This window comes from Notechis scutatus, chromosome 2, assembly GCF_049901735.1.
Source record: "Notechis scutatus isolate UNSWTSFEM ecotype Mainland chromosome 2, rNotScu1.2, whole genome shotgun sequence".
NCBI classification, from domain to species: domain Eukaryota; kingdom Metazoa; phylum Chordata; class Lepidosauria; order Squamata; family Elapidae; genus Notechis; species Notechis scutatus.
Window position 1 is genome coordinate 112,383,676 of NC_142010.1, and position 144,179 is coordinate 112,527,854.

General features: G+C 39.2%; 2 protein-coding genes and 2 long non-coding RNA genes across 4 annotated transcripts in view; 2 read left to right on the forward strand and 2 right to left on the reverse strand.

Moving 5' to 3' along the window:
- Positions 1-38,400: 38,400 nt before the first annotated feature.
- Positions 38,401-54,645, forward strand: FADS6 (fatty acid desaturase 6). Its single transcript, XM_026667412.2, has 6 exons — positions 38,401-39,086; positions 44,987-45,153; positions 47,575-47,755; positions 49,767-49,954; positions 51,644-51,823; positions 53,201-54,645. The coding sequence occupies exons 1-6, from the start codon at positions 38,522-38,524 to the stop codon at positions 53,348-53,350; spliced, it is 1,431 nt and encodes a 476-aa protein (XP_026523197.2). The 5' UTR covers positions 38,401-38,521; the 3' UTR covers positions 53,351-54,645.
- Positions 46,883-67,815, reverse strand: LOC148132183 (uncharacterized). Its single transcript, XR_015747674.1, has 3 exons — positions 67,600-67,815; positions 66,852-66,991; positions 46,883-46,954 (listed from the first exon to the last, which is right to left on the reverse strand). It is a non-coding gene; the product is annotated as an uncharacterized LOC148132183 (long non-coding RNA).
- A 106-nt stretch (positions 67,816-67,921) lies between these two features.
- FDXR (ferredoxin reductase) lies at positions 67,922-112,363 on the forward strand. The gene is made up of 12 exons (XM_087955831.1): positions 67,922-68,076; positions 72,501-72,598; positions 91,161-91,256; positions 92,366-92,488; positions 93,810-93,923; positions 95,091-95,192; positions 96,295-96,402; positions 98,435-98,519; positions 102,454-102,653; positions 103,186-103,357; positions 103,725-103,898; positions 108,177-112,363. Exons 1-12 carry the CDS (start codon positions 67,995-67,997, stop codon positions 108,305-108,307), a joined length of 1,485 nt encoding a protein of 494 aa, XP_087811957.1. The 5' UTR covers positions 67,922-67,994; the 3' UTR covers positions 108,308-112,363.
- Positions 112,364-132,350: 19,987 nt separating this feature from the next.
- LOC148132184 (uncharacterized) overlaps positions 132,351-144,179 on the reverse strand; it is a 12,681-nt gene continuing 852 nt past the window's right edge. The window contains exons 2-3 of the long non-coding RNA XR_015747672.1: positions 136,363-136,440; positions 132,351-136,276 (exon numbers count right to left, since the gene is read on the reverse strand). This is a non-coding gene — a long non-coding RNA (uncharacterized LOC148132184). The remainder of the gene's footprint in view (positions 136,277-136,362; positions 136,441-144,179) is intronic.

Here is a 144,179-nt window from a genome sequence, read left to right on the forward strand (position 1 = left end):
GCAAATTACATATAACACATACCCTGGAGCAAGTTTACAAAATGTGACTTGCAGTGAGTAGTTGCCTGTTAAATTGGATGTCTCATTACATTTTATGTTAGTACATCACGTGAATTGGCAGGATGCATGTCTATTATAACATCACCATGATTTTCGAAGATCACAGATGGAATGGGAAGTGGCTCATGCAGCTCTAAGTCTAGTGGTAGAGTGCTAAAAGGCAGAGCAACATATCTGGAATGCCTCCGTTCATTTCTTAAGTTGTCTGTGAACTCACTAGAGGGTCTTTGACAAGAACAACAGTGCTTCTCATGAAGACTTTGTTGGGTTCTTGCTGCCACCTTCGATGGATCAATGAGCAATTCAAAAACGCTGTGTACCTTCCTTGAATCCATCCCATCTTCCCTCATTCAAAGAAATATCTTGAAGTGAATACTCCTAGAAGACTGAAAAGACCATCTTATAAGTTAGAGGAGGATTTTGGAGCTTCAGAATAGGTTGATTTGATACAGATGAGCCCAGAGATCATATATTCCAGTTTTATAGACAAATCAGGAACAAAATGTAAAATCCAAATCAACCGAACACTAAACTCTATTCTTTGGTAGCCTAGCATGGGGAAAATCCACATAGCTATAAATTTTCTTTTTTAGCAGGATGGGATGACATTTGTAAGCAAGCCTGGCGTTTTATGAGCTAACAAAAATGTGCCAAATTTTACAGAAATGGGAAGAGGGATTTTCTGAATATGCTCCCTTTAAAAATGATTTTGTGGTTCCTCCAATTTGGATGTTTGAGAACAGACTACAATGCAATTTGTAGAGATAGTTCACCTTGTGATGGCTTCAAGAAAAATCATGGCTCATTAAAAATGTCATAATTCTCTGAGTATGAGAATGCTGTTTGTCACATGATGGGCAGAGATATAACAGATTAATTGATTGATCATGTATCTTTTCCTGGTGCTAGTCATTGGACTTGATTCTTTCTTTCTTTCTTTCTTTCTTTCTTTCTTTCTTTCTTTCTTTCTTTCTTTCTTTCTTTCTTTCTTTCTTTCTTTCTTCCTTCCTTCCTTCCTTCCTTCCTTCCTTCCTCCCTCCCTCCCTCCCTCCCTCCCTCCCTCCCTCCCTTTCTTCCTTCCTTCTCTGTCTTAACCTATTAATTTTTTTATGCTTATCTGAATATTTCAAAGTTCATCTATTTCTAGGTGTTCGCGAATTATGCATTCTTTTGACTATTCTGTGAATCTGCCCCTCAGCAACAAAACAATTTTTAACAAAGAGCTTGGATCTCATTTTGGGGAGATGACCTTTATGCAGCCTAAGCTTCTTCCAACTTCCAGCTTTGCATCAGACCTAACTGGACTTTGCAATCCCATAGGGTCCAATAAAATAATCTTAAAGCTTGAAATAAATGTATACATACATGCTTTCTAGTAGAACAATCAGGCCAATAGAAGAGAGATCATGTAATAGATTATATATTTATCCAGATGCAGTTGATTCCAGTTATTATTAGAAATGACTGAAAACTAGATAACTAATCAAATAATAATATGTCTATTACTAGGAAGCTCATTGTAATAATATGACCTTGGGATAGAACTCATTTTTGTCCTTTTCTTTTTTTCGTAAATGGGCTTTTGAAATAAGTATACATATGACTTATTTACATACAGTAGGTCTCTTTATACCAGCACAATAAGCATGAAGAAAACGAATAAGACTTAATCATGTGCATCATTAATGAGCTTTAACAACCTATTGATGTTAATAACCTTTGCCTTAATTCTCTGGAACAAAATGATTTGACTGCGCAATGCAGCTGAATAAAAGCCAAAGGTAATTAAAAGCAGGAGAGTATATACTCCCCATGTTTTGAACATGAAATGTGTTCCACCAAAAACAAGCATTAGGTTGGAATCAATACTATGACATGTAAGAGAGGACATTGTGAGCATCCTAACTTTACAGAGGACAGTATATAGCGTATATACCCTTAGTTCTTAATTCTTTTTTTCTAAGTAGGTTGGAAAAACCCAGCAAGAGATTGTTGTGAGATGCCCAGAGATGCCCTTTTTACCTGTCCTGTAATGACATTTAACTTGAGACTGGGGAATGAAAACAACAAAATATTTATTATAATTTTTAATATGCTCTGTCTGATTGCTATCTTTGAAGACAATGTATTTTGCAATTTAAACATTGCAAAACAAATTATTTTTGCAATTTATGTTCACATGTCTTTCCCTTTTCTTTATTCCACTAAACAGATCTCACATGGAATGGAAGTTTTTTCCCCAAGGGTAGGTGCTTCTGCCCATATCACTTTGTCTTGTAAATCTCCCAAACCCCCATAAGTTGCTTCCCCCCCTCCCTTCAGAACTGAAAAAACTTCTTGGATGAGAAGTAAAACATTTTCAAAGGGAAAAAACCTCAATAAAGTCCAATTGCCTTTTGAAAAACACCTTTGGGACAATCATGATCTGAATGATTAAGAATCTCCATAGATTTTTTTTTTAAATTATTCTTAACTTGAAAAATCATTTTAAATTGTAATGGAATCACATTATAATGTCAGAAATACAGGTTCAAAAGATTTCACCCAGGCCTTTTGCAAGGATGACTGATACTCCTTTCTTCTTTTTGTTCTCCTCCTTTTGTTTTGTTTTTTTATCATTGCTGTTATATTTTGTGCTGTTTTTTGCATCTGTGGTTTTTTTATATTGATTTTGGTTCTTACATTTTTTAAAAAATTGTAAACCACCCAGAGTCACTGAGATTTGGGCTGCATATACATTTAATATAGGATGGCTGGTTGCACACTCATTCAGATGTTTTGACTGGATTTGGCATTTTTTATTTTTTTTTGTAAATTTTATTTGAGTTTTCACAAAGAGAAAAAAAATACAAATAAAACATCTTTTTTTAAAGTAGCGTAATCCCGGGTTACATTTCTTCATACAGACACAAATTCAGGTTCATGCTCATTTTTATATTCTATTCCATATCTTATTACTATTTTACATTTTCTGCATAGCTTCTCCCCTCTTTTAATTTTCTCAATTTTATTTTAATTATCTCATCTCAATTCAAATCATTGTATTTATATTTTTTGTCTGTCCTGTTTCAATTATCTATTATCTTTTCTCATTAAACAAAATTTTTCCTGTAGTTACTGATTGGAGTATGACGCCTTTATATCTTTTCCCTAAAGTTGTAACATTCAATATCATACATAACTTCCATTCGGATTCTGCTTGGTACATTCTTAAAATACACACTGTATTCTTAAAAAAAGAAAAAATTATAAATTTATATAATTAAAACAACATTCCATTCCAATTCAATTCTATCATTAATATTAATATACATTAAAGTCTTAACATCTTTTTTCATCTTTTTTTTCAATTAAATATCATACTTCTATGGGAACAATTATAAGCTTTCCATAGTTAATTCCCCCCCTCTTCACTTATATTTTAGAAAACATTAACTAATTAAAATGTTCCCGTTCCTTCCTAATTCAATTTTCTCATTTATTTTATTTCACTTATTTTATTCACAAACATTTCACTAAAGTACACTATTTTATCCCTCATTTTAATCATACGTTGTTTCCAATTTTCTAAAGTTATTTCTATTACTAATATAACAATACAATCTTATGTACCTTTACAGAATCCCTTTTTCTGTTAGATTTTCACCCATTATCTCTAAATAGGTCCTGTTTCTCTATATCTTGCCCTGGTCCTTTGTAACTTCTTTTCCTTTCCTTCTTCCCTCTCTCTTCTTCTCTCTCCCCTTTTTACCCCCTTGTCTCTCTACCTCTATTTCACTCTTCTGTATTCCCCTTTTCTGTTGCTTTCCAGTATTATACTTATTTTTCAAATTATTTTTCTTTTCTTTGGTTGTTTTTTTAAGTCTTAAATTCTCCATTCTCTTTCCCCCCTTTCCTTTTTCTTCCCTACATAAAATTGCTTGTTCATTAAAGATGGCTTCTTCTTTGTCCCAGTCTTCTTGTTTTGCAGTCATTTCTTGTTGTTTCTCATAGTTCCAAATCTCCATTTCTAAGAATTGAAAAACGAAGCCAAAAGAACCCTTCCCTTCTTGTGCATCTTCTTTGTACTTTTTAAGTTCCATTTTCAATTCATCCAGAAGTGGTGCCACTGTATAAATTTTTAAACAACCACCTGATTGATTTTAGTCATTCAAATATAATAACCAAGAATCCCAAGATCACCAAATAATCCAAATACACACAAGCTGTTTCTTTTTTGCTCTTTTTTTCACTTTCTCTTCCTGGGGTTACTATTTAGTTGCAAAGTTTCAGTTAGAATGTATCTTTTAGAAGTCTTGTTGAAGTTTTACTGTAGATTCTTTTTCATTCCAAGCAGTCTCCTCCCTCTTCCAGATCCTGCCCTTATTCTTTTTCTCTCCCTTCCTGCTTATGAAAAAGATAATTTTTAATGTCCAGAAATCTTTATTATCCCTTTGGCATTTTATTTTATTTTCAACTTAATTGCCTATTGATGTCAAAGCGGATTTTTCTGATTTCTTATTTAAGTCTCTTAGTTGTCAGTATAGGAAAGGAGAGAGAAAGCCAAACCTTTCCCTTTTCACTTTCCTTCGCTGCTTCCGACTCTTCTTTGGGAGTGATATTATTTTTTGTAAGTTTAAATTCCAGGGTACCTTAGTTGTTGTTTTTACAATTTGACCCAGTCAGCCAAAACTTTGACTTCTTATCTTCCTCCTGCACATTCTTTTCCGGTCGAATTCTTCTTTGTGGTGGCCATTTCTGACCACCACTGCAACCGCCTTCGGGAAAGGGAGTAATGGCCAGCTGAGGAGGAGAGATGCGGCTCTCCTCAACCCTGATGGCAGTCTCCCCCCTCTTCACCACCTCTACGGGGTGGCTTAGCCCCGAAACCAGCCGGCTCAGGGTGCTCCAGCGGCGAGCCCAGACAGAAACCGTGCACGATTACGGATTTCTGTCTGTCACCGAAGCCCTTCAAACCGGAAGTCCTGGATTTGGCATTTTTATCCATCTATGGAGTCCCTCCCAAGGACCTAGCATAAACAGATGTTGTTTATCAATGGTGTTAGTTAAAGGTATCATTGCAGTTGACTGATGGTGCTTTTGTCAATGCCAGTGGTGTTCAAGTGGTGCTCCAAATGTTTGGGAATATTATTATTATTTAGATATCAACAGATTTTAAGAGGATTCTGATGTAGGATATGTTTGTAGTATGGATTTATTTCACTCTTACATCACCAGTTACCCTTGTTCTCAGTGGTCTTCCTTGGACAGGATAACTCATTTTTTTTCCAGCTCTGCTGCAGCTCAGCAAAAATAAAGGCAAAATTTCTGGCTTCTGATCTGAGACACTGAATGTACGTAAAACTAAGAATTAAGTGTTTTTCAATATATGGCAACTCTTGCTTCCTCCTAATTCCTATGATTTGAACCTGGAGTTTCCTAATAAATTTGATAAGCAATAAGCCTAATCTTAACCATTCTAGTCAATATCTAGTCAATCAATCAATCAATCATTAATGTTTACTCAGTCAGGCTAGCAAAAATGTTAAAAATAGAACAAAATGGGATGAAATAAATAAATACAATAAAATACTAACAACTAGCAAAATAAAATAAATCACCTAATATAACACTCCTCTATTACTGTATCAATACTGTTATTTACCCAGCTGATAAATCTGATACATTAATATGTATAAAATAAAATAGGTATAAAATAAAAATAAAAACTATATATCCCCTAAAGTTAATAATTAAGATACAACAAACCAAGTAGTATGTCTAATCAGTTTTGCAACTCCTATAAAACCTCGATTTCCCTATTTAGGTAAGTAGTATGTATTTTTACTCATATTGCCTGGCCTCAAACAAGTGATCACTCTCTTCATTTTTCACATACACATATAAAGGCTCTATTCAGAAACCAACATCTATGGCTACAACTACTGGGTATATAGAACTATGGTATAATGCCACCTTCAGAACTTTCAATAGGATTTAGACACTGAAAATATTTGCAACCATCACTTTTCTCCTTGTACAAATAACTAAGGTATTTTGGAAAACAGACTAATGTACACAGTTTGTACTGAAAATTGAGAGATTGTGTGTGTGTGTGTTGTACTTATTCCCCCTCCCCATTTCTGTGCTATATATGGGATAGCGGAATTGTTGGTTCCCCTAGAAGCTGCCACAACTCAAGAAAGCATCGTGTGGGAGCGAAGCTTTGCATTCTCTTTTTGATTGGCTCACAGTGTTGCCTGTTTGTTCTCAGCATTCTGGGATTAGTGGGAGTGAGGCAGGGGTGGGATTCTCCAGTTCAGCCTGGTTTGGCTGAACCGATAGCTCTGAAGATCATCTAAGAGCGAACAGGTTCGCTCCAACGATGAGCTGCTGGGCTACCCACCCACCCCAGGCTCCATACTGGCCTTTATTTCCTGCTTTTGACGCTCAGCTGCATTGCGTGGCACATCAGAGTGCCTCGCATCAGCTGTTGAAGAGACAGAGAGAGTGCAGGAGTGCAGGAGAAGGTCAGTAGGAAAGCCTCTACACGCGCACAAAGCACGTCCACTGAACCACGCCCACCGAACAGGTGGTAAACCTATTTGAATCCTATCACTGGAATGAGGACAAATGCCAGAAGGACTTCAAAATTGGAGAGTAGAAAGTGTACAATGTATGTATATCCCCAGTTTTTTATAATCAAACTACTGATTATAACTATTCTTGAGGGAGATAATTGGTCTAAAACATGAAATATTTATATATTTATAATATATAAATATATTATATATTATAATATCTATAAAATATTTGATAGGGTGAAAAAAGGCTTACTGCTAGTCTAAAATATGTTGCAGGATTTATTCTTTGACTGCTTGTCCTGCTCTATCTCCTATGGAGTTCAAATCATCTGGCAAGCACTAATAATTTCTATAGGTCAGTAATCTAGGCCTTTATTTTGTTACATATGAGAAAAGGCACTCATAAGCCACTGTATCTATTCTTAGTAAATGTCAGAAGTTAATCTTTGTTGTAACACACACTTGCAAATTTGTAATAGGTTTCACAGTTAATATAAAATGATTTACCACTTGACATTTTACAATCAATAATTAAACTATGTAATTGTTTGGACTGATAAGGAAAATGTGGAGAACTTCTGCCTAAAATGATGTGAATCAGCTAATGATTAAAAAAAACCTGTTTTAAAAAGTCAACTTGACTTATGCAATAGTGATTATAATAGTCTAGCAAATCAAAATGATTAAAATATTGTTGAAAACTATACTGTCAAAATCATGGCATAATCTATCTCAATAGTAGTGGGGGAGGGGATGCTATTAATGCTGGAGCACCTAGCAAGATTAATGAAACATTAATTTTATGGATAGATTCTAGAGCAGTGGTGGCTAACCATTTTGGGCTCCTGTGCCAAAAATTGTGCATGTGCTTGCACACTTGTGCTTGAGTGCCAGCACTCAGAAGGCAATGCACGCCTCCTCCCCACACCCCATATGCATGTGCGCGCAATGCCCACCCACCCCGCCGCCCCCTTACCTGCACTGAGCCTCACAGCTGATTTTTGGCCAGTTTGAGGCCTTTTTTGGCCTCCAAGAGTCTTGAGGAAGGCTTCTGCGGGCTTCTGCAGGCTTTGCAGGCCAAAAACTAGGCCCGTTTCATCATTTCCAATATTTTCAGAAAAACAGGAAGTGACAAAACAGGCCTAGTTTTCGGCCTGCAAAGCTTGCAGAAGCCTGCAGAAGTCTTCCTCAAGCCTCTGGGAGGCCGAAAAAGGCCTCAAACTGGCCGAAAATCAGCTGTGAGGCATGCATATGCGCAGTGAGGTAAGTTTGCATGTAGCTCGCGTGCCATAGGTTCACTATCATGGTTCTAGAGAAACAATGGGCAAAAATCTTCATCTTGCCCAAACCAAAGATTTATGCAATGAGTTGATATTTTGCTCCAAACTAGAACTCATCATATTATATTTTCTCATTAAAATGTTTATCTTGCCTATAGACAACATGTAACAGATAAAGTAACAAGGACCTAGCGGTAGCTGAAAAGATTGTTGATTAAAACATATGATACCATAGATTTGTATAAGAAAACTACCACAGCTCTGAGATGAATTGAATGATACAGTAGGTATGACTGATTGCTTTGTCTTTTGGAATTCAATGGGATACAAACATCATGAACAATGGTACTGGTATCTTCATTAAGTTCTTCCTCTGGTTTTCTGATTCAAGTGAACATACAATGGATAAGCAAAGCATTCAATTGGATTGCGTGTACACCTCCATGATCAATGAAGAGGCATTTCCTTTTATAGATAATACTGAAAGAAGTTTTTTCACTGGAGATCAAGATAGAAGATGAGATTTCTTTGAGCTGAGCTCAACTCATGAACTTCATGGATGCCTCCAGGTAGTCTTCTTAGCAACAGTAGGCAAATGGTTTGCCACAACTACCTTCTAGAAGAATTGTGGTTGGCCGTACAGTCAGCTGTACAGTTTACACTAGATTTGGCATTTTTATCCACTTTCCCAAGGATGTGGGATAGGCAGATGTCATTTGTTGGTGTTAGACCTATTCTTATTTTCAGTCTAGCCTACAACCCTGAAATTTTTTTCAATGCTTTTTCATCCATGTACTAATCAGATTCAATTCTATTTAGCTTTTCAAGATCAGGGCAGAACCAATGCAATAGAAATGGACATAAAATCAGTTCTGTTTCCACATATTTTCCTGAGAATAATGGTCTTGAGGAGGGTGGATTTTATGTTCCTTCTCCAAATAAAAATTTCTCAGCCTAGCCAACTTAACTAGAATAAGCAATGCTAGTGGTTGGCATTACCTTTATTTATTTTATTAAATTTATATGCAACACATCTTGCTAATAAGTGACTCTGGGAAGCTTACAACAAGAAAAAAACAACACTCTATTGTTGGATATTGTTGGATATTAGTAGCTTAGGAGTGGCTGACCTACACCTTTATATGACAGAACCTTTATATGGGGAAATATGAATGAATTCAACTATGGAAATAATTGGATGTTGGAGTTTAAGCACAGAGTGATTTACTTCGAGGAAATTGGAGCATCAGTGAATGCTTTTTTGTCTACTTTTGTCTATACATTTTGTTCATCTGAGAGCTTAAATCTTCCAGAAAGATTTTCTTTGCACAAAGGACCACTTTTGAAAGAGAAGCTTGTTCAGTTCTGACTGAACGGTGGAGTATGGGGCAATGGAGGGATTTATATTCCTTGCAGTCATCTGGTCATTAGCACTTTCTCTGAAAGTTTGTTGAGGCTGCTTGTATCCACAGAGTCACCTAAATCAGAGTCCATCCTTCCACCACCACCCCACTTCAGTCAAAATTGAAGTATCTTCTTGGATAAGAAGTGAAATATCTTCAAGAAAAAACAAAGGAAGTCCAGTTGTCTTTTGAAAAAAAGTACTTTGAGACAACCATGACCTGGATGACTGAGATACTTGCTTTGCACATTTACCTGTAAGCAATGGACTAAATTTAAAATATAGAATGAAACATAATTCATGGTAGAAGAATTAAATAAACTTCACTGCAAAAAAAAAAACTTGATAGACTGGCTATTATTCCAGTACAGAATGTCCTAGGAAACTAAGGCTTACCATAGTTTTCATAACATTAAGACTAATATCAATTACTGTGTGGAGTGATGAGTAAATTAAGAAGATTTGTCTATATTTTACTTATCCAGGCATTTTAAATCTATTTTAGAGTTCTTGGATTAGTGCCGTTTTACTGCTACATATTACAAATCTGCATGTTGCTTGTATTGCTGCTATTATTATTGGTGCTGCAGATATTTGTTTTATTGTTCTGTTTTGTTTATCTTTATCTTTTTTATAATTAAAATATAATTCAATTATACTTGGTGAAGAGAACTACAGCTATGAGACGATCTAGAAATGCAATAAATTATATATATATATATATATATATATATATATATATATATTTTCTTAGTTTTGTTCATGATGGTATTTGGCTTGGTTGGGTTTTCCCCGTCATTGTAGTTGTTCTTTTAGTTGTAGCACGTTTCAGCAGAACTCATCTGCCATCATCGGCTTCTGTATTGTGTCCGTCTGGGTCAGACTTTACAGTGGTTTCAGATTTAATTTGGCAGCCTATTGCTGTCCAGAATGTTTCTTCATCCTGATTGGTTGGAGTCTTGGTCTGTGTTTATTGGTCTCGGTTGCTGTGTTCTGCTTGATTGGTGTCTCTAATATCTTCTTCTTTTTTGGCTCTTTTTGTATCTTGATTGGCTGGCAGCATTGTGTTACTTTATTGAGGCCTTTAGTGCAGCTTGCCGGGTAAATGCGGCTATCATTAGTTAGGAGCTGGGTTTCATCTGGGTGCCTGGTTGGGGTGTGTTTGAGCTGAGGTATCAGGGGATCTGTTTGTGCCCAGGTGTTGTATATATCAACACACCAGGCGTGAAATATATATATATATACACACACACACACACAACACACACACACATACATACATACATATATGTTTTCTTAAGTTTTCGCGGGTATTTAATGTATGGTATTCAGCTTTGTTCGGGTATTTTCCCACATCATTGTAGTTGTGCTTTTAAAGTTGTAGCAATGTTTCGGCAGAATCTCATCTGCCATCATCAGGCTTCTGTATAGTGTTCGTCTGTTTGTCTGTTCAATACCATACATATAAATACCCTGCGAAACTTAAGAAAACATATATATATATATATATATATATATATATATATATATATATATATATATATATATATATGTGTGTGTGTGTGTGTGTGTGTGTGTGTGTGTGTGTGTGTGTGTGTGTTTTCTGAGGTTTTCGCGGGTATTTGTATGTGGATCTTTGGTTATTCGGGTTTTCTCCTGCATAAAATTGGAAGTATCTAGGCGACGTTTCGATGAAGTCTCATTCATCATCTTCAGGCTTGTGTCTTCGGCTTTGTGCTTCTCGGAGTAATGTGAGCTTGCAGCTGCTTCTTCCTTTTAACTGCTAGTGGGGGTGTGACTTGATTGGGTGGAGGCTTGGCTGTGTTCTGATTGGGTGGGGGGGTGTTCTCATTGGTTGGGGGTTTGGCTGTGTTCTGATTGGTAGGGGGTTGGCTGTGGTCTGATTGGCTGGGGTGTGTTCTGTTCAGGTGGGGGCTTGGTTGTGCTCAGGTTAGTCTTAGTTGCTGGGGGATTTGAGCTGGTGAGCTGTGATCCTGTTGTTTGGCTTCGCGTTCGTGGTCATGCCACATCTTCATGGTGGGCGTCAGTTCGCTTCATGTATGGGTCAGAGGGGTTTGAAGTGGGTAGTGATGCAGCTGCGGTACGGCTTCTGGTCTGTGGTCGTGTCTTATCTTCTGTGTGGGTGTGAGTCTGCTTTCTATGTGGAAGTGTGGTGGTAGCATCTTGTGTGACCCTTGTGGGTGTGGGTCTGGTGTCATTCTTCATGTTAGGTACTCGTTTGTTAATGAGGGCGGGTTTCCAAATGGCTGGTAGGCGGGAGGTATCATCTCGTTTATTCATGCACAATATTTTTCTGTGGTATCAAGGAGCTAACATGACTTTTCATTTAATTTTTTAAAAGTTAAACTGAAAGATATTTTTATATCTTCTGTAAGTGATGGAGGCCTATGTTTATCCTTAACATTTTTCTTCTGATGCAGATAGCAATGGCTACAATTTCATGGGATGTCCATGGATCCCTTGGCTCAGACTTCACAATTTAGTGGTGTATACCAACAATTCCATGAGTGTTTCATCCCAACCAATATACTAATGCTGCACATTGTCTACCACATTGCCCATTTGTGGCTTTGTGGTGGCATAACATATCCGGTCAGGTTGTGGATCTTCAAGTGGCAAAGTAATGATGCACAATCATCTCACCTCATTTTGACATGACACGTTTATTTACCACGCATATCATCTTGTGGTGAATTGATCCTGAGTTTTAAATCTTGTTTTAATCAATTAATTTGTTGTCTGTATAAAGCTTTTCCACCAAGGCAATCAAGGCAAAATAGAAGTCCAAATTATGACATCTACTGTGAACAAGCAAATCTGGAGGGAAAAGAAATATAAGTAAATTTGGGTACTAATTCTTACACATACATTAGAATGACCAGTTGTTACAGTAATGGAGAGAAACAATTCTGAGAGAAGAAAGAAACAAATTTCTCATTCAGGTTTATTGTGGGATTACAAGCTGCAAAAATACAATTCCCTCTGAACAATAAAAGTAAAATGTTACATTTAAAAGAATTAATTATTATACTTTTTCACAACATCATTTATAATATAAATTATTTCATTATTAATTAAAAGTATTATTAATTAGCACAATGATTCTCCACAGACCCCTGGAGGGGCCTGCAATGTCATTACAGAGGGTCCACGAAGGCTTGAAAAATGTTATGAGTTAAGTCTCGAGGGGTCCATGACCATGATCCATGGCCACAAAAGGTATTTAAAGGGAGTCCGTGGTGAAGAAAAGGTTGAGAAATACTGAATTAGCATTCTCTCTTTCCCTCTGAATTGCATAACCAACATAGCTGACAATGACAATAAAAATAAAATGTTATGATTAGTATAAAATTAATAATTAATCATATTATTTGACTATTAAATAAATCTTAATTATAATTAATTACAGCATTAGTTAGTTAGAATAACATTTATGATAATTTTTAATTGTCAAGAAAACCAGAATGCCATGTGGAGTTACTCAAGAGTAGTTTCCTTTATTGTTTCTCACCTCTAGATAATGTTGGAAGTTAAAACCAGAAACTTGCCAGACTCAAGCTACTGTTTGCATATATTCTAGGAAAAGCTAGAGAGGAGCCGTTTTAATTCTCTTTCTCCTGACCAAACTTCCCAAGCTCAGTTGCTTCTTTGTCCATGGGAAGCAGCCCTTCCTTCCTGGGAATCCAGATGATATTCCACCAAATCAAATCAATCAATTAATTTAATTAATTAACACCCTCCTTTCTTGCTAAACTGTATAAAAATAAAATATTTTCTTTAATATAATACGAAGTTATTTAACCAATGATTAATTTTGAAGATAAATGCCATTCATATGATACGTTTAAATGATTCTTTCAAAAGAAGTCAAGAGGAAAATTATAAACTTATTTTCTAAAGAGAGAGAAAGACGGGCCTAAAGGCCTCAGAAAAAAAAGATTTTCTACTACATGCCTGGAAAATTAGTTGTTCTTTCTAATAGCATGTAATAGAATTTTTCTTGATTTTAATTATGAGATTTTAAAGATTTATTTATATATAGAGAAGACATGGGAAGAAGATTTTTTTTTCTTTGTATTTTTTGTGAAAATGACAAGATAGTAAAGGAAAATTTGATTTACTTGTTTAAAGTTAACACATATAATTATTTTGGTAGCGCTTAATAGACTTTTGCTGACTAATATTAAAAGCTGAGGTTTACTAGATAAAGAAAAGATGAGGTATATGGGATGAAAAGATTTTGGGCTGAAATTTTAGAGAAGTGTTAAATTGCTGTAAATGTTTGTACTCGGTGAAGGGGGAAAGTCATTTCTTTCTATATCCTTCCCTTATAATATTTTCCCCCTTTTTACCACCTTTTTTACCTTTTTTTCTTTTACCACTTTCTACTTTTTCTTTTTAATACTTTTATTAGTTTGTACTGTAGTAGTTTTTATCTTTGTATTTAAAAATTTAATAAAAATATTATTTTTGAAAAAAGAAAACTGCCTCTTGGAACTTGCAGATTCCTTACTATAATTTAACGATAAAAATGCGTGGAATAGTTAGCTCTGATTTTTTTTAAAAAAAATGGTATTTGCCGGTTCTCCTAACTACTCAAAATTTTCACTACCGGTTCTCCAGAACTGGTCAGAACCTGCTGAATACCACCTCTGGTATGTAAGTCAAGGATTACTTACAGCATCAGATTATCCCTCCCAATACCTTCTAAATCCAGAAAATCTCATTCCTAAAAATCCCACAGTGGTTGGCATGATGAGGGGAGGCAGAAAGCAATCCAGATGAAGTCTGTAGCAATTCTCAGTCATCATACCACCTCTGACTGGAGATTTTATCAGTATCCTTCCCCTGCCACGCCCACCAAGCTACGCCCACAGAACTGGTAGTAAAAAAATTTGAATCCTACTGCTGTTACACACCACAGTTTAGCCCCAAATTTCTGTTGTTGAGACATTTATGAAGAGAATTTTACCTCATGTTATGACCTTTCTTGCCACGGTTAATGAATCACTGCAGTTGTTTAGTTAATAACGCGGTTGGTAAATGAAAAATGGCTTCCCCGTTGACTTTGCTTGTCAGAAGGTCATGAAAGGGGATCACATGACTCCGGGACACTGCAACCGCCATAAATACCAATCAGCCGCCAAGCAACTGAACTTTGATCGTGTGACATGGGGATGCTGCAAAGGTCGTAAGTGTGAAAAATGCTCATAGGTCATTTTTCCCCCAGTGCTGTCATAACTTCAAATGGTCACCAAGTGAACTCTTGCAAGTCGAGGACTACCTGTACTTTCTTCTATGAAATCAAGGGGATTATTCAATGCATTAAGAGGGGGAGGGGGAATTATTGAAGAGGGTGAGAAAATCAGCCTGGGAATCAAGGAAATAGCAAATGCAAGTGACTTTCTTTTTTTTTTTTTTTTTTGCATGGATTCCAATAAATAAATGTATAAACTGAGTAGAAACTCATAAAAAGATGGTGGTTAACAGAAGCCCCCCTAATGGTCCTGTCCCCTCATCTGAGTCCTCGCTCTCCTCAGCCGTCCACACCTGCTGCCGGCTAACCACAACAACTACCTACCAAAGTACACAAATTATCTGCTACAATGTCCTACCAGTCAATGACTACTTCAGCTTCAGCCGCAACAATATAAGAGCACACAACAGATACAAACTCAATGGTAAACCGCTCCAAACTTGATTGCAGAAAGTACGACTTCAGCAACAGAGTGGTCAATGCCTGGAATGCACTACCTGACTCTGTTGTTACACCCTCTAACCCCCACTCCTTTAACCTTAAATTATCCACTATTGACCTCACCCCATTCCTAAGAGGTATGTAAGGGGCATGCATAAGTGCACCATTGTGCCTAATGTCCCTGTCCTATTGTCCCCATTTATTCGTACCTATTTTCTGTATATCATATATATCCTGTATATATCCTGTATATCCTGTATAAACTCATGTTTATACCTATACCTATTATCTTGTAAGCGATTGACAAATCAAATCAAATCAATCAATCAATAAAGCCTCAATATTCTTTCTGTAAGGAGTTATATCATAATAAAGTGTTTAAAGAAATCCTACTATTTTAAGTTCTATTTTATAAAATAAATTGTACTCTAAAAAACAGGGGAATTACATGCATTGTAGGCAAATTGTTTGTTGTTTACAGAAGTATCTTCTATTGTCTGCATAGTATTAAGGTAATAATAGTCCCTATGTAATTAGTTGAATCACTGGAGACTTGGGTGAAATATTACCCATTTACCAGCAGATGGTACTCTTTACTTGGAGAAGATGGATAACCAGACTCTGCTGCCTAATGCTAAAGGACTTGAAAAATGAAAACAAAAACCCACCACACACTGGGCATTTAACATTCTCTATAATTTGAAATAAAATAATTGTATTACCACTAAATTGTATATTTATAACACTATAAGAACCAGCATGTTTTCTGCATTGATACCCAGATATTACCAGTAGTGACAACAAATAATGTACAAAAAATGAAGAGTATCTCACAGGGGTGAGAAAAACTTGCATATGTGAAGAATCTTGCAATTCCACTAATTTTGAATCTTCATTTGACAATCAGGTCTCTGTGTCCTTAGAATAGAACAGAGCTTGGATGTCTTGTCGTCCAGCCCCTGGTCAAGCAGGAGAACCTATACTATTTCAATTAAGTGGCTATCCAGTCTCTTCTTATTAAAAGCCTCCAGTGATGGAGCGCCCACAATTTCTGAAGGCAAGCTGATCCACTGGTTAATTGTCCTCACTGTTAGGAAGTTTCTCCTTAATTCCAGGTTGCTTCTCTCTTTGGATAGTTTCCAACCATTGTTTCATGTCCTGCCCTCTGGTGCTTTGTAGATTAATTTGACCCCCCCTTCTTGGTGGCAGCCCCTCAAATACTGGAATAGTGCTATCATGTCACCCCTAATTCTTCTTTTCTTTAGACTAGCCAAACCCAAATCCTGCAGTTGTCCTTCGTATGTTTTAGTCTCCAGCCTTTGATTATCTTCATTGCTCTTCTCTGCACTTTTTCCAATGTCTCAACATCTTTTTTGTAGTATGGTGACCAAAATTGATTGCAGTATTCCAGGTGTGGTCTTACAAAGCAGGGTTTTACAAAGCAGTACTAATGCTTCAAATGATCTTGATTCTATGCCTCTGTTTATACAACCCAGGGTTGCATTAGCTTTTTTGGCTGCTGCCACAAACTGCTGGCTCATATTCAAGTGATCATCCACTAGGACTCCAAGGTCCCTCTCACAGTTACTGTTTTTGAGCCAGGTCTTGCCTAATCTATACTTATCCCTTTAATTTTTCCTGCCTAAATGTAAAACTTTAGTTTTCTCCACATTAAAAATCATTTTGTTGGTTAGGGCTCATTGTTCAAGTTTTCCAAGATCTTTTTGGATCCTGAACTTGTCTTCTGGGGTCTATTCCTACCAGTTTAGTGTCATCTGCAAATTTGATGAGTTTCCCTTCTATTCCCTCATCTAAGTCATTTATGAAGTTATTGAAGAGTACTGGGCCTAAGACGGAACCTTGTGATACCTAATACTTACTTCTCTCCATGTGAATGTAGTACCATTAAGGACTATTCATTGAATATGGTTTGTCAGCCAGCTACAAATCCATATGGTGGTGATGTTGTCTATTCCACATTTTTCTAGCTTACCAAGTAGTAGGTTATGGTCTACTTCATTGAATGCCTTACTGAAATCTAAGTATACTATATACACAGCATTTCACTGGCCTACTAATTTTATCACTTTATCAAAGAATGAGATGAGATTGGTTTGGCATGATCTGTTTTTAACAAACTCATGCTGGCTACTACTTATAACTTTATTTGCTTCTAGTTGTTTGCAGATCTGTTTCTTGATTATTGTTCTGCTTATTACTCTCTGGATGGGTATAAAGCAGACAGAGCAACTCCACAAAGCATCCATACAAAGCCTTTTTTTATTGGTTCATCAGGCATCCTTATCAACTCACGGTTATGATGAGGTTCTTCTTAATGTCCAATCCTTTACATATCTGCATTATGGTATAGAAAGATAATAAACTCTCATCCCCATGATGATTGAAGTGGCTGCACGGTAAAGGATTCAGGCAAGAGTGAAGAAACCTCTCCCAACCCACCAAGAATCAATTCAGTGACCAATCAGGGTTACAGATGTGGCCACATGACATATACTACATTTCCCAGGATACCTTAACTACATTTACCATGATGCATTCCCTTAAGGGGACAGCTCTCAATTCCTAATTAACTCTAAACTGTCCGGACAGCACAATCCCCACCTGGAATTGTAAATTCCACTAACTAAAGTAACTGGATAACTAAGATAAACAGTAAAGAGTAATACTAACTGAATAACAGATAACTATATAACTAAAATGAACAGTTAGCTATATAACTAAGAGGAATAGTAAATAGTAATGTAGCATCAAACAAAGCAAAGCATGCAAAGCTTGAGGTTCAATCTTCAAGTTCAGCCTCTCTCCACAGCAGCACTAGGTCGGTGACCGGTCTGGTGTAGAGCTTCTTGGTAAAAGTCTGCTGGTCGCCTTTGGTGGCTGTTTAGGGTGGACAGGTACTCTTGCTTCCATCTGTTCAAAGGGGTGTTGACAAGCGGTTGAACTGGATGTTGCGAAGACATCTGCCCTTGCAGAGCATATTCGTGAAAGTCTGGTGGTCTCTGGCGGCCATTTAGGGTTTCTATGTGAAAGTCTCCTGGTCACCGGCGTCCTTTTAGGATGGACTGGCATTCTTGTTTTCAATGGTGCTAAAGGGCATCAGAAGGCTGTCAGAATGGATGGTGTGAAGGCATCTGCCTGGGTTGGGGCCTGCATCCAATTGACACAGACAATTCCTGAGATTCCCCAACCCAGGTCTGTTTTGAAGGCATAGGGTGTGTATTTCGGGCCTCTTACTACTTCAGTGTACGCTAAAGCATCAGGGGCATCTAGTCCCAGCAAGAGCGAAATCTTGGCTTCAGGATCTAGGGCGGGAAATTGATGAACTTCAGGTGAGGTATGTTGCTAGCTACCTCTGGTGTTGCAATGTGGCTGTGTTCATCTGGTATCCCATCCCATTCCAACACGGGCGGCAGTAGGAACTTGGAACTTTCATCTAATGACTCTATACAGAGTCCAGTAGCTTCCGTCCCCATTGTGCATCTTGGTGCGGTGCACATTGATATCGTGAAGTGCACTTCTTCCTTCTGAACATCAAAGAGGTCAAAGAATGCAGACCTGGCTAGTGAGCGATCGCTCTGAGGATCCAATATTACATACATCTTCACTGCTTCTTCCGGGCATTCATCGGGATAGACTTTGGTTAAGCAGATCTGATGACACGAGTGAGGGGCTGGTGTGTTATTGCACACTGTCATGCAATTGACACTCACCATTGGCTCTGATTGTGTTTTTGTGGCGCGCTGAGGCATATAGTGTACTTCCGCAGCACGCTGAGGCTCCTTGTTCAAAGGAGGGTCCTTGTTCAAAGGAGGGTGAGGAGTTGTCTGCTGTGGTGGTTCAGAGTCTGGATGCAGAGCGGTTGGGTGCTCATTGCTGTTGCATAGATGGCATTTCACCTTGGCTGTGCAGTCTTTGGGCACATGTTTAGAAGATTCGCAACACTTGTAGCAGAATCTGAACTGCCATAACAAATCTTTCCTTTGTTCCAGGGATTTCGTCGCAAATGCTCGACCATTGTTCAGCGAGTGTCGAGTGTTGTGTAAAAGACAAAATTCAACTCTCTTTGTTGTAGGAGTTGGGTTGCTTCTGATGAGTCCTCTCCTGAAGTCTTTATGGAGGAGGTCGCAACCCCTGTGTTATGTGTTGTCATGTGGTGATGATCTGTACAGATGTGCAGTAGACTCTGTAGAGGTGCAGAGTTTCGGTTGTGGTCTCTGTTAGTTGGGTAAAATCTGCTTCTGAGGTGAAGGTTTCTAAAGCTGTTGCAGGACTCTGTTTGCCGGAGAACAGGTTCTTGGAGAAGGGCAAAGGGTGGTTCTCTTTTGCGGTTTGTGGCCAGAAAGGCATCAGACAAAACAATCCATCGTTCTAATATTTCTTTTGGGAGTTTGGCGATGATTGCTTCTTGCGTTATGAAGAGATCAAGGCAAGCCAGTCCTGGTAAGTCAGAACATTCTTTGGCTGTTCGCAGCTCCATAAGGATGTTGGAAAATTCCTCTAGTCTTTGGGTTTCGTGGATGGTGATACACGGGAAACTGTTAAGTCGTTCTAGGAGCGAGTATTCCACAATGTGTCCTCGCCATATTTCTGGTCCAAAGCATCCCACGCTCATTTTAGAGCAGTGCCTGGGTTGTTAAGTATGCCTGTGTAAATGTGTTTCACCATGTAACTAGACCGTGGTCCTAGCCATGCCAACAGAAATTTAAGTTCTTCACCGGGAAGCAGCTGTTCACGTTGAATGGTACTTGTGAAAATGTTCTTCCACAGTAGATATTCTCTGCCTGGCTTGTCGTTGAATTTGTACACACCACTAGCTTCTAAGTCTAACCTTCCACACCTTAGTGATGGTCCTCTGTTACTTCTCTGTGAGGGCTTCGCATGACGTCCTCATAGGTGTAGCGTTCTGGCTCGAGGGCATGTGTTGTGGATGGTACGTGGTTCACCTCAGAGTATTTATGAGGAGGTCGTTATCCATCCCCACATATGTAGGTAGTACCTCTTGAGGTTGGGTGTAGGTTCCACACTGCATTAGAGTTGTCTTGCGGTTTTGTCGAGAACTCTTTTGTCTGTGGATTGAGTGTGGCAATTGTGGTTGGTTGCATGTCAACTTGTTGAGAAGTCGTTGTGATCACTGGTGGGTTAAGTTGCTTGCTCAGCAGGGCCGTAAGACGTTGGGGTAGGGTTGCTGATTCTGGGAAGAGAATTTCAGACTTTAGGTTGTACAACATCAGTTGGGGAAGATTTGCTGTTGGTGGGAAGTGAATTTCGTATTTTAGGTCTTACAACGTCAGTTGTGCAACTGACGTTTCGAGTCTGTGGTTGAGATTTTTCCCTGTACTCCCCTGGTTGTGGGAGATTGCTAGGCAACTGAGGCAGTTCCATCTGCTCATTTTGTAGTGAGTGCTGCTCATCCACGTAGGCCTTGACCCGTGTATCTGGCTCTCTTTTCCCAACTCTTCGAGGTCGAAGTTGAAGGAGGTGTTGTCGGCCACCTTCCGCAATGCTGCAGCTCACGCTGTTTTTGCTGCTGTGTCTCTTTGACATTCGAGCAACTCCACTTGGGCCTGAGCTTTGGCCATTTTTGCCTTCTGCCGTATCACCTCTGTCATAATACATAAATCTGCCTCTGCTATGGCAGCTTCAACTTGAGCTTCTACAGCTTGGTCAGCGTAACTAGCTGCTTTGGAGACCTTAGATGCGCCGCTGTGATGGGAGGATGCTCTGGAGGGATGATGAGACCCAGCAGCAGAGAATTGGCATGAGACACTAGAACCTGCTTGCAATTTAGCCAGATGGAGGGAGGAGGCTATCTTCAAATGGTGGGAAGAAGGTGCTTGTGATTGAAGACCTATGTCGGATGTGGCCCTCTCCCTTGTTCCTTGTTCCTTTTGAAGCGCATTGAGGATTGCGGCCTGGAGGGAGTTTTTGCCTTCCCGAATGCTGTCTTTGCATTCGTTGTTTGCCTCCTCGGAGCAATGAATGTGTTCTTGGAGCTCTGGGTCTTCCAGGCTCAACTGTATGTATATAAGCTTATTTTCACTGTCCCTCCACAATGCGAGATGCTCCTCTAACTCCTTCTGCATTAGGAAGAGGCTCTAGGGGGGCAACTTGCTTTTGGGGGGTGTTGCAGATCTTGACCAGCTCTGTCCATGCATCTGCATGATGGTGATACTGCCTGTTCCAATCCTCTCTGAAGTGTGCCACCGCGGGTTGGGTAAGCTTCCTATGCTGTCTGAGGTCGTAGGCTTTCTGAGGTATCGCTGCTTCTCCACAGGTTTGGACATCTAAAACTGTTTTTTGGGAATCAGGCTCCACGTTTATGTCAAGGGTGGGTGGAGGATTCAGGTCCTCTGGTACATCAGAGACATCTGTCATGGCTGAAGAAGTTGCCATGGTTCAAATTGGCAAAAGGTGAATTTTGGAAAATTTTGTGTTTTTCCATGTAATTCCTTTATTTTGCTAGGGGGCGCTGTGCGCAGGTAGCAGAAAGTAAGAGTGTCTGCTAAATTTAGTACTTGAGCACGTAGGTGGCACTGCAGGGTCTGGGCGGTGCTAGCACAGCACACCATATGGCTGCTTTTAGGGCGCATTGCGTGCTTGCTACACAAGTTGGCACTATAGGAGGCTTTGTTGCTAAGTCTGAAAGACGTTAGAGCAGAATGCAGGTTTGCCTGTTAGTGTTGCTTGCTACACAAGTTGGCGCTATAGGCCTGTTGGTGGTACTGGCTAGGTCTGGAAGAGACTGTTGCTAAGCACAGGTTAGGCTGCAGGTAGTACTGGAACCTTGAATTAAGTTGCTAATTGTTTCCAGGATCTTCCCAGGTATTGATTTTAGACTGATTGGTCTATAGTTTCCTGGGCTATGAACTCATTTGATCATCTTAAGGGTACTGCTCACTTTTTAAAAAAAACCTGGATGAGAGAGGCTTGCAAAGATGCAAGGATTCTTTGAAAACCAATGTTTGTGATTATTCTATTGTAAGTGACCCTGAGATTTTTAATAAAATGGGAAGCATTATATAAAAATTAACAAGTATAATGTTCCAAATACATAAATTTAAGTCTAATTGTATAATTATTTTAAGGCCTAAGCTTTCCTGAATCTCACAAAAGCTTAGGACTTAAAATAATAACAATGAAAAAAACCACAGGTTTAAAAGGTGCTTACAGACTCTGATTTATAAATACAATAAATATGATATAATTTTGGGACTTTTGATGTTGTAAACTTTTTATGGCAAGTGTATTCTTCTGTCATAACTGTCCATGTACATTATATTCCTATGCATCTATTTTCACCTTAGATGAACAAAGAAAGCAATGCATCTTTATGCAATTCATTTTTACCTTTTAAAATTATTCATTTGTACTTTTTTTTTAAACCAATTTCTGAATTCAATTTAACTCAATCTGGCAACGCAAGGTTACTTGGTATAGGATTAATGTTTGTTGGCTTCTTTATTAGTCCTTTATTATTTCTAGTAATTTATACTGATTAATCTTACGCTGGCTTTACATTGCAAATGGGAACAGCCACCCCTTCTTCAATCCAACCTGATCTCTAAAAGTTTGACAAAGAAGCTGATTGGAATGCTTGTTTCACATCTGGTGGTAGCTATTGCCACTCCTGAACAAGGGCATCAACCCACAGTTATGAACAATTAATACAATTAGAAAAATAGGTAATAATTCTCATTGTTAACTCTCCTTCATGGGAAAAATCTCAGCAGTTAATTCCTTTCTCACTGGGGATTGATTTGAGTCCAAAGTATGAAAACACCATGAGTGAAGGAGAAAACAATCCAGTGTGACTGTGTTTTTTTTACAATTAATTTTAATTGCCTCGTGTAAGCTGAAGCAAAACTCCAAGAAAGAATTATTGTAGAGATGTTTGGACTGTTTGCAAGCACGCCAACATCTGAGAAGGAAGTGCTGCCACCAAAGCAGCAACTGTAAAAGAGTCCTTTGCAACCGGTTGGCTAGAAAAATGTTATGCAATAAGACGATTTGATAGGTGTGTAATCTATGAACCAGTTACTGCTTTCTCAAGTTTTGTTACTACAAATGCCTTAAAAGCCTGTTCCCAGATTCTGTGCCTGTGACTCAGAGCTAAGTCATAAGCTTAGTTTTGTTCAGGGGTAATGATACTGAATCTTGTCTCTTTTAGTTTGGGGAGATATAAGAAGTATTCGTTTGCATAAACGGGAAGAACTTGCTGGGCGAACTAGTAACACATTGTTCCTGACTTCGCAATTATTTATGTAGTTTGATCCAGAACTGCAGCTCCAGGCTCCAGAGTTGCTGTGTTGAAAACAGAATTAGGGATTTGTCTTTTTGACAGCTGACTTGATTTAGATTGTGTAAGCGTTTTGGGCAGGCCCAAAGGAGTTACTACCTAAAACAAAGCAGTAAATGCAGTTCTCTACCCTGTCAAGCCAAGGTGCAAAAGAAAAAAAAAAAAAGGCTTTCCCATCCTTTACAGGGAAAAGAAAAACAAATCACAAATAATAAAATGCCTATTTTTTTTTTAACCTTTTCATGAAATCTCAAGTGTCTTCCTGGCAGAGCATTTAAGCATTTTCTGCTTAAGGCTGAGGCCAGACCCAGCATACGGATGCCTATTTTCTTGTGCTTAGGGAACAACTCCTGGAACATAGATGTTTGTGGAAGAAAGTGGAAATTTAACTAGGGGCACATTTTTATTCTTTAACCCTGGGCCTCTTTCCTAATCAAAGCAGACAATGATGAAATGTGCATAGTGTTTGAAACTTCATCTAGATAGTGAACCAGTTTCATAAGATGGCCAGGAGGGGAAAAAAAGGTGAAGTTGCTTTGTTCCTACCAAATTACAGAAACATTTCAGGCTTTTCTCACAGGTGTGGTAAGATGACACAAGATAGAAAATACTTAGTTTTAGATGATGATGATGGTTGGTCACACAGTCAGCCTGATGTTTAGACTGGATCTGACATTTTTGTCTACCTATCAAATCCTTCCCTCAGACTCAGAATAGTAGATGTTGTTTAATGGTGTTAAAGGTAGCATTGCAAAATGTAAGCTGTTCAATTGCCTTTTGCAATTGGCTGATGGTGAATTATATTATTATAAACTTTTATTCATTAAGCATGAAACTCAGTCAATTGAACATTTAAAAATGTATCACAGATATCATTGACTGACTCTGATGATTGACACAGGTTGCTGCCAGCATCCCAGGTATCAACCAAATATCTTCTTAAAATGTACGTTGTGCCAAGTAGCATAGTCTTTTGCAGCTCTGCTGACGCTAGAGCAGGAAGCTGCAACTTCTTGATGTATTTTGCAAAACTCTTGGACATGGTGCCAAGTACCCTGATGACAATGGGTATCACTGTTGCATGTATTCATCCATATTTATTACGGATGACGAATCTTTGCTCAATTACATCACTTTCCAAATATTTTTCTTTCACAGTTACATGATTCTTTTTTTGAAATCCCCTGGCTTGGCTGGTTCTGCCTGGTAGTAACATTTGATGATTTCTCAATTTTCTTTGCCCAAGTTTTGATTAACAATAACAATAACAATAACAATAACAATAACAATAACAATAATAACAATAACAATAATAACAATAAAAATAACAATAAAAATAATAATAATAATAATAATAATAATAATAATAATAATAATAATAATAATAATAATAATAATAATAATAATAATAATAATAATAATAATAATAACAACAACAATAACAATAACAATAATAATAGGAAGATTTCCAGGTGGCCACAAGAAACTGAATGTCTTTCCTTAGAAGAGGGGAGAGGGGAGTATTTAACTCCATACATACAGGCACTGAATTTGAGGAATACATAGGCCTTCCTAGCTGAAACACTTCTCATTTGTCAGCCATTCTGTGTGATCAGATTGACCACCACAAAGAAAATGACCTTTTTGATACTCATAGTCCCTTTGTATATAAAAGCTAATTATACATATATAAAGGAAAAAAATTCTCAATTGTATTAGAAATACAGGGAATTATGTATCAGGGAATTTCAGAAAAAAGTTTCTGATTGACAAATAAAAACATAAACATATAGAGATATGAATAATCCTTTGTATATCCCAAAGATAAGAAGTAACTGGACTTTCTGGACTTTCAGCTCTGAGCTGAAGAAGCTTCTTGGATGAGAAGTGAAATGTCTTCAAAGAAAAACCAGAAAGTATAGTTACTCCTTGAAAAAGCACCTTTGGGACAACCATGACCTGGATGACTGAGAATCTCCATAGACAAATACTTTGTATATTGCTCCCTAGAATAGGAAACTAAAATTTAATTTCTCCCATAGGAAATAAGCATTCAAATAAGGAGCTCATACAACTCCATTCCATTAGTCTTTTTTAAACACAGATTTTAAAAAATCAAAACTATATATGAGAGGTGAATGAAAAAAAATGCCTTCACTGTTATATATTGTCAACAAATGGTGTTACTGACACGATAAAAACACTGACATGTTCTTTCCACATGTTGTTTCATTTCAGTTGGTGGAAAGTTGTGGGGAAAATGTTTGTGTTGCTATTGTTCATGAATTTGTTGATTGTGGGTACATACTTATCCATGAACTTTAAGCAACAAGCCATGTTTGAATCTTTGATTCCAGAGGAATCCTTCCAACTGAAATTCATCACCAAATATAGGTTGTATATCCTGAAGACTAAGTATTAATGGTCATGAAGCCCAAAAATGTAAAGAGAGTAGAACTGGAAAGAACTAATCTGTGTGATCAAGAATTAAACGGATGATTTATAGCAGCAACTGATTGATTTCACATGAAAAAAAAAGTTGATGAACTGGTTAAGGGCAGTTGTGGAATTGCTCAAAGGGAAATTACTGCCAAGCTTGGAATTATTCAGGGACATGAGGCTGATTTACTGAAATTCTTCAGTCTCAAATTTGTACAAGTTAGGTCCCTCCTATGCTGAGGGGAGAAATGAAAGCTTCAAAAGGTTAACTTTGCCAGCACGTGTTGTCATGCTATGAGAAAGAAAGTGAGGAATTTCTTTACGATATTGTGAAATATCTGCCCATTATCACCACAAAGTTTTATTAGTGGGGGGGAAAAGGCTTCAGGAAGAGATCTTGTGGTTACATTTTTGGGGGATGCAGATGGCATTGTTCACCTGAATTTTCTTGAACCTGGCACCTCTATCCATTTAGAGTACTGCACTGCAACACTTAACATTTTAAAACACTGATTTAGTGTAAAGTTTGGATGGACAAACCACGTAATTTTGCTGCAAGGTGATAAAGTTTAGCTTCATAAACCATTCAAAATGCAATTGGGAAACTGAATCTCACCACCTTACACCCCCCCCCCACCATTCAGTCCAAATTTCCAGTTTCCCCCCAATTTGGAGGAATATTTTTGTGATTCAAATGTTGAGATAGAGTGTATTATCAGAACCTGGTTGAAGATACTTTTTCATGACAATTCAATAAACTAACAGAGAATGGTGGTGATTATGGGGAAAAGTTAATATAAAAAAGAGCTTATTTCAAGGACTAATCTCCTGTTTCATTTATTAAAATATCCTGAATTTAACTAAAGTTAGGAGGGGAGTGGTTTGGGTTTTGTTTTGTTTTTACATCCAACCCTCATATTTATAACCTTAGAGCATAGCCACAACTACAGTCTTCTTAACTCTGTATTTTTTGGCATCCAAAATTCTATTCAAGTGTGAGCAGAACTGTGTGTAAGTGCAGGTGCCTTTGAGTCAGTTTTTGATTCCTGGCAACTGCCTAGACAGGTCCCTGCAGTTTTCTTGTCAGTGTTTCAGAAGTGGCTTCTTACTGCCCCTGTTTTAGGGCTGAGGGAGAATGATTGGCTCAAGTTCACCTAGCTGAAGGTGGGACTGGGACTAATAATGAACAACCATTTGTCCAGAAAGGTGTAGAGTCTTCTGCTCAAGAAGAGAGTTGGACTTGAAGACTTCCAAGGTCCCTTCCAATCCTGATGTTCTATGTTCTATTTCCTGATGCCTTAACCACTACATCAAACTGTACTGCGTGAGTAGGATACATAAACCCGTATAAAGATCACATGGTCTTGTATGCAACTTTAGAACTGGACTTGTGGATTATTGCTTAGAAACATTTCCAATCTTCCCCAAGCAGCTATTTCAAGAATTCTTACCCAACTTATATATAGCAAAAGGAATGCGGTTAGAAGAAAGAACTGTTAGGAATTTGTACTGTCTAATTTAATTTTAAGAAATCATCTTTAAATATGGATTTCTTATTGGTGCAAAGGTAGGTTCATCCTTTTGGACAGCCCTACATACTGTTAAGAAAGATAATTATAGATAATTGGTTTTAATTATATGTTTCTATAAGCCACAACAGTTTGTGAGCCAAACCAAATTGAAAACTATTTAGTAGCTGAATTCATATCACAGAGAACCGGTTTAGTCTACTGGTTAGGTTAGAAAACTGGAGACTGTGAGTTCTAGTCCCGAGTTAGGCATGAAAGCTGACCGGATGACTTTGGGCCTGTCCCTCTCTCTTGGTCCACGATGTCAGGCTTGGAGGACAAGATTGTCAGTCAGTTCTTGTCACAACCATGGGATCAACATTTGGTTGATCTGAAAAAGCGGACCCTGCACTTGTGGGAAAAAATGTTAGGAAGAAAAAGCTGAACTCATATCATACTCAGATGTGATTTTGTTTTTTCTCAGTATGTTGAGTGAACCAAACATGATTTGTAAGAGCTTAATAACAGCAACATATAGTTTATTATTCTATAAGTAGCGATTAAACAAACCATAGATTAGAGATGTCTATGGAGGTTCTCAGTCATCCAGGTCATGGTTGTACCAAAGCTGCTTTTTTTTCAAGAGGCAACTAGACTCTCTTGTTTTTTCTTCAAAGACATTTCGCTTCTTATCCAGGAAGCTTGGATGAGAAGCAAAATGTCCTCAAAGAAAAACCAGAAAGTCCAGTTGCCCTTGAAAAAACAAAAGCACCTTTGGGACATAGATTAGAGAGCAGTCTTTCCCAATCTTGGCCACTTTGAGATGCGTGGACTTGAACTCCTAGAATCTCCCAATTAGTTTGACCATTGCTGAGAATTCTGGGAATTGAAGTCAACACATCTTAAAGTTTCAGATTGGAAAACCCTGAGTTCGAATGATGTGTGAACAACACCAATTACGTGAATATGAAATAAGATTCCTTGGATGTCTAGGCGATCGTGGTGGTGATGATACTGATTTGGTGAAGAAAAAACTAAAACTAAATGGAACTGTTTGTGCTCAGTGGATCTCATATGTATATTGGGAAATGTTTTTTTAATGGATTGATATCAGCTGGGCTGGGAATTCCACTTGGCAGTGGCAGCTTTGGCCCACTGTGCCCCAAGGACTGATGTAACATACTTGCTGTGGCAACAAGTGAGTTGAAGACTCATTTTATGAGGCAGCACTGGCCTAATTGGGATGCCAGTCCTGTCCCAATTTTCATGTTTTGATAGGAGAACTATAATAATTAAGAGAAAATAGACATTCCATAAATGATTGGTTTGCACCTATCTCTGATCTCCATCCTGACCTGTTTCCCTTACTCCATGTTCCAGATGTAAGTTAGGGAACTACTTCCCTTTCCCAAACTTCAAAAACAGTTTGAACATAAATCAATAGATGTCTTCTTTTCTACTGACCTCCCAATGCCGAGGAGCAGCATAGATTCATTGCCCCAAGCAGAGCTGAGGGCCCAGGTAGCACTAAAATCCTTTCACCTCTGCCCTTCTGTACAAAAGAAAATCAAATAAACACCTTCTGCATTTTTATTTGACATCTTTACCTTTGTCTTGTGAAATGCAAAACAGCCCAGCTAATCTCTGGGTGGAGATCTACTAGATGATTATATTGAAACTGAGAAAGACGCAGAACCATATCATTAAAAAAAAATCTGGTTCTACTATGATTTCAAATACATCAGAGCTGAACTAGAAATAAATCAGCTAAGTTCGTAAACAGTGCTGAAAATATGGGAACAGGGTACTTTGGGGCTGATTTTAAAATGTCTCATTAGCCTTGCATAAGAATATTCTGTTTTTCTACTTTTAAGCCTGGAGGTAAAAAATTCTCTCACAGAGAGCTCCTTTGAGAAGCAATGTCACTCTAAAGAGGGAACTAAAATATAGAGATTTTGCCAAATGTATGGGCTGATCATAACCCTATTCAAATTAAGTGGAAAGGAAAGAGATCGATTGGAAGTTGGACATTTAATAATAGTATATTAAAAGATAACAAATATATTGAAATGGTGAGAAAAGAATTGAAAATATTTTTTGAAATAAACAAGAGAGGGCATACGTCTCTTCAAAAACTTTGGGATACAACAAAAGCCTTTGTGAGAGGTTTAACTATTGGCTATAGTATTAAAAAAAATAAAGAAAAAAGACAACAACAAAATGTGTGGAGAGAGAAACTTAAAGATTTAGGAGTAAGTAGACAAGCTGATCCGAATAATCAAAATACTAGTAAAGAAATAGATTTAGTAAAACATAAGATAAATTTAAGTATGCAGGAAGACCTGGCCCGAAAAGTTAAATTAGCAAAACAAAACTATTTTGAAAATGCAAACAAGCCAGGGAGATGGTTAGCCCATAAAATAAAAAAAGAACAAGGAGAAAGAACGATTGTAGCTCTCCAAGACCAAAAAGGGAAAGTATGTACCCAGGCTAAGGAAAAGAAAGATATTGCCAAGGACTTTTTTATAAGTCTATACAATCAAGAAGAAATACCAGAACAACTTATTAACCAATATTTGAAGGAAAAAATTTACCGGAAATTACGGATGAAGAGAAATGTATTTTAAATAATAAAATATCCACAGAAGAAATTAGAAAGGCAATTGGAGCCCAAAAATTAAATAAAACCCCGGGCCCGAATGGAATTCCGTCTGAATTCTATAAGGAGTTCCAAGAGTCATTGGAGGAGTTAATGATAGATCTATATAATGAAGCCTTGGATAATGCTAATATACCAAAATCATGGACCGAAGCATATATAACCCTTATCCACAAAGAGCAGTCAGATCCACAAAAAATCCAAAATTATAGGCCAATATCACTTTTAAACGTAGATTATAAGATTTTGGCCACAATATTGGTGGAAAGATTAAAGAAAATATTAAGTAGGATTATCCATACTGACCAGAATGGGTTTTTGCCATATAGACAAATGAAGACAAATACAAGAATAATTATGGATGTTTTAGAAACACTCAACTAAAACAATGGCGCTGATGTTTTTAGATGCTCAGAAGGCGTTTGACAATTTCAATTAGAATTTTCTAATTAAACAATTGACAGGCATGAAATTTGGTGAAATTTTTTTAGGATCCATTAAAACAATATATAATACCCAAACTACAAAAATATCAATAAATGGAGAAAATACAGATAATATAAGGATAAACAAAGGTGTAAGACAAGGATGTCCCTTGGCTCCCCTACTTATATATTAGCAGAAGAGACACTATTGGTACAAATCCGACAAAACCAAGAGATCAGGGGATTAAAAGTTAAAAAAGAAGAGTACAAACTTAAGCATTCGCTGACGATATGGCCTTTATAGTGGAAGATCCCCTGGAAACAACACCTATTTTGATACAAAGAACAATATGGAAAGGTGGCAGGGTTAAAAATTAATAAAGAAAAAACAAAAGTGATAACAAAAAACTGTACAAATGAACAAAAGGAAGAACTAACAAAAAAATTAGGGATACAGGTGGTAAATAAAGTAAAATATTTGGGGATATGGCTGACAGCTAGGTGCTCATCAATTAAAAAAGATAATTATGATAAATTAACAATCCAAATATTTAAAGATTTAGATAATTGGGCAAAACTACAAATATCTTTATTAGGCCGTATTGCAATAGTAAAAATGAACATTCTGCCAAAATTGTTGTTCCTATTTCAGACGGTGCCAATCAAGTTGGAAAAAAGCTTTTTTGAAGAACTAAATAAACATATATCCAAATTTATATGGCAAGGGAAAAAACCCAGAATAAAATATAAATTATTACAAGATGATAGAAAGAAAGGAGGCTTTGGTCTTCCAGACTTCGAAATATATTACCATGCTGCGATAGCAACTTGGCTTAAAGACTGGGTCAATCTGATAAACAAAAGGATTTTAACACTAGAAGGTTTTGATCTCCAACTTGGATGGCACACATTTATGTGGGATGGAAAGAGTAAACACCATTTTCAAAGGCATTATATAAGGAATGTGCTACTAAGTATTTGGGAAAAAATAAAAAAGTACATTACTGCAAGGTCCCACTGTGGTTATCTACAATGGAGGCAGTTACACATCCAAATCTTTTAGGTTTTGATAATACAGTAAGATATAAAGATTTATACATCAAAATGGAGAGTTAAAGGCTAGGAATCAAATTCACATTTTAGGAAAAGAGATATCATGGTGGCCCTATGCGCAGATACAATCGCATTTCAAAAAAGATAAAGAACAATTCGGTTTTAACATGACCTACAAAGAATTAGATAAAATTTGGCAAGGAGAGGAAAGGAAGATGATTAGTAAAATATACAAATATCTATTGGATTATAAACTAAAAGAAGAAACAGTCAAGGAGTGTATGATAATTTGGGCAAAATATGTGGGCCACAGTATTGAATTAGACAAGTGAGAACATATTTGGAAAACAAACAACAAATTAACTATGTCAGCCTCGTATAAAGAGAACTTCTATAAAATGGTGTATCGTTGGCACTTGCCACCCGCGAGACTGGCTAAGATGTTCCCGAACCTCCCCCCAAACTGCTGGAAATGTAACTGCGCCCAGGGAACATATTTCCATATGTGGTGGACTTGTCCATCTGCGCAAAAGTTCTGGAAAAATATCAAAAATTGGATTTTAAATATAACTAAGCAAGAAGTAAAACTTGAACCCAAAACTTTCTTGCTGGGATTCAAAATTATAAATAATAATAAAATAATAAAATAGATTCAAAAATGGAAAGAAAATACCAATATTTAATTTTACACATTATAACAGCAGCTAGAATAAGCTATGTGCAAAATTGGAAATTGTCTACCATCCCTTCAGAGGAGATGGTCATCAAAAAAATTCATGAGTGTGCAGAGATGGATAGCCTAACTAAACTACTAAAAAATAACCAAGATAGTGATTACTATAAAACATGGAATTCCTGGTATGAATGGTTAAAGAAAAGGCAATATTTGACAACTGGATAAGTTATAAAGTTACTGAAGACGTGCATTTAATCATAAAGTATTTTGTGAAACTAAAACATTGAAAGAACGAAGAAGGTATTGTAACAAGGCAGATCACGTCATTGGTAAAAAATGTTTCAAAATGTATAACCATTGCTCAACTTTCGCTGCAAAATGTATATATGTATATATATCTGTTTATATGCTCGTTTGTTTTTTTAAATGTTTTAAATGTATGTTTCTTAAAAAAAAACTTTCTTTCAATTTGAAAAAAATAAACAAAAATAAAGAGGGAACTAAAACATAAATTAAACAGTACAAAATAAGCAGATAATGAAAAGCACTTGGAAATTGTGGACTCTTTCCTGAGAATTGACCTGTTCATTTTAGTTAGTTAGGTTTATATTCTGTCTTTGCTCCCTTTCCCATCTTTCCCAATAGCAACCAAACGAGGTAGGTTGGCTTTGAGAATTATGGAACAGGCATAATAGTAAATCTTGTGCTGACTCCCAAAACTGAAGTCTAATTTAATGAATGCCTTGGCCTGCTTCTGCCTTCTTCTTTCTTAGTGTTAATAATTTGAGTACAGGAAGTCCTTGACCTGCGATCATAATTGAGACCAAAATTTCTGCTGCTGAGCAAGGTAGTTCAGTGAGTTTTGCCCTGGTTGTTAAGTGAATCATGGGGTTGTTAAGTAAATCTTGCTTCCCCCATTGACTTTGACAGAAGCCGGAGGTGAAGGTTGCAAATGGTGATCTCGTGGCCCTGAGAAAGTGCAATGGTCATAAATGCATAGGAGTTGCCACACATCCGAATCAGAGGTGGTATTCAGCAGGTTCTGACCAGTTCTGGAGAACTGGCAGCGGAAATTTTGAGTAGTTCGGAGAACCGGCAAATGTCACCTCTGACTGAAGATTTTACAGTATCCTTCCCCTGCCACACCCACCAAGCCATGCCCACAGAACTGGTAGTAAAAAAAGTGAATCCCACCACTGATCTGAATTTTGATCATGGGATTATGGGTCGCTGCAATGGTCGTAAGTATGAAAACATGTTGTAACTTTGAATAGTCATTAAATGAATGGTTGTAAGTTAAGGATTATCTGTATGTTTACACGATATATAAATAAATATTCTGTATATCTCAGGAAACAATATCTGCTGGGCTGATAATCACTTGTGTTTCTCTCAGCCAGTGTTTCACTATCCCAGCTGTTTCCACTACCAGCTTTTGCCTCACTTTTTCTCTTTTCTCCCCTTCTTTTTCCACTCCCTATGGATGCAAATCATTTCAACTGAAGGATGCAAATCATTTCAGCTTGCTAAATGTCTTTGTGCATGTGTTATTTGCCTGAAAAGCAAAGTACTGCTTGATAGCCTGGATTGGGGGGGGGGGAGGGGGGAGAGAAGAACTGGGCTGCATGGATGGTAGGCCGGCATGCAGGCAGCCTTTGTGTGATTGGTGGGCCGGTGCGCATGTGTGCGGCCTAACTTGCATGATCAGCAGGCTGGGGAGCATGCACACTGGTGCCTGCCAGCCCACTGCTCGTGCAAGTTGAGCTGCACACACACACATGTGCTCCCTCCAGCCACGCATGCAGCCGAATACTGAATAGGACACAGCCCGTAGTGGGCTCCAGCTGCAGGGCGTTGGGACTCCTGCTGTATCAACAGACAAGCGGTGCCCTTTCCTTGATCTGTGTGTGATGGATGGATTGGCCTTCAGCAGGATATGAACAATTTGTGAATGTTGCTGTTAGAAGGCATAGGAGCTGCACAAACGGTTCTTTTCTTTCATTTTTTTAAAATGCATCCCTGTTTATCACTCATCTCCTTTGCCTAATTGTATGATGCCATGAAAGAATCTCCTTTCAATTATGACTCAGTTGTTCGGTTTAAAAGAAAAAAAGAAAACATGTTCTAATTACAGGGCAAAAAATATTAAATGTGGTGAGATACCACACAGACCACTGCATTTTTATTTAATTCTTTTTCACATTTTTTTATATGATTGAAACCCCCCCCACTTTTTTTTTTGTCTGTTCATGGAGACTGCCTGGATAAACCCCTGCCATTTTCTTGGCAAGGTTTTTCAGAAGTGGTTTGCCGTTGCCTCCTTCTAGGGCTAAGAGAAAGTGATTGGCCCAAGTCACCCAGCCGGCTTTGAGCCAAAGGATCTGAAGAATCTGGATCTCACGGCATCCTACTTTCTAGCCTGGTGCCTTAACCATTACACCAGGGGTGTCCAACCTTGGCAACTTTAAGACTTGTGGACTTAGAATTCTGGGAGTTGAAGTCCACAAGTCTTAAAGTTGCCAAGGTTGGACACCCCTGCATCACACCAAGCCAGCTCTCATTTTAAATTAAATGTGTATGTGCCTTTTAATTCTGTATCAAATCAAGCGTAGGCAATGCCAATTTTCCTGGTGTATCAAAAAAAACCAGGCTATAATCAGCTGAATTCCTAAAAAGCTCTTAAGTTTCTTTTGCTGCCCAGTGTTATTGTTGGTTGTTACATGCTAATTGACAGCCTCTGGTAAACAGGTTGTCCACGAATTACAACAATTGAACCCAAAATTTATGTTGCTAAGTGAGTCATGTGTTTAAGTGAGTTTGGCCCCATTTTGCGACATTGAGAAAGAAACTAGTCGGCAAAACTTGAGTGGATATCGTAGTTATAGACCCTGGAAACAAGACTAGTGAGGAGCTCTGTTCTTTCCAAGCTGCTGCAGAAGTCAAGGAGCATTTTCAGCTCTTTGGTCCATCTCTCCATCTTCCTTGGAATCCCTTTTAAAAAGCCCCAGAAACTAAGGACAGGATTTTCTAGCATTTAGCTAAGTTGGGAAGAGGACAAGCTTTGCTCTCTTGCCAAGAGAACTGGAAAAAAAGCCTGACAAATAGTTCATTGTCAGCTTCTTATGAATTTCTGGTAATTTTCTTTAAGCTCATGCTCAGAAAAATTGGATGTGTCCCTTTCCTCTCCCCCCACTCCTTCCCTTGGGTATTTTGTGACTGTTTGTTTCTTGAAATAAAGTGTCTGGTACTATAAAACCAGCCCAAAATTTGGGGGCCTTGCTCCCTTCCTCATTCGCTCCCTTTAAAAACACGTCTCCTTCCACTGAAGTAACTGAGAAACAAGTAGTCCTCAACTTATGACCACAACTGAGTCCAAAATGTTTGTTTCCTAAGCGAGACATTTGTTAAGTGAGTTTTGCCCCATTTTTCCACCATTCTTGCCATGGCTGTTAAGTGAATCTTTGCTTGGCTTGTTGGAGGTTTGCAAAAGCTGATCACATGACCTCAGGACACAGCAACTGTCACAAATAGGAACCAGTTGCCAAGGGTCCAAATTTTGATCACATGACCACGGGGATGCTGCAACGGCTGTAAGTGTGAAAAACAGACATAAATCATTTTGTTCAGTGCCTTTATAACTTTGAACGGTCACTCAGTGAAACCATTGTAAGTTGAGGACTACCTGTATAGAAAAGTAATTCAGAATGTCTTCAAAATAGAGGGCCAGGAAGGTTTCCGGTTTGTCGGCTTCGCGGCGGCAGGGATTTGCGAGCTGCGCGATCCCTGCCGCGCTAGCCGTTTTTGGGGCTCCGACCCAGACGGGTGCGGAGCTAGGCCCTGCAGGGGCAGCTGAAGGTAGGGGGGATCCGGAGAAGGGTTTGGGGTGTTGCAGACCCCCTCCCGGCCGGCAGAACCCCTTTTCCCAGGACAGTGCAGCGGCGGTCCGTAATGGCCACCACAAAGAAGCTGGCAGCCGGGTAAGAATGCGCAGGAGGAAGTGGAGAAAGTGCTTGAGAGGAGAAAGTCTTTCTTGGTTCCTAGGACTCTAAGACATATTTAACAAAATTCCTGAAAAGTATGACTTTCTGAATGATACCTTCGAGAAGAGGAAAAAAGCGGCAGTTTAATGGTGCTGAAAGGATAGCTTACCCTCTTTTTTACGGAATAAAAAGTGAACATTAAGAAACCTATTTTTTTAGGTGAAAACTGGCTCTAAGCGGTGAGTGGGAAAGAGAGGACTAAAAAAAAAAATATTTGTATGCTAAGACCTTGTTGGAGGAGATGCCTTAAGGATTGAAAGACTAAAATATATTGCAATAAGATTTTAAGAAACAGATTTGGACTTTCTTTTTCTTTAATTGATACTACCCCAGGAGGAGAGTGGGAACTCTGTCTTGGTTTGGACTGACTGAGAACTTTGGGATTGTCTTATTTTTTCCTTTGGAATATTCTGGCTGTTGTAAGAGAAAAGAAAAGAAAAGATTTATAATGGCTTCTTCTATCGAGGAACTGAGAAAAGATTATGAGCAAGCAAAACAAAATGGTAAAGCTGGTTTGAAAGAAGCCTTCCTTTTTTTTAGAAATGGCGCTTATTAATTATCAACAAACATTGCAACAGATGAAGACAGCAGAAGAAGAACAAAGAGAGGAAGCCATCTTTAATAAATCTCAGAACTCGACCAAGAGGGAAGGAAGAGGAAAAAGAAGAGAAATAAAGGACTTAAGATTTAAAAAACATTTAAGAAAGGGAAAAACAAGGTGCAAAATCAATATAAGGATGGTAAACAAAAGGGAAGAGGAATACGACAGAGAAGGGAAGCCAGTAAGGCAGAGGCTAGAAGAAGGGGGCTAGAAAGGTTTGTTGGGGGAAGAAAGAAAGGGAAAAGGTGGAGAAAAGCTACAAAGTTTTGAAATTAAATGAGAAAAAGAAATTTTTTTTAGGGATAAAGGATAAGTATAATTTCTTCAAAAGATTTTGCAAGGTACATAAGATGATATTGTAGTATTGTATCAGAAATAGAAAATTTAAATGGCTTGAGAGTTGATAAGAGATTAAAATGTTGGAATGTTAATAATGATTGGTTTGAAAATATAATATGAGGGGAGATTTAGAATATTAAACTTTAATTAAAGAGTTTATTAAGATTATGGTATTGATGTTATTATAAAACTTTCATTATAGTATTTTTGTTTTTAATATTTAAATCTATTGCTTAACTATGTATTTAATTGTTTTAGATGTATTATTCAGTTAGAATGTACCAAGCAAAATCGGATTGGGTAGTTTAAAGATTAATTTGATTAATTTAGTGGGGAGATAGAAAGGCATCATACTCTGATTAGTGATTTCAGGAGAAATTTCTTTCTTTTTAAAAGGAATGAGACAAAGGTATAATAGAGAATGGACAAAAGATATAAATATAATGACTCAAATTAAGATGATTAATTAAGATAGAATCAAGAAGAGTGAAATATGTGGAGAAGTTAATATAGAAGACTTAGAATGGTAAATAAAATAAGTAATGATATGTAAGATGAGCCTGAATATAATTGAAGTCCATGAAAAGAGAGATACCTGGGTCCAAGTTACTTTCCAAAAGATCTTTTTATGTTTTGTGTGTTGTGTGATTATGTTGTTTTTTTGGGGGAATTAATAAAACCTTGTAGAAATATAGAATGAGAATAATGGTAACTAAGTCAGAAAGAAGTAGACGAAATAATAATAATAAAATTGAATAAGAGTGAAGAGAAATAAAGGGAAATTGGATAAGAGGTTTTTGTATGTTTATATGGAAATGGTTTAAAACAGCATTATAGTTTATCTGACTTGTTAAATTTATAATGGAAAAAGGTTTAAACATGTAATGGATAATGATGACTTGTGTGTTTTGAAAATCAATAAAACTTGTTTTTAAAAAAAAAAAAAAATAGAGGGCCAGGAAGAGTCAGGGCAAAGGGCAAGGAGCAATAAATTGCGGCTCTAGAGCCCTGGTGGCCCTTTAAGGCTGAGAGCCACCTCCTGGACCTCCGTCTTCTTGCTCCAACTCACTGCTTTGTACCTGGTGGAAGTGGCTGGAAGGGCTGTAGGAAGGGCTGGTGGGAATACGCCCCAGTTCCAGATAAAGAAAGCAGCATTAGGCTGGCAATTGAAGGCCAAGGGGAGGCAACGGGAGGAGCAGGGCTCGCTCCCAACATCTAGCCTGGGACCTGTAGTAGCTCCTTCGGGCTTAATAGACTGTCTGCTGGCTAAGCACTGGGAGTTGGCAGCCTGGCGAGCGAGTCTGACTGCACGCTGTGGCAGGAGCCGCTGCCAAAAAAAAAAAGGCCACCCCCTTTTCTCCTCTGCCGCTGCCCTTCCCGGGACAGCCTAGCGCGTCCTCGCATTCTGCGGACGGGCAGCGGCCTCCTGACTGCGGAGAGATGGAATTCCGCTGGAAGGAGGAGACGGAGGAAGAGGAGGCGCTGCCGAAGAAGCGAGACGAAGTGGAGCGAGGGAAAGCCAAGCGGGCCGGGGAGCGAGCAGGTGCCGCGGGCATCGCGCCGCTAGAAGAAGGCGTCTCTCATCCTGCAAGCCGCCCGGCGGAGGAGAGAATGCCCGAGGAAGGTGAGAGCCAAGGTCGAGGGGATTCCTCGAACGACGTCGTCCGGCGACAACGGCTCAACGGCTGCAGCAAAGTAGCTGGACAGGAGGAAGAGGAAGAGGAGGAGGAGGAAGGCTCCGCAGAACAAGGCGCCAGGCCCACCCGAGCTGTCTCGGTCCCAGAGGAAGATGTCAGGCTCTCTGCTCCGGGGCAAGAGGTGGTCACGTTGAAAAGAAGAGCGGCGGAAGATCTGCAGCCCTCTGGAGAGCCGAAGGGCCCCGAAGATGCCCTGATGGGGGAGCTCTCCGAGATGGTACACAAGGTGGTGAAGAACAGCAGCTGGTGGGAGAGGCACGGCGTAGATGACACCATTATCGCTCTGAATCTCCTTAACCTACCGCTAGGTAAGGAAGGGTCCCCCACCGGACGCCGATTTGCCCGCGTTGGGTGGGCGGGAGAGCCCGATCATTCCACCTCGGTTTCTGTTCCGTCCATCGGGAAATCCACTCTTGTTATTAAGCTGCCCTACCACACGGTGGGTCCTACTACGAAGCAGTGGGAGGCTGTCCCTTTTGCTAGAGAAGGCGAGGGTCAAACGCCTCTGGTTATCATCACACACAGAGGCATGTTTAAGGCAAGGCTGTCTTGCAACTGTCCCTAAGACAGGGGTGTTGTTACTTCATCCATGGTGTAGTGTAGGCAAAAGACCTAGTTGCTAATCAGGTTGGTGTCTGGGTAGATGATGTAACAGGAGAAGCCACTGAGGAAAACTAACACAGCATGTGTCAGCACCTTAAAGAGTGAAAAGGACTGTGATTCATGCATGCCTTGGGGGGGGGAGTGTTAGTCTTAAGATCTGACAGCAACCTTTGTTGCTCTTGTAGGGAAAAATAATAATAACATCACAGCTCAACTAGGAAAGTACAGAATGTAATTTCTAGTGACTGATTAGCATCTAGCAGTGAAATCTTGTCCTACTTAAAAGTTTCTTTGGAATTTCTGACTGCTCATCAAGAGATGGGCTAGAGATGAATGGAAATTTTAACTGATCCCAACTACAGCAGTCTGTAATCCCCCACTCCCCCCCCTTTTTTTGCATGCTGACAATTTTCATGTAGCGACATGACTTACTATTATCTGATGCACAATAGAAAAAAGGCTGTATCTGCACACTTATTAAAAAAGAGCATAAACTCTGCTCCAGTGTTGTTGTAATTGACAATGGAACAAAATAGAGTCTTAAAAGAGTTTGCCATTAATATGTGATATATGTGGTAAAACATATTAAGCAAGGATAATCATAGTGGATGAACTTTCTATGGTGGTATGAAACTGCATTACCTTGACTTATTGTACTTATATCCTACAATCTTGTGAAATAGACTGGGTTGAGAATGATTAATTAGGTAGAGAGTGCCTAGTAAGCTCCATGGCTGAGTGGATTTTGAACTTGGTTTCAACACCTCAACTATGACCTTACTTGTTCTGCAGGACAACATTAAGGTGATGCGTTCTAGTGTGAGACAGCAGAAAGTAATGTCAATTTAAGCAAGTTCTCACTGCATTTCCAAACCCTATTTTGTCTTGACAATGGAACAGACCAGGTATATTATCCACACCAGAAGTAGGGAGGAGTGGGTAACTGGTTGTAGATGAGTCTGTTGGGATCATTCCCTGGAATTGGAGAACTGGAAACAAAGAACTTTTCTCCATTTCTCTCTCACTCTTCTCTTGCTGCCTGGTGGGAAAAGGGAAAAAGCAAATGTTTTTAGTTTGCTTTTATAGGGAAGAAAGTAGGATGAAAGTGCCATGGTAAAGCTACCCAGGGGTGCTGACAGAAGAGCTCCAGGGATTGCTTTAATTTGGAAAATTTCACTCTGAGGCTTCTAACAGGTATTCTGTGGGCTCCCTGTTGAAGCTGCCTCTGACTTTTTCTATGAAAGAGTTACGGCCACAATTCTATGAAGAAACGGTGGGTCATTTCACTGGGGTTCCATAATGAAACAACCCAAGGTTTCCTTGAAGATCTGCTAAAAGTTCTGGCAGTCATATGAGAGGGACTATTAGAACAGGCAGACCTGTGAAGAAGTCAACACAGAACTTTCTTAGCCCTGTGGGGAAGGAGTATTTTGTATACAGCTATCAAATACTCTGGCGGTGGATTACTGGATATGTATCAGCTTAAAATGAATCTGTGGTGTAAGTGGACCAGTGACACATCAATCATGGCCCTTATGACTTCAGTGTGGATGTATCAAAGTTGTGGGGGGCAGGACTAAATATCCCCCAGTTGCAAGAACTGTTCTTGAAACATGTCATTGGTCCTTTGTTGACACATGCCCTATGTCCAAAACTCTGCTGCTTCACTACAGGACTGAAGTACTAAAAACTTCTGCTTTAATGCTGGCTATACTGTCGATCAGGAAGGTCAGCAGCTTGGCGGTTTGAATCTCTAGCACCACATAATGAGTGAGCTCCCGTTAACTTGTCCCAGCTTCTGCCAACCTAGCAGTTCGAAAGCATGTAAAAAATGCAAGTAGGAAAACAGGGACCACTTTGGTGAGAAGGTAACAGCGTTCCTTGCCTTCGGCATTTAGAGTCATGCCGGCCACATGACCATGGAGACGTCTTTGGACAGCGCTGGCTCTTCGGCTTTGTAACGGAGATAAGCACTGCCCCCTAGAGCCAATAACGACTAGCACATATGTGCGAGGGGAACCTTTGCCTTTATACTGAGGTGGCAAGCAGTGGTATTGCGGGAGAGCACCCTGCAGAACTTCTGCGGAGGGAGGAGAATCAGATCTTTTTAATGCCAAGAGAGCTGGCCTCTCAAAGTGTCCTCCTCCTTTTCTGCATCCCATCAGTTAGGAAGAGAAGTGGGAAACATGGGTGTCTGGCTCAGCAGAGAACCTTGACTATCTCACTACCAAAAAGTAAATGAATCTGAAAACCAGAGGCTGGGGTGTGGAAGGGAGAATGGCCAATAGGAACAGGGTAGGTGCCTTTCTCTGAACTTTGCTTAGAATTATTTGCTGACTGCTTGGTTCTGCTTCTGCCAACCAAAGTATGAAAATACTGTTTTTACAGAGGAGCAAGAAATGAATGGATGCAGGCTTCATGGTGGAGGACAATGCAATGCATTCCAGTTGAGAAATTGTACGTGGGCAGTCCTCATACCAGAACACGCAGGGCAGATAAGCCCTAAGTATCTTTGTGCTGTGGGAGTAGTACAGCTGATCTAAAATGATATCAGGGATGATCAGTCACTGAATACTTCAGAGTATTTTGCTGTACAGTCCTAGAGTTAGTGAAACTCTAAAATGTTTCTCTTTATATCAGAAAGTTCTGCAACAGGAATGCAGGGAGGGAAAGCATGAAGGCATAGCTTCCTCAGTGAACCTTCCTAAGGGCAGATTTAAAATGCTTTTTTTTTTTTTTCTGAAGTAGTCATGAAAACAATACCTAAAATGCATTTGCTGGGAGCAAGCTGTCTCAGTGCATTACCCAATAACAATCCACCTGAATATTGTATATAGTATATGACCGCCTTCTCCAATCTGGTAACGGGCAGATATATTGGTTTGTAGCATCTTTTGGCCATAGCCAACATAACTGAATACCACGCTGATAGGAATGTTCTATACCGTGGCCCAATTCATATGGAAAATATGAGGCTAGGGAAGGTGAAGTACAGAACCCCAAACAATTATATCAATGAAATTAGAATTATTCTTTTGGGACAGCCTCTGGAAACACGTTATTTTTCTTTATTTTCTGTGGAAAATCATTCAGACTTAGTAAGAGGCTCCCAGTTCTGATTCATGCTATCCTTTCATGTGTCTCCATTGGAGACCTTGGGTTACCACAATCTTTTGGCCTTCCTTATTTTATGTGGCATGTTTATTTCAAAGACAAAGTAGGATAATGCAATAAATTCCTTTTAAAAAGGGCAGGGCAGATATACAATATACATGCCAGATTCTCCTATCTTTTGAGATAAAAAGGAGCTGTCCCTTTCTCTGAGTGTATTTTATATGATCCATTTGATATAAAGATTGACAACTAGGGAGAAGTGTGGCTGTTTAATAAAATGCTTTGCAACTATAAATACAGCAACATTATGCCAAGTTGCAAGATGAACACTGGTCCTTCAATTATTCCTAGGCTGGACAAATATCCATTGAGACTATTAATAGAACAAGGTACCTGCTTATACTGTTAATGGATTATTCCAATAACATTGGGATAATCGTACTGGATGCAAGTCATGTCCTGAAGATATACACTATTTTTGTATTTAAGGTATGAGGATGATGCTTTCAAAAATTAGATTAGAACCAGGTGTGATAGCAAATCTGTAAGAAGCTGAAATATGAAATCATCACTGTCATGTCATATTATCTGCTTTCATCCTAGAATGTGACAACACCACCTTAATTCAAGGAATGGTCTTGCACAGACAGAGATAGTCATACTGAATGTTCTCTAAATTGATGGTTCAGATAAAATAAATATATCAAATTGCCCACTAAAATGGGCAAAATTGGGTCTTTAGTTATATATTTTAGAGATTGTTTAGCAGAGGTAATTACAACCGGGAAAGGGGTATTAAATTAGAGATTATCATACCACAGCCTTCTTAACTTCTGCCCTGCCTTTCAAATATGATTTGTGTTTCAAATCGGTTGAAGCTACAATATCTGGCAAATCTACAATTGCTAGAAGAGTTCTGTGACTTCAACTGAAATGTCCTGCTGGATCTTTCAAACACAGGAATCTGCATAAAGCACACAATTAGGCAATCCTTAAAGCATTCAGCTTTGATGAACTATAAATAGCAAGGTAGTCTCCTATCTCATGACTATCTATCTATAGACAACCGACTAAAGAATAGAAAACAAAGAATAAGAATAAATGGATACTTTTCACAATGAAGAGGTGTAACTAGCAGGGGATTTCAGGGCTCTGTTCTAGGATTGGTGCTTTTTAACTTATTTGTAAAGGATCTGAGATGACTAGTCAACACAGCTTGACACCAAATTGATCAGAATGGTAAAAACAATGAAGGATTGTAAACAGTTCCAAAAGGCTCAATGCACCAATGGGCATCAAAATGTCAGATGTTATTCTGCATGAGCAAGGGTAAAGTGATGTATATTGTCTCCCAAAATCCTAACTATTCCTACAAACACATGGGTTCAGAATTAGCAGTGATTGATAAAGAAAGAGATCTTGGCATAATGGTAAACAGTTCAATGAAAATGTTGACACAGAATCAACATCTGCTATAAAAAAGGACAACAACATCATAAGGATAATAAGAAATGAGTTGTCAATATTGTAATGCCCACATCTAGAAAATTCCTGTTGATGAACCTCAAAAGGATAAAGTGGAGTTAGGGAAGGTTCAGAGGAAGGCAACTGAGATGATGAAGGGGCTGGAGCAGCTTCCCTAAAAATAAAGTTTTCAATATTAGGTCTTTTTTAGTTTAGAAAGAAGATGAATGAGAGGTGACATGACTGAAGTGTACAAAATTATGCATGGTATGGATAATGTGGACAAGGAAAGCTATTTTCCCATTCCCAAAATACTAAAACCACAGGCTACCCAATGAAATTGAATCCCAGAAGAATCAGGGCAAACAAAAGGGAAAAATAGCAATAGCACTTAGACATACACCGCTCCAAAGTGCTTTACAGGCCTCTCTAAGCGGTTTACAGAGTCAGCATATTGCCCTCAACAATCTCGGTCCTCATTTTACAGACCTCAGAAAGATAGGAGACTGAGTCAACCCTGAGCCGATCAGGATTGAACTAATTACTGGCAGTCGGCAGACTTAGCTTGCAGTACTGCATTCTAACAACTGTGCCACCATGGCTCTTAGGTGTACACAAATACACAGTCAAACCTTGGAATTCATTACTAACAAGATGTGGTGCTGGCTACCAGTTTGGCTGGCTTCAAAAAGGGGTTGGACCAATTCATGAAAATCATGGAGATCACCCTTGATGGCAGTGTGGCTGTCCCTGAAGGCTTCTACTGAGGAAACAGTGGGCTGCCTTGCTTGGTTGGCCACTCTGAGAACAGACTGCTGAACGAGATAGCCAGAAATCTCATCCAGCAGGACACTGCTTATGTTCTCATGTGCCAAGAAAATGCTGGGCTTCCCTCCTGTAGCTATGAACTAAACCATATATTTGTAAAGACTGCCATGGAAGATGATAAATGACATGCATCTGGACTGCACTGTTGTCTTTGCTTATATCTGGAACGAGATTCTAAGTGCTTCTTTTCCATTTCCAGGATTCCTGCTTCTACGTTCCAGCAATCCTTTTGTGTTCCTGGCAGGCATTGCTGTCCTGGGTGTGGCCTATCATACCCTCACTGTGAAGGCAAGCCACTTGGCTACCCACAATGCTCTGGCGGAGTCCAAATCATGGGGGAAATTATGGAGCATATTCTTCATTGAGGTTTGTTTTTAGCTAGTCCCGTTTTCTGAGAGATAGAAAGAAGGACAAGACTTCTGTGGGTATGTGATATTCATCCAAAATGAAAGATTGACACAACCTGCATAAATCACATTAGCTAAACCAAACCAGCATATGCATTTATTTCATTTGCTGTACACACTGCTAAAATTATACAATTTATGATCGTTTATGATCATATTTAATAAGAAAGTGAACACGGTCATTTTGAAACATGCCCGTCCTGGGTTTCAAGTTTCAGGTTTCAACATAGCATCAATGTTTCACTACAAAATTATTTGGAAATGCTTGGGGATATTACCAGATTCAATGGGCCACAGCTAGTTCGCCACAAGACAACTCGCCATGGCCAACTCACCACAGGACAACTTGCTGTGGGACAATTCAATTTAATTAGTTAAAATAGTGAAATATATATATATATAATAATTTTTATCAGTCACCTTTCATTTTGTCCCAGCATCCTTTCTTTAAGGATTCTATTGCACTATTTTTTCCATATTAGTGTAACTCTTGTCCCATGGCGAGTTGGCTGTGGGGAGTTGGCTGTAGCGTGGCATGTTGGCCATGGTGAGTTGGTTGTGACAAGTTAGCTGTGGCAAGTTGCCCATGGTGAGTTGTCCATGACAAGATGGCAGTGGTGAGTTGTCGTAAACCCACCCAAATAACGGCACTTCTTGGGGAAAAACAAATAAACAACAGATTCATTGACTTGAGAAAGAAAGAAAGAAAGAAAGAAAGAAAGAAAGAAAGAAAGAAAGAAAGAAAGAAAGAAAGAAAGAAAGAAAGAAAGAAAGAAAGAAAGAAAGAAAGAAAGAAAGAAAGAAAGAAAGCACCTGAGATAAGTGTACTGAAAGGGAGTGAATGGAGATTATTTATATGTGATCCCTTGATTCATTTTAGGAAGCTCATTGATTGACATAATGTGAAGTGCTTTTGATTCTGTATCATAAACAGAAGATATTTCTGGTCACAATTAGTACAACTGAATGACCTTCAGAGAACCAAAAATACTTTAGTGCTTATTTTATATTTCCAAACTTCTTTTATTGTGGACTAATATGGATGCATTAAATACATATATACTCAAACATATGGAAGTCTGCAATAGAAAAGAGCAACCTAGGGAGCTGCAATTAGAAAAAAAATCCTTCTTGAATCTGTTTCTATGGCTCAGTTGGCTGTGGAGGAAACTGGGGAAGGGCAAAGTCCGGCTGGGCAGAGCAGGGAAGAGATAAAACAAGCGAGAGAGAATTCAGATAAAGACCCAGGCCCACCCCCTCTTCATCCTAGGGCATGCAGGAAGGAATGGAGAAGAGAGCAATGTGGGTTGTGTGGCTTACGGGAGAGGAAAGGGCCCCGATTCCCTTCAGTAGCCATACCTGGGAATGAGAGTTTAAGAGAAATGCATGCTGAGTGTAGCAGCTGCTGGGAGCAAACGAAAGTTTATCTTGTGTTGACTTTAGTTAACTGTGTTCCTGAGATCTTCTCAACCGTGTTGAGTTATTGCTGTGCCTTCATGTCTGGAATTCTTGCTCCTCAAACTGATCACCTCATTTTGCCTTGATTGTAGTTATAGTTACAGTTTTTGTTGACCACATTTTGGACTTGATTCTCTGCAGCTAAAGGCTGTTCCTGGGGGAGTTTTTCTCCAGCCAGAAGGTAACCAGGATATTGGGGGAAAAGTTGGACCTAATAAAGAGACTCCTACTGATTATCTGACTGTGTTTCCCTTGTTGCACGCCCCGGATCATCACAGGTGCCCAGAACTGGATACAAAAATCTAGATGAGATTTGTCCAAACCAGAAAAAAGATGGAACAATTACGTCCCATGATTTCTAAATTATATTTCTAATTATACTTCCCTTCAGTCCCAACTAGCATGGCCAGTGGCATTAGTCTGTGGAAACTGTATCAGAGTATCTAGAGAATAACAAGTTGAATACTTCTGTCATGTATGTATGTTTTATGTATAATTGGATGGCATAGGCTGATTAAATGTCTCCACTGGTATATTATGGACTCCTGAAGGTGACTAAAGTGAAAGCATTTATCCCATCATATTCCTGTTTAAATCAAATGACCTGTTTAAATGATTTGAAGATTTATGCTGTTATCAACGTTGCTTTAAATCTGTCACACTCTAACAAGCAGCAGTGGAATTTAGGAGGGAAGCTTTATTAAGATCTTCATTTGTATGATCTGCTATAGACTTCTTCAATTTGGTTCCTTCCAGCTGCCATAATTTGGAATGTAAGTCTGTTGAGTATTATCAGCAGGAGTTCATCATTTCTTGGGTGATGGGAGTTATATTCTAACACACCTGCTGGGTACAATAGACGTACCATATACATATGTGGGTCATTGCAGTGTTCTTTATTTACCCCTTCTTTCTGTCCTAGGTTTGCTCCGCTTTCACAGCAGAACGAGGGTCTTACAACCATGTCAAAATGCACCATGCTTACACCAACGTCATTGGCCTTGGGGATTCCAGTACATGGAAGATTCCTTTCCTGAACCGTTACGTTTATATGTTCATTGCACCTGTTGCTGTGCCTGTCATCACTCCTTTAGTAGCCATTGGTATGTTACTGTCCTCCAAATCCTCCTACCAATGAGCATACCCTCATTTGTTTTACAGTGTTAAATGTTGAATGCAATTAACTCTCTTCGCTAATATTGCCTGTCACTGCACATGGCATTCTGCCTTCGAAAGAATCAGAGAAGTAGAATGAATAAAGATAAACCATCAGCCTAAACCTTCTTTCATGAGATGAAGCTTGCAACACAGATTATATGATGTGTTACTAGATAAGAGCCTTTCTCAAATCCCTTTGCTCCTGTTTAATTAAAATCTATACTAAAAAAGAAAAGAGAGCAGATTTTGAAAGATTACAATCAGGTCCCTGGATTTTTTTTTTAAAAGAGAATTTCAAATTTGATCAGAGAATGAGCACTAGGGAAAGCAGCATCTGATCCTTTCCCCTGAAAAAATAAATTACTCCTTCCCCCAAGCTACTATGTGTGTCTTAGAAGGGAAACCCCTTTATTTTCCTCTCTTGGGAGTCCCACTAGAGGTGGCATTCAGCAGGTTCTGACCAGTTCTGGAGAACCAGTAGTGGAAATTTTGAGTAGTTCGGAAAACCAGCAAATACCACCTCTGACTAGAGATTTTACAGTATCCTTCCCCTGCCACGCCCACCAAGCCATGCCCACAGAACCAGTAGCAAAAATATTTGAATCCCATCATTGAGTCCCATCCATCAAAAAAAAAATATATATATAGCATAAAGGGCAATTGTAAACTCCTTCTTTCAAAGCACCTTTTCTTGGACATTTAAAACTTTGTAACCCTGATCTAAATCTAAAGGAGTAGAGGTAGCCCTCAACTTAATTGACCACAATTAAGACCAGAATTTGCATTGTTAACTAAAGCAGTTGTTAAGTGTGTCCTGCCCGCCTTTATGAACTTTTTCTTTTGTTTTGCCACAGCTCTTAAACTGTAGTTCATTGTGGTTAACCTAATCACAGGGTCATTAAATAGATCCAGCTTTTCCCCATTGACTTTGCTTGTCTGCTAGGAAAGTCGCGAATGGCGATCACATGACCTCTTGGATGCTGCAAACATTGTAAATACATGCCACGCATTTTCAAATTTTAATCACATGCTGATGAGGGATGCTGTGATGGTATTAAGTGTGAGTGTCAGTTGCAAGTCACTATTTTCAGTGCCGTGGTAGTTTCACATAGTCACTAAAACAAGTGGAAGGCTGTCTGTATCTCCTAAATGTTGCAAGATTGCCGAAAAAAATAGTGGTTGGAATTTAGAAGATATAAATTGCTTAAGGGAGAAATAGTGAATTTATCCCAGGCCTGCACTACCTTTCCAGATTTTACAGCAGTGTGATTTCCTATAATGGCAGCCAATTGTCAAGCCCCTTAATGGCAGAGCACAATCAAGAGTGCAAGTTGTCCTTGAATTGTGACCACAATCGGGTCCAAAATTTCTGTTAAGTGAGACATTGGTTGAGTTTTGCCCCGTTTTACGACCTTTTTTGTTAACCAAATCACTGCAGTTGTAAAATTAGTGACATGGTTGTTAAGTGAATCTTGCTTCTCCATTGACTTTGCTTGTCAGAAGCCCCCCCGCACGATACTGCAACGGTCATAAATGTGAGTCAGTTGTCAAAGCATCCGAATATAAATCATGTGACCTGCAATGGTCATAAGTATGAAAAATGGTCACTTTTTCCCGTGCCGTTGTAACTTCAGATGGTCACTAAGTGAACTGATGTAAGTCAAGGACTTACCTGTACAAGATATTGAGAACAGATTAGCGGAAACACCTAGCCATTTCTTACTGCCAGTAGTGACTTCTCTAGGTAAGGTCTCTGTGTGCACGATGGGCTAAGTATCTATTTCTTTGACAAAGCTGTAATGTCCTTTCCCATCCCCTGATCATTCGTCTCAATAAATACTCCCTTCCCTTTCTCAGTCTCAGAGCGATTACTTGTACTTCCCCACCACCACTACAAAATCGGTAACAAGGAACAGTAGCTTCCCAGTAAACAGTAGCTTATTGTCATTTCCGTAGGTTTACTCACAGAAGTAGAACTGAAAACTGCCATTCGGACTCTGTGTTGTATGTTCGTTGGTTTCTATGCCCATTATTGGCTGCTGATTAATGTCTCAGGGTTCCAGTCTACCTGGTCTGCACTCGGCTGTATGTTAATCACCCGTGCTCTCCTCGCCCATGCATACATCCATGTCAATATCTTCCAGGTAAGGCCATCAACCCTATGTTGTATGAAGAAATTAGCATCTCTTGGCATAAGTATCCTGAATTGTCAAAGTACACAGGTTTTCCTTTCGAGTACATTCTGGTTGCCCAGACTTGCCCTATGTCCAGATGCTGCTTATAGATGAAGTACCCCTTCTTTACAGTGTATTTAGCTAGGTTTTGCTCAGCAGCACAGAAGATCCATCAAACTCTGATGGGCGATTATCCCTCAGTCCATTCCCGGGAACCATAATTTATTTAAAATTTTAAATATTACTACTTTGCTATTAATAGATTTTTATTTTTTTTACTTTGGTGCAGTTTTAGATATCATATTATACTTAACATAAAACAGTGTTTATGTTATACGCTACATCCTGGGTTAAATTTATATTTTATACGTTAGATGCTAGAGAGATCATTTTACAAGTGCATTTTAACTCTGTACTAAATTTTATTTGTCAATTATCAGTACCGGTCTTTGATCGCAGTAAATCAAATTGAACAATTCACTGGGAAACCAAAAAGGTTGAGAAAGGGGGCTTCAGAGACTATGAAAAGATAATTAGAACAACTATTTTCAATGTGTATGCTATTTTTAGCTATGTGGATGCCCTCAGATTGCACTGAGGCTATGATCTTGTGCATAGTCATGTAAAAATAAGGATATTTCTAGCTGTAGGCTATGTAACATAATATTGGACAATCATTTCATCATTCATTCTGTAAGGTTTTTTTTAAATTAAAAAATACATACTGGAAATACATGGAAGTGTTTCAGATTGTCCTACATAAACTTGGCGAGATTCGCTTCCAAATAGTTGATTGTATTATAGTTTTTAATTAAATTGTGAATATTGAGTATTTCTCAGAGTCTAATTTGCATTAGGGGAACTTAGATCTCCAAATGTTGCTGAATTCCCAGCATCTGTCTCTACTGGCTCTGCTGGGTGAGATCAGTAACATTATAGAGGGCTGTAGGTTTTCTATCTCTCGTTCATACCTATTCGCTTTTTGTATGAGTTTTTCTCCAAATATTCTACAGAATGGAATCTACAACACTACAAAGAAATTGAACAAAACATTCAGATGAGCTGCTGATGGAGCACCAGTTAGAATGCAGTATTGCAGATTAACTCTGGCCATAGCCAGGTGTTCAATCCTGACCGACTGTGGGAAGAATTGCTCAGCAATACTGCATTTGGCTCAAGGTTGACTCAGCCTTCCGTCCTTCCGAGCTCAGTAAAACGAGGACCCAGATTGTTGGGGCAATATGCTGGCATTTGTAAATCTCTCAGTATGTGCTATAAAGCACTATAGTCTAAGTGTTGTTGCTATTGCTATTTCACAGATAAAAAAAAAATCCTTCTTGGCTGACAGCATTGATATCCTAAGAGTTTTGGTCTTCTAATCATCATCATCTTTTAACAACCCCATAATCCCTTGTGGGGTGGAGTCTGGGCAACTGAATGGAGCTAGCAGAGAATGGCCGGATGCCCTTCGTGTTGCCAGTGTGGAGTTTTGTTCAGCAGATATATTCTCATTTTGCCCAGAGAGAGAAATATCTGCCTCTACTTAGCATCAAACTCACAGCCCCCTGATTGTGAGGTGAGAGCTGCACCTCTAGGCACCACTCCTACTTTTGGTCTCCTAATGTCCTAATAAATTAACATTTGTGGTTTATCTTATAGCATATTGGCCTACCCATGTTTTCACCTGATAAGAAGCCAAAACGAATCCACATGATCAGCTGCGGAGTTCTCAATTTGCCTCGAAATCCTCTGTTGGACTGGGTTTTTGGACACTCGCTCATTAGTTGTCACGTGGAGCATCACCTCTTCCCAGCTTTTTCTGATAACATGTGCCTGAAGGTGCGAGGTTGAATGGCAGATGGAATGGGCATTTGGAAGAGTCGGGTGGGGCAAAATAAATACCTGCTGAACAGGGGTGGGATTCAAATTTTTTAACAACCGGTCCTGTGGGCGTGGCTTAGGTGGTGGGCATGGCTTGGTGGTCATGTGACTGAGTGGACATGGCGTGGTGGTCATGTTATTGGCTGGGTGTGGCCAACTCAATATCACTCACATCAAGGCACGCATCTCCTCGCCTGGCCTCTCATGACTGTGGGGATGCTGCAATAGTCGTAAGTGTGAAAAATGGTCATAAGTCACTTTTTTCAGTGCCATTGTAACTTTGAATGGTCACTCCACACAAGCAAAGTACCAGCAAAGGAGGGGGAAAAAACTCCAGAGAAGTTCCTGAGACAGGAAGTCTAGTCCTGCCAAGGGTTAACGGAGAGGCAGTTTCTGTAAGCAACACCAGAATGTTTCCTTCCTGCCTTCCTTACAGGATTAGGCCAGTCATTTCTTCTAACAACCAGTTCTCCAAACTGCTTAGAATGTTAACAACCAATTCTAGCGAATAGGTGCAAACTGGTAGAATCCCACCCCTGCTGCTGAATGTTTCCTTATAAAGAAAAGGGTATGTGATTAAAAGCTGATGTGTTTCATATAGGCCAAAATCCTATCCGTCAACAACAACAAAAAGTTATGTTCTTGATCAGAAATTAGTTTTTATATAGTTCAGGCTGCTTTGAGATTGAAAGGGGCACTACTGGCAAAAAACTACACAACCTATAGACCTGAAATCATATTTTCTAAATAATAAGTTTCATTTTTGAATAAGAAATATATTTTACATTGGAAATTCTAATTCTTCCTTCTACGGATCATATATACAGCTACAGTAATTACTTTACAGTACTTTACATCACAAAATGTTGGTTTCTCTTCAAGAATTCTTCAAGGGAGCTAAAATGACAGGAATCTCAGGGATTGCTAAAGCACTGTTGTCTTTACTATTTAATTAATACTTATTTCAGTTGCATATATGTTGGGAAACATCCAATCTGGCAAGGAGGAGGGTTCAAATGCGGAGTTAGCCTGGAGTCACTATATACCTGTCAAAAAGCTAGGATCAATACCCAGTCTCCAAACTCCTTGGAACCTAATCTATTTGTTCCCAAGAGAAAGCTGCCAGTCGGGAGATTCCTGTTTTATAGGTAGAACATAATAAAGTAGTTAGCTTTGAACTTTGCATGTGTGGATCTTGTTGTTTGCGCCTGACAAGATTTCTGTCATTTTTAGTGACCAGCAAAGTTCTTTATATTTGGCTTTGGGCCTATCCTAATAAAAAATAAACATTTGTGTTTACTGTAATACTAACCTTACCTTTCCATTATATTTCAGATAAAACCTTTAGTTTCTCAGTATTTGAAAAAGAATAAATTACGGTACAATGAGGATTCTTACTGGTCCCGATTGAAGCTATTCCTCGACAAATATGAAGAACTGATGGTCCACGCACCTCCTATTTCTGAACTTGTGGGGATTCAGTAATTGTACTTTTATGGCTAGAGCTAGGGTCTTAAGGCAGCATGGTTTCTTTTTCCAAGATCAATGCATTTAAATCTAAGTTAAGTTATCAAGGGAAAATAAGTATCTTATTTATGTCTTCCTTATTGGTCAAGCAAAAATGAACTTTAGATACTGGATCCAGCTGTCCAGTAATGGGTCATAGGGGAAAACCAATTAATTCAATTGTACTATATTTGATTTTCTTCTCTGCTGTAATCTTTGCACACTGATATATTTAATGGATTATTTCCATTCTGCTATTCTGCAACTTGAGGGAGGGAAATCTAAGGGCTATTTACCATATTGCCTCTTAAATTAAAATAACTTGCAAGTTAAAAGACATTTGTACAGTACAAACTTTGACAAGTTTTGTGTAGCAATTCCTTTTCCTCATCTTAAGTATACAACAGAAAAAACACAGATCACTGCTGCTAACTGATCTGAAATCCATACTGCAGGAAATACAAGCCATCTTCTCAATATATGCATTTTTAGAGCAGCCTTCCTCAACTGGTGCCTTGTAGATATGCAGACTCCAAATACCAGAATGCCAATTAGCATGGGAATTTCTGAAATTCTAGAACATCTGGAAAGAACACCGGGAAAGCAACTTATTAGAGGAAGCTTTTCCTAGAGGTTAAAAGAAACATGAAAAAATGGCATTAACTGTTGGACTGATATTCACATAGCTCTAATTACATGATAACTTATACGATGCTTCATAGGATTTCATTTTTTAGCACACCCTCACAGGTAGCAATCCCCAGCCTAATTTGACTGTTCTGGGACAGTGCTAAGGAAGGGCAGGCCAAGCCTGTGCTTAGTAGACCTCCATAGAATATCAGGTTTGAGGGCCAAACTGGGAAATCAGAAACCACCCTGGAAGATGGCAACAGTAAAGCCACTTCTATACTTTTGCCAACTCCCCACTCCCCGTACACAAATCCATTATTGCAGTTGCCAAAAGTTAAGCTTGACCTGAAGGAGATTTTATTAACATTTCTCCTCCTGCAAGAAGCTGAAAGGGATAGAATTGTCATTACCAGTGGACTTTTTATGAACACAAATGATGCAAAGAAGGGCTGTATAAAAGTTCCTGCTGCCGAATGTGGTGATATCTATGCAAAGAGATAATAAATTATTACCCAGTCCACTTGTGTGGAGGGAATGTGGTCTAATAAAAGGAACAATGTAAAAGCAAGCAGATTAGGCAGGCAATAGTAGCAAGTAGATATCCTTGAAAAAAATTTTTGAAATAAACTCTGATTTGATGAGTTGGCACAGCCACCATGTTCTTTAGCTAGTCAGTTCTTATCTGTTCTCAAAGAAAAAATGTTTATGTCCACACATTTATGATACAACATATAACTACTGTATTATTATCATGAAAATTACCTAAAGAATAATGTGCAGTGAAACCTACATATTTTGTTCTTGTTTCTCCTAAGGGCCCATTTTTCCCCTTCTGGAGAAGTGCCCAATGATCACTGTTTACTATTTCTGGAATGGAGGAGCATAGTGTTAGCTTTCTCCAGTTTGTTAGTAGTGTCACTTGAGATATATTCCTAAGACTGCTGAAATATGTCTATCAGGAAAACATTCTTTTCAAATATGTGTCTGAATTATGTCTTTACTTAATTGATTTCTAAAAGCTAGCTTGGGAAAATCTGGAATATTACTATGAACGAAAGGGCTAATTGTGCGTCGTTCTGAAAATATGTATCTGTGATGGATGCTTAGTGTGTGAATATATGTATCTTTTGAACAGTTCTCATACTATACAAGAAAAAAGTAAGTTTCCTTTAGTTGAGTTTTATCTCGTAGTGCCTTCATGCAGACATTTGGATAGCTTTTTTGGCAACAAAACGGAAGTGATTTTCCAGTAATTTTTTGTTGAAAGCTCTTTTTGATTTTTTAGCTTAGCCTACCAGTGGTGGGATTCAAATTTTTTTACTACCGGTTCTGTGGGCGTGGCTTGGTGGGTGTGGCAGGGGAAGGATACTGTAAAATCTCCAGTCAGAGGTGGTATTTGCCGGTTCTCTGAACTACTCAAAATTTCTGCTACCAGTTCTCCAGAACTGGTCAGAACCTGCTGAATATTTTTTTTTTGTAAATTTTATTTGAGTTTTCACAAAGAGAAAAAAATACAAATAAAACATCTTTTTTGAAAGTAGTGTAATCCCGGGTTACATTTCTTCGTACAGACACAAATTCAGGTTCATGCTCATTTTTATATTCTATTCAATATCTTATTACTATTTTACATTTTCTGCATAGCTTCTCCCCTCTTTTAATTTTCTCAGTTTTATTTTAATTATCTCATCTCAATTCAAATAATTGTATTTATATTTTTTGTCTGTCCTGTTTCAATTATCTATTATCTTTTCTCATTAAACAAAATTTCTCCTGTAGTTACTGATTGGAGTATGACACCTTTATATCTTTTCCCTAAAGTTGTAACATTCAATATAATACATAACTTCCATTCAGATTCTGCTTGGTACATTCTTAAAATACACACTGTATTCTTTAAAAAAAATATAAATGTATATAATTAAAACAACATTCCATTCCAATTCAATTCTATCATTAATATTAATATTCATTAAAGTCTTAACATCTTTAACATTACTTTTCAATTAAATATCATACTTCTATGGGAACAATTATAAGCTTTCCATAGTTAATTACCCCCCTCTTCACTTATATAAAACATTAACTAATTAAAATGTTCCTGTTCCTTCCTAATTCAATTTTCTCATTTATTTTATTTCACTTATTTTATTCACAAGCATTTCATTAAATTACACTAACTATTTTATCCCTCATTTTAATCATACATTGTTTCCAATTTTCTAAAGTTATTTCTATTACTAATATAACAATACAATCTTATATACATTTACAGAATCCCCTTTTCAGTTAGATTTTCACCCATTATCTCTAAATAGGTCCTGTTTCTCTTTATCTTGCTCCGGTCCTTTGTAACTTTCTTTCCTTTCCTTCTTCCCTCTCTTCTTCTCTCTCCCCTTTTTACCCCTTTGTCTCTCTACCTCTATTTCTCTCTTCTGTATTCCCCTCTTCTGTTGCTTTCCAGTATTATACTTATTTTTCGAATTATTTTTCTTTTCTTTGGTTGTTTTTTAAGTCTTAAATTCTCCATTCTCTTTCCCCCCTTTCCTTTTTCTTCCCCACATAAAATTGCTTGTTCATTAAAGATGGTTTCTTCTTTGTCCCAGTCTTCTTGTTTTGCAGTCTTTTCTTGTTGTTTCTCATAGTTCCAAATCCCCATTTCTAAGAATTGAAAAACGAAGCCAAAAGAACTTCTCCCTTCTTGTGCATCTTCTTTGTACTTTTTAAGTTCCATTTTCAATTCATCCAGAAGTGGTGCCATTGTATAAATTTTTAAACAACCACCCGATTGATTTTAGTCATTCAAATATAATAACCAAGAATCCAAAGATCACCAAATAATCCAAATACATGCAAGCTGTTTCTTTTTGCTCTTTTTTTTCACTTTCTCTTCCTGGGGTTACTATTTAGTTGCAAAGTTTCAGTTAAAATGTATCTTTTATTTTTTTAAAAAAAACAAGTTTTATTTTTCAAGACAAACAATACATAAATACACATAAACACAAAACAAAAAAATATAAAAATCTCTTTTCTGAAAGTTGCTTAATCCCGGTTAAAACTCTTGGTACAGACACAAATTCAATTTCATATTCATTTTACATACCATTTCATATCTTCTTAACATTTTGAATTTTCTATATAACTTCTCCTCTCCTTTAAATTTTCTCAATTTTGTTTTTTTAATCTCCTCTCAATTCATATCGTAATATTTATTATTCTTTGTCTGTTCTATTCAGCCAATCATTTATTTTTCTTCTTTAAAAAGAAGAAGTACTTCTCCTGTACACTATATGGAGTATGATGCCTTTATCTTTTCCCCCCTATATTTATAGTACTTAATATAAAATACATAACATACATTGGGATTCTGTCTGGTACATTCTAAAATTATACTATATTATCAAAAATAATACAAATCTATTCATTAATATTGATATTCATTCATATCTTAGATGTTTAACTCATTACTTTTCAATTAAATCACATGCTTTTATGAGAGCCCTATTTTTCAAAATTATTCCCCCCACATCACATATTATAGCTCAATATTTCATTGAAATGTTCCTCCTTCTTCTACTTCAAATCTCATTTCACAAAGGGTTTGCTAATATACCATCTTCTAATTATTAATATTAACAATCATTTATATCTTAAACATTTTATCCATTTCAATTGAATATCATGCCTTTGTGGGAACACTTATGCTTTCCACGATTATTACCCCCCCACATCACAATCTTGAATCATATTTCATTACAGTACTCCCTTTTTCTTAACAAAATTTCACTTGTTTATGTTAAATATTTTATCACATTTTAAACTACATATTATTTCTAATTTTCTATAATTACTTCTAAATACAGATATAAAAATACAATCTTATGTACCTTTCTAGAATCCCATTAACAATAAGACTTATCCATTATCTCTGAAAAACTTTTGCTTCTTAATATCTTGCTCCCCACCATTAAGGCTTCTCATTCCTTCCTTTCTCCCTTGCTTCTTCTTCTCCTTGTCCTCTTTAACCCCTTGTCTCCCCACCTCCTTTTATTCTGCTTTCCCCTTTCTGTTGTTTCTTAACATAATGTCCCTTTTTCACCTTATTCTTCTCTTTTGGGCTGTTTTCCCAGATCTTAAAGACCTCCGCTTTTTCCCTTCTCCAATCAAAGTCCTTTTCTCATCAAAGATGGCTTCTTCTTCTTCTTTGTCCCCATTATCCTCATTCTGCTTCACATAAATATAAACCGCCATTTCTAAGTATTGGAAAATAGTGCCAAGTCCATCTTCCCCTCCTTTGTTTTCTCTCTTTCAAATTTTTGATATATAAGTTCCAATTCATCCATAGATGATGCCATTGTGTAGAGAAAAGTTTTTCCAAACAACCACCCAGATGATTTAATCAGAAGTAATTTCCAAAGGTTCCAAAATCACCAAACAATCCAAACAGACTGTTTCTTTTAGATACCTTCTTCTTCTTGACTTTCTCTTTCTGGGGTTAAAGTAATCACAAATCCTTTTTCAAATATATTTTTGGAAGTTTTTAAACTCTTTGCAATTCTAGGCAATCTTCTCCTTATTTTCAAATTTTGCTCAGATTTTTTTCCACTCTCCCTTCCCACCTCACAGCCAAAAAGATTTTCCCCCCACTGTCACTTTAGGAAGGAGAGTCGAACAAAGAGAAAAAACTTTTCCCTTTAAGGTATTCGCAGCTTGTAACTCTCTGCAAGGAACAATAGATACTTAACAGCTTTCAAGGTTCCAAGTCACTTTCTCCCGTCTTGTCCCAGTTAGAAGCAACTTTCTCTTTCTTTCAGCTTTCTCCCTCCTGCACTTGCTTACCCGGCTGCAGCTTTCTTCGTGGCGGCCATTGCTGACCGCCGTTCCTCCGCCTCGGGAAAAGGGAGTTTAGCCGGCTGGGGAGGGGTTTGCGGCACCCCCAAACCTCTTGCCGGATCCCCTATCTTCCGCTGCCTCTACAGGGCAGCTGTATCCCCAGATCCAAATGGATCGGGGAACCTTGGCGGTGAACGCAGCAGGATCGCACAGTGGCAAACCCTGCCGCCGCCGAAGGCTAGCAAACGGAAGTTTTCTAAAATGTATCTTTTAGAAGTCTTGTTGAAGTTTTACTGTAGATTCTTTTTAATTCCAGGCAGTCTCCTCCCGCTTCCAGATCCTGCCCTTATTCTTTTTCTCTCCCTTCCTGCTTATGAAAAAGAAAATTTTAATGTCCAGAAATCTTTATTATCCCTTTGGCATTTTGTTTTATTTTCAGCTTAATTGCCTATTGATGTCAAAGCGGATTTTTCCGATTTCTTATTTAAGTCTCTTAGTTGTCAGTATAGGGAAGGAGAGAGAAGAAGAAAAAAGCCAAACCTTTCCCTTTTCACTTTCCTTCGCTGCTTCCGACTCTTCTTTGGGAGCGATGTTATTTTTTGTAAGTTTAAATTCCAGGGTACCTTAGTTGTTGCTTTTACAATTTAACCCAGTCAGCCAAAACTTTCACTTCTTATCTTCCTCCTGCACATTCTTTTCCAGTCGAGTTCTTCTTTGTGGTGGCCATTTCTGACCACCGCTGCAACCGCCTTTGGGAAAGGGAGTAATGGCCAGCTGAGGAGGAGAGATGCGGCTCTCTCAACCCTGCTGGCAGTCTCCCCCTCTTCACCACCTCTACGGGTGGCTTAGCCCCGAAACCAGCCGGCTTGGGGCGCTCCAGCGGTGAGCCCAGACCGAAACCGCGCACGATTGTGGATTTCTGTCTGTCACCGAAGCCCTTCAAAACAGAAGTTCCAGAATCTGCTGAATATTACCTCTGCTACAACCTGCCATATACTGGAAGAATCCTACTCTAATACTCAAAGGGCCTTACTCTGCTTGATTGATTAGGGCAGTAGGTGGACTTCAATTCCCAGAATTCCCCCAGCCAGCTTGTTGGTTGGAGAATTCTTGAACTTGAATGCCATATGTCTTAAAATTGCTGAAGGTAAGAAACAGATTTGCATGTTACATGAATTCAATCAGTATGTCAAGTAAATCATGTAAATTTAGCATAGGTGAATCTAGACAATTATGGTTTATTGAATAAAACATGCTTAACAAATCTGGTTTAAGTGTGATGTCTGAATCCAGCTATATACCTGAGTGGATAGAAAATGAAAATAAATCATAACTGATGGGTCTAGTTCATGACAAATGAAACAATAGGATTTGAAAGTCCTCAAAGAAAAGGCTACCTATAAAATATTCAGATAAATTTCTGGAAACCAGCCTGACCTTTAAAAGCACAACAATTGGGTTTTTTAAATTGACACCTTCAATTTGATGGGCACTGAGTGAAATTAAGATTGGAAGTGAACATCGCATAGAGAGTAATCCTGAGTTGGCAGAGCGGGGTTAGTTGATTTAGTTTCGTATCGGTTTACATTTACTAATTTAATTTTCAACATGATTATCAATATGAATAGTTTCTGTGATGGCTCTAAAGACTTCCCAATCTAGCAGCACAAAGATTAAAAAGGGGTAACATTATTCAACCCAGCTTTAACCTGATTTTGTATGGAAAAATTAATTCCACTCTATATGCTGCTAACATAATTGCAGTTCAGTTCAATTGTAAGTTTGACCAATTCTATCCTGTCTAGAATAAAGCATAACTATGTGTGTATTTATTAAACCTAGCTAGAAGCAAACAGCTGTAGGGCCTTATTCATAGCTAAATAATTATAGTATTTCACCCTTAACAAATACTGAAATTGAATAAAGTATAATCTGTGGCTGGGTTCAGATGTCTTGGTAAGCCAAATGGGATTTATTTGCAGTCAGCTGTGCATTATTTAATAAATCATAGTAAAACATATGGAGTCTTAACTAGTACTATATAGAGTTGCAAAAATTTAGATTGCCACAAGATGGTAGCAAAGAGATGTAGAAAACTCTAATTCTTTCTGCCATTTAGTGGTTGCTTGTATTTTTGCAGTCCATACATGGTAGTCCTACTTTAGCATAATAGATAAATCCATTGACATATATATGTACTTATCACACTATTCTGTGCTCTATGTTATGCTTCAGCAGCAGCATTATGCAGAGCACAGAAAGGGGTTGGAAAAACTAGTCAAAGAAATTAATAGTATGAGATAAAGGGGAAAATAGATAAAAACTATTTTACATCAGTACCTTTCAATATATCTTTCCATATCTTTTGGTCCTTGAAAATAATCTTTGTGTCTAAATGGTGCTTCACACATTGCTTTTTAATTTTTTTTTTATCTTTTTCAGATTCTCATTAATTTCCCCATGGCACTTTCAGTCTTCCCTATCCTCTCAATCTTTCACTCTTCATATAATTGTTGCGCAGTGGCGCCCTTCTCTTCATGATCAAGCCACCTCAAAATATTTATTTCATGCTGATCTCTTACTTTTGCATTTATTTTATTTTCATTCATATTCATTCAGCATACATTCATCGTTTTTCTTTTGAGAAACCCAACTCTAATTTCCAATGTAACAAGCTGGCAGAAGACTACTCTTATATACAGCCATTTTTGTTTTTCTTTTTTCAATAAACATTCCTTTTGCACAATAGGAACTTTACCAATTCCTTCTTTCAGTTTTTCCATGTCCTAAAATTTCTCTGTTCAATTTCTTACTTTTATTAAATATATTGCAAAAACATAAACACTTACTTATGTGCTCTAGTTTTGTTATGTCATTTATAATTAAAAATAACTAAAGATCTGGACATAGTCATAAGGGAGAAGGCACTTTTTTCAAACAGTTTCTTTCCAAGTTTTCTAGGGGCTTGGGGATTATAGCTGGAATTTTGAATGTTGGCCTGAAACAGGACCAACTTTGATTACCTTATTACAAGACAATAGTAATTAAAGGTAATCAAATGCTTCTCATCAGTAACTTTATTTCAACATACCAAACAAACACTTTGGTATTCAAAGACAATTTATCCACAAACTGTGTGTTATTGAAAGCCAAGCAGTTGTAACTATGTGCTAAAATGGCTAGAACTTCAGGGACAAGTCTAATTGAGGCAGGAACTTTAATTGTATGAATACATTCCTCTATGGAAATGCTTGAGTGCAGAAATGCACTCATTTCCTGGATCTGATTTTTCAGTTTGATAGAGGCCAAATCCTTTTGCCTGGCCTTCCTTTTGCCCGAACAACAGCAACCACTGCTAAAGCAGAGAGGCTAATTTTACTATTGCTCACGTGGACATTTATAGAACTCCCTTAAAAAATCATGTTGTTTTAACACAGGGGTCTCCAACCTTGGCAACTTTAAAACTTGTGGACTTCAACTCCCAGAGTTAAAGTCCACAAGTCTTAAAAGATGCCAAGGTTGGACACCCCTGGTTTAACACCAGAAGGTCAAGGTTTTGGGGGCTAGGCTAACACCCAGGGACACAGTGCCCTACCTCACATATATAGAGCACATAAGGAGGACTTCAGGGAATGGAACTGTGGGGAAATGAAGGCAGATGCAGTATTTCTTTCTCTAGTTAGTACATAACCAATCTATTGCTAGAGAATATATCAGCAATCAATTCAGATTTTAAAAGAAGATTATGCAGCATTGAAAAAAGCTATTGATATCAGCTAGTCCTTCACAAAGGAATCAAAGGAGAAAAAAAGCATACAGCAGTGTTTTTCAACCTTAGCCATTTTAAGACTTGTGGACTATTAACTCACAGACTATTAACTCTGGGAGTTGAAGTCCACATCTCTTAAAGGGGCTAAGGTTGAGAAACATTGACATACTGCAGGCCTGTCAAAACTGGCGGCCTGCGGGCAAGATGCATCATGTGCACACCAACGCCCACCTCAGCTCTGCAAAGGCAAAAAACGCCGCACTGTATCATGATCTGGCCCATGACGCGATCAAGTTTGACACCCATGACATATAGCTATCTCACCATGTCCTGATTATGGGATCCGTCAAACAGCTTGGTGGCCTGCATGCTACATCAACTAGGCATTTGGATTCATCTAACTTTGCCAATGGTCCTTAAGAATGCCAAGTTGCAATCAATTTGTGGAGAATTCGTTCTCCATCATTTTAAGGCACATCCATATTTGAGTAGTCCTTAATTTACAACAGTTCATTTAGTGACCATTCAAAATCACAACAGAATTGAAAAGTGACTTGTGACCAGTTTTCATATTTACAACCATTGCAGCATCTCCATGGTCACTGTATGCTTGGCAATCGGCATGTATTGTCCTGAAGTCATGCGATCAACATTTGTAACTTTCCCAGCTGGCTTCTGACAAGCAAAGTCAATGGGGGAAGCCAGACTGGTTTAATGACCAAATGATTCACTTAACAACTGTGGCAAGAAAAGTGATAAAATGGGGCAAAACTCCCTTAACAACTCTTGCTTAGCAATGGTAATTGTGTGCTCAATTGCGGTCTTATGATGAGGACTACCTGTTATTTGGTGAAGCCAATGTACGTTCAGTGTTTAATCTGCAGGGTTGCCACAATATTGTTGCAACAATAGTGTCAAGGTGGTTTAGGATTGTTTGGCTACTTATGCATATAATGAAGCAATGACCTAACAGCCGCTTTAAAATGCAAAATCTCTGCCAACCTTTTATTCTTATGAATTTTGATGGGAAATGTTAATTATAACTAGCTTGACATTGGCAACTATATATTTTGCCTACATCTATCACATATATCAATACTGTCAAATGTTGGTGAGCAATGAAAACAAGTACATGCACAAATCACCTTAAAATTAAATGTCAGCGGAAATCCAAGTTTAATAATACAAGGTATTTGAGGTTTGCAGCACAAAACAGATTGTTTTCTAAATAAAAGTTTTCAGTTTTCCCAGCTATTTCATTAAATAGAAAACTGACAATGTCAGGGCACCACAAATTGTGGTGCATTTTCCATTGTTCCTATGGAAGTTATAAATATTCATAATTCTGCAGATCAAAGACCACCAGATGAAATATGATGTGGCAACTGTGTGATATATTTTAAAAAGATAAGTCTATGTAGCCTTGCTTTATTTTTCCATGGATGGCTTATCTAATGGACCTTTTAGGAAGTGGATATTTTTGGCTTCAAGGCCTTTAATAAATAGCTTTTTAAAAAAAGGCATAGTCTAGAAACAAGAATAGTTCTGAGATGGATATAATATACTCATCGTTCAACGTATGAGTCTTCCCCAAACTGAAGTGCCTCAGAAATCTTCAACTACAACTCCCTGAAACACGACTTGAAAGGAATGATTGGAACTGCAATCTCATAACCTCCCCAGGGCATCGAGCTTGTAAAGGTTGATATAGCAGATGATTGCCAGGGGTTTTTGTTGTGTTATTTTATATTTTTAATTTAAAAACAGAGATGTATTTTCAAAAAATATAATACCTATGAAGGACAAGAAATTGCTGAAACTACAATTAATGTTCACTAGAACATTAGCAAAAGATTCCAAGCAGAATACATATTTTTAGGTCTTTATCTCTGTCTGTAATCAGATTTTTCTGATTTAAACATTTTATTACAGTATAGAATAAAATACACAATACAAAAGCAAAGAGTAAGACACAGTAGGGAGGAAAAGGGGAAAGACAAGTGAGGAGGGAAGAAAAGGAAAAGAAAGTGTTGACTTCCGACTCTCTGTTGCAGTAGAATAAAGCATTAACATCTAACCTCACAGAATACATTTTGTTTTCATAATTTGGAAAAAAATAAGTACATATAAAGGTTTGAGCGTGACGCCAAAATACCTACATTACTACAGGCAGTCCTTGACTTATAATCATTTTGTTTAGTGACCATTCAAAGTTACAATAGCATTGATAAAAGTCACATATGACTGTCACAGCATCCCCATGCTTCTTCCTGATATGCATTGAACTGTTAGAAGAATTTCCAGAATAGAATTGGGAGGGAAATGGGGGAAAGAAGTAAGAAAAGAGCAGAAATCCATTTGTGTGGTGACAAAATTCAGATAGGTGAATTTTGATATAACATTAAGTTAAGACCTTAAATTACAGGTAGTCCTCGATTTAAGACAACTGAGCCCAACATTTCTGTTGCTAAATGAGAAATTCGTTAAGTGAGATTTGTCCATTTTTCAACCGTCTTTGCCACAGTTACTAAGTGATTAAGATATTTAATCACTACAGTTCTTAAGTTAATAACATGGTTTTTAAGTGAATCTGGCATCTCCATCGACTTTGGGTACCAGAAGATCGTAAAAGGGGTTCACATGACGCTGAGACACTGTAACCATCATAAATATGAACCAGTTGTCAAGCTTGATTTCATGACCATGGAGATGCTGCAACCATCGTTAAGTGTGAAAAATGGTTATAAGTCACTTTTTCAGTGGCATTGTAACTTTGAGCGGTCACTAAATGAACTATTGTATGTTGAGGACTATTTGTAGTATGATTGGTTGAAGAAGCCATAGTGATCAGGTTTACAAATAAAGTTAAGCAAAAACAAATTGCATTATGATTTAGCATTCTGTACAAAGCAGAACGTAGAGGCTATGATCCTAAATTAATTAACTTGAAAATAAAATGACAGTTCTTAAGGGAACTCCCAGGTAAACATGCATAAGATCAGAGTGGACATTTCTATGGATCTAATGCAACTTACTTTTGGCAAGTTTCATACAATTCTAAGTACAAGTATCATACCCTGATACTCAACTGCTTTGAAACTCATCTAATTTGATGCTTAATACATTTTGATGTGAAAATTTTGTCCCGTACTCATCATTTGTTTGGTCCTCAACACACAAGCTAGAACTTGTCAGTGTCAACTGCCTTGTGACTCACTATATTATTCCTTACGGGAAAAATCTGTTTGGTACTCATTTGGTACTCATCACGTTTCCTGGAACCAATTAACAATGAGTACCATGATTAACAGGGCTAAACTTCTTTCCACAGAAAAGGTTGACCAGGTTCTCCACCAGATGAGCTAAGGAGAGACTTGTTAAGTAGTAAACTGTTTCTGTATTTTTCAAGTTTTCAATATGGAGATTGGAGCCAAGACACATCTCATTAAAATCATGAAGAATTCATTGAAATCGCAGAAATTATAGAATCATAAAGTTCAAAGAAGCCATTTGTCTGATCAAAGCCAACCTGCTACTAAGTACAGGAATCCAAACTGAAGACGGTTGGCTAGTTCCACTTGAACACATCCCGTGAAAGTGAGTTCACCACTTCCCTAGGTAACTGGATCCACTTCTGAACAGTATTTATTGTTAGGAATAACATTTAACATTAAACCGGATTTGCCTTTCTCTAACTTAAATCCATTATTCTACAGCTGGCACTTTGAACTAGGTTATGACCATTTTTCCATGACATCCTTTCAAGTATTTGAAGAGAGCTATTGTGTCACTCCTCTCCAACCTTTTCTTCTCAAGGCTAAAGTTGCTCAGCTCAAATCTTTTTTCACAAGCCCTTTTTTCTAGTCCTCTAGTCTTTCTCACAGCTGTTCTTTGGATTTGTTTCAATTCAAAATGCTCAGAAGTGACTACAGTAATCCAGAAAGGATCTAAACAAAGCAGATCTGTCTTTTATTCAGCCTCAAGGAACTTTCAAACAAAAAGCTCTTGGCAGAGTCATAAAATACAGCTGTTTTTCTTTTGAATAGATTTTTGGAAACATTTTTTTCTTCGTACATTTGCATTAAATGTAGCCTAAGAGAGGTTTCTTATCTGGGCATGCTTTTCATGTTTAGCTAAGATAGAAACAGCAAAACAATAACGGAAAAAAATAATGTATGAAAAGTCATGACAGAGTATTATGTTGCACCTGACATAATGTAAGGAAAATTGCATAGTTTTCCAACTCACTTTTTTTCTGTATTGTTCCCAATTGTTGACCCCTACTTCCTATCATAGCTTATTAGATGTCTGGCAAAAAGGATGTCTTCTTTTTTGGTCCTTTTGTCTTCAGTCTGGGAGGCATAGTCTTAAAATCAAATACTCTCTGGCTTTTTGAATGTCTTGGTTTTGTTTTAAATTGGGCTGTTTCATAGCAGTAGTCATTCAAACATTCATTATCATTATCATTATCTTTATCTGTTCTTTCTTTCCTTGTTCATTGACAGATCTGACAGTCTCGACTTGCCCCCTCCTGTCAAATCTACGATCATGGTAGTCTGTAAATCATATCATTCCTCAAACATTTCCATAGTAAAATTTGAAATGTAAGGAAGAAAGCACATTGCCATTGATTCTAATTATTGCTACCATCTGTTATAGGGAATAAAAAAAAGTGTTGGAAAATACTGCAATTGAACCACCAGACTTTCTGAGCGGTAAAAAGTATCCATGTAGACCTAATGGCTGTACACTTCTGGCAGCGTTTTGCTATAATTTTGGACACAGATGCCCAGAAAATTGAACATTCAGTGTGTCCTCCTTTCCCCCACTTGCTTTCCTTTCCAATTGTCCAGGTCCACCTTTGCCTGGTCAAACATCTGATAACCCTGGCTTAACTATCAAAGCCATAGTTTAATACTGTATATCATAACTGACCACATATACCATTTAAATGCTAGGTGGCTTATAGTTCAATGCATTGTGAGAATCCATTCACCATGATTTTATTAAATCGTTATAGTTCTAGCCCCATTTGCAAACCCAGCTTACGAAAATCGAAATACCTAAAGTTACTAAACCTGCGTTTTATATTAGTTTCGTTGAGTGAAGGATACACGATAAGAGTTTAACACCACTAAGAACAGAGCACATCCTGCGTTTTGTTCCGATTTCCGGATTGGTCAATAAGGTCTCACAGCAATCGACGTGATAGGCATTTGACTTGATCGCGGGGCGTGGCAAAAAAACAGAAGCATTCCGGCGACGGATGGGCGGATCTATGTTAATTAAATATACTTTGCCTTCCGTGATTGGCTCCTTTGCATTCTGATGAAAGCCGGGTAAAGTGGCGGGGTAAGCGCTGTAGTTTGACGCTGTCACGCCGCTCTCACGATGAGCCGAACCGGGGGGATCCTCGGCTGCGGCCGGCGTCTTTCTGCGCTCGGGGTCTTGCCGCCCAAGGGACCTCTAGCTGGTGAGCGATCTCTCGTTTTTCTGCAGATTGTGAATGTAGCTGGGCGGGGAGGGGGAGGTTTCCAGAGAGATTTGACAGTCCAGGAGCAAGCGAGAGGCTTAAAAACAGTGAGATTCAAAAGGGGCGGAGGTAGCTCGGGCTATGGAATGATAGAAAAAACATCGAAGGAACCATAAATCTCATTTTTTTGCTCTTGTGCAAAGAATATTCAGAAAAGATAATTAGGGTAGAAGGGAAGTGGGGAAGAGTGGGTTTTTGGGAAGACCGCCCAGATCAATTGCGCCGGGTCTCCCGTTCCCGCTAGAAAAGCACTTCTTGGGACTGGTTGCGTTTATAGTCCAGTTTATTTGAAGAGGATCAAGTCGAGGAAGTTGATCCAAATCGGGGGTGGTGGTGGGGATAAGTGGGGAGGCCCAATCTAGCGTTTCAGGGGATAAGGGGAGAAATGACCCTGTGCAGGTGGTTTGTACAGTGCCTAAGGTAACGATGATGAGCCCTTCATGAGACAGGCTGCAGTATCTGCACAAGGAGGTTTTATAGTATGGTGCTCCGAGGAAAAGGAGAGTGCCATTTCTCCAGGTAGGCCTTTATATATACATTTTCATGTATATATTGAGCCTTAAAAGTTTGTAAACCAGGAGATTGGGAACACAGTGTGGTGCCGCTGCTGTGTCTTTGCATTTATGCATTTGTGCAATGTCATTTTTTTTTAAGCCGAGTGCTTATTTGCAAATTAAAATATTCAGACAGCTCTTCGGAGGCTCTGTATTATAATGCCTTCTTCATAATGCTAGCATTGTAGTCCTGGGCCAGGATCGTGTTGTGTAATGCTGCTGATGAGTATCCATGATGTTTTCTGCAAAGGTATAATGCAAACAACTGTGGCACATCTACACATTAGTTTATGAACAGCTAGTTAATTTAATAAAGCATAGATATAGGTGCCCTTAAGATAAGGGAAGGAAAAGTCTAACGTTGGGTTTAGATCAATTTGGCTGTCAAAGTTTTTGTGGGAGTCATTTGCACGTCATCTTGGTTGACATGAGATCATTAAGAAAGAGCATGAGAAGAGTGTGATCACTGAGAATGGTTGGTTTCCAGCACAATGTAGAGTGGTGGTTATGATCTCCAAAGCCATGGATAAGTTTGTACAAGAATGTTCAAAGATCACATACTTGTGTTAGACCCTGTCAAAAGTTTAGGGGGCCCTTCTCTCTGTATTACTTCTATAGGAAGTACATTTGGGGAATGTGTAAGAAGCAAGGACTCTTCAGTTGCCGCACTCAGTCTGTGTAAATCCTTGCCATGGAATATCATACAGGTAAACCTCGACTTACAACCATAGATTTTTTTGTTGCTGAGTGGGACATTTGTTAAGTGTGCTTTGCCCCCAATTTACGACCTTTCTTGCCACCGTTGTTAAAGGAATCGCTGCAGCTGTTAAGTTGGTATCATGGTTGTTAAATGAATCTGGCTTCCCCATTGACTTTGCTTGTCAGAAGGTCACAAAAAGAGATCACAGGACCCCAGAACTCTGTGACCGTCATAAATATGATTGCCATGCATCTGAATGTTGATTTTGTGGCCATGGGGATGCTGCAACGGTTGTAAGTGTAAAAAACGACCATAGGTCATCAATTTCAGTGCTGTTATAATTTCGGTCATTTAATGAAAATTGAAGACTATCAGTATTGGCCTGATCTCTCCTGGCCTTCTGTTAAGCAAGCAAAGGCTGGTTAATGTATCAGGAAAAATGTCAGGGGTTTAAAGGTTGATATCCCCCACTTGATTTACTCCTGTCAGTAGCCATTTGGATGCTTGGCATCTGGTTCATACTTATGACGGTTGCAGTGTCCCAGGATCACATGATCCCCTTTTGCGACCTTCTGACAAGCAAAGTCAATGGGGAAGCCAGATTCACTTAACAACTGTGTTACTAATTTAACAACTGCAGTGATTCACTTAACAAATGTAGCTAGAAAAGACGTAAAATGGGGCAAAACTCACTTAGTACATTTCTCACTTACCCACATAAATTCTGGGCTCAATTGTGATTGTAACTCGAGGACTACCTGTATTTAATCCTTTCTCTTCTGAAATAATTATTCTCCTGGGAATTATAGCAGTTGCTGTGCAAACTATCTGAAGGAAACTAACACTTATCCTGCTATTTCCAACACTTTGTGACCCCAATGGCCATAATTTCTCCAGGATAGTCTGTCAGTAACACCTTCTTTGTGTTCTTTTAAATTCCTGTGTGTGGGTTCACTGACTGTATTTAATCATCTTCTCTTAGCCTTCCATTCTCAGAAGTACTAGGAGTCTTCTCCAATGACTTTGGTAATGCCTTTACATTGCGTGTCTAAACTTGATCTTCATTTTTGTGCTTCCGGCAAGCAGTTTGGGTTTGCTTTGTCTACTGTGAAATAATATGTTTTTCTTGCAGCCCAGGTTTTTCTCGACATTTTTCTCCCCCCAGCATAAAGGTAAATGAAAGATCTGAAAGGACTTAAGCTCAAGTAAAAATTAAAGATTATGTGTGAAAAACTCTTTTCTTCCATGGCATCAATTTCTTGAGACCCAGAGGCAGAGAATGAATGATGGAAGCAGTGTTTGTAAGATTCTTTTTTTAGCAACATACTTGGACATTTCTTTTGCATGTTGTAGTGCAAAAAAAAAAGTCAATAAATGTCAAGGTTATTGCACTGGAAAAAAGGGCTGTCATGTCTAGGCCTTCACATCTCTGATTAACTCTATGATCTCTGGCCTCTGGATGATGATGATGATGATTCTGCAATGAATGAAAGATTTTATACCAGCGGAAGTGTTAGTGTTAAAGTTCAGCATAAGGGATGAGATTATGAATGAATTTAGTGTCATAGATAAAAGCACATTGTCAAGGAATCTGCAGTGCACTGAATAATGTAAACACCAGAGTGTATAAAGTCATGCAATGATACAAAATGGTAAGAAGATCGTCCAGATGGATTTCATAACAATTAAGTGGCAATTCTTGTTCCAAACTTGTACTAACCTTTTATTTGAACGTGTAGATAGTATTTTTAGAGATCTTAGTTTGTATATGTTGATTTATATTTTTTTAATTCAGAGCTTTCTTAAGGATTTATAATTAACTCCAGCTGAATTTTTATCTTATCTTTCTATCTGTTTCTCTTCTTTTTCATTTCTTGCTTATAATATAAAACTATGCAGAAATATATATGCATTTCAAAAGTCAAACCAATATCTAAATATTACATGATGGGAAAAGAATAGCAGTGTGGAATTTCTCTCGTTTACTTGTTGCAGAAGGTGTTCCAAGGCTGTATTGGCAATAGCTACTGTAAAGGTAATGCAAAAGCAAGGATTATTGTAGAAGACGTGATCTTTAGAAAAATCAAAAGTAGTTATTAACAGACAAATCTGTTGAATGATGTCTGCTAGGTCACAGACTTAGAAACCACTGAGCAACAATTGATCAGCAATTGCCAGAAAACAGCTGCATGGGGAGTACTTGGGTGCCCCATGTTATATCACTGTTCCACCAGTTTGCTTCCAGATTCAATTCAAGGTGTTATCACCTTTGTTTAGGCCCTTTGTCAAGTGCCAGGGAAATCAGGAGATTCAGCCAGTTGAAATGAATGTAATGATTTATTGCAAGTGTAAGCTCTCTACACAGGAATCTGAGCCAAATCATACAAAATCATGTCTGGTGCATCATGTTATTAAGCAGAACCAAAGCCCATGTTATCTTATCATGACAGGAGCTTGTGCTGTGTTAGGTTTTTTTTTTTTTTTCAGTTCAAGAAACAGAATTGGGATCATCCGCTGTCTGGGTTGGAACTGAATTTGGAGGCAATGGTCCACTGTTGTAATCTTGGTATCTTCCTGGTAGAAGAAGATACCAAGTAGAAGAAGATACTTCACTCTTTTTTCTCAATCTCTCAGAGTTTATCATATTTTTCTGGTAGGTTATTCCAGCAACTTCCAGGCTGAACCTGGAGGACTACAGGTAGTCCTTGACTTAACAACCACGATAGACCAAACTTTCTGCTGCTAAACAAGATAGTTGTTAAGTGAGCTTTGTCCCATTTTACGACCTTTCTTGCCACAGTTAAATGAACCACTGCAGTTGTTAAGTTAGCAACAGGTTTGTTAAGTGAACCTGGCTCCTCCATTAACTTTGTTAGAAGATTACAAAAGATTGTGCAATGAGGATAGCGCAACCATCATAAATATGAACTAATTGCCAAGCATCCAAATTGTGATGTGATTGTGGGGATGCCACAACGGTCATGTAAGTGTGAAAAATGGTCATAAGTTACTTTTTTTCAATACTGATGTAACTTCAGACGGTCATTAAATAAAATGTTTGTAAGTCAAGGACTACTTGTACATAATTTCTTCTTTTTCTCTGCTCTCAGGTATCAAGCGGCTTCTTTCCACAGCTGAGTTCAGACCTCGAATATGTATTGTAGGCAGTGGACCAGCTGGATTCTACACAGCACAACATCTCCTGAAGGTAATGGGCACATTTATAAGGACAAACACGTGGGTTCTTATCTCCCTGCTAGTTTAGGGCCATTGAGAGCCTGCAGTTAGTATTGGAAGATAGACTTCCCTTAATGTAGGAGTAGGTAATTTTTGACTTCCATCACTCCTATCATTGGCAAAGTGGCAAAGAATTCCCAGAGATACAGCCCACTTTGCCTATTTATGTCTTTTTGTGTGTGCTTTAATGAATTTAGACACAACTGGAGATTCTTGAATTATGCCACAATCAATCATTGACATCAAAGAAAAACTGGTTCCAACACACCTTCTTCCTCTATTTTCCTCACAGCAATATCACTGTGAAATGGCTTGGTCTGTGAGAGAGTGACTGGCTGAAAATCACCCAGCCTTTCTAGTCTGCTGTTACACAAAATAGTTTTACAATTTAATCCATTGCATCCAATTAAACATTGCCAAAAAAAAAAAAAAAAACTTTGACTATATACCACAAATAGCCATTATTTTAACTATAATCAAATAAACCAATCTTGTATTTTTTTTCTTCTTTCTGCAAGCAATCTTTAAGTCCCACAAATAATATTCTAACATCTCCTTTCTGGTCTCTTTTCTCAAAATTCTTGTCATCATTATCAAAGTCCTTTTGTAGTTCTAGTAAAGCACTATAGCTCCAGTAAATCCTTTATAGTCATATATACATATACATACATATATATATATGTGTGTGTGTGTGTGTGTGTGTTTTCGTAGATTTTCACGGGTACAGGTATGTAGGTCTAGGTGTGTTTGGGTCTTTTCCTGTGTAAAATTAAGAGTATCTTGGCGACGTTTCGGCGAGGTCCCACTCGCCATCCTCAGGCTGGTGCTTTCTGCTTTGTGCCAGTGCAAGCAGTTTGCCGGGCCTTATTTTTTTTTGACCCCCCCAAAAAACAGCTAGGCCGTCTTTTCGGGGGTAACTTAATTCTCCCCCCTTGCATCCTCGGGCGGGCGGGTGGTGACGGCTTGGATGTTGACCTCGGTGTTGGTGGGACACTTCGTATCGGGAAACCTTCTGCCACCGTTGCTTTCCCTTCTTCCTGTGCTGCCGTGGCGTTTAAAGCAACGCCACGGGGTTTGGCGCAGCCATGTGCGGCCAGCCAGGGCTCCTCCCTACAACCATAGCCTGGCGGAGACACTCGGCTTCAGGCGCTCCTGTCGCCACATTCCCTTTGCCTTCAAAGGCAAAGCCAATTCTTTTAAAAACAACGCCCTACTACCAGTACAACAAAGACTCCCCTGCCCGAGAGGGCAGCCCAACCCTACATGGGGAGGTGAATCTCCTGGGGCCACAGCACAGGATTGGCCCACCCTGGGAGAAGCGCCCAGCCGCCATCCCTGCCTGGCGCCGGGCAGAGCATGAAGAGCTTCGCCTGGGGCGCCCAGTGCAGCTGACAGGCTGCGCCGCGTCCTCCAAGCTGAGCTTCCAGTGAGCGAGTGCCTCTGCCCGATGCCCGTGCCGCTGCAGCGTTTGGAGCTGCCGGCGCGTTTGGAGATGCGTAGGGATGGGGACGGGCTGGGCGAGGGGTGGAAAGGACGGGCGGCTTCAGGGTCTCTCCGCTCAACCTGCCAGCCAGGGAAGCAGCGCTGCCGTCACCTTGCCTCCCTGTCCACAGGTGGGTGGGCACTATCATTGCCTTGGGCAGCCTCTCCCAGTGGCCCCTTTGGGTTTGGGCTGGGGGAACTTGGGAAGGAAGCCAAGCTCAGGTCGGCCTGGCTCTTTCATTTGGCAGGTGGGCGCGCACCCACGGCTCACTTTCCCGGCTCTGCCCAGCCCACACGGCTCCGGTGCGGCCCTGGCGGGATGAGTGGAGGGTCCAGTGGGGGGGCGCTCGCTGCCTTGGCGAGAGCTCTGCTGCCAGGCAGGAGGACCTGCCTGTCAGCTGCGCTGGGTGCCCCAGGCGAAGCTCTTCACGCTCTGCCCAGCGCCAGGCAGGGATGGCGGCTGGACGCTTCTCCTGGGGTGGGCTGATCCTGCGCTGCAGCCCCGGGAGATTCGTCTCCCCACGTGGGGTTGGGCTGCCCTCTCGGGCAGGGGAGGCTTTGTTGTACCGGCTTTGCCTTGGAAGGCGAAGGGAAGGCGGCGACAGGAGCGCCTGAAGCCAAGTGTCTCCGCTGGGCTCCGGTTGCAGGGAGGAGCCCTGGCTGGCTGCGTGTGGCTGTGCCAAATGCCGCGGCATTGCTTTAAATGCCGTGGCAGCATGGGGAGAAGGGAAAGCAATGGTGGCGGAAGGTTTCCCGATACAAAGTGCCCCACCAACACCGAGATCAACGCAGGCAGCACCATATCCGGGTATGCAACAAAAGTACTTCCTAACGGCCAGCCCCCCCCGCCATTCCCCCCCATTTCGCATGTTTAATATAGGCCTTAATTTGGGGGGGATGGGCTTAATTTGATTTTATGCCTATAAAGCATGCTGGGACTTCCTATTGGGGGAGGCTGTATTTTTGGAGAAACACGGTATATATAAATCCATCATTCTTTGGTTTATTATTTGTAAATCTTTTTAAACTTTTGAGTTCATTATTCAATTCCATTTATAAAACCAGCTCACTTTTGTTAGTTGAAATTTTAAAATCCACTTTAGAATCGGTTTTGATTTTATTCAACAGGGCTTGTTCCTCTTCAATAAGTTTTGATTCCATTACCAAGTTAAATTGTTTGAGACCCTCTTGTAACCAGGTGCCTATCCATGACTTCCAACATACAATAGATTTAAAAGCTGAGTTGAATTGGGTTGTCATCGTTTGAGATTTTTAATAAAGTTTTTTTTTTTTTGGGGGGGGGGACATTTTATGATTAGCAATAGCGATAGCACTTAGACTTATATACCGTTTTACAGTGCTTTTACAGCCCTCTCTAAGTGGTTTACAGAGTCAGCCTTGTTGAGGTAATTCCCCGTTAGGAGAATGAGCGCATACAGGGAGACGTATTTGAGAGTAGTGTTTGAATAATACACACACAGTACACAGATACACTGTACAGTAAATGTAGGTTTTTACTTCCAGAAACGTTAAGCAAAATCCAAACAAGCAATCCAAAATCATTCACAGGTAAATCAGTCAGTTTTTCAATCCAGGGGTAATCCAAATATCAAAGTCCAGTGTCAAAAACAGTTCAGTAACAGACTTACATTAAATCCAGTAATATCAGTCAATTAGAAGAAATGGAGGAACAGCAACACTTTCCAACAGAAGGAAACAGATACTCACTCAGACACACTCTCTTCTGATACTAAGACTAAAACAATCCAGGTTTCTGGCTCCATCTTATGGCTGTTTGAAAAACCACACCCAATTGCAGTTTTTGCAATCTCTTAAAGACATAGTACGAAAATGTTTATCCTGGTTTATATATTTCTAACCCAAATACCTGTTAGGTGACTTATATTCCTAACAAGCCTATTGCCCCCAACAATCTGGGTCCTCATTTTGCCCACCTCGGAAGGATAAAAAGCTGAGTCAACCTTGAGCCTGGTGGGATTCGAACTGCCAAATTGCAGTCAGCCAAAGAGCCTTCAGTACTGCATGTGGTCATAATCCGAGGACTGCCTGTATAATTGTGCAAGATCATGCCCTTCGGGTTTGTGTGATGGCAGAGTTCCAAGTTTCAGATACGTTGCAAAATAACACTCTAGACATAATTCTGGCTGGGAAGTCTATCTGTTCCATCCCATGTGAATTGAGAGGATTGAAAGAGAAGGACGGTGACAAAACCAGCTAATAGAGAACTAGAGCCAAAAGCTTAGACAAGCTGCACCATGGATCTGAAGCCAAGAAGCACTACTTAATAGAGACAGATTAGAAGAATAGTGGAGGTCTAGGTTAAGCTTGATGTATCCAAGAAAGCAGTTCAGTCACAGGTTCTGACCCAGATGAGGTTGGAAGACAGGTTGAAATGCTATCTTGTCTCCAGCCTGATTCTATTTTAGAAAGTTTCCAAAAGTTTATTTACTGTGCCTACTTCCTACCTCAGCTAGCTCTCTTCGTAATTCTGATGCTTAGGAAAAGCCTGGTCCCGCAGTGTGACAGTCTTCCTGTTCAAAGTACTCAGCTACAGTACCAAGATGCTGCTTTTGGGGTTCAGAGGCTACAGATCTGAGACTGGATCTGCAAAGTCTGAAGGGGTTGCAAGGAGTAGATCTTTTGCCTCCTCCATGTGTGCTCTCGGGCCAGTGGCCACTTACGGCTCTGGTCATTTGGAGAGAGCCAGATTGTGGAAAAAGGACTGAAAGAGAAAAGGAAGGAAGAAGCTGATGTGTTAAGGGTGCAGGGTTTAAACATTTGTTTCAAAGGAGGTAAGGGACAATTTGGTCTGCTTTTAGGGAGTAAAATATCTTGGGAATTGTAATTGATATCAGAGAGAGTAACAGGCTGGGAAAAGCGGCTTTAATGGAATTTCCCTCAAGAATGACCATTCTGTGAAAAGTTAATATTAATGAAGGTAAATATTATCGGCAGGAAAACATTATTTCCTTATTAGGTAGGATCTCACTCCCTCTCTCTCCCTCTCTCCCCCCCTCCCTCCCCCCTCCCCCTCCCCTTCTCTCTTATCTTTGAATTTCAAAGCTCGACCTTGGTTCTAGCAGGGAGATGCTGTTGCTGACTGTAGAGAGTCATGACAGACAATCCTGAAAGAAAAGGGATCCGGAAATGGACGTTGTGGCTCTTCTCCAACTTTCAAGGACATTGTGTTCTATGCTCAGGAAAAAGCAAAAGCATGTCTTTCTTATTGTTAGCTTGTCATCCCATTGCAGAACATTTACAAAGTCCTCTGCATGCACAACCATACATGACTTACAATATGAATATCTGATGGTGTGCTGAACTCTTTATGCATCTGCCCATCAATTAAAGATTCAGTGGAACGGTTCCCTTGAGACAAATACATCTGCCAGTGAGATGCTCTGCTCAGCCAAAGAGAGAGTCACATGTCTATTTCCATCTCCCTGGCTGTGGAATTTCCTTCTCGTTAACTTCAGCTGGACCAACAGATATCCCTCCTCCCAGATCCCTGTCCAGACTGAAGTTGCTGAGCCATCTATTCAATCAATCTGTTTCAATTTATCATAAATGGCTTTTTAATGCTTCCCTGCTTCCCTGGGGATGTGCCTTTAATTAGGAAAGAAAACAAAATGTTACAAATATAAATAATGAAGGCCTGCCCTGGTGTTTGAAATCATCTTTCCCCACATGTTTGTTCAATATTAGATTGGGTCTTGTGTGAAGGACCTAGAGACCTTATGTTTTATGGCGCATCCTTCAAAGATGTAATGATTCAAAATAGATCTAGGTATAGCTGCATTCGAAAGGTCACATTTTGACAACTGAATAAATCCACCAAATTGAGTCAAGATTGAAAAAACTAATAATTTGAAATGTAAATGTTAGCCTCCACTTAATCCACACAGAGCCAACACAGAAAAGAGAAAGAGGTGGCAACCCTTACATACATAAAACTAAAAACAATCATAATAAAAGAAATAATACTAATGAACCCCCTATAATCACAACACTAACTTCCAGCTAACTGAACATAAGCTTGCCCTCCCTGGTTATCTGCCATCTAAGTATTTTTAATGCAGGGGGAATAATGATGAAAGCTGTATTTTCAAAATATGTTTTTTTTAAGTAGTTATATATTGTCCATCCTATACAAAAGTAGAAATTTGAGATCTTATTGCTAGATTTGCTGGATTCAGACGAATTAAAATTGTTCTGTGTTTCTCTCCCTCTCTCCCTCTCTCTCTCTCTCTCTCTCAGAGAGAGAGAGAGAGAGAGAGAGAGAGAGAAACCAACTGTGATGACCCGGGGTGTGGCACAAAGGCAACACAGTCACATATGTAAGAAAAGTCCCTTTAATACCTCCAACTTTGCCCCCCAATGTTACCTTCGGCTGGAGAAAAACTCTCTCAAGAACAGTCTTTAAGTGGAGGAAATTCAATCTGAAAACAAAGTACATATAAACTGTAAATAAAAATCCACACAAGCCACGCTGCCGCAATTAACTGGACAGGGCAGGATAAGGCATTGCAGACTTCAAAGGCCAACAAAACAGGAGGGAGGGAGAAGGTAGGGAGAACACCTACAGGTGTCTGTCTGTCCATCCGTCTGTCCATCCATCCATTTCTCCCTCCCTCCCTCCCAACTATTTATATAGCCAACCATCTTCTAACCAACTCTGTGCTGCTCCCAATAAAAAATTAAAACAACAGATAATACCATATTAAAACTATAAATCTGAACACATTAAAACATTAAAAACAACAAAAACTTGGTGCCAAGTCAAGCTTCTAATGTGTTGTCATCCAGTCTTAGCCCAGCACTTGGGGAAAAGCCAGGCCACGAGGGTAGAGACCTGCCTAATATTTATTTATTTATTTGGTTTGTCAATTGCTTACAAGATAATAGGTATAAGTAAAAACATAGATATGAATACATGGATACATATAAGAAAAATAAAAAAATAAAAGAAACAATAGGACAGGGACAGTAGGCACGTTGGTGCACTTAGGCACGCCCCTTACAGGCCTCTTAGGAAAGGGATGAAGTCTAAGGTTAAAGTTTGGGATTTGAGGAAGAAACCACAGAGCCAGGTAGAGTATTCCAGATATTGACCACTCTGTTGCTGAAGTCGTATTTCCTGCAATCAAGTTTGGTGCGATTAACTTTGAGTTTGTATCTATTGTTTGCTCTTGTATTGTTATAGTTGAAGCTGAAGTATTCATTGACATTGCAATGTATGATTTTATATACTATACTTAGTTCGGACCGAAGGCGACATAGTTCTAGGTGTTCTAGGTCTAGAATTTCAAGTCTGGTGGCATACGGTATTCTGCAACGAGTAGAGGAGTGAAGAACTCTTCTTGTGAAATATTTCTGGACTTTCTCAACTGTGTTAATATCAGATACGTAATGTGGGTTCCAGACTGATGAGCTGTGTTCGAGTATTGGTCTAGCAAATGTTTTGTATGCTCTAGTTAGTAGTATAATATTACCAGAGAAAAAGCTACGTAAGATTAGGTTAACAACTCTTAATGCCTTTTTGGCTATGTAGTTACAGTGGGCTCCAGCACTTAAATCATTAGAGATGAGTACTCCCAAGATCCTTGACAGAGTTTGGATCATCAACAAGGTCTTGACTATTCAGCCTGTATTTTTTCTGATTTTTTTTTTACCAATATGTAAGACAGAGAATTTATTTGTTGAGATTTGAAGTTGCCATTGGTTTGACCATTCTGATACATAGTCAAGGTCTTTTTGAAGGGTAGCAGTATTGTCTGTGGTGTTGAATAGCTTTACATCATCAGCAAAGAGAATGCAGTTGCTCTTGATATGATCACAGAGGTCATTTATGTAGAGTATGAAAAGAGTTGGTCCTAGAACACTGCCTTGGGAGACACCACTGTTGACAGGTACATAATTTGATAGGACGCTCCCAATTTTGACCATTTGTTGTCTGTTTGACAGGAATGCTATCCAGTTATGCAGGTGTCCAGAGATACTGTAAGATTTTAGTTTTAGGAGTAGTTTGTCGTGTACCACTGAATCAAAGGCTTTACAGAAGTCTATGCAGATTGCATCTATTGCTTTGCCCTTATCGAGTTGTGTAGTCCATATGTTTTTGCAGTGTAAGAGTTGCAGATTACAGGATAGTTTTTTCTGAAACCAAATTGTTTATTAGAGAGTAGGTTGTTTGTCTCTAAGTGGAGGATGATTGATTGGTTAATAATTAATTCCATGACTTTACAGGTGACGCAGCATAAAGAGATTGGTCTGTAATTTTCAACTAGGCTGGGGTCTCCCTTTTTGAAGATGGGGATGACTGTGGCTTATGACCATAGTTTTGGCAAGGAGCTGGTCCTGAAAGATTTTTCAAAGATTATGCTTAGAGGTTCACCTATGGCAGTGGATAGCTTTTTTAAGAAGTAGGCACATATTCCATTTGGTCCAATAGATAGAGAAGGTTTTAGATTGTGTAGTACTTTTTCAACATTGTCTTCTGTAAAATCGATATGTATTAGATCATTGTAGTTGTCAGTGGTTCGACTAGGAAATACTGGGCATGATCCATTGCTGTTTACAAATACTGAAATAATGTTCAGGTAATATAATATAATAATATAATATAATATAATATAATATAATATAATATAATATAATATAATATAATATAATATAATATAATATAATATAATATAATATAATAAATATAATATAATATAATATAATATAATATAATATAATATAATATAATATAATAAATAATATAATATAATATAATATAATATAATATAATTAATATAATATAATAATATAATATAATAATATAATATAATATAATATAATAATATAATATAATATAATAATATAATATAATATAATATAATATAATATAATATAATATAATATAATATAATAATATAATAATATAATAATATAATATAATTAATATAATATAATATATAATATAATATAATATAATATAATATAATATAATATAATAATATATAATAATATATAATAATATATAATATAATATAATATAATATAATATAATATAATATAATATAATATAATATAATATAATATAATATAATATAATATAATATAATAATATATAATATAATATAATATAATATAATATAATATAATATAATATAATATAATTAATATAATTATAATTAATATAATATAATATAATAATATATAATATAATAATATATAATGAAATAATATTCAGGTAATATTGGACAGTTACCACAGCATCTAAACTAGATTGCAATCATTTTGCTTTTGTAATAGAAAGGATTATCAAAAGAGATGGAATCCTTTGATAATTCCCAGTTCACATCACTGTTGCAAACCTGTCCTATTTAATACTATGATTTTGTAATTGTAAATTCAATTACCTTTCTCAAATGCATTGAACAAACATGTATACCAAGTCCAATAGGATGGGTATATTTATCTCTTTAAACGCATGTTGAATCCTTTATAGGTATGGATTTAGTCCATATTTTAGTTAAAATTTGGGGTGGTCTCCCACACAATGGCAGAAATGATCTGCTCTCCAGCAGTTTGAGCTCCGGTCCATGAGATAGAGTGAACTCCCGTTGCTCGATCCCTAGCTCTTATCACCCAGCAGTTCGAAAGCTTGCAAAATTGCTAATAGATAAATGGGTACCACTTTGGTGGGGGAAAAACATAGCTGCATTTGTGTGTGTGGAGAGCAGAAGCCTGGGTACTGGCCAAACACGAGGCATCGCAACATGAGGCAAGGCGAGGGGAGACTGATGGAGAAGACTGGAAGAGCCAGCAACTTGAGCGCCACTAGTTAATTGGTATAAAGCTAGTTCACCCATCTCAGTGCACCAAGGATAGACGTGCAAATGCCAAACAGAATAAATTAGCAATTTAGACTGTCAGGACTCCATTGTGTCTAGCATGTGTAGATTTTCCTGACATTGTATGCCATTTGCTAAATAAATAAATGCTGCCCACTAGCAGGAAGTTCAGCAGTTACTCCTTTGATATTCTGCACCTTCTTGGGGGCTGTGTTGCTTTGGAATTGGCTGCCACAGATTTATTGATGAATATAAGATATGTGCATGAGCGCTTTTTATTCATGATGGCTCAGTGGTTAGAATGCAGTACTGCAGGATACTTCTGCTGATTGCTGGCTGCCAGCAGTTTGGCAGTTCGAGTCTCACTGGCTCAAGGTTGACTCAGCCTTCCAACCTTCCGAGGTTGGTAAAATGAGGATCCAGATTGTTGGGAGGACAATAGGCTGACTCTGTAAACTTCTTAGAGTTCTAAAGCACTGTGAGTAAGTTATATTGCTACCGTGTTTCTCCAACAATACGGCCTCCACCAATAGGAAGCCCCACCATGTTTTATTGGCATAAAATCAAATTAAGCCCCTCCCCCAAATTAAGCCCCATATTAAACATGCAAAATGGGGGAGCGGGGGCTTTCCGTTAGTAAGTACTTTTGTTGCATGCCCGGATATGGTGCTGCCTGCGTTGGTGGGGCACTTCATATCGGGAGACCTTCCACCGTTGCTTCTCCCTTCTCCCTTGCTGCCCCTTCTCCCTTGCTGCCGCGGCGTTTGGCGCAGCCACGTGCGCGCCAGTCAGGGCTCCTCCCTGCAACCGGAGCCCTGAGGAGACACTTGGCTTCAGGCGCTCCCGTCTTCCCTTTGCTTTCGAAGGTAAAGCGAATTATTTTACAAAGCCTCCCCTGCCCGAGAGGGCAGCCCAACCCACGTGGGGAGGCTAATTTCCCGGGCCTCTTCCGTTCCTCCTCAACCTCCTACGCTGCGCGCCTCTGACGCGCCGCTCCCTTCAGCCCAGCGAGCTCTTCCACCTCAAAGAAAGGCCAGGCGGGCGGCTGCGGGCAGCAGCAGCGGAGTCTGAGCCGCCGCAGCAGAAACAGCCACCACCTGTAGCCCGACGCTGGGAGAACGAGCGAGGTTAGTGCCCGCCAGCCCGGGCGAGATTTGGAACGAGGGGCAGGAGGAGGCACGCACACACCGCGGCTCACTTTCCCAGCTTTGCCCAGCCCTTATGGCTCTGGCGCGCCCTGGCGGGCAGCGAGCGCCTCCCCGCCGGATCCTCCGCTCATCCTGCCAGGGCCGCGCCAGAGCCGTAAGGGCTGGGCAAAGCTGGGAAAGTGAGCCGCGGGTGTGTGCGTGCCTCCTCCTGCCCCTCGTTCCCAAATCTCGCCCGGGCTGGCGGGCGCTAACTCCGCTCGCGTTCTCCCCGCCGGGCCACGGGTGGTGGCTGTTCCGCTGCGAGCGGCTCAGACTCCGCTGCTGCTGCCCGCAGCCGCCCGCCTTTCTCTTTGAGGTGGAAGAGCTCGCTGGGCTGAAGGGAGCGGCGCGTCAGAGGGCGCGCAGCGTAGGGAGGTCGGGAGGAACGGAAGAGGCCCCGGGAAATTAGCCTCCCATGGGATTGGGCTGCCCTCTCGGGCAGGGGAGGCTTTGTAAAATAATTCGCTTACCTTTGAAAGCAAAGGGAAGACGGGAGCGCCTGAAGCAAGTGTCTCCTCAGGGCTCCGGTTGCAGGGAGGAGCCCTGACTGGCTGCACGTGGCTGCGCCAAACGCCGCGGCAGCAAGGGAGAAGGGAAAGCAACGGTGGCCCAACCCGAAGGTCTCCCGAATATCCAAGCTGTCGCCGCCCGCCCACCCACCCGAGGATGCAAGGGGGAGAATTAAGTCACCCCGAAAAGACGCCCTAGCTGCGTTTTTCGGGTCAAAAATAAGGCCCGGCCTTATTATGTGAGAAACACGGTATTTGAAATATATTTATACAACTTTTATGTATATTTTTAAAACTAGAGAGAGAGCCAGGTGAAGGGAGAGTAGAGGCAAATGTTACATCAGTTAGTAGTATCTGGAATTTTTCTAAAAACTGCATCCAGAAATCTAGAATCTGTAAGACTGGGACAATTTCTCTTTGTCTTTTTTTAAAAAAAAGTTTTATTGTTTTTTTAGGACAAACATAGACAAACAAAACATAAAAACATCAAGCCATCTTCCATATATATACATACAGTGTGTCGGTTGGTTTACAAATTGTTTTGTGCTTCCACTTCGTAGTCCTCAATTACAATTACATTGTATATATTCTCATATTGTCAATCAAATATTCCTAAATACATTAATATCATTATCAATCATTTGACTATACTATTATTCATTCATGTTTTACGAGATGATCCATATTTTATTTAATTTGTTTTATGACAGTTCATATTATCATCTCAGATTTATCCTACAATCATTTTGTAGATATAATAAAAAATACATCTTTATATATTCATTATGTTCTAAAAATCTACATATTTCATTACTATATTTTATTGTCTAACCATTGATAGAATAGATCCCAAATTTTATACAATTGTTTATCATCTTGTTCTCTGATTTCAAATGTCAATCTACTCATTTCAGCACATTCCAATATTTTCTTAATAATTTCCTCCTGTGATGGTATTTTCTCATTTTTCCAGTTTTTGGCAAATACAATCCTAGCCGCTGTTAATACATTTACAATCAGATATTTCAATTCTTTGCTGTATATTTCAGGTAAAATTCCCAATAAAAATATCTCTGGTTTCAAGTCTATATGCTTTTTGTCATTTTTTCCAACCATGTGTGGATTTTAGTCCAATATTTTTTGGCATCTGCACAAGTCCACCACATATGGTAATATGAGCCAGGTACCTGATGACATTTCCAACATTTTTCAGATGTGTTCTTGAACATTCTTGCTATTCTTGTTGGGGGGAAATGCCACCTGTAAAACATCTTACACAAATTTTCTTTATATGCTGTTGACAATGTCATTTTATAATTTTGAGACCACAATTTTTGCCATTTCTCTAGATCAATCCCATATCCAAAATTCTTCCCCCAAGCAATCATTGTTTCTTTAACTTGTTCTTCTAGTTTAATTTCTAATAGATGTCCATATAATTTTTTACTCACCTTTTCATCAGTACCTGTCAAAATCTTATCTAAATCAGTCAATTTATCATATAAACCTTCTGTTTTAGAATCTTTATCATACCTTGAATGTATTTGCACATATGAAAACCAATTAATCTTTATACCTTGTTCCTCTAATTTTTGCATAGATTTAAGTTCACCCTTTTCATTCAATATTTCACCATATCTAACTGTTTGTTCCTTTTTGTATATTATAGGATAGGAAAAAGCTTCAATACTCGATAGCCAGACTGGAATTTTCAAATAACATTGCCATTTAGTCTTCTCCCAGTTTAACCACAGAGACGCCCGTATATAATGTCTTCTAAAATACCCCTGTGTTTTAGTTCCTTTTTACCATAAAAAAGCATGCCGCCCCAAAAACAGATCATGTCCTTCTAATGTCAACAATCTAGCATTTCTTAATGTTATCCATTCCTTAACCCACATCAAATTTGTAGCTTGGTAGTACAACTCCCAATTAGGCAAACCGAATCCTCCTCTTATTCTAGCATCTTGCAAAAGTTTTAATTTTATTCTCGCTTTCTTACCTTGCCATATATATTTCAACACAATTTTATTTAAATCTTCAAAATAATCTTTTCCAATTTTGGAATTGTTTGGAACAAATATAAAATTCTGGGTAATATATTCATCCTGATTGTTGATATTCTCCCTATTAATGACAGTTGTAAATTTTCCCATTTTGCCAAATCTAGTGCTATCTGCTGCTTAAGTTTAATATAGTTATTCTCTTTTAGTGTACTACATCTTGCTGTCAAATGTATCCCCAAGTACTTGATCTTATTTGTGACCTGGATTTTTAATACATCCTCCAGTTCTTCCTTTTGTCTTGATAACATATTCTTTGTCAAAATCTTTGTTTTTATTTATTTTCAAACCAGCCACCTTCCCATATACCTCTATCTTTTCTATCAATTTTAATGCTGTTTCTAGTGGGTCTTCTAAGATGAAAACCAGATCATCTGCAAATGCTTGCAATTTAAATTCTTCTTTTTTAATTTTCATCCCTTTTATGTCCTTTTCTTCTCTAATATTTCTGTTTAGCACTTCCAAGGTTAACACAAACAACAAAGGTGACAGTGGACACCCTTGTCTTGTTCCTTTTCTTATATCAATAGAGTCCGTTAATTCTCCCTCTATCATTACCTTTGCCGTTTGCTTATGATATATAGCTTCTATTGCTTGGATGAATTTTTTACCAAAACCCATCTGTTCCAGCTGTAATAACATGAATCGCCAATTCACATTGTCAAATGCCTTCTGTGCATCTAAGAATATCAAAGCCATTTGTTTTTCAGGGTGTGCCTCGTAGTATTCCAAAGTGTCCAAGATTACTCTCATATTGTCTTTAATTTGTCTCTTTGGCAGAAATCCATTTTGATCAGGGTGAATAAAATTATTTAGGTATTTTTTAAGTCTTTCTGCCAATATTGAAGCAAAAATTTTATAATCTGCGTTTAGAAGGGAAATAGGTCTGTAATTCTTGATTTGTAATAGGTCGGCCTCCTCTTTTAGGATAAGTGTAATATAAGCTTCTGGCCATGATTTAAGTATCTTCTTCTTTGACATAACTTCATTCATAACTTCTAGCAATGGAAGATTCAGCGATTCTTGTAGTGTTTTATAAAATTCCGCCGGAAGTCCATCTGGGCCTGGTGCTTTTCCATTGTTTTGCTTCTTAAGTGCTTCAGTTAACTCCATCATCATTATATTGCTTTCTAACATTATTTCAATCTCTTTAGGTATCCGGGGTAGGTTAGCATTCTGTAAGTACTGTTTAACTCTTTCCTCATCAATATTCTCTTGTGTGTATAGTTTCCCATAATAGTCTTGAATGATTTCCTTCTTCTCTTTACTACCATAGCAAACTTGGCCTTGATCATCTATTAATTGCAATATTTCCTTGATTCTTTCTCCTTTCTCAGTTTATATGCTAACCATCTACCTGGTTTATTTGCATCTTCAAAATAGTTCTGTTTTGCACCTCTGATTTTCTGTGCTAATTCTTCTTTTTCCATTGATCCCATTTTATGTTTAATTATATCCATTTTTAACTTAATGTCCTTCTTCTGTGGCATTCTCTGTAACTCTTTTTCAAGTTCTTTATACTCATCCTCTAATGTCTTAGAGCCTAGTCTTTCCATGGTATTTCTTTTCCTTGTATTATCAAGCCTCTGGCATATGTCTTCATTGTATCCCATACGTTCTGCGTTGATGTGTCTTCTTTTTTATTTTCTTAAAAGAAAAAAGCCAGTTCTTTCTCCATCCTCTGTATGAAGTCTTTTTCTTTTAGTATAGTATTATTTAACGTCCATCTAGATCTTCTTCTTTGTCCTTTCCATTTAATTGTCATTGGATTATGATCTGCCCAAATACTTGTTTCAATATTTATTTCTTGTATATTGGCTAACAATTCTGTTGACATCCATATCATATCATATCTATGGACCATGATAAATGTCTGTTTGAATAGAAAGTGTATTGTTTAGTCTTAGCATTTCTTTCTCTCCATGCATGTTTTAAGTTTATTTCATCTGTCATTTTAAAAAGGCATTTAGGGAGAGTCTTTCTGTTTTGTTTGTTGTTTTCTGTGTTGTATAGTCCAATTTATTGTCTACAATTCCATTGAAGTCTCCCATCATAATGATATTAGCATAGTCCAGTTCAATTATTTTCATATGTAGTTTTCTATAAAATTCTTCCTGGTTGTCATTCAGGGCATAGATTGCGATCAGGAGTGTTTTCATATTATTGTCCATTATTTCCACCATTAATAATCTTCCATCGTCATCTGTATTGATCAATTTCGCTGGGATAATATCTTTAATGTATAAAACCACTCCTCTTTTCTTGCATTGTGTCAAAGAAGTAAATATTTTCCCTAACTTTGGCTGAATCAACAGCTGTTCATGTTGCTTTTTAATATGTACTTCTTGTAGGCAGATTATATCAAATTTTAATTTCTCTAATTTATGGAAAGTTTTCCTTCTTTTAACAGCTGAATTAAGTCAATTTGTGTTAATTGTAATAAGTTTTTTCTCTTCCATGTTTATACTTTATAAGTAGGTTTAGCAGCTCTTGTAGATCTTGGTTCACATTGTTCCTTAACTTCTACCTTTCTGCCTACTGCACCTTCTTCTTTTTCAGTCGCTATTTGGCAATCCTCTTGGAATTCAATTAGTGACATTTCTTTTTCTGTCTCCTCCTCTCTCCCACCAAAGTATTCAGTATAAAACAATTCAGCTTTCTCAATTGAGTCAATTCTGTGTCTCTGTTCTTGCCATGTAAACATTAAACCTTCTGGAATCAGCCATCTATAATTCATCTCTTTTTAAAGTAGGATTTTAGTCAGGAATTGGTATTCTCTTCTCATCTCTCTTGCTCTTCTGGGCACTTGTTTCAGGAACACAATCTCCTTATCTTTATATTTCAATGTTTTCTCTCTTGCCACTTGCAATATTTGCGTTTTAATGGCTTTCTTTGTAAATCTGATGTGAACTTCTCTTGGTAAGTTATTTCTCATTGCATATCTTGTGAAGACTTGAAAAACCTTGTCTATTCCATCCATCATCTTCTCTTTGGTTATTTCCAGAGCTTCAGCCAAGATTTCTATCATTATCTCAGCTAAGTTTTGTCCCTTTTCTTCCTCTATGTTTTGAAATCTGAGATAAAATTCTGATCTATCCATCTCCCATCTCAGCATCCCACTTTTATCTTGTTCAACCACTGTTAATCTGCCATCAGTATCTCCAATCTTCTTATCTCTTTGTTTATCTCCTTCAATTTTTTTGAATTTCTCATCATATTTCACCCTCATTTGTTGAATATTCTCCACCTTTTCATCAGTTTTTTTCTATTCTCCTTTCAATATTCTCTGTTCTTGCTTGTATGCTTTGGATTCCTTGCATTATCATCTGCAATGTCACCTTTTCCTGTTCTTTTTCTTGTTGTAACATTGTCTGTATTGAGCGTTGTCCTCCAGATGGTGAAGAGGAAGAAGTAGGAATTGAAGAACCAGCCGCTGTTAGTTTCCTGCTCATTTCGGACAATTCAAAATCTTCAGGTTCTTCTAGACCTTAATCCACTCGTGAAATAACCAATTGTAAATCCAAGTAAAAATAGTGGAAAAAAAGAAGCAAGATAGAAAAAAAAAAGATTTTTTCAGGTTCTTGTATACTTTAATCCAATCAATTAGTTCAATAGCAGTAAAAGCTCAAAAAAGGAAGAAAAAAAAACCATAAACAGAGAAAGGAAAAAAATGTTAAATCTTGTAGAAGGCAGAAAAATAAAAAGTAAGAAAGTAAAAAAAAAGGAATTTCTTCAGGTTCTTCAACACCTTAATCCAATTAAAAAGTCTCAGGTATGAAAATGTATACAAAAAAAAGGAAGCCACAAAAGAAAAACCAATATGGAAGGTAAATAAAAAATGCCGGAAAGGGAGAGAGAGAAAAAGAAAAAGCCTACTCCCTTAAAAAAAGAGAAGGAAAACATTAATACTAAGACTTTTCCTTTAAAATAAAATGCAAAAGTAAAAATAAGGCTTCAAAAGCAAAAAGAAAGACAAAAGCAGGTTCCAAAAGTCCAGAGATCCAAATAACTATTACAAATAATAAGCTGATAAGGAGGGGGTGTGAGGAATAGCCCAACTTAAAAAAGAGAAAAATAACACACCACCTATTTAGTTATCCAAGGCTTTTGTTAATTTTTATAGCTCTCTTCTCTAGAATTTTATCAACTTTTTTCTGTATACTTCAACACCAGACTCCAGCTACTGATAGAAACCCAGAAAAGCACCTGCAATAACACTCTCCCATGCTCTTCCCTCAATCTTATCAGACAGGCTCAGAGTCCTTGAAAAGAAGTCTGAATTCTTTCTCAGCTTTGTCTGGTGGAGAGAGAAAAAAAAAAGAAACAATATTTCTAAGCCTCTAGTTGGCAGTGTTACAAAGTTTCCTCTGTTTTCACTTTCCCCTCCTTTTCCAAACAAATTATTATAAAAAAAATAATTAATTAATTAATTAAAAAAGAAAAAAGGTTTAAGGAAAGAAAAGGCTAAAAGGGGATCTCTAGCCTAAAATATTGTAAAGACAAAAAGGAGAAGAGACAGAAAAGAAAAATAAGATAGAAAAAAAGACCAGTCCAGTTCAAAGTAAAAAATCGTATACAAAGAGTCCAGCAAAAGAAAAAGAAAAAATTAATTTGACTTCCCGTTTAAAATCGCTGCTTAATTACTAAATTACTTATGTCTGAGATTTTACAGATTCTTTCTTTTCCTTAGGGTGTCCTTTTAAATCTTAAAGTAAAGAAAAAATTCTCACCAAACCAGCACACTTTCTCTTTCTATCCCCTTCCGTTTCAGAGCTGTCCCAACTTCAGCAGTTTTAATGGCTGCCTCTTTGCCGCTGGCAAAAAGAGCTTCTCCTAGATCTACCAGGGACTTTGCGGTATCCCTGGGATCGACAGGATGCCACTCTTTACATTCACCGTCTCTTCGGGACGGTTTATATCCAATTGGACCATCCAGGAGCAAAGATATTGGCAGCGATCTCAGACCTCCAAGATTGCATGCCGTATTGTCGCAACGCCAGCTCCGCCCTCTCCAACTCCAATTTCTCTTTGTCTTTTAATGTAAAAAATATCTCTTGATTTCAGCAGAAAAGATAATCCTTGACTCTGGTAAAATAGCATAACATTCAGGAAAGTGTTAAGTGTAAACAATATATTATTTCCAACACAGGTTTCTGCTTTGGTAGGGCATCAAATTCAGTGATGGTGTGGGTTCTGTGAATGCTAAAATTGTGGAGAATCTGCTGTGTAGAGATGATTGTAGAGATACCTTCCAGTCCTTTTGTGAATATATGCAGCTGTGGCCAAATGATAGTTCTTCATTCCTTTTTCAATTGCTTGAAACTTGGAGAATTAGATTTAAAAGAGGGTTTCACTACTGTTAAATGACCCAATTCAACACCCTCTTTATTTTTCCTTAAATGCGTTAATGATTTGCAATGTCTTCTCCAGCATCACAAACAGACTCAGGTGGATATTTATGAGAAGTTGCCAGTTCCTTTTGGCTTGGTTCGTTTTGGAGTGGCTCCTGATCATCCAGAAGTCAAGGTTGGTACTATCTTTCTTTTTGGCATCAGCAGTCACAAAAGAGATCTACCAAGGTGAAGGCAGGGGAAGAGCTCCTGAAATTATTCCCTTTCTTTTCTCGCCACCTTCTTTTCAAGTCCATTTTTGACTTGTCTTTTGATTTGCGTACAACCCTTAGAAAATATGAGGTATTTTGTGAGTGATAATATCATACTATTTAAGCAAGATTTGGAAATATGTACTAGACTGTGCAAAGCATTCAGAAGAGGTGTATTCTGTTGCACAATACTATGAAAGAAACACCTCTTTGACTTGTGATAGTAGCTGGGCCTTTTGCACACTTTGTGCAGCTGCTTCCAAAGCTGTCCTCTTTTCTCTCAGGACAATACAGTATATGCTCATGTACCTACAGCCACTTTGCTTCATTGGTGGCCTCAACAGGGGCTTACACAGACCACAGAGAACAGTTTTGGAAAATGCCCAAAGAGTCTTCCAAAAAAGACACAGCTGCTTTAAACAGTTTGAAAAGCGGAACTTTGTTTGCCTTAACGCTTTTCGCAAACCACCTCTTTTGAACAGTTTGCACAGCCCTAATATTTCATGGCATTCTGTGGGTGTGGTGGGGCTTTTTTTTATGCCTGATGCTTTGCTTTTGTCAGATGGAATGGACCAGTAATAAATATCACTTGAGTTTGGACAGGTAAACTGAGGACCCTGATTGTTGGGGGCAATATGCTGACTCTGCTTAGAGAGGGCTGTAAAAGCACTGTGAAGCGGTATATAAGTATAAATGCTAGTGCTAGTGCTAGTGCTAAACCTGATGATAACACACTGTGTTTTCCTGTAAGCTAGATATGACCTTGTCTCCAACTAGAATGTCCGCCACTGGCAATAGGCCATATTATCTTCTTCCTGTGCCTGCATCTGGAAGAAAAATGTGCTATTTTAACGGAGCTGACTGGCCTGGTGCCAGCCTGAATCGCAAAGTGAGCTGCTGCTTGAGATGCTGCAAAGTCATCCGGCCTGGCCTCATTCTTCTGCTGTAGCCTCGTGTCTGGGCGCTTAGCCGCTCGGGGACAAAGGAGTTGCCGTTCAGACGGAACCTCTCTCGAACTCTCTCTCCCCCCCAGAACGTGATCAACACATTTACCCAGGCAGCCCACTCTGACCGCTGCTCCTTTGCTGGGAATGTGACTGTGGGGAGGGATGTAACTGTGGAGGAGCTGCAGGAGGCCTATCATGCGGTGGTCTTGGTAAGTGTTCTTGTCGGCAGTTTTAATAGGCTCAAGAGAAGGAATAGCATTTGTGAGGACGTGAAGGTATCTCAGGAGCGATCAGGGGTGGGATCCGACCGGTGTAACTACCGGTTCGGTGATTTACGTTTGCGCGTGTGAAATATCGTCAGCTTGCTGCCTGGACAGCTGAGCAGTGCTGCGTGTGGGTGCGCAGCGGTTGAAAAAGCACTTTTTTCCTGCTTTTTCAACCGCAGCTGTGCCGCGCAAAGCAGCTGAGGGTGAAAAAGCAGGAAATAAAGGTCAGGTAAGAGCCCGGGCAGGTGGGTGGGCCAAAACAGCAACAGACACAGAATAATGGATGGAATCTGAACAAGGAGAGATTTAACCTGGAAACAAGGAGAAACTTTTTGACAGTGAGAACAATTAACCAATGGAACAGCTTGCCCTCTGAAGTTTTGGGAGCGCCATCACTTGAGACTTTCAAGAAGAGATTGGACTGCCATCTGTCAGAAATGATGTAGGGTCTCCTGCTTGGGCAGGGGGTTGGACTAGATGTTGGACAAGGTCCCTTCCAACTCTGATTATCTGTATCTGTAAAAAGGCAAGAACAGTGAACAGTATTGAACCACTTATGTCTATTTGCTTCAGAGAGCAGTATCTATAATACACAACCAACATAATAGCGGCATATAAAAATCTCAGATCGGCACACTGACCTTGAATTGAGGGACATAATAAATGGCCTTTCAGTGCTCTGGCAACTCTCATGGGGATTTTCAACTATAAAGGAAACCCTTCCCAACCTTTATTCTGCCACAGTTATGTATTCATTGGGGGGCGGGGGGGAAGCTGTCTCAGAAAATAGGCTGTATAATATGTATTTGAGCACTGATTTGCATGCTGTAAAGCTTGTTCAGAGTTTTGCAGCATAAATTCAGCGCCAGAAAAATAAACACAGATGGCTGATCCTTCATTTAACTTCTTTATGAACATATTAAGTAAATTTTACAATACCAGTTGTAGATTTCTCCAACATGGAGCAAGCCGAAACAAAAACAGACATGTTACAGGTTCAGAGCAGAGCTCTAGTTTTCAGCAAACAAGCAAGCAAGTCACACAGCAGAGGAGAGACTTTTTAATAGACAGACTCAGCGCCTAACATAGCTTCATAGCTGCAGAGCTTAATATAGAGCCACGCCTAGGCTACTTCTAGTTTCAGTTTCCAAACAGTCTTCATTGGCTGACTTAGTTGCTATGCTTCTTCATTGGTTGACCTTGTTACCATGCTCTTTTCCAGTTCATGAATATACTCTGACAAAGCTTATTTCCCTTCTTGCAGTGTTATGGCGCTGAGGACAATCGGAGACTTGGAATTCCTGGGGAAGAGCTTGAAGGCGTCTACACGGCAAGAACCTTTGTAGGATGGTACAATGGCTTGCCGGAGAACAGAAATGTACGAATTTTAGTGTTGTCCCTCTTCTACCTCTCAAAGGTTGTCACTTGCTCAAGCATCCGGGAGGAGAGTCCTCCAGTTAGAAAAGAACACATAGATACCAAATTAAATCCAGAATGGTTTAACGACTGTGAACCTGTTTGCATATCTTCAGGAAGGTATTATCCCTCTGTTTGCATCTTCCATCAGAGGGCTAGAAGAGAAGCTCTGGGACTTGAGAAAAAAAGAAAACTAAAGATGCTTGTAGGAGTGTTTGCCATCAGGTGTGGAACATGGCGGGATTCAAAAATTTTTTACTACCGGTTCTGTGGGCATGGCTTGGTGGGCGTGGCAGGGGAAGGATACTGCAAAATCCCCATTCCCTCCCCATCCCATTAATCTGCTTTCCAGCTCCATTCTCCTGTGCAGGGCAACAAAAGAAGACCCAGCCAATCAGCGAGGACTCGGGAGGCAAATAATAGTTGGGGGCAGGGTCAGTCAGAGGTGGGATCTGCCGGTTCTCCAAACTACTCAAAATTTCTGCTACTGGTTCTCCAGAACTGGTCAGAATCTGCTGAATACCACCTCTGCCTTAGCAGCCTTTGCGATGGACGTGATTATGTTCCCTCTACTTTTGCCAAGCAACTTCATTTGTGAACAGTTGCCATTGTAAAAATAATGGAAGCTGCAGGGCAGTTTTGGCCCTTCAGTGCTCTTCAAATAAGTAGTATTGACAGGATAAACTCAGAAATGATTGGGAAGGGGTGTTTCCTTATGAAACATACCACATCCCTTAGGAAGAAGTGATAAATATGAAGGGAAAATAGCCTTGTCCTTGTAACTTTTTCCTTGACTTGCAATGCTCTTTCCCTGCAAGACGTCTTTTGAAAGTAGAAATGTTTTCCTGTGTGTTCTGTGTGATTGGACAGAATCTGTATCCTGGTGCATCTTAAAGGATATGGAAGAGCTTCCAGCATCTCAAGTCGGTCCTGAAATTATAAGGCAGAAATTCTGGTGACTGACTTGCCTTGGACAGAAGACTGGGAACGAGCCACTGATTTGTAGGCTGTAAAGCAATTTCCCTTCTTCTTGCAGTGTTGTGGCGCTGAGGATAATCGGGGCCCATTAGAATTCCTGGGGAGGCATGAGTTGAAGGATTTACTGTGAAACGTCTCTTTGTTGTTCTAGCTGAAGCCAGACTTGAACAGTGAGACAGCAGTCATCCTAGGTCATGGGAATGTGGCGCTGGACATTGCACGGATTCTCCTATCGCCTCTTGAAATCCTTCGGGTAAGTTGTGGACGAGCCCTAGAGTGTTGGATGATGGCGGGGAGCCAAACGGGGAGGGTTGCTATCGACCTGTCAGAAAATACCCTTTCAGGTAACGAAGGGGTGTGGGCAGGATCCCTGATTCAAAGACCTATCGGACTGCAGCCATCCTGGAGTCTTGCCTTTCAGGAGAACGTTTGCCTGTTTTATTGGAGGGGAGGGGAACAGCTCTTGCCTCTCCTGCTGTAGGAGTGGGGGTTGCTGCATGTGAATCATTCTTCCAAAGCCCTTCCGGTTTGAAGACTTCCGGTTTGCTTCATACTCTGCTGCCTTTCCTTCTTTAGGGCCATTACTTTCTCCTCTTTCCCTGCTTTTCCTCGGCCCTCCCTCTTTTTTTTTGCCTTAAAAATATGGAGCAATTTTTTGTTTCTCTTTCTCCCTCTGATGCTAGAATTCTTGGGAGCTGTGAATAGTTTTTGTGTCTCTAGGAAAGGCTACCATGAATTCCCAAGTTTCTTATGCCTTCAGGTAGAAGGGGGAAAAACTGCAAACCTAAAGCCAGTTTGATCCTTCACCTTTGCCTATTTCACCCCAGACCTGAGGGTGCTGAGTCTTAGGCTGTGGAGGCAGAAAATTCACAAAAGTTATTGCCTTGAAGTTTTAGGTGTATCTCTTTGCTGAGCCTTCAAATGTTGGTTTTAAGTCTGCTTAATGTATGTTGCTAGCTGCTTGAATTCTTTTTAAAACAGGGAAATGAGATTAAAATGTTGGTAATAAATGCATCAAGTGTTCAATTTGCTGTTATTTGTGCATGTTGATGCCTTTCCCCCCCCCCCTTACATTAATAACTAATTTCCATCAGTATTATTCCCTCTCCCTCTTCCTGCTCTCTCCTTTTCACTAGTTTCCCTTTCCCTTTCCATCACATGGTTGATGTGTTGTCAACAGATGCGGCATCGTGAAAAATTGCTCGAAAATGATGCATGCTGTCGTACCAAACTGTTCTATTCCGATGGCATTCACCTGAGAGAAGGTCTTTGCGTTGAGTGCAATTTGTTTGAGCAGATGGCTGCTCGTTCCATGTTGCCTGCCCTAATCCATGTTCCTCCCTCCCTTCTCCTAGAAAACTGACATCACTGAAGAGTCCTTCTCAGCGTTGGCCAGCAGTAAAGTCAGACGGATTTATCTTATTGGCAGAAGGGGTCCCCTCCAGGTGGCTTTCACAATAAAGGTAAAAGGAAAAAAGGAGGAAGGGTAGTTCAGTAACAGGTCTTGACTTCCAGCAAGATTGTTTGTGCTACAAGGACAAGTATTAAGACAGAAATGTGTAAGAAGAGGCCACTGAAGAGGCCAGTGAAAGCCCACCCAACTTCAAAGTGTTACCTTGAAGCCCTCTGCAAAACTGCTGTTGACTGATACTGTAATCTATATATATAAAAGCAAAATACCACTCACGCATCATCACAAAATCTCCAGAACTGTAAAGCCTACAAACTTGAAAGTTGGCATGTATGTTCCTCTTGGCTTCTAGGTGCTCACTAAGAAAGCATTAGTATTTTGTATATTATTATTAACACGCTCTGATACTAAGGAGTTCTACTCCAACTCACCACCTGAAAATCTGAAATCTGTTCCAAATGCAAAGCCCAAGCAGAGGAGTGGAGTTTCAGTTTTAGTTTCACAGCAGCAACCAGCTTTAGTACAGAACAGTTGAGCTAAGTCACACTCAGGCTCCTTGCGGTCTCTTTCTTGCTCACACAGCAAATACTGTTTCACTTTCCAAACAGCCCTCAACTCTCTCACACACTGACAGGACGCTAGCCAGATGAATACCGATGGATGCTGGTAGGCAGAGGCAATTTTTTCCTCTTATTTTCCTCCCCAAAAACTAAGCCCGACCGTTAGTTTCATAGCGAACCACGGGTATCGAACTAGTTGACAATATAAACATTGTGAAATACCTAGGGGAAAAACACATGCATGTAAGATACACCAAACTAAGAAATAGATACAGTTCAGCGTTACATTGATTGTAATAACTATAGGGACAGATTCCGCAAGTCTGAATGGACTTGCACCCCACCCACTTTATGTTTTCTCACATTACTTTCTTAGCTGAGCTCAAGACTCTCTTATCTGACTGTTATTGATAGCACTGATAGCCGCTCTTCCTCCTGTTTGCTCAAGGTCTTTTCCTATACCCTCTACAATATATGACTATTAATTATTTTCATTTAATTTTTTAAAAATATTAAATTTATGTGCCGCCCATCTCCCTGCTACTCTTTTTGGTTCTGTTTCCTCTCACTTTGGGGAGAGCAAGTGCAGCGTACCACTCAAGGCACAAAAGAAGCATCTACATTGTGGTCCCTGTTAAGATCAGTCACTGACTACGGTTTGGAAATTGAAGTAGCCCCATCATGTTAAATGCTCAAGCAGGAAGTGAATGTACTGCTCCGAATCTAATGAAACTGGTTCATGGTTCTGAAGGAAGAAAGGATACCCAAGGTTCACCTCACACTTGTTGAGGTGGTAGGACCGCACTCTTCTTCTCAGGGTTGTTCATGGCACCTGTGCATCAGCTCACCTGATTGAAATCATATGATGGATGCCTACTATGAGTATCATCTTAATTGGTTTTGAGATGTCGTCTTATTTTGCTTTTTAAAGTTTTGGTTGCAGCTGCAAGGATTAAGCAGAGTTAGGAAACAATCTGGGTCGGTCACTGGAACCAGAGGTTTAGTCTTCTGAGCTTTCAGACTCATGTTGAAGCCCATCCCCAGAGGACTTCTCTGTAGCAGAGTATGTGCTTTGGGCTATTCCCTGTGTGGTATTTGTATGGTGCCTGGTTGTGTGTGGCTTTTTAGTTGTTGATTGGAGTATTGGCTGTTGATTGGAGTATTGGCTGGCTTAAAGTCGTTGGCTGTTGTTTCAGGATTTAGTCTGGGTATATTGGGTGCATTGCAACAATAATGTTGCAGGATCCAATCTGGGTGACCGACCCAGTTTGGATCCTGCAACATTATCCTGGAACACATATATTTGCCTTGATTTATGGGAGATAGGAAAGCTTTAGATCCAGGCATACTATAATTCTCAGGAGATTCTTCTTTTACTCTCAATAATACCTGCCCAGGTGACATTATCTAGCCAGGTTTGGCTGGTTTTGGAAAACTAAACCTATCACCCTCCCTGTGTTTCAATGTTAGCCTTCCTGCATCACCTACATTTTTGCCTTGTGTTTCTGTCTCTGAAACCTTCAGGAGCTGCGGGAAATGATCAACCTACCCAGCGTTAGACCTTTCCTGGATCCTGCCGATTTCAGGGATCTTGGGGATGCCATTAAAGGTGAGGATCAGCTCGTTAATAAAGACCCGTGGCCCAAAAACAATTTCTTTTAATTATGTTCTCTATGGGATTTGTTGTTCAAAAGCTAGGTGGGATTTTCCTTTTCCTTCTACTAGGTTGTTCACATCTAGATTGTTTTCACTAACATATTTTTATTCACAATTGTTCTATTACTTGTAAAGTGCCAGGAAGGTTTGAAAGACAGGATTGAAAGACAAATAATTGCAATAAATTCTCTACAAGGGTTTTAGGCTTCCCTAACTGAGATTGGTATGATAGATGGCTTAGCCCAACACATCAGGAACAGGTCAGGTTAGGGAACAGAAGTGACATTATTTCATATCTAAAGAATCAGGTTTGTAAAGTAGAATTAGAAAGGCACAATGTTGAGCATTTTAAAAATCGTTGTGGACAATTTTTAAAACTAGCCATCATAGGATTTTGATCAGTAACAAAAAAGCTGGGCTTTCTACTTTGTACTTCTACCCTGTCTTACAGCAGGGGTTTAAAGAATAGCCAGTGAGGAGGAAGGAGAGAGACATTCAGGAAGAAGAGCAAACAGGGCATATAAGTACTTTCAGATGTGGAAATGATCAAGGAGACAGATGAAAGGAAGAACATGCTCCCTTTTGTCCAAGTGACTGGAAATTCAGTCCATAGATTTATTTATTTATTTATTTGATTTGCCAATTGTTTACAAGATAATAAGTATAAATGTATACATAGTTGTGAATACATGAAATGGGTACATATAAGAAAAATAAAAGAATAAGAGAAACAATAGGACAGGGACGGTAGGCACGTTAGTGCGCTAATGCACGCCCCCTACAGGCCTCTTAGGAAAGGGGTGAGGTCAATAGTAGACAGTCTAAGGTTAAAGTTTTTGGGGTTTGGGGAAGAAACTACAGAGTCGGGTAGAGTATTCCAGACATTGACCACTCTATTGCTGAAGTCGTATTTCCTGCAATCAAGTTTGGTGCGGTTTACTTTGAGTTTGTATCTATTGTGTGCTCTTGTGTTGTTATGGTTGAAGCTGAAGTATTCATTGACAGGTAGGACATTGCAATGTATGATTTTATATACCATGCTTAAGTCAGACCGAAGACGGCGTAATTCAAGGTTTTCTAGTTCTAGAATTTCAAGTCTGGTGGCATAAGGTATGAGTAGAGGAGTGGAGAACTCTTCTTGTGAAATTTGCATGAGAAGAAAATCTTCCTTGCTTAAAATTAAACGGAGTGGGTAATAAAATCTACTCATTGCTTAAGACAGAGATATCTCCATACTACAGTCTGGGGGAAGAGTGAAATTGTCTGGCAGACTCCTCAAAGTAGTCTCCTGTCATACAATGTATTTGGGCCTACATTTGTTACCTCAGAGCTATAGCATGAGGAGAAACAAATCCCCAAATACTCTGAAGGCACAAAGAGAAGCTAGGTTCCCATGAATGAAGCCATTTGGATTTGGATTAAGTGAATTATGGTAGGGTTCAATAGGCTTCCATAAATTGCTGAACCACAAATCCCAGAATCCTTCTCCACCAACCATTTATCATGGATTTGCTAAGTGTACTGTTGGACAATGTTGGAGAATAAAGCTTTTTCACCCTAATGTGGTTCTGATTTTCTCTTCACCCATTTCTGTTCTTGAACAAGCCATCAGGAACTTCAGATCTGTCATCTTGGTGGGAATTACTAATGTATTGAGGTAATTCAGCAGCCAGGGTGTTCAAGAAGGTGGGTATTTTATAATGTAACAATTGGCCAAAATGATCCAGGCCAAATGAAAGCAATTATGATTTAGTAATTAGGCGTAATGATTGAGGGCAGACAAAAACTCATTTTGTCAATCTCTGGGAATTGTCCCCTTCCTCAAATTCCATGCGAGTTGTTATGAAGGGATAAATTTGTATAGCAGCCATTTTTTGAAATGATTTAGTGTCCTGTGTTTTAGTGAGCCAGATGTGTCTCCTAGTTTTCCCTCATTTTCCATCAGAACATCTCTTTGTAATAATAATAAACTGTCACCTGTGTGGCCTGGTTGAATTGCAGTGTTTTGAACACGCAGTGCACTTGGTAACCGTGGGAGAGCTGAGACCGTTCCCTGTCTGAGGTTTCTCCAGAAAGAGCAGGTTTTCTGCAAATTGAATGGAGGGACGTGAGGATCAGAGGGGGGAAAAAAGCAGAAAAGTATGTGACAAAAGGTGCAAGTGTACAATGTAAATTAGAAGAAACTGTAAGTGGAATGTTTTTTTTTTCAGGAGGTTTAGGTAAATTCTATGCTTAAATTTCTGTTTTCAGCATTGAGCTGTCCTAAATTGCCTTTCTTCTTACATCAGTACAGTTTGTGCTAATTTATTTCTCCTAATGTCTAATTTCAAAAGCCAGGCTTCTTCTCTTTGCTTTACCTGTAAATAATCTAAGGAAGAACCTTTTTTTGGACGCAATGGTTACATTCTCTTCTGGTGATGAAATGTCCGTTTACATGGTTTGACTGAGAGAGGATAATCTGGGGTTGTTGTTTTTCACCACACCACCTCAGTGGACTTCATTCATGGTGACCATTCACTTTTGTATTCTGGATACATCATCCAGCATGCATTTGTCTTCTTAAATAATTACTTCCTAATGGGTTCCATTAATTTTCATACTTCTGCTGATGTCTCCAACTCTTTCCTATTGCAAAATAGGCAGGAATGAGCTCATATACGTGGCCATTTTTGCTCCTTTCCACAAATGTTCACTCCTCACAACATGCCATGCAATAGTCCTACCTATCTTACTAGCATTTGTTTGTCTTAAAAACACTTCCACTCATTTTTCTATCTTTAGTGCATATTTTGACAAGATGTGCAAATTCATAATTTTTGCTGTTTATGTACATCTTACAATTGCTCATCAAATTTTTTTTTCTGTCAAACACAACTACTTTGATTGTATATTAATACATTAATTTTTGGATCCATGCTCCTTGTTGCCTTGTGCAACCTATCTCACATTCACCACAAATCATGAAGGTTCCCAATCGACAGCACAAGAATCTTCTGCATATAAATGCACACATTCAAATCGCCAGTCAACCCAGCTTCTAACTTCACCACAAACATTCCTTAAAAAAAAAAACAATTTAAGTTTGAAAAATAAAAAAAAAAGTTAAAATACAAAATTGCAACACAAAGGGAAAAGTGGAGGAGGACAACGGGGAAAGCTTAAAAAGTGTCATTAAAAAACACACCAAAAAATAACATAGGCAAGGACAAAGGGAGGGAGGGAGAGAAAGGAAATGGAAACCAGTGTCAGACCTGCCTCAGCTCGAATCTCTAAGTAAGAACGATCCTTAACTCCATTTGTTGAAAAAGGTATAGAAGTCAAGTGAATTACAGTCGTCGATTGTGAGAACTCCCCCATATCTAATTTTTTTCCCTCCCTTAGTTGCCTCCCATCACTGACCTCCATAAGGTTCCCTTCCAAGCTGCTTGACTTTGAAGCCCATCTCAGAGTGATACAGTGAAGTTTGGTTTCCCTAGAACAGGGGTGGGCAAACTTTTGGCTCGGGGGCCTCATTGACTTTTAAAAATTTGACAGACGGGCCGCTACCTGGTGTCGAAATGCCTGTCATTACAAGTCAAAATCAAATGAATGCAATCATTCAATCATTCACATCAAACCTTAATTCTTCGGCGGGCGGATTAAAAGACCAACGGGCCGGATGTGGCCCTCGGGCGTAGTTTGCCCACCTGCCCTAGAAGCATCCTCCTTCCCATGCCTCCCCCCTTGAGTTCATGGCAGCTGATACTGAATGGTTGTGTAGTACAAGCGTGAGGTGGCAGCTGACTGTCAGTATTTTTTCAGGTTATTCTGCTCAGCACCCCTCATACAGTGGTAAACTCTGCCTCCTGGGAAACCCCTTGTTTCCCAATACTTTTAAATTTTTTCAGACATCCCAAGATCAAAGAAACGCCTAACTGAACTGATGACCAAAACAGCTCTGGAAGAACCACCTGAGGAGGTGGGTGGCCGCTGGGCTTCAGCATGCAAAGAGTGGAGATTGAAGTTTCTGCGCAGTCCCCTGGAAGTGTTACCCACCATGGATGGAAAGAGAGCAAGAGCCATCCAGTTAGCTGTCAACAGGTTGGAAGTACGATCTCAAACTTTTTCTTTTCTGGGCCTTCAACCCTCTTAACTTTGCCCTTGTCCTTAATTTATCCCTTTAAGGTTGGCAACAACCTCCGCACTGCCGCCTTTTAGCAATAAGTTAAATATAGTTTTATTTTCCCACTCTAATTAGGAGTATCAGGGTAACTGCCTGCTCTCTGCTTAAAAGAGAGGCTCTCAGGAAGCCACTATATGTGTCTCCAAGGATTCGTGCTCTGTGTAGCATTGTGGAAAGAACTTCCTCTGTTTTGTATTGATACCTGTGATAGGAGGGTGTCCTGAAAATAAATAAACCAACCAACATTTAGGAGGAGAATTAGCTAAGAACTGAATTGCAACTTTTTTTTTTTGTTGTTGTTAAGACTCCATAGCATCTTAAGGTGGGCTCCCATTCCATTCACACTTCCTTAACTGCTGTTTAAAACATGGGGGTTGCCTGATTATGCAACTGCTTTATAGGGAGTGGCCATCTTCATGTTGTCCTTCTCCGTTTTTCCTCTTCCTGGACTGTGCAGGGGGCAGGAGATGCTGTGAAAGCAGTTCCCACTGGAGAAATCGAGGAACTACGGTCTGGCCTGATTTTTAGCAGCATTGGATACAAAAGCCTTCCAATAGATCCTGCAGTACCCTTTGACAGCAAGCAAGGTGTTATTCCCAACAATTCAGGCAGAGTTCTCGGGGCACCAGGTGAGCAGAACTCATGCTGTGCCACGTAGAAGAAATTGGTGTGGTAAAGACAATGGGGAATCGGAGGGTTCGGCTGAACAAGGCTGAACGATGAATGGCCAGCGTGAATTATTGGGACTCAGATTACATGTACACGCCTATGCTATCCACTAAGAAAGAAGAAGGATCAAGGTTTTCCAGACCTCATCTTGTACTGGTCTTGAATGGCTACTGCAAGTATAACTGAATCATCTTCTTCCTGGCATTAGCAGAAGATTTTGAATAAATGTACCACAAGAAGTTACTTCAGATTCGTGGCCATTGCTTGGTTCTGTTAAAAAATAAAGCACTAGGTCTCAATTGCCTGGTTGGTCATTATGTTTTTCAGGGCTCTATTGCAGTGGCTGGGTAAAGAGGGGACCCACAGGTGTAATCATCACGACTATGAATGACAGCTTCGACACAGCCCAGTCTGTGCTAGAAGACCTGCAGTCTGGTGCCTTGCAGCTCTCCAGTGCCAAGAAAGGCTCTGATTTAGTGAGCCACATCCTTCGATCCCGAGGTGTGTATGTGAGATACTTTGCAATTGCCTCTTAGTCTCACTAATACCCTGTTTTCCAATTCTTTTCGTACATATCTATTTAATTTTTATCTTCAAAGATAAAACACAAAACAAAGACAAAGAGAAAACAAACTAGCAAACATCTGACACCAACAGCAAAAACAAAAGAAAATGTAGAAAAAAGCCTAGATATCAAACACATCATTGACAACTAATATTAGACATAAAAGTATCCACCCTGCTGAATGGTGACAAATACATCAAAAATCTGATGTATTCTCCTCCCTTTACATAACAATTCTGCAAACAGTTATAAATTTCCCCATCTATTTTTAACAAAAATATTATATTACATAAACAGATGTGGAAATCTAATTGTCTAGAAATTGAATCAATCCAATGTCTATATACATGTATAGTATTCAGCTTTGTTTGGGTATTTTCCCACGTCATTATAGTTGTGCTTTTAAAGTTGTAGCAATGTTTTGGCAAGAATCTCATCTGCCATCATCAGGCTTCTGTATTGTGTTCGTCTGTGCGTCAGAGTTTCACAACACCAATCAAGCAGAACACAGCAAACTCCAAGACCAATAAACACAGACCAAGACTCCCAACCAATCAGGATGAAGAAAAAACCATTCTTGCCCAGCAGTAGGCTAGCTCCAAATTTAAAACAGAAATGGCTATGAAAGTCTGACTCACAGACGAACACAATACACAAGCCTGAAGATGGCAGATGAGATTCTGCCGAAACATCTCTCTAACTTTACAAGCACAACTATTAAGACGTGGGAAAATACCCGAAGAAACCTAAATACCATACATACATACATACATACATACATACATACATACATACATACATACATACCGTGTTTCTCACATAATAAGGCCGGGCCTTATTTTTTTTTGACCCCAAAACGGCTAGGACGTCTTTTGGGGGTGACTTAATTCTCCCGCTTGCATCCTCGGGTGGGTGGGCGGGCGGCGACAGCTGGATATTCGGAGACCTTGGGTTGGGCCACCGTTGCTTTCCCTCTTCCTTGCTGCCGCGGTGTTTGGCGCAACCACGTGCGCCAGTCAGGCTCCTCCTCAACCGGAGCCCTGAGGAGACCTGCTCAGGCGCTCCCGTCTTCCTTGCTGAAGGTAAGCGTTATTTACAAAGCCTCCTGCCCGAGAGGACCCACCACGTGGGGAGGCTTTCGGGCTCTTCGCCTCCCTGACCTCCTACGCTCGCGCCGGCCGCCGCTCCCTTCAGCCAGCGAGCTCTTCCACCTCAAGAAGGAGCGGCGCTGCGGCAGCAGCAGCGGGTCTGAGCCGCAGCGAAACAGCCACCACCACGCCGACGCGGGGAGAAGCGAGCAGGTTAGCGCCGCCAGCCGGGCGAGATTTGGGAACGGGGCAGGAGGAGGCACGCACACACCGCGGCTCACTTTCCCAGCTTTGCCCAGCCCTTACAGCTCTGGCGCGGCCCTGGCAGGATGAGCGGAGGGTCCGGGCGGGGAGGCGCCGCTGCCCGCCAGGGCCGCGCCAGAGCCGTAAGGGCTGGGCAAAGCTGGGAAAGTGAGCTGCTGGTGTGTGCGTGCCTCCTCCTGCCCCTCATTCCCAAATCTCGCCCGGGCTGGCGGGCGCTAACCTTGCTCGCTCTCCCGCGTCGGGCTACGGGTGGTGGCTGTTTCCGCTGCGAGCGGCTCAGACTCCGCTGCTGCCCGCAGCCGCCCGCCTGGCCTTTCTTTGAGGTGGAAGAGCTCGCTGGGCTGAAGGGAGCGGCGCTGGCCAGAGGCGCGCAGCGTAGGGAGGTCAGGGAGGAACGGAAGAGGCCCGGGAAATTAGCCTCCCCACGTGGGGGCTGCCCTCTCGGGCAGGGGAGGCTTTGTAAAATAATCGCTTTACCTTCGAAAGCAAAGGGAAGACGGGAGCGCCTGAGGCTGAGTGTCTCCTCAGGGCTCCGGTTGCAGGGAGGAGCCCTGACTGGCCGCACGTGGCTGCACCAAACGCTGCGGCAGCAAGGGAGAAGGGGCAGCAAGGGAGAAGGGAGAAGCAACGGTGGAAGGTCTCCCGATATGAAGGCAGCACCATATCCGGGCATGCAACAAAAGTACTTACTAACGGAAAGCCCCCCCGCTCCCCCATTTTGCATGTTTAATATGGGGCTTAATTTGGGGGGAGGGGCTTAATTTGATGTTATGCCAATAAAACATGGTGGGGCTTCCTATTGGTGGAGGCCGTATTGTTGGAGAAACACGGTACATACATACACGTACGTATGTATGTATATATGTATGTAAAAAAACAGTCAACAGGTAAACGATAAAACTAATTGTCAAATCCCTCTGTTAACCAACTATATATAAAGTGCAGAAAGACCACAAATGACTTCCCCTCTCTTATAAACTTGTCTAACCCATTGTCTCTAATCAAAGCAGTTAATTTTGCCTTCTCTGCCAATTCAGTTTATTTTAAAATCCACATTTCAACATCCCCTTTTCCTTCCAATGCTTAGCATAAAGAATCCCATTTTCCAATCTTGTCAACTTTAAGGTGTGTGGATGTCAGTTCTCAGAAAATCCCCCCAGCTAAAGGTGGAAAACCTTTGCTCTTATGCATAGGTGAGGAATATGTGGCCAGCAGAATGCTACTAAAATAAACCACTAAGTAGCCCTCACCATTGTCTCTGCTGGTGGAAGCTCCTGAGTTTACATAACAACTGGAATGTGACAAGTTCCTCACTTTGCATTAGTATTCTATGATGAGTTGGAATACCCCAGCTAAGGAATGTATTTTTTTGAAACATTTTATTAGATGATAAAGTATTATAAAATGCAAAATACAAAAATAAATAAAAGAGCAGTGGAAGGGGGGAGAGAGAAGTGACGAAAGGTAGGGAAAAGAAAAGAAAAAGCATTGACTTCCAACTCTCTGTTGCGATAGAATTAGGGCATTAATATCAAATCACAATGTATTTTAATGAACTGTAAAACTGAGTGGCGCCACGTTTGCATGGCTATCTTCAATTTGCCTTTTCTGGAACCCAAATCCCTACCTGAAATGTTTTGGCAGGATCTCCTAGTGTTGTGACAAATGTCTTTGCATTCTTAGTCTGTGCTCACTGTAAGGCTTTGAGGTTGTCTGGAGGGGCTTGTGTGCTTCTTGAGTCTTAGAACTGATCTCTCTGGACTTTGCCTGTTTGTCTCCAGGAAACATGCCTGCTTGAGGACTCATCTTCCCAAATGTCACCCCCAGCTTTGCTAGTCTCTTCAGCAGCCTGTTCAGATAAAGGGGTTGGGGAAAGGGGATATAAACAGAATATTGGATAGGAATGCTGTGCATGTGAGATTTTTCTAATGACAAGGTATATTTTTGGCTTTTTGACAGTTCCCTCCCCCCACTTGCTTTTATGTACTTATAGCTTACTTTGCTTGAACCTCTTATGCCAAAGTATCTCCCGTAGGTTGCAATCTTAAATAAATATTCTAGGGATTAAGCCCCTTGCTTCCGTGGGGTTTATTCATTTCTGCAGATTTGCATAATAATCCAGAGATTCGAATACTAGAGGGACAAGGGAGTCCCTCAGAGCACACAGTTGATATTGCTACCTAGATAAAAGACAGCAGGAAGCCATTGGCAGCGCCAGGGATTCCTTGGCACATGACAGATTTTCTGCCCAAGCCTTTCTTTCCTTGCTTTTTTTTTCTATACAGAAGGGCACAGAAGTGGTGCATTACTGTGAGAACTAGGTCTATATAAAGCAGCGGTTTTGATAGGCTTAGAAATGTAAACAGATTGTCCTCCAGAGAACCCCCGATTTGATAATTTCACAGTGACATGTAAAACCTGGACAAGGCTCAGAGGAATAGGCTCTGGGATTGAATTTGAATCCTCTTTGCTGTGGCCTTTTCCTAGTATATCTGGAAACACATTTTAAAGCCCAACTGGTGTTTTTTTTTTTTTAAATTAACATTTTATTTAAATGCTTTCAATTAGTGTGTTCCCTCTAAATTGATTCAAAATGTTTAAAGGAACCAAAGGCAATTTGTCCCTGAAGATAGATAGAGTGATGCTATTAGAAGAAACTTCCCAGAAATGGCGAAGTGATTTGATTTGACTGGGACTTTTGAGTCTGCCTAGTCCTTTGTGTGGAGAGCGTGTCTTTAATTCAGAATTTGATTCTGAGGAAGCCTCGGCATAGCCGAGGGCTTCTGAGGTATGTGTGTGTATGTGTGTGTGTGGTTAATTTGGATTTTGATCTGTACTTCCCCTTTCTCTGCCAATTAACAGGAGTCCAACCTGTTTCCTTTTTGGATTGGGAGAAGATTGATGCTGTTGAAGTGGCAAGAGGCAAATTGGCCGGAAAGCCTCGGGAGAAAATAATTGATCAGGAGGAAATGCTAGAATTGATTGGACAATGAGACTGGACTTGCCCAAGATTATCGACACAATGCTCCTGCGCAATTCAAAGGTTTGCAACAGTTTGTGCAGTTCCCTTTCATTGCTCTACAGATATGCCACTAACAATAACAGATGGTTTTGAATGTCTGGTGGTTTTGAATGGGGGTACCAAAAACTTGCTGCTGTCCCAAGCAATGGATTTCATCTACAGTCTGGTACATCCATTGTGGTTTTTTTGAACTGGGGAGCTCTCCCTTTCTCTGAAGATGCTCTAAGCAGCTCCCAAACAGGAGCCGGGTTCTCTCTTTATCTTGATCCCTATAGAAAAGGGGAGGAGCAGCAGATAAAGTCTTTCAGAGTTTCATTTTCAAGGATTAACTGGTGTCCGTGCCTTATCTGCCTTTTCAAAGATTTGAGGTTTGTTTTGTAGGGTAGAGTGGGGATTGAGAGTGGTGGTCCTGTTTTGTTTTATCCCGATCTCAACTCCACATATATACAAACCAATCGAAGAAACTTCTGGACATGCATTTCTCCTGGAGTTTTGTCATTAGATCTGATGCCACAACAGCCTTCATGGAAGAGTCACAATTAAATTCACACAGCATTCCACATGCGTTTGTAAGCCTTACAAAGGCTTGAAGTGAATTAAATTAAATGAATAAATTTTGTAGGTTGCTTTGAACATTCTGGATGTAAAAGTAAAAATCAGCCTTACTCTAGAGGAAAAGGGGAGATAAATTTGGACTTAGTAATCATGAGGACAAGTCAGATAGGAAAGGCAATATCAGTCACTTTTCTCATTAGCTCTGGAATTCTTTCCTGTTCACATCCTGAATTTGCTGTCCAATTGTGTATTGTATAATCATTTTTAAAAAATAAAGCTCTTTCTCAAATGGTGAACCTGGGTCAGCAGTCTAGACTTTTCAGCTTGTTGCCAATCATAAATCTTTTAGTCACAGCATATGCTGTTTATTCTACTGCTCTTGCAATTTAAGGAGATAGAAAATGCAGAGCAGGGCTCCACAAAGTTGACTTGATCCTTGCCAGATTCCTGTGCACACTAATTTTTCATAAGTCCTGGGAAATCAAAAGAAATAGCTTCTTTTTATGAGAAATTCAAACTGAAGTCAGGTTACTATTAATAAATAAAGTAACTTACATGCATATTTAATAAGCTCACTCCTAAGGAATAGCATAAGAAAAAAATTCAATAAAGTAGAACTGAGCCAACCAGTCCATTCCACTACTGCAAATGTGAATGTAAAAGTTGTAAAAGTTTTGAAATGTAACTGAAGAGAGTACGGTTTCACATCTTTCCCCACTTCTTATTTGTCTAAAAGAATGGTTCCACATCAAGAAGCAACAATTTCCATCCATTCTAGTTCAGCTACTTCTTAGTTGCAGCAATTAAGATGGAAAGACCTGGCAGGATATTTTTTATTTATTCATATTGGAAATTCAATTTGAAGCTTGAGAGTGATGCTCATGTTGGAAGCAGTATCGGAAGAGCAGAAAGGCAATCTTTTGGGCCTCCAACCTGGCGCATCTGGGATAGTTGAATATCATATACATCCATTCAATGGACTTAAAACATTTGAATTACCCTTATATTACTAGTTGGGGCCCTCTAGCCATCCGAAAACCTGGGTGTCCTCTCTTTCCAAGATGAAATTCCTATGGTCCATCAACTTTCTTGTCCTGAATGTTCATTAGGTGGCGCCATGAGGCCACACTATTACTTACAGCCAGCAACATTAGATGGCTTCTAAAACGTTTATGGGAATTTCTGAAGTTTACTTAAAGGTCTGCCTTCCTGCAAACCTGATACCCTCCACTTCTAACTTCTATAATTTTTGGTTGGTATGATTTTTGGAACCAGGAAGGCACAAATTTGGGGACTGATTGACCCACTATAGACTATAAAGTTTTGAAAAATCCGGCCTGGCTGTTAAGTTTGGTCTTCAAGCTGCTTTCTGATTACAATTCCTGATACTGGAATGAGGATTCTGCGGTCCTTATCTATTGCCAGATTGAAGGTGCTTCTAGCTTCCTGAAGAAATGATAGTGTACCAAATTGAAAAAAACAGAGCTAAGGAAGATGAGCAAAGGTCTTGAGGGATTAACGTTGGATATTTCTCCATTTGAAATTTACAGCAGAATCATATCGTCCTGATGACCTCAATCTTCTTCCTTGGTTACATGACACTCATGTCACTTCTCTTTTTCTTAAACAATCTTAAATCATCAATTTTGTACTGGAATATAAATAGGCTCTCCCTCCTCTATTTTACATTGTTCCCTGCACGCTTCAAGATGTCAAAAAAAAAATTGTAATGTTTTGTCAACCATGATTTTGAAGACAATGTTAGGTGACCTTTTGTATGTGTGACCAGGGCTGTTCTTTGGAAAGCGCAGATGCTTCATGGCCCTTAGGGTGAATGACCAGGTGGCACCACAGTAATTTCTCTCCCAATTGCTCTTTCCTATAGCATTTTGTTTCTTCAGTTCTTTTCATCCCTATGCCATTCCCTTCCTTTTGTCTGTTCCCCTTTCCTTCTGCCCTGGCTGTCTCCTTGGGTGTGTCTTAACTGAAGAGTCTGAATCAAATCTGATGTGTTGCATAGTTAATTTTAGATTTTTTTGAAACACTCATGCTTATCATTCAGAGCTGTCTTCCCATGTGGCTCTTTAGTTCATATTATTTTGAAAAATTGAGATGGGAGTGAGATGAAGTGAATGAGATGAAGACAAGCAAACTAAGGAGGCCCAGACAAAAGTCTCCATATTGCAGAACGGTACAATAACATCTGACTCGCCCCCATCCGTTCTGCAAATGATGCATATTTACCCGCTGGCAGATGATGTGTTGAAGGGGATGACTGTAAAACCAGAGGATAAAGCTGATCATCCTGCCTCCAGCAATGTGCAAATCCCCAAAATCGGAATTATATAATATCATAGGGAATCACAAATGATGTAACTCAGGCAAGATAGGATTGAGGTTCTGCACAGCCAGGTTTATGATGGGATGTTTTGCTGCCGATGCAAGGAAGGCTAGATAATATTTTAACCTAGTAGGAAGGAAAGGGCCATAAAGAATTGGTTTTGTGGAACTGGTTTTGCCTCTGAACTGGGAAGCTTCTTGAGCTTGTTCTGGATGCATAATAGCCATGAAAGCAATGGCTTCCATTGTGCTAAAATCTGAGTATTTCAAGCCTTGGTTTATTTATGTATTAAAAAGCAGTAATATAATCAACAAAGACTGGGTCAATGTGGGCCACTTGCTATGGCTGCTTCTGAGAAATCTGAGGTGCTTCTATCTCTGAGGGAGTACATTCAGAACTAAATCCACATTGTGTTTGTTTGAAAAAGTAAAGAATATTTTCAAAATTGATATTAATAACAGTATAGATTATGGCCTAAAGAAGTGGAACATCCAATAATGGGATATCAATAGTTTCATGTCTTAAAAATGTTAAACCAATTTCACTGGAATTAAGATTAAAACTGATTCATCAAATTCATTCATCTATTCTGAGTACCCCAAAGATTGTATTTGAAAAGATGTATGTCAGATTTTCTTGGATGACAATGTAAAAATTTGAGGGGGCCTCACATAATTTGGTCTTGTAAGCAACTGATATCTTTCTAGCATAATGTATTACTATGAGTAGATTTATGGGAAAAATTGTAATATTAAAGATGTTACTATAATGTTAAACTATGTCCCAAATCTCTGGAATTTGACTATTCAGTAATTATGCCTGTATTGGAAAGATAATCATTTTGAGGAATTTGAAGAGTAGTATTTATTCCTGAAATGAAAATCTGTTTTGGAAAAGCTATTTCAACTACTGATAACAAAATAATGCAATATGTTTCTCTTTGGCAAAGATTTCATATCATACAGCAATGTGGTATTATTTGTTTTCTTTAATCTAGAATTTTTAAAATGTTTACTATTTGATGGATATGTCATATGTTTAGATACTCCTTTTTTCTATTTCTGTGTATCTTTTTGTAAAACCTGTTACGATTAAAAAAAAACTTATTAAAAAGCAAATTGTGAATTCCAATTTCGTATGTGCTCCCTTTTCTTGTCATTTTTTTTCTTACTTGGCTATAAAGAAGGCAGCTGCTGCTTGTCAAGAAGCCAGAGTGGGTGGATTCATTCAGCATCTGCCAGAATCAGACAACTCACATTGTGCCATGGCTGAACCTCTTCAGCATGGCAATAAGCAAACTTCCATTGCCATCTGGATCTCCAACAAAAGAGTGTTTACTGTACACTTGTGAGCTTTTTGTACAATGCTAAACTGGTTTGCAAGCAAAAGACTTGGCTTCTGAGGCTTTGGTGTGTCTATTCTGTTCATGCCTGTGTGGGTTTGATTATCAGTACAAGGCTGGTGACAAGATCACATCCCCTCTACCTTTGTACTCTCTCTCCCTCTCCCCCCAGTTCAAACCTAAAGTATTTTTTTTTATTTTTTTCCTAGTGGGGCTTCTCAAAATAATATTTTATGTGTGTGCTCACAAGCTTTCAGTCTTTTCCGGGGGGTGGTGGTGGTGGTGGAGAAGAATGGATAATGGGTAGACTTTTCCCCCACAAGGAATTTTCCCCCTTATTGTTCTTGCCCGAAGGTATTCATCTGTCTTTTATATCTGATCAAAGCCAATGGGCTGGTTTTCTCACGATGATATAATTAGTTATACAACTTATACAGCTGCTTATCTTATATACAGATAGTCCTTGACGTACGACCACAATTGGGGCCCAAATTTCTGTTGCTAAGCAAGACAGTTGTAACAATGAGTTTTGCCCAGTGGTGGGATTCAAATTTTGTTATTACCAGTTCTGTGGGCGTGGCTTGGTGGGCATGGCAGGGGAAGGATACTGCAAAATCCCCATTCCCTCCCCACCCCACTAACCTGCTTTCCAGCTCCGTTCTCCTGTGCAGGGCAACAAAAGAAGACCCAGCTGATCAGCTGGGACTCGGGAGGCAGAGAATAGATGGGGGTGGGGCCAGTCAGAGGTGGTATTTGCTGGTTCTCCCGATTACTCAAAATTTCCACTACCGATTCTCCAGAACTGGTCAGAACCTGCTGAAGACCACCTCTGGTTTTGTCCCATTTTACAACCTTTCTTGCCGCAGTTGTTAAGTGAATCACAGCGGTTCTTAAGTAACACACTTGTAAAGGGAATCTATCTTCATTGATTTTGCTCGTTGGAAGGTCACAAAGTGTGATCTTATGACTCTGGAACACTGTAACCATCATAAATACATGCCAGTTGCCAAGCTTCTGGATTTTGATCATGTGATCGGGCGGGGCTACAACAGTCATAAGTGCGAAAAATCTTTTTTTTTTTTCAGGGCCGTTGTAACTTTGGTCACTAAAAGAAAGTTTGCAGGTCGAGGATTACTTGTACAGCTATCCTAAGGCAGCCCCAAATAAAAAGCAATACAAACAATCATGTCACCCACTCTGTTCAAGTTCCCAATCATAGGCATTTTTTTGAAATTGCTTCCATTTGCCAATAAGGACTGATGGGCTTCCTCGTGCAGATGGTTGACCACCGTGAGAAGAGATTGAGAGACCAAATGAGCCAGGGTTCGGATCCATCAATGGGCACTGCCAATATCCTTACGCGGAAGAAGTTGGGCAGTCTCATATCTTATGGCAGAGGATTTGTTTTGCATGCATTAGCCCAGGTTCATTCTCAACAACCCATGATAACACATAATCAGAGTTGGAAGGGACCTTGTAGGTCATCTAGTCCAACCCCCCCAAGCGTGAGACCCTAAACCAGGGTGTCCAACCTTGGCAACTTTAAGACTTGTGGACTTCAACTCCCAGAGTTCCTCAGCCAGCTTTGCTGGCTGAGGAACTCTGGGAGTTGAAGTCCTCCAGGCTTAAAGTTGCCAAGGTTGGACACCCCTGCCCTAAACCATTTCTGACAAATGGCAGTCCAATCTCTTCTTGAAAGTCTCAAGTGACTTTGTCACGCTAGGTGACAAGCTGGAAAAACTCCTGCTTGAAACCAAGAGATTGAGATCAAGTCAGTCCTAACAGTATTGGGGTATATCCGTCTTTCTCAAGGCCAGGCAGCTTCCAGATGTGTCGCCTGCGACGCCCAGATCTCAGCCCAAAGGCTGCTTCTGAAGCGTGAAAGCTGGCCTCCTGACTGATGTGCAAATTCTTCAGTATGGCAAATGTGTTCTCCTGCAACATGGAGGCACCTCATTAAAGAGCTCAGAAGGAACTTGTATTTGTGCCATTGATTCTGCTTGTGCCTAAAAAGCACCAAGCTCTGCTGAACCCGAGCATGTTAATCTCCATTCATGAAGAAGGCTTCCCTAAAAAAAAAAAAAAACTACTTTTATCAGACAGGGATCAAACAGCACAAGCCATTTTTAAAATGTTTTAGATTCTTTCTCAGACACATGAAGGTCAAGAGCAACAGCTAAAAAGTGTAACTGATTGCCATGAATTTCTCCTTGCACACATTTGGTGCACTTTGGAGATACATAGCTACCCCATAAAGAATGACATAGCCTTGAGAATAGAGATTAGGAAAGATGGTTCTATAAGACATTAGAATACCCTTCTTAAAAAGTCTACATTTCCCAACTGAGATAAAGTTTTTATTGCTTAAAAGCATCAGCACCAATGCAAGCTTGCATTTCTTTAATTTGGTTGAATGCTCTAAGTATGGAATGCTCTAAGTATTATTAAGCATACAGTAGGCTGCCTTTCACCATGTACTGCATTAAACACTGTAAAAGAAAAGCTCTTTAAAAAAACATGCAATAATGTATAAAACTGGAATTTAAAAGGCCCTGTGTTTTCTTTTACCCAATTTGTGCACTCCTAAGCTTTAGCACCCCCTATAAACTCCCAGGTGGGTGAAATAGATCTCAAGAGAAATAACATCCGCATCCCGTCTCAGCAGGTAGTTTGAAAGCAGAAAAATATTGAGACCCTATAAATGGAGGAACTTGTAACCGTTTCTCCAGTGAGACTGACCTCTTCTCATTCCCAGCCCATAATTGAGACAGCTTGGAGTCATTTTGAGTTACAGCCATGTTAAAAGTAGTGCTTTTCCCACTGTCCAAGGACAATCTCAACATATATGAAATCCTTAAGTTTTTGTTACCTTGGTGGGAGGTGGCTACAGAACCTTGAGACAGAAAAAGGCTCAACATTGGGGGTAGCATGCTTCATATTCTGTCCTTCTGACTCAAGGACAGATGCAAGGCTGTTCAAATCGGCTCTGAGGGTTAGCATGCTGCTCAGAGGTGGGTATTCAGCTGGTTCTGACCAGTTCTGGAGAACCGGTAGTGGAAATTTTGAGTAGTCCGGAGAACCGGCAAATACCACCTCTGACTGGCCCCACCTCCTTCTATTCTCTGCCTCCTGAGTCCCAGCTGATGGGCTGGGTCTTCTTTTGTTGCCCTGCACAGGAGAACGGAGCTGGAAAGCAGGTTAGTGGGTGGGGAGGGAATGGGGACTTTGCAGTATCCTTCCCCTGCCACGCCCACAGAACCAGTAGTAAAAAAAAATTGAATCCCACCACTGATGCTGCTATCTATTGTGGGTGCAAACTATACCCAGCGGTACACCCTACTTGCTGATCTAACAATTGTTGTTATTTCCTCTTATTAACCCTGATGATTCTTGGAAGGCAGAGGGCATGGTGGAGGATTGGCCTTCCGGTACTTTTATTCCCACCAGGGAAACCAAGGGCAAAAGACAAACATCCAATGTGTATTTTTACAGCAACAAGGAGAAGAACCTGAGTCAGTGAGCTACCACTTAATAGCATTCCTTAAAACCTCAAAAGTTCCTTGAGATGGGCACGTCTCCTCCATTCTGGAGGAAGATTGGCCTTTAAAATAAGCATTTAAATTTGCAAAACTATATAAAATCTTGGTTTTGTCCATGATTTTTTTTTTTTTTTGTAAATCCAGTGTGGAAGGAAAAAAAGAGATCCTAAGTTTTTGACCATATTTGTTACTCCTTCTTGTTTAATTCCATCATATCAAAACATTGCACTATATCTACAGAAACATTTCTATTTATGTTGGTCAAAATCCTCACATGAGATCTTCCCAAAACCAATATTTTACCTTCTTGCTGCCTCATTCTGTATCTTCCTTAACAATATAGCATATGAGATTTCAGTACAGACTGTTGTCATGTGTTCCATTTCTTAGCTATAATTCTGTCTTGCTGTAAGTTTTTGAGAAAGCAACTATTAAATAGCTTGAAGTTCCACACATGACCCAGGCCAGAATAAAGCATATGCAACCTGTTATGGACTAAGCAAACGCACTGTCTTAAAATCCTAATAGTTTTACTTCTACGGCAGGTTCGTAATCCTGCACTTCTGATTGGCCGCGAGCAGCGGATCCTGATTGGTCAATTCTGGCCGATCTGATTGGCTGTTAACGGGCGTCACTGATTGGCCATTCCCAGCGCGGCAAACTCAAAAGCATTGGCTGTTGTGACAGCAGCCAGCCCTATAAAAGGGCTGCTGCTGCCCAAGTATTTTGCTCTGTTCTGAAGTCACTAATAAAGAGTTGAGTTACTACCCGATGCCTCGTCTCCGTTCCTTGCACCCACGCTCCAGACATAACACAACCTATATTTTCCAGTGCACATAATATGACAAACACACACAGATACAACCTGAGGGGATACAAAAATACAAAAGGACACACAATTACTAAATACATCTGTGTTACATAGAGATGCTTCCTATAACCACTGCTGGTAAAGATGTTGGGAAGAATCCTGGAAGCTATCTGGGAATTTTGTTTCCCTGCCTTATTATGTTTTCCAAACCAATGAACTTAGTCCCTCAATGGAATAGTTCTCTGAAAACAGAAGTGGACCAAATTTAATTGGCTCTGTCTTACTGCATTCAAATACAATAAAATAAAAATCAGAAGTATTCACTAACTCTTTTGGGGAGAGGCAACACAAACAGTTGCTATTAACTGAAATCCATGGGCAACCATGATCCCTCCAAACTACATTACAACTCTCACACAATATTTCTAAGCTTTTAATAGAAGATATTGTGCATGATTTCTTTTTTTGTACTTGAGTTCCAGAAATTACCTGCTCTTCTTTTGTGGGGAAGAAGGGCAAAGGAAGTTTCCTGGTGGATTCCTTAAAGGCTTCTCCTGTATGTATATTTATCTTTACCATGGCAGGAGAAAGGATTTCTTCCATCAGTTTTATTCATTCATCAGATGTCAAATGTTTCTGTCTCAATAATGCGGAGTTGTTGTTGTTTTGAGCCAGGAGCTGACAAGTCAATGGTTTCAATAGATAACACAGGTCTGGCTTTGTTGTTTGTTTGTTTAATCAGGCTTTGGCTGGGAAATCCTGTTTGAATAGCCCCAGCCTATTTTAATATACCACAGTCAACAATCTACAGTTACCTTGAGGTCTACATAGAATAGTGACCACCATCAGACTTCGGTGGCTTCATGGCAAAAGCACTAGACTCCTAGCCAGATATTGTGAAATCCCATTTAGACAAAGTTGGTTGTATTTGTTCAGTCAGTCAGTCAGTCAGTCAGTCAGTCAGACAGTCAGTCAGTCAGTCATCTCCCAATGACCCTTAGCCAGCCATTTTCTTTTATGCGGGCGTCAGAGAAGCTTTAGACCTGTATTTTGAGTATGGAAAGGTCTCAGAGATGATCTTTGTTATCACTTGTTAGAAGAAGATAAGAGAAATAGGATAAGGAACATCCCAAAGTGCACTTGACACTCTGGCTCAACAATACTTGGCATAGCTGGCCCAGGAGTCAAATATAACACAAACAACAACAAATCAAATACAAACAACAAACCAAACCAACAACTCTATAAGTATAATTTGAACAAATCAGTTGATAACATCCAGCTAATTGAAACTGATTAAACAATAACAACAATATAGCAGCCACTTCCTGTAGTGCAGTATGCAGCTTAATGGAAAGGGGAGAAAATAAAAATACATTAGATCCTGAAGCACCCTTGATAGTGCCAAAATCGCCCGCTCTCCAAAGCAAATGCCCATTTTATTAGTTGACTCCAAAGTCTGCCATTTCCTTCCCATTGTGTTTGTAAACATGTTGTCTGTGGAGGAGCAACAAATGGCCGGTGCTCCCTGTTTAACTCCTAACCTCTTCATTGCCTGCATTTTTCATCAACGTATGCCTGGTAGTGTCCCAGGAGTCAGACTGCTTGGTTTCTTGGCTATTTTAATGCTTAGGAGAGCTGGAAGAATTGAGGTTCCAGTCTCCACTTTGGACTAGGATCATCACATGCATCAGGGTGATTCAGAAGGAAACGGGAAAGGGAAGCAGCAAGCCCTTTCTTTCAAAAGTGATCTGTTTAATTAAATCGTAGAAATAAATTTGCTAGATTACCCCCATCTGCTGGGGTGACATCCCACTTTAAAAGTTCCCTGACATTAACTTCCATGAATCATCAAGCCAGCAGCCGGTTGGTGCATGGCTTCATGGTCCTTTGTTTAATGGCCCTTCATCCGATGAACAGATGGCTTTGAAGGCTGCTGGCTCCAGAGGCTCCATTCCACTGCCAAGTTGGCCTGTGTGCAAGACCTGCCAAGGCTCTTGGAAAAGTGAGTAGAGTTGAAGGGAGGGAGAGCATTGCCTAGACCTCCTTTCTGCTATTTAACAATTCAAGGAATGCATGGCCTGGGTTCACATGGAGGTCAAGTCTAAATGGGATTTGTTTGGTTTGGGTTTAGCAAATTGTAATGGCCTATCCCTTTGGTCTGTCAGGTTTATGGCCTGATATGTTGCCAAACCAACCAACTATAGCTTTGTCAATAATCCATGGGAAAACTAACAATGGTTTAATTGTGAGGTGTGGAAGTCTGCAGGGATTAAAAAGAAAGAAAGAGGAAACACACATCACTTAAACCTATTACATTCTAAAGAGATCTAGGCAATAAATTGCAAAATACATTTTATTTCCTTGGTGTTAAATATCCATTTCTTTATCTTAGCACAAATATATAAAACCAAGCAGCAAGTTGCTAGCTTTAGTGTTGCTTTTGAAGTGCCTGACAGCAGTTAAATAAGCTTTCACTAATAGGTAGGTACTCAGTAAGTGGCCTGTGTATCAGATATAGTACTCAACTGGATGAGATGTACGGTAATCATTGAAGCTTTAAGTCTTTAGAACTTATAAATACTGTATAATGACTGACTGGAAACCTACTCGTGTTTTTTTTTTTAAAGAAAGCTTTTTGTTTCTACAATGATCGAACCCAGATGGAGTGATGATGATGGGACTTAAGATACATAAGGCTGCTGCCCCTTGAACTTGTTTCTAACCTCATTTCATTCTTGTTCACAACACAAATACAGGCTGATCTCCCAATCTTTTTTCTGCAGCAAACAGCATGATAATTTAAAGGATTGTTTGGGAGCACCACCATTTGCAAGCACTGATGATAGCAGGTATCTGTATGCAAAATTCTTTATCTCTTTCTTCACAGTTGGTTGCTGCTATCTTTTTTGTGTGCTCTGACTTAAGCAAATAGCACTAAGCCCGTCCTTACTGATCTCTGTGTATCTCCTCTCATCTCTTCTTGTCTCATCTTTCTCTCTCTCTTTCTCTCTCATGTTTTCTAAGACCAGAATCCATGTACCTTTGTGCCCTGCTGTAGTCAAATCCCTTAGACTTTAGGATTTCTCGTTCTTCAGGATTGTTTGCTGGAATCATCTTGTTCCTCTTTGTTTTCTGTTTGTCTGTTTTACTTACTCACACTTTCTGAATTCAAATTATGTGTGTAGAGTGTGTGGGGGTGTCTTTTCTCTTTCTTTGAGTGTACATTGCTTTGGCACAACCAGAACATATCAACCGGCCTTTAAAAACTTTAAAAGGGACCAGAACCACATATGTGCAATAGCTGTGTGGTATGTTTATCAGAAAATGTCCCAAAAGTGATTTTTCAAGAGGCAACTGGACTTTTTGGTTTTTCTTTGAAGACGTTTCACTTCTCATACAAGAAGCTTCTTCAGCTCTGACTGGATGGTGGGGAATAGAAGGATTTATACTCCTTGCCAAAAGCTGGTCATTTGCCTACTTTTAGCAGGTTGTTAAGGTCACCTGGAGGTTTATCTGTGTCCTCAGGGTCAAATGGATGTGGAACTTTCTTGGAACTGTTGAAAGGACTGTGTTGTAGGATGGAGATAGATGGTGCTGTATATCCCCCACTCTGTTGAGAAAGGGCTGTTCAAACACAGTCCTTTCAACAGTTCCAAGAAGGCTCCACACCCATTTGCACTACACAGGTGACCCTGATGACACAGATAAACCTCCAGGTGGCCTCAATGACTCTTTAAAAGAATGCAAATGACCAGCTGTCTGCAAGGAGTATAAATCCTTCTATTCCCCACCATCCAATCAGAGCCGAAGAAGCTTCTTTAATTAGAAGGGAAACATTTTCAAAGAAAAACCAGAAAGTTTAGTTGCCTCTTGAAAAAGCACCTTTGGGACAACCTTGACCTGGATGACTGAGAATCTCCATAGGCATTCATTGGAAAATCTGTGTGAAACTCAGTTCAGATGAGACTGTTTATTTTTCATAATTAAGCAGCTTATCTCTCAATTATGGGTTACTTCCTATATACTACTATCAGAGGATTTGAACTTCACAAGGTATACTTTGGGAGAGTACTGCTCAGTCTGAAAGTGTGCCCATTTAAAAGCTCGTCAAAACTCATGCCTGCAGCTTGTGTCTAAAGCAATCTGCTCAAGAGACTGGCTAAGCAGCAGATGGACTCAGTTCTGAAAATGATTTTACAAAGGCTTCAGACTGTTTCAAGACAGATTCCCCTGGCGTGCTCTGCTTTCTTAGATCATCCTGTGATCCAATGAGCTGTTCATGCTGTTATAACCCTATTATGGTGAGTTTAGGTTTCAGACAGTAAGGCAAGAATTATCATTTTAGCCATTGTCTATCCACTGCAGGACGAAGGCCTCTTCTGCATGTTTCTATACGGTCCTATATATATAAAACCTCTAATAATTTCTAACATTTCCTATCTTGTTCTACTCACAATGCTTGCTGATGTCTTGATCCGTCTTGTTTTAGGTCTCTTTCATGGACACTTTTTATCAAGGGGGGAAGGGCTTTCCATTCTATGACTGCCTTGGTTCTTGCTGATTGTGTAATAAAAATTATGGGCTGTGGGTGTGTTTTTGCCTCAATTTCATTCCTTTTAAATAGCTGCTAAAGTATAACATTAAGACAGCTTCCCACTGTGTTTCTAATAGCTCTCTGACTGCTAGGATGTATTTCTTTTTCCCTGATTTAAACATATCAGGATTTTGGGCTATCCCAAAACTGAAAGATCAATTCCTCATTCCCCCACCCTCACCCCAAATTTATTGCTAAGCAAGGTGGTTTTAAGGGAATTCAGATTCCACCGCTGACTTTCCTTGTTGGAATCCAGATGGGAAAGGTACAAACATATGTATTTATTTATATTATCCTGCCTATACTTATTAATTTTACAAATAACTCAAGGGGGTGGACCTGTCCAACGCACCTTCCTCCTCCTATTTTCTCCACAGCGACCTTTTGAAGTGGGTTGGGATGAAAGAGAAAAATTGATTGTCCCAAAGTCACTCAGCTAGCTTTCCTGGCGAAGGTGGGGCCTGGCAAAGGAAGAACATAGGACCCACCCTGGGATGCTGCAAATGTAATAAATACATGCCAGTTGCCAAGTGTCCGAATATGGATTGCATGACCATGGGAATGAGGTGATGGTTGTAAGTGTGAGGACCAGCATGTCCTTTTTCAATGCTGTTGTAGCTTTGAATGATCACTAAATGAATGGTTTTAATTTGAGGAGTCCCTGTATTTAAAATAGAGATAAATATTGGAAAGATAATGTATATGTATGGGCAGTCAAATAAAGAACAAAGAGTCCAACATTTTGGGAGTAATAACACCATAATACACCATAATACACTTCTCTTTTATCACTTTGCTTTATTGATTAGGCCTTGGGTTATCAAAGTGCAGAGTTCCAGACACAAATCTGATAAAAACAATTCAATACACGGATGTCAAACTCGCTGCTTCACGTTGCTGTCACATGATGTTTCGCGATGTTTTTTCCATTTGCAGAGCTGGGGTAGGTGTAGCCTGCGTGTGACACAACTGCCCTGTGGGCAACCAGTTTGACATCCCTGCCATAATAGAACCACCACCTGAAATTTATCCAAACAAAACAAAAGCATTTCTTAGGGCCCCTTCATCTGTTCCTTCCTTCCTTCCTTCCTTCCTTCCTTCCTTCCTTCCTTCCTTCCTTCCTCCCTCCCTCCCTCCCTCCCTCCCCCCCCTTCCCTCTTAACTCAAAAAAGCATTTTCAATTTCTGATCTGCTTGTTTTCAAGACACCGGCTGAGCAATGACTGAAAAACCTTGTTTAGAAAATTGGTATCACTTTTAGGATAATCAGATACAAGACAGTACAACAGCAAATATGCTTACCGTGAATCAATCACTACTGAGGTCAATAGAATTGCTTCCTGATATATATGTTTAAGAATGTAGTTGAAGACGTGTTGAGTAATGATCGGGGACAAATACTTATACAGAATAGAGAATTCGGCAGCAACTCCTCTAAACTTTAAAAATGGGGCGTTTCTGTTTCTAAATACCAAACTGATTAAATTTACAAATTAGATCACACATTGAATAAATTAAAAAATATAAGTAACAACAAAAACAGCTTCTGAGATATAGCTGCTCTGCTGCTCTTGGTGATAATTTAACAACAGTTCCTCCCTGGAAAGTGACTTTAGAGGTCAATATTATATCCCGTTATCATTTGTTATTTCATTGTAAATGGTATGAAGTATGCTTAAAAAATTGGTCTTTTAGTTTGTGACAGTATGATCAGTCTTGTGTCTCAGAGGTAAAACTAGAGGTCATCTTTCTGCTAAAAATGTTTGTTTAATTTGTTCTGTCCAGATAAATAGATAGATAGATGATAGATAGATAGATAGATAGATAGATAGATAGATAGATAGATAGATAGATAGATAGACAGACAGATAGATGATAGAGAGACAGATGATAGAGAGACATAGATACAAATATAGATAGATGATAGAGAGACATACAGACATACAGAGAGAGAGAGAGACATAGATAATAGACATATTTAGATATTTAGATAGATATTTAGATATATATTTAGATATTTAGATAGATAGATATTTAGACAGACAGACAGACAGACAGACAGATACCGTAGATCAGGGGTCTCGAAGATTCTATCTTCAATGGAATCTCAGTTCTGCTTATAATGAAATAAGGAAAGAATGATTCTTATGTGGAAGCTTGAGTTCTCTTCAGCTGCTTTCAATCTCCATCTGCAACATGGAGATAATAGTACAGTGAGAGCTCTCCTCTCAGAAGGGTTCCAATGGTGAACAGGATGATGAGATGCAATTTTTAATGAAGGTCAATCAGATAATAAATATCTACGATAGGGGCTTTTATAGTGAGCCACTCTTGTCCTGAATCTCATTTTCTTGCATACAGTGAGATGCTGCAAATATTTTCATCTCTTTGCATGAATCCTCATCTCGGGGCTGACACTTATTTATTGATTGATTGATTTGATTTGATTTGTCAATCACTTACAAGATAATAAGTATAAGGATAAGCATAGTTATGAATACATGAAATGAATACATATAATAAAAATAAAAGAAACAATAGGAAGAGACAGTAGGCACATTGATGCGCTTATGCCAATTGTTGGACTGTAAATTTTCCTGCAAGTTCCTTGGACTGCAAGGCGATCAATCTGGTCAGTCTTAGAGGAGATCAACCCTGACTGCTCTTTAGAAGGCCAGATCCTGAAGATGAAACCCGAATACTTTGGCCATCTCATGAGAAGGAAGGACTCACTGGAGAAGAGCCTTATGTTGGGAAAGAATGAGGGTAATAGAAGAATGGAACAACAGAGAATGAGTTGCCTGGATGGAGTCACTGAAGCAGTAGGCGTAAGCTTAAATGGACTCCAGAGAATGGTAGAGGACAGGAAGGCCTGGAGGAACATTGTCCATGGGGTCACGATGGGTTGGACACAACTTTGCAACTAACAACAACAAAAATTTTCTGAGGCTGAATTTTATAATCTGAATGTTAACTTACACTTTATTTTCTTGTTATTGCCATTTGTCTGACTTTCTTTTATGGAATTATATATAAAAAGGGGGGGGTAGTGACATCAGCAGCACAGCCCCACCCAAATTATAAGGATTACAAAGAAGTAAATTACAAGAGTTGTGTTTCTGATTGAGGGGTTACTGTCTCCCACATCAGTGAGAGTACTGTCCCCAACATACTGTACTTGCCGCTGAAAATCTCAGATCTTTTAATTACCCATAATCCCTTAGCATAGCCCGCATCAGGCATTGTAGGAAATTAAAATAATTCTCTGGAGCCAATCCCAGACACTACTGCAGGAGCATCAGGGCTACCATAGTGCCATGGTCCTGGTGCCTTAGCAGGGGTGGGATTCTACCAGTTCAAACCTATTCGCTAGAACCAGTTGTTAACATTCTAAGCAGTTTGGAGAAATGGTTGTTAGAAGAAATTACTGGCCTAATCCTGTAAGGAAGGCAGGAAGGAAACATTCTGGTGTTGCTTACAGAAACTGCCTCTCCATTAACCCTTATTACGTTCTTGGCAGGACTAGACTTCCAGTCTCAGGAACTTCTCTGGAGTTTTTCCCCCCTCTTTTGCTGGTACTTTGCTTCTGTGGAGTGACCATTCAAAGTTACAATGGCACTGAAAAAAGTGACTTATGACCATTTTTCATACTTATGACTGTTGCAGCATCCCCACAGTCACGAGAGGCCATGTGAGGAGATGTGTGCCTCAATGTGAGTGATATTGAGTTGGCCACACCCAGCCAATAACATGACCACCATGCCATGTCCACCCAGTCACATGACCACCAAGCCACGCCCACCACATAAGCCACGCCCACAGAACCAGTTGTTAAAAATTTGAATCCCACCCCTGTGCCTTTTAGCAGAACTTAGCAGAACAAAAACGTTGCTAGCATCTTACTAAAATCCAGTTGGGGCCTTTGCTTCCTGGATGGGAAACCCCCAGATATACAGTAAGACTGTTGTCCAAACTTTAAAAAAAAAAAAACTTTTTTGTGGAAGAAAGCAAGGGTAACTACACCCAACCTGCTACCCCAAAAAAGGCTACACACCCATGAACTCCTGAGGAACTGAGTTGACTTGGAGGAGAGTTTATTTTTCTACTTAGCAAAGGTAGCTTGTCAGAGATGGCCGGTTTCAGTGCTATAAACTTCTAATGGTCACTAATGTTACATTCACACCACTTAAATTCAGATCAACATTTTTGTTTACTCAGTCATTTCTACAACATCTACAGGTGATTTCTGCCCCCCACCCTCACTAGCCATTTGCATTTGTTCACCTACAGTACATGAATTAAGAAAAGCAGCTATTTTATTTTTGTAGGCTGACATCCTCGCCATCCATCAAATTGTTCACTTTAAGGTACAGAATAGAGGAGGGGTCACTTGGTGTCCTACTTTCCATCTCTATTTTTCTGCTGCTGTGCGCGTAAAAAGATTAAAGCTGAGATAACTAAAGGCCTCTCCCTTTGGGATCAACAATATTAACAAACCATTGCATTGTTTCCAGTAGCTCTGCAAAGTTTTGTATCTTTTGGTATAAATACGGATAACGTAGATCATTGCTATTTAGATTGCTGCCCTTTTATCTGTTGCTTGTTCATGTCTCTTTCCCTCACCCTGCTTTTGCCTGCTTTTTGTCCCATTTTTGCCAGTTAATGTTTTGGTTTTTTTGCTGATGTTTAATCTCTCTCTTCCTCCCCCCCTCTTCCCCTCCCTCCCTCCCTCTCTCTCTCTGTTTTTTAGCTAGTTGAACTGAGTGGTATGGAGGCTTCCTCTGATCTGGATATAGGGAGCATGCTGGGTGCAAAGTAACATATATTTCCCACTCTTCCAACATCTTTCATAGCCACAAGCCAAAAGTCTACCTAAGGAGAATGGCAGGAGGGGCTATTTCCATTTCAAGTCCCTGTCCAAAATTGTTTTAAGAGAACTCCCTTTCAGCCCCCTTGTGCACGTATCTCTTGCATGCCAGCCTCAGTCGTTATTTTTTATCAGTAGCCGTGTACCTGGCACTTTACAAGCTCTCGTGAAACCTGTTCCTTCTTAAAAGTTTACAGGGACGTTCTAGGCTGAAATGAAATCACTGCTGCTGAGAGAATAATAAGAAGCAGATGAGCAGCAACTGGAAACTCGATTTGCATTGCAATTTTGAGTGGGAAGAACAAGGTCAGATCAATGTGGAAGCATCAGAAAAGGTTCTTACACAAACAGCCCAAGTGGGGTGCAGGAACAGGAGTTTTCCTGAGAACCCCTTTGGGCTACAAAGAAGGCAGATGTGCAGCTTCACATAGAACTGTTCCTGTGTCATAGCAGTTGTCTTCCTGCAGATATAAGCTGGCATGTTCAGAAAATACTCAGTGGTCTTATAACTCTGGTCTCAGGTTCACCCTGGCTTTCCTTTTATCTTTGTGATGTGATTGTAAAAGATTTACCTGTTTCCCAGCCCTGTACATATGTCACCTGCATCCATTAACAAACCTCTGAGATATCCCTCCCCCCCCCCCCCACATAGGTATAAACCACTGAAAGTGTCCTTGAATTGACCCTGACTAGCAATAGAGAGAAGACTCAGGCAGGAACCTGGGGCTCAGTTGCTTAGCAACCATCTGAAGTTGTGATGGACGCCCCCACCCCCCCCAAAAAAAAGCGACTTACAACCTGGTTTTGAACTTATGGCTGCTGCAGTGTCCTTGCAGTCACATGCACAGAATTCAGGAGGATTTGCCCTTATCACCGACTGCAGGGACTCTGCCGCACCCCCTTTGCCTATCTCTCCCCCCATCCTACCCTATCAGGTCCCTATAGGCCCCACCCCATCTCGGAAGCAGTTGCCATTTTGGGGGTGGCTGCAATGAATTATGGCTATTCCAAAAAACGACGCTCACTTCTGGGATGCAGAAGCTGAGGGGTGGAGTGGTCTGTTCTTCTTCTCCAATATAAACTCTGGAGGTAAAGTAAGGGAGTGATTGGAGGGCAAGAACGAGGAAGTGAGACCTGGTGAGGTGGGAAGAAGACTGTAGGCCTATGGAAACCCCAAGTGGCAGAAGATTCTGATAAACAGAGTTGGAAGGGACCTTGTAAGTCATCTAGTCCAACCCTCTGTCCAAGCAGGAGACCCTACACCATTCCTTTCAAGTCTCTTCTTGAAAGCTTCCAGTGACGAAGCCTCCCAAACTTCTGAAGGCAAGCTGTTCCATTGGTTGATTATTCTCATTGTCACAAAATTTCTCCTTATTTCTAGGTGGAATCTCTCCTTGATCAGTTTCCATCCATTTTTTCTTGTCTGACCTTCAGGTGCTTTGGAAAACAGGTTGATCCCCTCCTCAAATATTGGAACACTGCTATCATGTCTCCCCTGATCCTTCTCTTCATTAGACTAGCCATGCACAGGTCCTTCATATGTTTTAGCCTTCAGTCCCTTAATCATCTTTCTTGCTCTTCTCTGCACTCTTTCTAAAGTCTCAACATCTTTATTGCAGTGTGGTGACCAAAACTGGATGCAGTATTCTAGGTGTGGTCTTACTAAGGCTTTATGGAGTGGTATAAATACCTCATTTGATCTTGATTGAATCCCTCTGTTAATGCAACTTAGGATTGCATTGGCTATTTTGACTGCTGCCGCACACTGTTAGCTCATATTTAATTGGTTGTCCACTAAGACTCCAAGATCCCTCTCACAGTTACTGCTATTAAGTCTGGTTTCACCCATCAGGGAGAGCGGGGATGGGGGTCATTAAGTGAGACAGTTACATGGTTGTCTCATTTTATGATCATCATGACTTGTGACTGTGATTTGCAGGCTCCATTATGGTCATAACTTGAGGACTACTTGGAATAAGGTCACACAGATGGGATTTATCCAAAATATTCTACCATCATGCTATAATGTCCACTGTGTCTGGCTTTTTCTTTTCCATTTTACTGCAGTGAAATGGGCCAAAGGTATATAAGCCCTGGTTCTGCTTTTTTTTTTTCCAAAAAAGTTTCAAAGCTGAGTCCAGTATTGAGCTCCAGTATAGTGTATTATTTTTGCATGCATGCAAATAAAAGTATGCTGTATCCTCAGAGTGATTGGGTTGCTTTAGGTGAGCTAGGATTTGCCACAACAGGGTGTTTTATGTGTGGGGTAGCATTCCGATCTACAGCTCTGCCACTTTCACTTGTACTCTAAAAAAAATTCAGTGCAAAATGTTACCATCTGATTTTTTTCCAAATATATATAAACGGATCTTGTCTATTAAACAAGACAAGCCCTTCAGCTGTTACATGAGAGTGAGATAGGTCCACATAGATGCTGATTAAGTCATTATTCCACGTCAAAAGCTCATTCTTTCAAAAGATAAAGGAATGTCAATAGATAGCGTAGAAAGTCATTTTCCATTTTCTTTGTAGCTTATAATGGAAGAGTCACACCTTCTTAGTTCTGGGAACTGTCTCTGTTGAACAGAATATGTTCATGTAATATTTTTAACCTTTTTTATTTTAATAATAGATTTTTAAACTTATTCTTTCATGGTTTTTAAAATAGTGACAAAAAGAAACAGAAAAAAGAACAAAACACAAAGATAAGAATATTTTATATGGTCAAATATAATGAAATATGGGATTCATTTATACAAAATACAATATGTTAAAAATGTATTAGCAATTTATATGTATTTAATAATTGCATTATATAACTATGTATAGAATTGTAACTATTTACTGTTAAAATGATATACTTTTTATTTTGTTGCAATTTACTTTTTTTAAAAAAAATACATTTTAATTCTTTTTTGCATTTTAACCATAATTCAGGTTAAACCCATGTGTTGGAATTACACATTCCAATATTGTAGCTTATGCATGTGGATGCATATTTTATGCAGCACAATATGTGAATGTGGCTTTTTACCCACAGTTTATCACACTGTTCTATAAATACCCCAGAGCTGCACTTACTCTTACTTAAAGCAAATTGCAGTTTAATACCTATTGAGAACCAAGCCAATATCAGTCTCTCACATGAGCAACTACAGCTGTCTTATCTAATGCTGCTTTGTTTGGTTATAGGTTTACATTGGGGAACAAAAGAAGAAAGTACTCAGAATTAGCCAAGGAACCACAATTGCTAAATTGCAATCAGTAAGAAAACAGCCTAGAATTTCAGCTGTAGTTTACTATGATGCTGCAAATCTAATGACCCCCTACCCCATGGTACTATTTCCTGCTTTGTTTGACCTCTTTCTTTCAAGAGGCTATCAGATCTGGCAAGTAGCTATGGGATCTAGCTTTTAAATGAATTCCTGCTCTAGTCTTCCTCAGCAGGAGGGTTTCCAGGTATTCTGGGCATTATAGCACTAGCACCGCTATACAGTGCTTTACAATCCTAAGTGGTTTACAGAGTCAGCGTATTGCCCCCAACAATCTGGGTCCTCATTTTACCAACCTAGTACAATTTTTAACAGCGTTTTAATCTGTTTCGTTTTAATTTTTAACTAGTTTTTACTTGCTTTATAACTCTGCAAGCCACCCAGGGTCACATTGTAGGGGAGATGAGCGGCATAAAAATTTAATAAAAATTAAAAAGAAAGTTGAAGTGTAGCATCTGGTTGAGTAGCTATCCAGAAACCCAAATAGACATTGTTCTAGTTATAACTGATAAGTAAAAGAGGAGAGAGAAAGCTAGCTTAGTTTGCCACTGAAAGATTTTTCCTAGAGGTTAAGGAGGAGGAGGCAGCTGCCAAGCTGGTAGAAGTGGTCTTGTAGGAAGAAGGAACTTTTAGAAAGAGATGGGGAAATGGAAACCAGGGTAGATTCCAGACAGATTTGGTGGTTAAAGCTTGTTGATTTTAAGGAAAAACAATGGTGGTTAGAGACCCAGAGATAGTTTCTTGTTGTTTGTGGGGTGCCCCGAGGAAGACACCTGAAGCAGAAGAGGGTACAAACCAGAAAAAAGCACTGAATCATAAGTTGATAAGAGGGACAAAACTACTGAGACAAATGGTATCTGTGAGGGAGAGTAAACATTGAGATGAGAGAGAGTGAATTCTCCAAGTCAAATACTAGAGCCAATGAGACAGAGACACAGAGATAATAATTAACCTCTTTCCTACATTTAAATCAAAAAGTTGGAATAACACACAAGTAAACTATTTAGATTTGACTGACATGCTAGGCTAAACACATAATGAGATAGACATGGCCCGAAGCAGGAAGCTTCACATATCTATTAAAGAATGTTTTGTTTTAGAATGATATCCCTCCTGCCTCTGATTTATTATTATTACCTTTTTCTCTCCTGTTTATCAATCATGTGGCTGAAGAGAGCAGAGAGAAGACTTTGGGCTTATCTAGTTATAAATAACTCTCACAAAGAAATGCTAGCTAAAAGTGAAAGTGCAAGACTGTTTTTGGTTGATATTGATTGCCGAGGTAATCAGGAAAAAAAAAAATCACAAATGAAGTCTGATCTGCTGTATCCCAGGTCAAATCCTGAGAACCTGCAATGGCTTGTGATAAATCTGAAGACCAATAGGTTGAGATAGACCTCCCCATTTCTCCTTTGGGTCATCCCAGTAAACGGTTGCTTTATTATTTTCAGCTGCTGGGAATGCCTTTGCTAAATTGGTGGTTAGCGAGAATTAATTTCTCCTCGAGAGCAACCTGCTTCTGTAACCCGTGGAGCTGCAGACTGCTGATTTATACCTGCAAAAGATGGTCATATGGATACATAGCTCCATCAGTCTCTTTCTTGGAAGGGAGAGGAATGAATGTAATCAAACTTAAGTTTTCAAGGTTCAAATGACAAAGTCAAAGAAATCAGTGTCTGAAACTCTGGCTTGGAAGAAATGGATACAGGCAGAGGGGGTATTCAGCAGGTTCTTACCAGTTCTGGAGAACCGGTAGCGGAAATTTTGAGTAGTTTGGAGAACCGGCAAATGCCACTTCTGACTGGCCCCGCCCCCATCTATTCTCTGCCTCCCAAGTCCCAGCTGATTGGCTGGGTCTTCTTTTGCTGCCCTGCACAGGAGAACGGAGCTGGAAAGCAGGTTAATGGGGTGGGGAGGGAATGGGGATTTTGCAGTATCCTTCCCCTGCCACGCCCAACAAGCTACGCCCACAGAACCGGTAGTAAACATTTTTTGAATCCCACCGCTGGATACAGGCAAACTCTGTCTTCTGAGAAAAGGATAGTCATGGGTGGGAGGCTGATGGTGAGGGATTTGTAGAAAGACCAGGGTCAAGGGACGTCCTGGAATTTGTTCTGAAATCTAACAGTGTCATGCATGTCGATTCTTGCATATTCTATTTTTGTAAAACCAAGGCCGTGTATTCTTTCCAGTATGACTACATGCTGTGTTGGCCTTTGATTTACTGTAGAATAAATACAGGAAGCGAAGTAAAATGTATTGTATATATCTCACCACACAAACTGACTTCTCATCACAGTTTTGGTAGAAAAAAATCTGACCTGATTGTATTTTTTGGCTCTGAAATCCTTACTTTCAGGTATCAATGTTACATTTGTTACAATCTGTCCCAACCTGAATAATGATCTTTAGTTTTCCTAGGTATTGTTTTAGTTTAGCTTGAAGATTTTAATTTTAATCAACTTTGATTTCTGGTTTATAATTTTTTAGGATAAAGTAATTTTAAATTGTTCGCTACTCTGCAACCTGATTCCCTGAGTAGGGCAAAAGGTGCATGCACATATTTTAAATAAATGGTGTAAAAATAAATCTAAAAGGCAAAAGAGTAAGTTACTCTTAAGCATCCCTGTTTCCAACAGATGTTCCAGAAATGTATTGTCCATCCAGCCACATTATGGATCTATGATGGAAGGTAGTGAGAATGTTATGCTCAATATACAAATTCCAGGTAGGATTGTTGCAACCTACAAAGGAGTATACATTTTATTTTGATATATTTCCACTAATCTATGGCAACAAACTTGATGGTCTTTAGGGATGTCCTGAATTCTTCCTCCCAAGCCCTAAAATATGTGTATCAGAATTTGCATCTTCAGTGCCTGAAAGGACCGGCCATGAGCAACAGGTCCTCAGGTTCTTTTATTCTGTCTACCACAAATAAGTGCGTAAGCTACATGACTGAATTTTCTGCATTGCATTTCTTGTCCTGGCCCTTTCTTTCTCTTCTATACTTTTAGTCTTTCCTATAAATCCTCCAGATTTGCATTACATACTTCATTGGGCAGATTTTTTTTGTCTTTATTTCAATATGCACATTTTTGCATGCATTGCTGGTCATCCGCATCGCTACCATCATTATCAATGCAAGCTGGACTCCTGTTGACTGCCTCTATTCAGGAACATTATTCTCTACTGCTTCCTGGAATGTGTTTTTCAATGTCCCAGTCTATTACATTTTAAATTTACACAAAGCTAATGCTTGAATTACATTTCCCCAAATATCAAAATAACCATTAGAATGATTAACTTTCCTTGGAACACAGGATGCATTGTCAAAATATGTTCATAGGGTAAAGTGGCTATGCTACCCATAACTCTCTACCTGCCTCATTTCTCATGGGGTTTTTTGAAGTTTACTCAGCTGTGCAAACAACCCTATCCACATGACATACCATTATTTACAATGACAATCTGCTTCTAGAACATATTTATACCAACTAAGTCCAGCACGTTTTACCAGTTTTCATGATAATATACCTGTGAGATAAATTAGATATGAAAAGGGTAATCTTATTTTTGTATTCATTTATGTCTCACCTTTATCATTTTCAAAATAACTAAAGGCAGCAAATATATTTAACATACCTTTCTTCTCCTATTTCCTCCCACAATAACAACCTTGTGAGATGAGCTGGGCTGAAAGACAGTGATTGGCCCAAGGTCATTCAAACAGTTTTCATGGGACTTGAACTCACACATTTCTTATTTTCTAGCCTTGTGCCTTAATCACTAAACCAAATTGGGTCTAAAGACATCTCCTTGGTCCGTTGTATGGTTTAAAAAACACAGTTTGACACAGCTAGAACACTGGAATGGGATTAGACAACAGGATGAAGGAATAAGTATGCAGCAGACTTAGCTAGGAGTTTCTGGAATTTTCCTCAGGGATTTTCTTTCAGGGATTCAATTTGATCTAGTAGGAAAACCAATTTGGTCTAATGGTTAAGGCATTAGGCCAGAAACCAGGAGCTGTGTGTTCTAGTCCTGTCTTAGGCATGAAAGCTGGCTGGGTCAATTTGGGCCAGTCACTCTTTCTCCCTCCAATTCACCTCATAGAATTGTTGCTGTGAGAAAAATAGGAGGAAGGAATGTTAGGTATGTTTGCTGCCTTGAGTTATTTATAAAAATAATAAAGGCAGGATAAAATAAACAAATAACTACATAGGTATACACAACTCAGTGGCCTTGCTTCTAGGCTGATATAGAGTAGTCAATATATAACAACTTGCCCTCTCCCTTCAAATCCATTAGATTATCTCTGACCATCTGAAGTTGAAACTACTACCAGAACACTTGATGGGAATCTCCAGCAGCTGACGTTCATCTACTTTTTATTTATTTATTTATTTTTATTTATTTGGTTTGTCAATTGCTTACAAGATAATTGGTATAAGTAAAAACATAGTTATGAATACATGGATACATATAAGAACAATAAAATAAATAAAAGAAACAATAGGACAGGAACAGTAGGCACGTTGGTGCGCTTATGCATGCCCCCTACTTGTGTAGATACTTGTGTATCTACTTGTGTAGATAGTAGTGGTAGCTAAAAGATAGTGGCAAATAAAAGTGATAGTTTGGGATCAGGAACCTTTTGTGTGGGCATGTGAGTGAGTGCCTTAACATGAGTGCTCTTGAGTCAGTGTTGATTCCTAGTGACTACATGAACAAGTCCTTGAAGTTCTCTTGGCAATGTTTTCAGAAGTGGCTTTCTCTTTCCCACTTTCTAGGGCTGAGAAAGAGTGGTTGATCCAAGATCACCCAGCTGGCTTCACATCTAAATCACGGCTGGAACTTGTAGTTTTCCAGTTTCTAGCCAGTGGCTTTAACTACTACATCAATTTGGTCTTGGGTCAGGAATTACCCAATCTGAATTTACCCTCTACCATGAATTAATCCAGAGGTCTCCAAACTTGGCAACTTTAAGACTTGTGGGCTTCAACTCCCAGAATTCCTCAGCCAGCTATGCTGACTGGAGAATTCTGGGAGTTGAAATCCACAAGTCTTAAAGTTGCCAAGTTTGGGGACCCAAAAACTAATCTAATGGATTCAAGAAAGCCAAACTTTGGCAGTCTCATGTTTCTTCTACAGCTACCTGGAATATGAGGACAGCTACACTGATTCTTTCTATCATGGACAGCTTGCTGAATTAGACTTAAAATTGGAGGGCAAACGCCACAAACAAATGTACACTTCCAATTGGCCTCATGTGAAAAAACAAAATAAATGATAAAGTAGGAATCTCTACCTTATATTTAGAAAACAGAAGTATCTGATTAGCAGGTTTATTTAACAATTGGCTACAAATGCTAGATTAAAAAGAAAAAAATCAGAGCCAGGCAATATGAATATGTTTGGGCTATACAGCATGGTCTGCAATTCCTTAGTACAATCCTCCTTTTCCTGAGATTATGTGGCTATCCTTTGAAGGTGCCCTGTGATCCATAAAAATATATATATTGGATTTAAGGAATCACAGAAATGTTCTATGTGTTTCAAAGAATCTTTTTCACCATTGAATTGAAAGTGCCACACAGCCTAATAAGAAATTGGCCCATCTTTTCATGTTCTGCATGATTTAATGAAAGGAAAAGTAAAAGAGAGAAGATTTTTCCAGAGCAAAATGAACCAGCCTCCTCCAATTTAGTACTCTATAACATTCAGAATTCTCATCCTGAATTCCCATTTCCCATGCTGGGAATCGTGGATGTTATAGCTTTATTGCATAGGAAAGTCTGTAGGCTAAGGGAGGCAGATATCAATACTCACAAACTCCCAGAATAATAATGAGATGGAATGGAGCCCACAATGCTTGCCTAACATGAAAGCAAGTCCTTTTACTTAAAGTACTTAGGAAGAATTAGAAATCATGATCCAAGAGCATTAGATATGAATTGCTATGGAGGGAGGCTGGTGGTGGTTCTTTAATAAAGAACTGCCCTAAATTGTGCAGGCATTCAAAATAAAGTAACTAGGAAGGATGACCATCCAAATTCTCCTTGAACACATCCAATACAAGGGATCTTATCACTTCTCTCATGAATCAGTTCCCCTTTGAAAAGGTGGCTTACGATTAGGACCCATTTCTGACATTCAGATGGAAGAATCTTTCTGTTAACTTCAGTGCATTGCTCCATGTCTCACACTCTTGGGCACAAAGAAGAGGTTGCAGTTTTCTTCTGTGTGGTAATGTCAAGTACTTGAAGATGCTCCCATATATTTCAGTTGTCTTTTCTCCAGGCCAAATTTATCAGCTTAAGCAACCATGAACAGTTTCTAATAGAATAGAAAGGTTTCCCACATATTGTCTTATTCTGTCAATGGAGAAAGTTTTCCAGTGACCGATTTAACAAACACAAAGTAAGTAAAAATGCTAACCTTAACCCTAACTTCTGTAGCCCATGAAGGAGTCTGTTCTCCATGGACACAAGACAACAAGTGAAATACATTTTAATTTCCTCTCTGCCCCTGAAGAAGAGTTTTCACATTTTCCAGCATCTGGGATTTGTGTATACACTTTTACACCAGATCTTCTCCTCTTCCTCACTGCACTTCTGAAAACAAAATCATTATCTTGTTAATAATGTATGCTCTCAAATACTTGAAAGGAATTTTGAATACATGTTTACTGTTATATTACCAGGGATCTGCTTTGTCCAGAGACTTTAATTTTCTTATTTTTTAAAAAGCTGCAATTACTCTTCCTTTGTTGTCACATCTGAAAAAAACCCAAAATAATTTGGAGGTATTTCAAATGCATAACGATTCGGAAAGAGGTTTACAATACTTCAGAGTTTTTAATCCCTAACCATACATGTTGCCTTTTTCTAAAAAGATATTACCTCATCTTGTTTGAATATTTCTTGAAGTATGATGCCCAGAACAGAACATAGGGCTGAAAGTGGAATCTAATCAATACAATTGAGTGGAACTTTCATTTCCTGTGATTTTGCAATTAGTTTTCTAAGCTGCTGTCTACAATTATGCTTAGCTTTTGTGCAGTCATGTCACACTGCTGATTCGTAGTCAGCTTGTAATCAGCTATACTTCCAAGATCCTTTTCATAACTATGATTATCAAGCCTGATGTACCCATTCTATGCCTGTGAACTTGATTTCTTTTCTTCTTTTTTCAACTCAAGAACTTTACATTGAACTCTATTAAACTTTGTTCGGTTATTTTCAATCAAATTCTTGAATCCAACCTGATAGATTTGAATATTACTCCTGTTAAGGTATTAACTTATCTATCCTTCTTTTATGTTGCCTCTAAGTCTGATAAATATTCTTTCCAGCCTTGAATTTAAAATGTTGTAAAATGTCAGACTCATTGATTGAATCTTGCAGTGTCTCATTCAGTATCTCCCACAGTTGATGAGAAACACTTCATAAGCACTCTTTAAGGATGATTTTCCACTGAATTGTCATACCACCCATTCCATATTTAGCTGGCTTGCTAATCAGCCTGCCAAATGTTTTGCTGAAATCAAAGTATATTATGTCTCCAGACTTCACACAATCTACTAAGGAAACACTGACATCTTATAGGATTTAATGTGATTTGTAGTTCTATAAGTCTGAAGAAAATGATGGGAGCTATGGCCAGTTGGGAAGCCAGTTGGGAAGAGTGGCCTAAATCTACTTCACAAGAATATTCTGGGAAGGTTTTAAGGAAATACTTTGGATTGAAGTCCTGGGACTCTGAAGAGGCCTCCAATCCCCAGTTTGTTGGACTACAAAAATTAGCACTTGGAAGAATATATTGGTATTTGTGAGATGGGCTAAATTAAGAAGGTTGATTAGAGAAAATGTGAAATAAGTATTATTAGAAAAAAAATATCAATTATAGAAAAAATGATCTTTATAACCATAGAGCAAGAGGTTAATTTACATTTACGAACTGCTGTAAAATAAAAGTGGAAGTAACTTCTATATTCTTTTCTTTCTTTTTTCTGCATTTTGGCCTTGTCTCTTTTTTTTTCTTTACTTTTTTTCTTTCTTCTACTCTAAATATCAGTTACCAATACACACACAAAAGACAATAGCACATTGGATAAAAAGTCAGGCCTATATAACTCAGGACAGTTCCCAGAAGGTGATTACTGAGTTTGCAACATGGCATTTCAATTTCAGCATGACTATTTTAGCAGGAAATTTTGGTGAACAAAAAGCAACTTTGTCTGCCATGTAATAAAAATTGGTCATAAGTGGATCACATTCTTGGCACTTCTTTACTGAAGAAATAGCACCTGGGAGAGGATTCAGTGGTCCTGTTTTACTTTATTATAAACTGGATTTGTTGCAAGCACTTTAAATGCACAGACCCTGCTAAGATTTATTTTATACTCACTGGCCCATCTTTTTTCATATTGAAATAAAATCAGTGGTGGGATTGAAAATTTTACTACTGGTTCTGTGGGCGTGGCTTGGTGGGCATGGCAGGTAAAGGATACTGTAAAATCTCCATTCCCTCCCCACTCCAGGGAGAAGGTTACTGCAACATCCCCATTCCTTCCCCTCCCCACTAACCTGCTTTCCAGCTCTGTTCTCCTGTGCTGGGCAACAAAAGAAGACCCAGCCCATCAGCTGGGACTTGGGAGGCAGCAAATGGATATCTAAATATGTGCATTGTTTCTGTAGATGTGAAACTTCCATTTCAGAGCCCTTCAGAAAATTAGCCTCTCTGTCTCTCATCCTTTTGAACTGACTTTAAAATTCATCAAGACTGAACCAGATTATTTCCCAGTCTTTGTGAGTACCAAATCACAATGAGGATGCATGTATTTATATATTTGCAAGTACGAACCGCAAATAAACACAAAGTCACTACCTTATTAAGATGTGAAAAGATGTGAAATCTCAATACCCCATTCAGATGTATAATAACATATTACAATACAATCCATCTCTTGTGTATTATATTCAGCAAAGCATCACAGTCAGTGTTGGACGTATATTTTGTGTATATTCGTAGATATTGTACTCTCTAATTGCAAATGGAGATGTGGGTACTCTATTTTTCTTATCTTCATTTTTAAGTGCTTTGGTTTTATTGTATTGTGAACAGTTGCTGGGGTGCATCCACAGTTTCGTTGTACTTGTACAATGACAAAGTTCTTCTTCTTCTTCTTCTTCTTCTTCTTCTTCTTCTTCTTCTTCTTCTTCTTCTTCTTCTTCTTCTTCTTCTTCTCTTCTTCTCTTCTTCTTCTTCTTCTTCTTCTTCTTCTTCTTCTTCTTCTTCTTCTTCTTCTTCTTCTTCTTCTTCTTCTTCTTCTTCTTCTTCTTCTTTCTTCTTCTTCTTCTTCTTCTCACTACTACTACTACTACTACTACTACTACTATATTCAGACATGCCAATTCATCAGTATTTGCTCTTTTTGGCGACAGTAATAACTAAGAATAAAGAGGAGTTACCACTGAGTAATCAGCAGCTGTCCAGGAACTAATTGCGAGGCTCACATTTTATTTATTTATTTATTTATTTGATTTGCCAATTGTTTACAAGATAATAAGTATATGTATACATAGTTGTGAATACATGAAATGGGTACATATAAGAAAAATAAAAGAAGAATAAGAGAAACAATAGGACAGGGACGGTAGGCACGTTGGTGCGCTTTATGCACGCCCCTACAGACCTCTTAGGAAAGGGGTGAGGTCAATAGTAGACAGTCTAAGGTTAAAGTTTTTGGGGTTTGGGGAAGAGACTACAGAGTCGGGTAGAGTATTCCAGACATTGACCACTCTATTGCTGAAGTCGTATTTCCTGCAATCAAGTTTGGTGCGGTTTACTTTGAGTTTGTATCTGTTGTGTGCTCTTGTGTTGTTATGGTTAAAGCTGAAGTATTCATTGACAGGTAGGACATTGCAATGTATGATTTTATATACCATGCTTAAGTCGGACCGAAGACGGCGTAATTCGAGGTTTTCTAGTTTTAGAATTTCGAGTCTGGTGGCATAAGGTATTCTACAACGGGTAGAAGAGTGGAGAACTCTTCTTGTGAAATATTTCTGGACTTTCTCAATTGTGCTAATATCAGATACGTAATGAGGGTTCCAGACTGATGAACTGTATTCGAGTATTGGTCTAGCAAATGTTTTGTATGCTCTGGTTAGTAGTGTGATATTACCAGAGAAAAAGCTACGTAGGATTAGGTTAACAACTCTTAATGCCTTTTGGCTATGTAGTTGCAGTGGGCTCTAGCACTTAGATCATTAGAGGTGAGTATTCCAAGGTCCTTTACAGAGCTTGGGTCATCAACAAGATCTTGACTATTCAGCTTGTATTTTATTTTCTGATTTTTTTGCCAATATGTAAGACAGAGCATTTATTTGTTGAGATTTGAAGTTGCCATTTGTTTGACCATTCAGATACATAGTCAAGATCTTTTTGTAGGGTAGCAGTATTGTCTGTGGTATTGAACAGCTTTACATCATCAGCGAAGAGAACGCAATTGCTCTTAATATGATCACAGAGGTCGTTTATGTAGAGTATGAAGAGAGTTGGTCCTAGAACACTGCCCTGGGGGACACCACTATTGACAGGTACTGGATTTGATAGGACGCTCCCGATTTTGACCATTTGTTGTCTGTTTGACAGGAATGCTTCTATCCAGTTATTCAGTTGTCCAGAGATACCATAGGATTTTTTTTATTTTTTTTGAAGGAAAAAGTGGGGTCAGGCAATTTTGAAGGGAACCATGTTAAAAAATGTCTTTTTAAATCAAGATGCCTCTTGCTGGACAACAATTGGGAGATAGTGTATGGTTACTGAGATTGGCTCTTGAAAGCAACGCACCTCCACTTTCCTTCCTCTGTAGGAGTGGTAACTACTCCCTTAAAACTGTTTACTCCTTTTCAGAAAGAATAAACAAATGAAACATTTATTGTAACTGCATATGTGCAGCTACGAGAACATCAAATAACTAAGGGGTTCATCTTGCTTGAAAAACAGATCTACACCTTTGTCTAGAAAAGGCCTTCCTCTAAAACTGACATGCCACATAAAAATAATCCTGGGTTAACAAAGCTTCATCTTGTCTATTGCCAATTAGATCAATGTGAGATTTGCTTACTTCACCTTGGCTAAGGTACTATATACAGGAAGAGTTGCAAGAGAAGAAAGATAACAGACCTGCAAATGGTCAAAAACAGCTCAGATCAATCTTGGGTGAATTTTATACTGCCATCAGAAAGGAGACAGAAAACTGGGTTGTATGGAAGTTTCCTTCTTGAGTTTCATGTCATATATCGCATCTCAGTTGTAGCCGGAGCTACAAATAAATTTATATTCTTAAGTATATGTGAATGTGAGGAAAAACATTTTATGATGTGATAAAGTGTAAGAGACAGTGTTATTTTTCACATTGATCCCATTGCACATTTAAATTGCATTTCCATAGCATTTCTGCTGTAGCCCACATATATTCCAGTTCCTTTACTGGGAGCATACAGTACCCAGCTTGGGATCTAGTTACCTGCAGGATTGTATTGGACCAATTGATTATTGAAACTGAGAGCAAATTTACTGATCCCACATTTTGAGGAAGTTCAGGGAGAGAAGAACGAGAAGATGCTGGCAGCACCAATCTGCCAAACAACCTCCAGTAGAAAACAAGGCAATTTCTCCCTTTTGGATGTTCTAGTAGTTATTATAAATAGGATGATTTCAAAAATCCTTCCTCTAATTTCATCACTCCACTTTTAACTACTTTAGGTTTGGTTGGTGCTGTTTCAATGAAAGTTTGAATTATTTTAATTGGTTTTTATATTTTATGTAAATTATTAAAAGTCTTTCAACTGCAGGTTCAATAGAAATGTGTAAAATACATTAATAAAGTAAGCAAGCAAGCTGGTTATTTATGCTAAAATAACCTTTTGGTTTAAGTTCAGAGTACATATCATTAGCTATTAGCTTCCTACTCTTTCTTACTGGATCTCCCCGGCCCACAGATATACCCAAGATTCTCTTTATTGTCAGAAACCTAACAGAGTTCTTGTTAGAAAAACGAAATGTAAACCTTATAATACACCAATTTCAGTTAAGAGAGGAAAAAATCTCACAAATCCCCCCCACTTCTTCCCACGATGACCCAGATTGCATATTGGGGGCAATATGCTGACTCTGTAAAACTGCTTAGAGAAGGCTGTAAAGCACTATAAAGCGGTATATAAGTCTAAGTGCTATTGCTATATACTTGTTATGGGATTGGATGTTTATTAATCTGCCAATATCTCAATCCAACTGCTTTAAGACAATACATAAAAACACAAATAAAATTTAAAAACTTATCATCCAAAAAATATCCACATCGCTACAATTTAGATATAAAATGTAATTCCCACATAAAGCAATAAAAAATTATAGAGTAATTTGCATAGAATAAAAGCAAGAGGTTCTTAATTTCCATTGGGCTGCAAAGCATTTAGTATTTTAGTTTCTAGTCATTCCAAGCAATTCTCCAATTTGAGAATTGGGACATTTATTAGCACTTGCAACTGATCAGATCATAGAATCATAGAATTGGAAGGGACTTAACAGGTCAACAAATCAGCCCCCTGAGTACAGGTAGTCCTTGACTTGCAACACTTTATTTAGTAACTATTTGAAGTTACAATGGCACTGAAAAAAGTGACTTATGACCATTTTCACACTTATGACCATTGCAGCATCCTCATTATCATGTGATTTATATTTGGATGCTTGACAACTGACTCACATTTATGACAGTTGCAGTGAAGTGGTATTATGTGATCACCTTTCACAACCTTCTGAAGAAACTTAGCACCCACCCCTCTCCTAGAAGAATGAAATATTTTGAGAAATATTAAAAAGGCAGAATATTATATTTCCCTGGATGAGAAATGGAGAAACATGCTCTTGGAAAGCAGCCCCCACCTTCCTTAATAGCCTACAGCAGATGTCATCACTTAAGAGCTCTCTTTATTTGGTTATTTGCACCCAAGATCTAACAGAGGTAGGATTAGCCCTCCTCAGCCACAATAGGAATTTCCCAAAGACCCTTCATTGCATCATCTCAGTTGCATACACCCCGCCCCCCAGAACTTCAAACTTCAACCAAACTTAGCTCAAACTCCTAGGATTTGTACATGGCCCCATGCAATAGCCAATAGAATACATGTTCTTGCACAGGAACAGGAAGTTCAAGTGCAAAGCCTAAGAGACTATATAAATACTCCCCACTCTCATGGTCAGTTGCCCAGAACCACCCATGTGCTTCTGCTTCATCATTAAAACCACCTTTCCGATCAGCCTCCATGTTTCTTCCAACACTTCTGACGGCCAAAGTCAACGGGGAGATGAGATTCACTTAACAACCATGTTACTAATTTAATAACTGCAGTGATTCACTTAACAAATATGACAAGAAAAGTTGTAAAATGGGACAAAACTCACTTAACAAATTTCTCACTTAGCAATATAAATTTTTGGCTCAATTGTGGTTGTAAATCAAGAACTACGTACTTTAAAATTCAGTACACTGTCCCCAACAGACAACTATCGAGTTTCTATTCAAAAACCTCCAGTGAGGAAGAAAAAAACCAATCCCAGAAGTTGCTCCCATCCTCTACCCAATCATCACCATCTTTGATTTGAAAGAACATTTATTCTGATTTTTTAAAAGCTGCATAAAAAAAAGCACTTGGCATTAGAACTTTACCTTGTTATTGCACAAATCTTTTCTTTAGCTATTCTCAATGAGCTTCATGCATGATTCATGGTACTTTAAAAACGGGTGTCCTTATTAAACATCCTGTGTAAATAATGAATGGATTTCATACTATCGAAATAATGGGGAAGTTCACTCGGCTGCTTAACTTTTAAGCCTGGGAGAAATGGGAAGCCTGAGTTATTTTTTTATTTTTAGTAAGCCAATGATTCCACCAGCATTTCTGAAATCATGGCTAAAAATAACATTTCTGGTGGCCAAAACTGTTAATTGGGTTTTGCTGAAGAATCTGTGATGGCCTCTTCAATGAAGAGGATTATAGTTCTCAACTGTACCAGCGCTGGATAAAATGTCCAGTTTATGAGCTTCTGGGATCAAATTTTCCCCTTCAAACTAAAAGTCAATACTATGCAAGTAGTAGCCTATCTTCTGCCTTTGTTATGAAGCAAAAGAACTTTGGATTCTTTTTATATATAATGAACCACATATGTCGAGGACTTAGGCACAGCATTGGAGAAAAGCACTCTAAAAGTACAAAATATTGGCAGGTCGTTGGAATAGAAATAGCTTGGTGTTCCAGAAACTCAAGATAAACTTTTGTACTTTCTCATCACCTTTAGACAGTCAGATGTCCTGGAGCAGGAGTGTCAAACTGGCGGGCCCGGATGCATCATGCACAGGCCACACCCACCTCAGCTCCGCGAAGGGAAAAAGTGTCATGATACGTCACATGACACCACGAATTTAATAACACATTAAGACAATCT

Coding starts and splice junctions, on each gene's coding strand:
- FADS6 (XM_026667412.2), top strand. CDS start 38,522: ATGGAATTCCGCTGGAAGGAGGAGACGGAGGAAGAGGAGGCGCTGCCG. Junction 45,154..47,574: donor GGAGCATATTCTTCATTGAG/GTTTGTTTTTAG, acceptor TTTCTGTCCTAG/GTTTGCTCCGCTTTCACAGC. Junction 47,756..49,766: donor CACTCCTTTAGTAGCCATTG/GTATGTTACTGT, acceptor TCATTTCCGTAG/GTTTACTCACAGAAGTAGAA.
- FDXR (XM_087955831.1), top strand. CDS start 67,995: ATGAGCCGAACCGGGGGGATCCTCGGCTGCGGCCGGCGTCTTTCTGCG. Junction 95,193..96,294: donor CGCCTCTTGAAATCCTTCGG/GTAAGTTGTGGA, acceptor CCCTTCTCCTAG/AAAACTGACATCACTGAAGA. Junction 103,358..103,724: donor CAGAGTTCTCGGGGCACCAG/GTGAGCAGAACT, acceptor TATGTTTTTCAG/GGCTCTATTGCAGTGGCTGG.